Source organism: Eleutherodactylus coqui, chromosome 1 (assembly GCF_035609145.1).
Source record: "Eleutherodactylus coqui strain aEleCoq1 chromosome 1, aEleCoq1.hap1, whole genome shotgun sequence".
NCBI classification, from domain to species: Eukaryota; Metazoa; Chordata; class Amphibia; order Anura; family Eleutherodactylidae; genus Eleutherodactylus; species Eleutherodactylus coqui.
Window position 1 is genome coordinate 223,324,066 of NC_089837.1, and position 144,179 is coordinate 223,468,244.

At 43.0% G+C, this 144,179-nt stretch overlaps 1 long non-coding RNA gene across 3 annotated transcripts; it reads right to left on the reverse strand.

Moving 5' to 3' along the window:
- Positions 1–12,168: 12,168 nt before the first annotated feature.
- Positions 12,169–87,145, reverse strand: LOC136611387 (uncharacterized). 3 transcript variants are annotated; one of them, XR_010790259.1, is made up of 5 exons: positions 87,016–87,145; positions 57,255–57,342; positions 55,828–55,919; positions 22,554–22,714; positions 12,169–12,911 (listed from the first exon to the last, which is right to left on the reverse strand). It is a non-coding gene; the product is annotated as an uncharacterized lncRNA (long non-coding RNA). The 3 variants fall into 3 exon arrangements; XR_010790258.1 differs by lacking the exon at positions 22,554–22,714 and having other exon boundaries at positions 55,789–55,919; XR_010790260.1 differs by lacking the exons at positions 12,169–12,911; positions 22,554–22,714 and adding an exon at positions 28,508–28,530 and having other exon boundaries at positions 55,789–55,919.
- Between the last annotated feature and the right edge of the window lie 57,034 nt (positions 87,146–144,179).

Consider the following 144,179-nt stretch of genomic DNA (forward strand, 5'->3'; position numbering starts at 1 on the left):
CATAATGTCACCAGTTTTACGTGGAACTAGTTTACAAGAGAGTGAATGTGTGCAGCACGTGACCTAGTGTATAGCTGAATCAGCCCATTAACCCCCTAGTGACCAAGCTGTTTAACTCCTTAGTGACCAAGCTGTTTAACTCCTTAGTGACCAGAGCCATAATTGTATTACTTATTTTTTTTTCATTAATTTTTTTTGAGGGGAGAGTGGAAAAAAACACCATAATTTTGGGGGGGTTGTTTTTACGACATTAAGGCCTGTGTCAAACAAGCATATGTGTATTTGTGCCATGTTTTTGCGCATCAGGCGTTGCATATTTGTGTACGCAACAGCTTTTTTTTATTATACCTTTTGCGCACTCAAGTTGTGTGCAATCGCATACCCAAATAAAGCACGCACCGATGCTCTCAGCCATTGACATGGCCAATTAGTTTAATGAGTTTAAGATGTGCTCTTTCACTGCGCAGATGTGCAGGAAAGAAGAGCATGCTGCTTTATTTTATGCGAATGAAATGCACACGCCAAATATGAGCTTCTGAGCACACCCATTTTGTGCGCAGATATGTCCGCGTGGCACACGCCTAACTGTGCGGTAAAAATCACCCGCTAACTATACTCTCTGAATATGCACGATTCCGGCAATACCACGTTTGTAGAACGTTTGTTTGTGTTGCTACTTCTGCACACTGAAAACACTTGTGAAAGAGAATCGTATCACTGCCACCATGTTACTGGAGCCATAACATATCCCACCAATAGAGCTGTATATGGGCTCCTGCCCAAGGCGGATATTTGTTGTGGAATCTGGGGCAGGCGTCCTCACTGCGGATCCGCAGTAAATACCGCCCGTAGCATGCTATGGGAAATCAATTCTTCCTGCACACTTGCAGAAACCAATTGCAATTTCCGCAAGTGGAGGAAAAATCGCAGCATGCTTCGTTTTTTCGCAGATTTCGCGTATACGGCTTTTATTGAAGTCAATGAAAGCCGTCCAATCCGCGACCCTACTGCAATGACATTGAGGAAGGTCATGGATTCCACGTCATCACAATGATGCAGGAACGGTTTTAAAAAAATTCTGTATGGCACATGTCCGACAGCTCGCTGTGCGGATCATCTACAGCACAGAAGGAAAAGGAGCTAAACAGGTATACACGGACGTGACGGCGCTCCTGGCAGAGCTGGATTGCACATGTGGAACCCGGCTCTGCAGGGGGCCTTAGAGCTTATTTTTTGCAGGACAACAGGTACTTTGCATTGGTACCATACTGAGGCAGAGATGACTTTAGGAACTTTTAGTCATTTTTTTTGTGAGGTGGAATTACTAAAACGCAGCAATTCTGGCATTTTTTAGGGTTTTCTTTGGTGGCGTTCACCCTGCGGTATAAATAACTTACTAACCTCCAGGGTCATCTGGTCCAACCCCCTGTATATGTATATTTATATATATATATATATATATATATATATATATATATATATATATATATATATATATATATATATATATTTGCTACTTTTCCACGATAAAAACACTTTTTTTTAATAGAATTTGCATCTCCACATACTAAGGCCGCTCTCACATAGCTTTTTACCGCTAATCATAATACAACGCCCCCATTGATTTCCATGGGGCTTCACAGACCTGCACTTGATTTTCGAGTGTGGTCTGCTCTGTTTCCACACATTCTAGCACTTTTTAATGCTACTCATCAACCATCACAATGATGGGGTGCACTGAAAAACGCTGTACAATGCATTCAAAAACACTGCTCAAAATCAAGGTAAAATGCCGCAATTTCGAATGTGATGTTTTGTGAACGAATGTGTGAGAGCGGCCTAAGACCAAATAATTTTATTTTTCTGCCAGCAAGCTGTGTGAGGTCTTATTTTTGGAAGGAAAAGCTGTAGTTTGTATTGGTAACACTTTGAAGTACAAGTAATTTTTGGATAGTTATTTTTTGTGTGTTTTGAAAGATGAACAAAAAATTGCAATTCTGGCTTTTAAAAAAAATTTTTTTTTTTATGTTTTTCACTGTGCAGAAAAAAAGGATAGTTTAATTGTTTGTATTGTTACAAAAGCTGTGATTCCTGTTAGGCTGCCTACACATTATGGAGTTGGATTCGAGCCTGCAGCGCAATTCAGCTTTGACCCCAGCCAGCGACCCTGCGTGCCTGTTCTCTTTCTTCATTATCTGTACTGCAGTTGATCCAGATGGCTCGCCGTCAGACATGCGCAGTACAGACTTTTTTTTACAAATGTTTATTTTTCCTGCACTGTTGCTAGACAATGGCACGGGTACCCGCAACCTATCCACAATGTCAATTGCAGAAGGGCTGCAAGTCAGACAGCTTCCATTGACTTCAATGTTAGCCGCCCATGCGGAATCCACACTAAAATGGAACATGCTGCGATTTTTCCTCTGCGAGCGAAAATCGCAATTGATTTCCACTCCTGTGCAGAAAGAAGCACTTTTATATAGTTTGTTACGAATGGTATTTGTTGCGGATTCACGATGCGGACGCCAGCCATGGATTCCGCAATGCAAATCCTTTCATTAATAATAATTTTAACTTTTTCCATTTGAAAAGGGTTGCCAAGATAAAATATGTTATTTTTGTTTAGTGCACTGGATTTTATAATATTAGGGCGCATTCAGACAACGGTATATCGGCCGGGTATTCACGCCGGCCGATATACGGTGTCTCTCTTTGCAGGGGGAGGAAGCTGGAAGAGCCGAGAGCAGTGCTCTGAGCTCTCGCCCCCTATCTGCCTCCTCTCCACCCCCTCTCCACCCCCCTGCACTATTTTCAATGAGGAGAGGCGGGGCTAATTCCTGAAACTTAGCCCCGCCCCCGTCCCGCCTCTCCTCATTGAAAATAGTGCAGGGGGGTGGAGAGGGGGCAGGAGCTCAGAGCACTGCTCCCGGATCTCCCAGCCTCCTCCCCCTGCAGACAGAGACGCCGTATATCGGCCGGCGTGAATACCCGGCCGATATACGGTCGTCTGAATAAGCCCTTAAGCTGTATGTAACTTTTTTTTTTTTTTACACCAAATTTTAGTCTCTCAAGGGGATTCGAATATGCGATTGTTCGATCACTGGCATAATACAGACTTTTGTACTACAGTGTACTGTGCCTATTACAGCAGACACTAGTAGTCAGGGGGATATGGAGGTCTTTGTCAAGTTTCATGCTGCTTTGGAAATCCATTGGCATCTAGCAATTACATCTTAGGGTGCTGATTGGTGACAAGGGAGCCCCCTCCCCCTTGCAACCACTTACATGCCGTGGTCACTGTACATAAGGAGTTAAATGGCCTGGATAGAGGTTTCCCTACATCTGACCATTAGAGCAGGAGCCCCGCTGCCAATAGACAGCCAAGCTCTGGCTCTTTACACCACAGGACACCTATGCTGAGTTAAACCTGCAATACAGTAAAAAGAAATGTGTGCAAGTGTAAAGCCCATTAGTGCCCACAGTTAAAAGGCATATTGGCAGACACTAATGGGCTAAGTCCATTTCATCACGACCAGAGTTGCAGGTATTTTGTATAACAGAAATGCTAAAATGGCAAACATATGCCCTAGACTTATGTAACTGTGTGCCTATATAGCTGTAAAGGAGCCCGCTTAATCTATCGCCACTTTTTTTTCTTAATTCTCACCCCTGTTCACCCGTACAGCCTCCTCCTAAATCCGGCTTCCAGCGCTGTGAATCTGTCAAGTGGGCAGTCTCTTCCATGTATACCAGCGGGGACTGCTCAGTTGGCAAATTCACAGCTCCCGGAGCTGGAACTAAGAAGAGGCCGTATGGGCGAACCAGGATGAATATGAAAAGAACAGTGGTGATAGAGTCTGTAGGGACTCCGTTGACTTTATGTGAGGAGTCCACTTTAGGGTGCCTTCACACTTGTGATTGCGATAGCGCTGCATTTTTTTAACGTAAAGGTCAATAGGACTTTCTAATGATAAAAATGCATCGCACAAAAATCGCAAGTTTAATGGCACTATTTTGTGTGTTATTTAATATACTGGAGAGCTTTGAACATTTTTCTTTTGGATGGAATGGGAAGAAATGCAATTGCACCATAATGTTTTGGGTAGTAATAGTGTCCCCTATATTGGCCCCAGTAGTATTAGTGGCCCCTATAGTGGCCCCAGTAGTAATAGTGTCCCGCTTAGTGGTCGCAGTAGTAATAGTGTCCCCCATAGTGGCTCCAGTAGTAACAGCATCCCCTATATTGGCCCCAGTAGTAATATTGACCCCCATAGTAGTCCCAATAGCAACTCCTCTATTAGCCTATGGCTGGGCAGCATCCCTACAAGCTCACTCACTAAGCCTGCAGATCCAGTCCGGCAGCGGCAGTCTCTGCTTAGTCTGTGACCACTGACTTCTCACTTTGGCACAGACATCAGCAGTCACAGACTCAGCGCAGCACCGCCGGAACGGAGCTGTAGGCAGGGTGAGTAGAAGCAGCGCCCGACAGGATACACGCGGTCGGAGCGGAAGTTCTGCTTTGACCCCTGTGTAGTTGCTGGTGCTTTATGTTTTTCCTTATAGGTTGTTAGTGCTTATTCGCTGCTTTCTAGTTTTAGTGGTGTAAATGCTTTCTTTTTGCAATTTATTGCCCCTCTTTATTGAGCCACGTTGGTTTTCTACTATTCCTAACCCTTTTATTCCTGCAAGGTATGAACCGCTCACAGTGGGTATTTAACATGATTTTAAAAGTTTCCCATTTACTATCTGTATTTTTGAGGACATTGAAGACGTGTTATTCACAATCCTCTCTTTTCTCCTTAGGGAGAGCAACTATACTATAAACTAAGTGAGGAGACTCAAATGGCCATGCACGCTCCTCTGGGTAATATGCAAATAAATGCAAATAAGGAGAAAAGATAGTGTTTCTGGCCCCCATCCCAGGCCTCTCACTAGCAAAGCCAGACTCCTACTGTACACCGATGAAGGGCAAAAACCCTGAAACAGCTGTCTGTACATGGAGTCTGGCTTTGCTTTTAATTCCCAGTCATTGTAACAAGGCTTGTATAAGAAGTCTGACTTTGGCTTGAAGGAATGCTGCCTTTCAATAGGTGGCGCTGTGGAGGATTTATTTCATCTCCTTTATTCGCAATTCTGAATCATTTTGTAAGGCTCTATATATATCTCAAATGAAATATAAAACTCTACAAGCCAAGTACATAGTTCATGTATCCTAGTCTATCTGGGAACTATTACTCATTTTAAAACCAGGTGAATGAATATGTGGGAACCATCCAGAGACAGAAGACGGTTAATTTAATATTGTAAATTAGTGCTGTGGGGGTGTGAGAGGCAAAAGGAGCCTCACAGTGTATGAATAAATAAAATAATCTGTGGTTTGTTTCAAAGAGACCATAATTTAGCTCCAGGCAGTGACGAAGATCCACCAGCTACCTATAGACTGCTCAGGGCAGAGTACCTTGCCTGTAAACACCAACAGCTCTATTGTACCACCAGCACAAAAGCCTGGCTATACAAAGTCCTGGCCCACTAATGAACCAGCATCTGTTTTGTTTTTAGCAGTAGCTGTGACTCAGTAAAAAAAATTCCCCCTGGCTAGTGTTCACAATGAGACTTTTATGCAATGAAATTGCATAATTCACCTTCCATAGATTTCTCCTTAAATGATAGCCCTGCTGTGAAGACGGTGGCTAAATTCTATAGCAGTACTGCAGTGCCTAGCAGTATATAGACCTTCTGTAATGATTCCATGTACTGTATATCAACTCTCTGCATATTCTATATGCAGGCTGCTGATATATTATGTAGTATGTACAGGGGGTGAAGAAAAGTATGGAAACACTGTAGGCAATGCATGCCTTAAAATCGGTCTCTACATATCTTATTTAAATATAATTTATAATCCCATGTAATTTAGGCCGCCAGTACACGGCCGGGTTGGAATCCGACTCTATGTCCTGCCGGTGACCCTCGCAAACTTGTCCGCAGACTGCATATTCTGTACTGCGGATGTGCCGGCTGGCGCACGTGTGCAGTACAGATTATGCCGTGCAGTCGACTAGCGATGACATGGATCCTGCAACCTTTCCTCAATGATGATTGCGGACAGGCTGCGGGGCGGACGGCTTCCATCGACTTTATTGAAAGTCGTCTACTTGGAATCCGGCTCAGAACATGCTGCGATTTAATGCGGAATTCAGAAGTGGATTCCCGCTCCGGATTCCCCAATGCAAATCCGCCCGTGTGCAGGAGCCCTTAAGTGAAGGTAATATGACACAGATGCTGCTGAGCAGATGTGAACATCTTCCCGAGCAACAAGGTTCCATTGGTCAGGGGTTTGAGCCACTCAGCTGCTGTTACCAGCTGGCTCCCTAAACCATCCAGAGCAGGGCAAGAGGTAAAGTATACACAAATTTGGCAGGAAAGCTCCCAGCCAAGCAGGGGGCAAAAGGGTAGCTCAGTGCTAATAATTAAAATCCCATTCTTTTTTTACAGTGTTTCCACATTTTTGTCCACCCCATGCACAATCTGTGCAGTAGTGTCTACATACTGGAAGACTGTATGGTCCTACTCAGCCCTTGTGGTGTACATTAAACAAAGATGGGGGAGAAGAAAAAAAATACTTCTTACTCCATTCCTTCTGGCATGGTAATATCAAGTTCAGTACTTTGGAATGTCAAATCTGTGTCGAGTTGTGCTGCAATAATTACTCATAACTAGGCAGATTTGCATTATGAGAACCATTGATTCTCATAACAGCAGGACATTAGATATGTGTCTATAAAGAGGAAGCGCAGAATTATTTCTTATGTAGTGTCATATATTCTATTTGTAAACACTACATGTAAAATGATGTAACGTAATCACTTCAACATATTTTATTTCATCTTCCTTTGACTACTTCCAGCTTTATGTATGTCACCTAAATTTACACAAGTAGCTCATCGTATTCATAACATGATAAGAATTAACATTAAAGTGGAAACTTAGCACTTCGTTTCACAGTGAAAATAAACCACAAGCTGTGTGTTTTTACTTTATCTCCCATCTGGCCACCCATCTTCACACTTATTGTCACAGATATTCTTGCTCCAGCCCCATTTAGTATCCACCTACATGTGTAGCGCAGTAGTTTAATCTTCTTTTAGTCTAAGGAATAAAATAAGATTTTACAGCTCCTACAGCCATCCATATTACCCTGAACTGCTATGAATATAGCAGACATCATATGTACTTTCCGTGGATTGGTGATGTCTTCTAAATTACCCTGCTGGAATAAATTCAGCCTGTATGAATCAAAAAGCCTATTACCCTATTGGGTACATCTTTCTAAGGGTTCATTCACATATGCGTATTTTTCTCATGTGCTTTCGGTCACGTGAGAAAACCCCCAGCATGTCCTATCTTGGTGTGTTTGACGCACCGTAATAGCCCACTGAAATCAATGGGTGTTCGTAAATACTCAGGAAGCCCGCGTACTTTATGCACAAAACCGATCGCATTCTGTGCATTTTTTTATGCTGCATATTTCCACGTGTAATAAAACTGCTGATATGCAGAAATAAGTAAAGTACCAGCGTTTTTCGGCCCGTAAATATGCAGTGTATTTACAGGCTGAAATACACATGCGGTCGTGTGAATGCACCCTTAGGGCTCATATCCACGGGCGTTTTTTTCAGCGGGACTGTTAAACTCCCACACCCTTCCCTCTTCTTCTCTCCTCCTCTCCGGCTGTTTGCAATGGGAGGGGGAGGGACGGGGCAGAGCTAAGCCCGCCACCTCCCATTGCTGGCTGCCGACAAGGGGCAGGGAGGGGGTGGGAGCTTAGCACACTAGCTTCCGCCCCGTTCTGCCTCCTCTCCTTGCAGACAGCCAGCAAGGAGGAGAGAAGGGGGAGCACAGCTTAGCGAAGCTAAACTGTCTCCCCCTCACTCGACAGTATTGTGGGCTTGGCTTATATGCGCAGGGGCCCGTGCTGTCTGAATGGGCGCCTGTGCACGCATTTTTAGGGCTGTAGTTTCTATGGGTGCCATTTTGGGGTAATTCGGCTTTTTTGATCACTTTATTGCTTTTTTTTGTGAGGCAAAATGAAAAAATAATCATTTTGCCTCAGTTTTTTAGTTTTACGCTTTTTGCAGCGCAGGATAAAAAGTGTGTTTAATTTGTTGTGCGAGTCGTTATGGATATGACGATACTAAATATGCATATTTAAAATTACATTGTGGAGGGTCCGATGACGTCACAGAGGGAGCCCGCTCCCTCTTTGAACCCTTTACATGCTGCAATCTACATAGGTCGTGGCAGGAAAGGGGTTAATAGTGGAGGTCGCTGTCCCAATGCACCCCCGCTGTTGCATAGGAAGGCCGGCTATCAGTAACAGACAGCTCCCGCTGCGAGATAGCGCGGAATCTCTCCTGATCTCTGGCTATCCCCAGGGCATAACTGTACGTCCTGTTGCATTAAGTACAACCCTGCCAAAACGTACAGTTACGCCCTGTAGCGTTAAGGGGTTAAAGGGGTTGTCTCGCGAAATCAAGTGGGGTTATACACTTCTGTATGGCCATATTAATGCACTTTGTAATATACATCGTGCATTAAATATGAGCCATACAGAAGTTATTCACTTACCTGCTCCGTTGCTAGCGTCCCCGTCGCCATGGTTCCGTCTAATTTCGGTGTCTTCTTGCTTTTTTAGACGCGCTTGCGCAGATGGGTCTTCTCCCTTCGGCTCCGCTCGGCAGCATCGGCGTTTTGGCTCCGCCCCTTTCTACGCGTCATCGCGTAGCTCCGCCCCATGACGTGTGCCGGTTCAAGCCTCCTGATTGGCTGGAATCGGCACGTGACGGGGCGGAGCTACGCGATGACGCGTACAAGGGGCGGAGCCAAAACGCCGATGCTGCCGAGCGGAGCCGAACGCTAGTAACGGAGCAGGTAAGTGAATAACTTCTGTATGGCTCATATTTAATGCACGATGTACATTACAAAGTGCATTAATATGGCCATACAGAAGTGTATAACCCCACTTGATTTCGCGAGACAACCCCTTTAAATTCATTCTTCTCTTGCCCTGTCCATGCAAATTGCTTTAGTGTTTATCCACTGACCTAGACCCTGACCTCTGCCTTGTTTCTGACTACACTCTTGACTTGTTATCCTGCGTTGTTTGACGGTAACTCCTGTCCTATTCTTCACCTCTGGCTATCTCCAAACTAAATTTCCATCAAATCGTTTGGCTAGACGCCTTCTGGTGGATCTCCTGGTGATGAACCTTGGTCCATTCCAAATCACAGATCCACAGCATTATCCCTGGCAATCCATCACTACTGTGGTGACTAGGGGATTCGTTAAAAAGAGAATAAAACATAACTTTCTTAAAACTTTCCGAGAAAGAACTATATGAAGGATGGGAGAGCAGACCCTACTGAATTAGTAAAGGTTGACTACAATAATTGCTTACGGGCAATACTGACAGCAAAGCTGCCCAAATTCATTGGTTGTCATGAAAGTGCAACTTATGTAACTGCAGTTTATGCCACTATAACATTCTGTCTTTACAGAGGCACTCTTCCACTACTGTTATAGTACCGCTTTGACTTTGTCTTTTACCTTCAAGAATCTTCTGTTTGTATGCTCAGAGTTGAGATTAGCCTTTTCCAGACTATAATATCTGGTAGACTTTGAGATGCCAGACTAGAAGAATTTACTCTGAATGTGTTGATGTGTTAGCTCGGTACACAATTAGTGATCTTTGATTATAAAAAGAGTATAAAAATTATTAAAATGTATGAATTTTGGTTTTAATGGCTCTTCAGAAAGAGTATAAAATCATGTATATTTGTTGAGAAATAGCACATTTTGTGATATGTTAGTCATGAAAAGCTTGAATAGGTAAGCAAGAGGCAATATTCATGGACATCTGCTTTTACATGGTTATAGATCAGTATTACAGATGTTTGCATGACATGTAAGCTTTTCATCAGCAGAATTATCACGCATTTCAAGATGTTCCTTCACAGAAAGTAAAATGAGACATGTTGTGTTTATCATTTACATTTAGAACATTTGCTGTTATTGTGTTCTTCAGTGTATAAATTTACAGAATATAAACTGATTCTTGATGTCTTGAAGACCAAAAGTGATTGTACTCAAGTGTTGGAGCTTTGACCCTGGAGAAGGAAGATTGAACAGAGTGAAAACATCCTACGCCTTCGCCAGGGTAGTGAACGGATAATGTAGCAGGGCAGCTACTTCAGGGCAGTCAAAGGTATGGGCATTCTGGTTTTAACATAATTGGCAGAGTACGTATCTCACCTAGGGAAAGCTCAGTGCGAAAACAACGTCCGGGAAATTTGTGTCTTTTTTTCTTTTGATACTCAGCTTAACTTTTGTTAATGAGCACATTACTTAGGTATGGAAGGTCTGTAGATTGATTAGAGCGTGTTCTCTAGCCTAGGAGGACAAATGTCTGTGGGCACCACGACAATGATGTCTCTTTTGAAATACTTTCAGGTTCGAAGTTCTAGGTAAGAGGTCCAGGTCCTCACAGTGAGGAACACAATAAATGTTCAGTTAGAGGCCAGATGGCTAAGGATTTATTCTGCATTGTTATGTGCTGTGTTTTGGTATGTGACACAACCATAAAGCTGGCTGGTGCCAGTTTTTACCAAAAAACCTGTATTTAGAGCACAAATCTTTTATGTGTCAACCATCCTGCCACAATGATTAAATTATAATTTTGCCAAAATGATAATGTCTATCCGACATTTGTGGCTTATCCCATGGGTATGCCATAAATGTATGAGATGAGAACACCCCTTTAACCCCTTAATGACATGGCCTATTTTGGGCTTAAGGACGCAACGATTTTTGGCGGATTTTCTTCTCCATTTTTCAAAAGTCATAACTTTTTTATTTTTCCGTCGATGCGGTCGTATGCGCTTCTTTTTTGCGCGGCGAACTGTAGTTTTTATCGGTGCCACTTCTGGGTATATTGACTATATTGTAAAACTTTTATTTTTTTTTATGACAGAAAGAAAACGCATCAATTCTGCCATAGATTTTTTTTTTTTTTTACAGCGTTAATCATGCAGTATAAATGACACAATCCATTTTTTCTGCGGGTTGGTACGGTTACAACGATACAAAAATTCTAAATTTTTTTTTAGGTTTTTCCACTTTTCCCTCTGTGAACACTTCCCATGCCACGATCTACATAGATCGCGGCAGGGTAGGGGTTAACAGCGGTCGTTGCATCTCCGATGCACCCCTGCTGTTGCAGAGAGAGGCCGGCTGTGACTGACAGCCGCCTCCCGCTGCGGGATAGCGCGACATCATAAGTGATCCTGCGCTATCCCCAGGACGTAAGTTTACACCCTGTTGCGGGAAGTACCCCACTGCCAGGACGAAAACTTATGCCCTGGAGCAGGAAGGGGTTAAATAACAGGAAAAGTGCCTATGAGTATTACACACTCCATGCTCCTGTACTTCTCTCTCTACTGTTGCCTATTAGGAAACCAGAAATCTCTGATTAACTGTATGCATTCAGCACTGCACAGGATGAAAGTATAAGTGTGTAAGGGAGGATATTTGTAGGGATTATGCTCCCGGCTAAGAAGAGTTACACGTAAGTTTTTTTCTCTATACTCTTTATTCTAACATCACACAGTAGGTAACTGTATGATTATTCTCAGTAAGAGAAACCGAGTAATCTCATAGATATGATGCCTTGTAATGGCTAACAAAAATACATAATATTATAGCAAGCTTTCCAACCTACTCAGGGTTCTTCCTCAGGCAAAATGGAACAGATCTAAAGACGTATTTATACAAATACACATACATATGATCATATGGGAAGGCACAAACACGGTGTGCTTAATTTGCACTTGAAATGAATGCCAGAACAGGATAAGAGAGCACAGACATGGTGTGATTAATAGCACTTATCTTAGTAGATACTAGAAAGGGATGAGCATAACAGTAAATACTTAATTAGTCCAGTGATAAAGAATGTGAATGTTCTATGTTCTTCAAATTGATGTTAGTGGGTCAACAAGCCTCAACAAACTTATATTCCCAAATTGTTCTGTGATGTTGGGACTTAAAATTACCTTAAGTATAATAACTTTCATATGTTGTGTCTGTGACTAGAAAAATGCTTTGCCACAGGTAATTTTGTCTTTCACACTTTAATCGTGCGGCGATTCGATCTCATCCTGGCTTTTAGTTCTTGTCCTGTTTCCTCAACATAAAATCCCCCAACTGGACATTCACTGCACAGAATCAGGTACACAACATTGGGCGTGGAACATGTGAATGTCCCAGGAATCTTGTAATTGAAATGCCATAGGCTGACCTAATCTGCAGCTTGTGGACTCGACTCCAACAGGAGTCCCAGCCTGCTGTGCAAAGGATCGCACTCCAGCATGAAGTCCTAAATGGTCTGTTGCTGTGAGTCCTTAACGGAACCATCTTCTCCCACACAGATTATTGGACAATAGAAACTTTTTTGACTGTACTGTGCCTCCTATATATCTTGACCACCAGAACCTACAGGAGTCTCCACGGTTCTTTGCAACTTTTTCTAATCTGTTCTTTGAAAGTTATGCACAGTTTAGTGCATTTCCAGGATACTGTCCCATTAAGGGTCACTGAAACTGATATGCATTTGTTAAGAGATGATCTCTATCATGGTACAGTTGCTAAAGCACAACAAATGGGGTAGACTTCCAATACTCCATTTGTCATACTGTCATGGCTGATATGTTGATACACTAATTGCAGTTAACAGGGCTGGGATTCAGGACACATACTCACAGTCAGTGTTCCTATCAGACCCGCCATGCAGACTTGCATAGTGTGAGTTCATGGCGACCAGGTAGTTTCAGGAGAGTTGGCTGACTGTCATTCAACTGGAAAAAAAATTAAAAAGAGCTTCATGTGTTGGACTGTTAAATAAAGAGGTTCTATTCAGGTATTAGGTACTGCTCATCTAAGTCTCCTAAGGTTCACTGCAGGGAGAATGTGATCCAGTTGACAGCTGCCCATTCTCTTTGCAGTTGGTTGCCATTAAGCTCAGGAACCAGGATACAGCAAGGTAAGTATAAATCCTTCAATTTCATTTAGCAGGTTTAAAATATCGAAATAGGAGTCAGGCAATGCGTTTCTCTGGGCCTGATGAAGCCTGCCTGCTATGGATTACAGATTGCAATGCAGTCTTCCTCCAAACTATCAACACATATTGGCAACATTAGAGCTATCATTGTTGCACATGACGCTACCTTTTGTAAATTATTTGAACTTGTCCATAAAGTGTGGATAGCATCCCAGGAAATATGCTACACCTATGCAGTCAAAGAAGAGTGTCTTTTGAGGCCAGGTGCCAAATGCTCCCTCGTGATGATGCATCTCTGGCTGTCAGGTATCCTTGTACATGTGGTAGAACGAGTGCATCCCATTCCCGAGTGTCGCTCTTTTGGAAGGACAGTCCCTACTTTCGACCTAAGTCCCTCTGTCGCTTTTTACACCCTAATTGACCGTTTTTTTTTCCAACTGGGAAATAAATGTGCATTAACAGGTTTATTGCATTGCTCCAGAATCTGCCTGGTTCCTAACTGTACTTTCGAGCCCATATTACATATTTGTTTCATCATTTCGTGCAATTTGGCCCTGAGAGAGTGCATATTCAAATGATTAGCATATGAATAGTTAAATAAAAAAAACTACTCAGGTGTATAAATATATACGAAAATATCCATAATTTACGCAATGAACCAAAAGTGTCCCTCTTTGACCATCCTTAAAAATGCAAAGTATGCACTGAAGAGCTTCTGACTCAACCACATGGCCCAGGGGCCTCAATAACAGATTTTTAGTTTGGAGATGTATATGTATAGTGGAATCTTACACTGATCATTGGCATGTACTGTTTTTGATTGTGAACTGTATAGATAATTTTCTTCATTGTAGATCAGATCATGCATTTTATTCATTCTAGAGTTAGATTCTACCTCATTGGGGGGTTTTCTGCCTTCCTCTGGATAAACATTGGGGTGGGGGTAACAGTGTGGACTAGATAAAGTTGATGCTTAACAAAATCAATGGGAAGAGACAACAAAGAACAAGATGGCTAGATACAATCAAGGCCACCATGAACATGTCAATCGCAGAACTGAAAAAAGCGGTGAAGGACACTAATGTGTGGAGAACATTGATCCATAAAGTGACCAAAGGTCACTTGCGACTGAATGGATAATCATCATCATCGTCAGATGGACATATGTCTTTTTTCAGCATAACATACTATTTTAATATGCATGTTGCTAATGTAATGACAAATATATATCACATACAATCACATTCTTTTTTTTACCTGTAATTGTAACTGTGTTATATTATTCAATTTTTGGGATACAGAAATTGAGAAAAAGGAGAAGGGGGAGAACTACAGTAAATAATTGTAACAGTAATGAAAAGACATTCAGATCATAATGAAAATAACATAATAGATATACAGTAACACTAGGCAAAATGGAAGGAAAAAGGGGAGGGAGTAGTTCTTGCATGGACTAAAAGGAGGTAACCAGCAGGAGGGATAAGAACAAGCACAGGGAGAGGACTTTATAATCTGGTTGTAGTCCAGTACAAATCCTATGAAGACCAAAGTATAGAATCTGTCCATTGTGTTGTACATAGAAGCAGTGTGTTATTCCATTGCATGACTGTCCTTAGTCCAGGTATAGGCGTCCAGCAGAGAAGGTGAGCCATGCACTGCCAGGATAGCACATTTAGACACATGGAGCAACAAAAGTATTCTTACTATATATTTCTCAATAGATTAAATCTGTTATCTACTATAATCCAGAGTAGTATAGAATACTAGTTTTGATCATTTGCATATTCTAAAGTATTCTTATGTTATGTGGTACAGATCGTTGACATATAAAGAATATTTCTAGAACTACTATGTATTTCATTAAAAATACTTTCCTCTGCTGCTTCCTCCCAAGCCGTCTTTTACCATATCTTGAGAATACTAATCTTTTGAAAAAGCTGCCTTTGAGAATTGAAAATAAATCTATCTGAAAACCAATCAGATAGCAAATTCATGCCTGCAGACGGATGATTCAAGTTATATCTGTGTACTTGTCACTCAGACTCTTCTTAAATGAAAAAAATATGCGACCATGGTTTGGGTGGGTGTTAAAATATGTGAGCATATGATAATAGCAAAACATTTGCCACAAAGATTAAAAGAACACAAACAAGTCGAGCCTGTGCCCTATGTCACATTACTGAGGGCACACTTCTCTCACTTAAATAAAGAATTTTTAATATGGCTTCTTCATGGTGCTAGGAGTCTTTTAGTATCATAGCATTAATATGCAACATATTTTACTACACAATAACAATGTTCATTGATAATTGCCCATAAGGGCTATGAAATCGGTATGTGTGGATTACATATGAAAATTGTGTGCAATAGGTGGATTTCCCCTTAACCATGTGTGCAAGAGGTGTCTGGAGCAAAGTCAGAGAAAGTACCCAAGAACATAATACTACAACAGGACCCACAGAACGCATCACTGTTCACACAGCACAACATGCAAGAGAGCAAAAGAAACCAGCAGCCTCTAGCCAGAGGGGCTGGTATATATATGCAGCAGGCCTGTAGGAATTGGCTGGCTGGAGAACTCCTCACCCAGCCAGCTCAAGTATTCCAACACCTGTGAAGGTGTGCTCCTGGAAACCCAAAGACCTACAGGTCCCAGCAGCACAACCTAACACTATGGTTTCCTTTTTTGTTATTGGCTCCAAAACAACAGATTTATACAGCTTCCATTACACTTCATCATCAGTAAGCTCCTAGACCTTGGCTGCACAAAACATTTCACAGATATGCAAGGTTTTGTTGTTTTGAAATGAAGAGGTGTATCGAAATGTTTTTTTTCTGCAGATTCCGAAAATGACCTTCAAAATCCTGTATCATGTCAAGTTTTTTCACAAATCACGAAAATGGGAAAATTCCCTAAATTTTAATTTTTTGATGACATTCATATATGACTACATTTGTAACATGTGAAAATACAAACATTACTAACATTTACCACTTGGCTCCCCTTGGAATTTCCTCTTTTTGGATTTTCTTCCGAGTTCGTCCAAACAGTCTCTTTTCAACATCCAACAATAGTTGGCCATCATATGTGCAGTCCACTTTCCCCAATATCTCTTTTCCACCCCTTTAATATCCTGATGAAAGCGCTCACCATGTTCTTTGGTAAAATAACTGAGATTGTCAGGAAAGTAATTTAGATGAGCGTGAAGAAAGTGAACTTTGACGCTTATATTGCAACAAAGCAGCTTATAGGATTCCAACATCTCGTTGACTAAAATCGTGTAATTTGCAGTCTTTGAGTTCCCCAAAAAGTTTTGTACCACATTTCTGAATGCAGTCCATGCTCGCAATTCACACTCACTCATGGTTTTCTCGAATTTGTTGTCTGCCATTAATTTTCGTATTTGTGGGCCTATAAAAATGCCAGCTTTGATTTTTTCAGAAGTAATTGATGGAAACTTAACACCAATTGCTTCATTAGGCCTAGTTTTATGTGTAACAGTGGCAGAGGGATCAACCAGTGGAAGTGAAACAATGTTTTTTTCGCTAGGTGTGAAGGTACTTCTGACTGGCCACCGCTTCCGAACCCAATGTTCAGTCCTTGCTTGAGAGTCCCATTCACACAAAAAGCAAGGAGATTTGGTGTAGCCTGCTTGTTGGCCAAGCAGTATTGCAATCACCTTGAAATCCCTGCACACAGACCAAGCTTGTACTGCACACTTTCTAGCAGAAATGTAAGGTTTTCATATGTCTCTTTCATAGTCACAGAATGTGCTACTGGAATGGATGGATGGATGTTAGTATTGTGTAATAAAACACCTTTTAAGCTGGATTTGCTGACATCTATGAACAACTTCCACTCTCCTGAATTGTAATTAATGTTGAAGTATTTCATGACTACCGGAATGTCTCGACAATATACCAAACTGCCTTCCTCAGCAAAAAACTGAAGCAATTCTGCTTCTCGGTGTCTGTACCAAGAAAATCTCGTATTAGGACACAGTAGATTCTTTTTATGAAGTCATGATCCTAACAACTCGGATCAAACCAAATCATTAAGTTGATGCTGTGTAAATGGCACTGAGGTTTTATCCTCCATACTATCTGGTTGGTACATCTCATCACTTGTATCACCGTCTGAATTGGTGTCTGTTGGGGGCTTGACATTGGATGGGGATGGCACAGGGATGGATTCACTATGCGGCACTGGTCTTATGGCAGATGGCATATTGGGATTCACAATGTTACACTTTCTGGTACTAGTATGGTCCACGATATTCACTGTGCAAAAATAGCAGTCGTCACTGTGATTTCTTCGCTGACGCCACACTACGGGTACACCGAACGGCATTGATTCCCTCTTTCCACTTTTCCAGTTCCTCAACCCCTCCACACATGCACGGCACACTTTGTGAGGAGCCCACGCCTTGTTGTGATCTGCTAGTTTAATACCAAAGTATTGAAAATAAGCATTTCTCACGAAAGGTGAATATTTTGCCTCTGTTTTCCTGTCGTATAACAGCCACATATGTAGCAAAATACGTCTGGATGATTGACACAACCACATGAAGCCATTGTACATGCCATAAAGAAACAACCGAACAGTCACTATAAAGAAAGAGGGGAGAGGTGGGGTGAAGTAGGAGTCATACTGGCACACCAACATTACATTCTCTCATGTTTAGACATTGTGAGTGCGGCAAATCTTGACACGATACAGATAAATCAATTTCATTTTCATAATCCGCTATGTATTTACGTTTATCTACTCCTTGTACATTCATTCCATCCCTCCAGAGAACATTTTCACACATTACAAACATTGTCATATATCAATGTCATAAAAAATAAAAAAAAATTTATTTTCACGTTTTCATGATTTGTGAAAAAACTTGACGTGATAGAAGATTTCGAATGTCATTTTTGGAATCTGTGGAGAAAATCCATTCCAATAATTATTATACTTTTAGATAAACACAATAGAAAAAAGTTGCAAAATTGTAGATCAATTTGCAACACATAAAAAAATCTGTTATATGTGAACTCAGCCTTATGTTGCTACGGAAGAAATCACCATGGAATTTTCTGCGTATTTCTACTTCTAAAAATTTCTGCCAAATCCACAGATCTACACACGAATTTAGCATTGTCAGTGGGCAAAAACCACTTGTGGAATTCCAACACAGAAAATCACGCTTCCAAGTAGTGCTATGTCACTTCTTGACATAGAAACGAGCAGAAATATGTCTGAATTCTGCATGTGGATTTTGCCCATTCACAGGGCTAAATGGTTCCACGATGATTTCGGCACTGTGAACATTTCCTTAGGTGCGCTCACACCTGCGTTAGGACATTCCTTTAAAATACAATTTAGAAAAGAGAATCACAATGATAAGTTTCTCTTTGGTTTCAATGGGGTTTCAAAGAAACAGATTGCTGTTAGTTTGCTTCAGTTGTGTTATATTAGGCCACCTGTCCACGGGCGTTGCGGCATCCCGCATCAGAGCTGCGGGTGCCGCCGCCCGGGAGCAGGAACCGCAGCAATGCTATGGAAAGCTTTAGACGGCGTGATTCGCCGGCGGTACACCAATCAATGCCGTGGACAGAGGGCCTTAGTGAAGCGCAGATATTTAGAATCTGTGGCAGACTTTACATCGACCATAAATGTTGCGGAATTTGCTGCAGAACTTTTGGCTGCTGTAGAATGCCCACCGAAATTCCTCAACAAAGCAGAGTACAATGTTAGTGAATAAGGTTTTGACAAATACTATTTACTCACCACATGGAAAATCCACAACGGATTGTAGTCCTATTGTGACTTTTCAAATCCACAGCATGCCCTATCTGTCACAAAAATACCACAAATGTGGATTTCCTTCATTGAACTGCATTGAGCAATGCCTGGCTCAGTTAGCAACAAAATCCACCACAAAGTTATGTGCGCATTTTAGTGCGGATTTACATGCGGATATACTTCTGTAAAGTGTATGTGATGTATGAACATATTCCGTTTAGGAGCAGAGAGAGGTTAATATCAAGAACCACATTGCTCTGACTGCAGTTATACTAATTGGCTACTTGCTGCAATAAAATATATTTCTAGGCGACAGGATTTCCACACACGTTTTAATTATCACAATTTTAAATTACTGGATGGGAAAATCCCAACAGCCAGCTTCAAAGTTAATCCTATATTTAAACGTATGTTTCCCTGGCACAGTACTCAAAGAAATACAGTATGCACAAGCTTTCAAATTTCAAAAGAAGTTTTTTTGCCATAGGCATGAACATGGGGAAATCCTGTTTAGAAGTAAGCAGCTATTAAATATAGTAATTGCGTTCTATTTAAGTCAAACATACAAAACCTGAGACTACTGGGTTCACAAAAACTGGGTTCAAACCAGGCTAAAGGTCTGCTGTGTTCATATTCAGTTGTGACCAGCATGTACGTGTTTGTATGACGCAGAGGGAAACTTGGGTCTAAGGAGTTCCCCATCTAAGTTTATTTTTTACAAAATTCTGATTGCTATGGTAATATAGGTGAGAGGGAAAAATAAAGCTGCATTTGATTACTTTGAAACTTTTAAGAAAGTTTCATCGATAAGTGAAAAGTTAACTGAGTAATCGCACTCGTCTGTATTATCTAAAAGTATTTGCGTTAAACTTTGCAATTAATGTTGTTTAAGGGCTCTTTACATCATGTTTTAGTCATCCATTAACAGTCTAAGCTTAATGCAAAAAAAAAACCATATTGCTTGATGTACCCACGGAGTATAATTGGTCAATCATAGTTCAAAACTGCATACTTCTGACAACATTTACCCTACATTATGTTTGTGTATGTTTTTTGTAGGATAGATAAGTGAAGCATATCACGCTTTTCAGTCTCATAAAAAAGTATGCTTGACATATATAGGCATTACAGTCAATAAGGGTGGATTCAGACGAGCGTGTTTATGTGCGTACAGTTGTGCGCACAAAAACACGCTCCTATTAGAAACATTGGTTCCCTATTGTGTGTTCACATGTCTGTGTTTTACATGCGTGCAAACGCACGTACCTGCAAAACATAAGACATGTGTGCACCATAGGTCTGTGGTGCATGTCAATATTACCCACAGGGAGACCCCCTTGTCACTGAACACTGTGACAGCACTGTCACAGTGATCAGTGCCAAGAGGACTCCCCGCGGGGAGTAAAGAATCCCCTGCCACAGCTGCCACAGCTGCCACAGCTGTGATAGCTGTGGCAAAGGATTTCTTCATCTCCGCGGGGAGTAAAGAATCCCCCACCACAGCTGTCATAGCTGTGACAGCTGTGGAAGAAGATTTTTTTATCCCTGCGGGAAGTAAACAATCCCCTGTCACAGCTGTGGCAGAGAATCGCAATGTTCTCCCATTGCTTTCAATGGGACCAGCACTTCTGTGGCAGGGAATTCTTTACTCCCCACAAGGAGTCCTCTCGGCACCGATCACTGTGACAGTACTCTCACATTGTTCAGGAATATTTACATGGCAGCGGCGGAGAGGTGAGTGTATATATATATATATATATATATATATATATATACACAATTTTTTTTACTCAAACAGGGATGATTTTCAGGAAGGGCTTATATTTAAAGCCCTTCCCCGAAAATCATTACAGGGGTTGCTGGCAGCCAATTGCTTGCTTGCCATCGGCAGCAGCTGCAGCCCCATTGAAGGCAATAGGCGCAGACCTGTATTCACATGTGTTTGTGCACGTACGTGGGTGCGCACTTTTGTGCGCACCTATGTACGGCACACGCACATGCTCATGTGAATCCACCCTAAGAAACATGGAAAGTAAAGCTGCACCATACATTTAGGAACCTTTCACACAGGCCAGAATATGGGTGATGCAGAATACGTAATCCTGCGTAATATTCAGCACCAAAATCTGCACTGCTAACATACGGATTTTGATGCAGTATTGAAAAAAGTAGAATTTCGCCGGCAATTCCACATCAAAATACACAGTTAGTCATGTGGATTTTGGAGCAGAATTCTGGGACGGCATATTCCACAACACTGTTGGGGAATATTCCGTTCTGTGTGAATCCTCCCTTAACTTATATGTTATTTGTTCTCAAATGCCTAAAAAACCCCAAAAAGTGTTCAACAGTAAGAGAGGTGAGTTGTGCTCTGCTCCCCTCTTACTAATTACAACAGCTCACAGCTGCTTCAGAGTGAAGAGCCTTAAAATTGCTACAGACTGCGCTATTAATTATTTTGCATAGGTACTAATGGGCTAAATCAGCCCTTTAGTACTTCATTGCACATATTTAGAGAACAGTGAGTGGTCTGTTCTCTAAATACATTGCTATTGTTCTGGAGAGGGACAGTGGCTGTTAACAGCTGTTAAAGAATGTTATCAGCGCTGCCCAAGGAGAACACAGTGTGTGGTCTGATTTTTCTTATAATCCTGAAAGAGGAGGATTTCATGCGAACCTGAAGTCAGCAATGGACAAAGAAAGTGCACAGTATGTGCATGATGGGCGCACATTTTCAGCAATAATCGCTGTGCATAAAAGGGCCTTTAGTCTCATGGAAAAACTGTATGGTAATAGGGGTACATTTAGCTGTATTGCAGAACATGGAGATGTTTCCAGAACAGGGCCTTAATTGGCTGTGTGACCCCATGTGATACTGTGGGGAATGGCCAGCAGACATCTTGGGACAGTGTAAGAGAGAGCTTGCAGTAAAACAGAGGTTATGTAAGCAGTGCACAGAGGAGAGCCACCAAAGGGGTGGGCCAAAGCCAGCAAGATCTTAAAGTAGAGGAGTCCATCTCCTTTTAGAGCAGTACAGAAACCATCAAAGGCCCTAATGACCCAGTGAATGACAGCAGCTATATAAGTAGGCTTCAACCCTAGGAGATGCTGATACGTAAAATCATGGCCAGGGAGGGTGGTCGTGGACCTTGTTGGGACCTCTTAGGACTGTAATTTATGACACAGTGAGGGATTTGTGAGACACAAGGGCTTTCTGCAGTGACAAGAAGAAATCAGCACATAATGATTTGTAAGTTCATGTGAGTCTTCCACACAGGGGAGTGCAGTCTATAAAAAGCTTGTAAAAGGGGCTAAAAACCATGTGATATGTTTGGAGGGTAAAACCTTATTACTGATGCGGCGTCCGAGCTTGAGGCACGCTGTTGCGGATGAGACCGCAGGAATGTTTTTTAGATAGTTGTCACGGGTGGCTCTATGTTCTCTCCCTGGCAATGGCGACAAGGACTTAGCTCGGTCACACGCAAGTGCAAAAATAAAATAAACAAAATGTAGATGGTGGCAATAAATCTCCACAGTATTGTCACGTGACACCAGTACCTCTTTTCCTGTTTGTCAGTCGGTAAATAACAGAGTCCACACAAAGTTAGCTTTCAAAACCGGAGGTACACAGTTTCCTTTACTCACGATATTCAACCTTCATTTTCCATAAATACAGCAAGATGAGTGTTCAGACATGACACTGCTCAGAGGCTTTCTTCCTGACTTGTTTCAGTTATACACACTCTCACACATTCTCCTAGGAGGCACTTTTCTTCCCGTTACTAGGTGTCCTCAGCCCAAGTTATCTGAAATGACAATCCACAACGTCAGACCACCTCTGTTCCACGTCGGCATGGAACAGAGGTGGTCTGACGTTGTGGTGAGGTAATCAGCGGCGGAGGATCTTCACATGTCAACAATGTGCGTTTTGTATTGTCATTGGTTAATTGTAGGTGATATAGCCTCTATAAATAGTATGCATTTTTACTTCTGTGTATTAGCTTGAGAAAGGCCATCATGGCCGAAACGTCGCTGTTTTTGTAATTGGGCAATAAAAGTCTTCGTGTTATTTACATCCGTTTATGCTGCCAGTCACCTCTTTTGCTGATCATCTATCCGTCACTTTCTAGTACTACTGCTTTATTATTCTCTGCTCTCCATCCAGATCATTTGCCTCCCTTCCAGCTGCCTAATTAAGTATAAGTATGACCTTTTAAATGGGAAGGCAGTCATTTAAACGACTGCATGAGCGCTGATGTCACCACTATGTGAAGCGCTGAGCGGGGAGCATTTAAACGTAACAAGAAGCCAGTGATCCAGCAATAGTTTTTTTCACTGACTGAATGTTAGTGATATCAACAGTTGCTTAAATATTACAATAGGTCATCAATATCTGATCAGTGGTGGTCCGCCTCTTGGGATCCCCAAAAGATCAGCTGTTTAAAGTCACTGTGGTGCTCAGGTGTGTATCACTGTCACTTCACTGCATACCAGGCGCAGTGCCATACATTGCATAGCAGCTGTGCCAGGTATTGCAGCTCAGTTTCATTTACTTGAATGGGACTAAGCTGCTGTGAAACCATCAGACCAATGAATGCGATGGCACAGACCTTGAAGACCACGTTGCTCACCCAAGCGGTGCAGATTTTCCAATCAGATAACCGACAGGGTCCTGAGTGGCAGACCCCCACCAATCTGATATTTATGATCTGCCTGACCTTACTGCCATAAATGTAGAAATTAATTAGAATGATGATTTTCAAATTTATGATATAGAACATAATTAGAGAAATATATAAATAATGCTGCAGGGAACAAATGTTCATTCCATAGTGATCAGACCTGACTTGTGCTAAAGACAAACCTGTAATCTATCTTCTTGCATACAAGCAAAACACCACTTTACCCTCAAGTGATGTACTTAGATGAAAACTTAAGAACAGTCGGGTTAGAATATCTACATTCTGATAGTTACATCATTGATTTGTGTGGCTTCAAGTAAGAACAATTAATAAAAATGTCTAATAAGACATGATCTATATTATTTCTATGATAAGATTTGTGCCTTCCAGGATCTCATTACTGTATTGTTTACCTCATTTTGCATTCAGCAGTTAAAACTGTATTATTATACCTTGGTGGTTTTAACCCTTTCTCTGACAGGTTTTGTTTTCTTTTTACATTTTGTACCTCCAGTATAGATAAATCTTTAATTACAAAATAAAAATCCTACTAAACCCCCATACCCATATATTTTCTAAGAGTAGATAACTTTGCACATTGAAAAAATGCCATTCAGCAACTTACACACATAAGCACGTTCATGTAATTGTGCATCAAAGCATAAAATACAGTTTTAAGCTGGTTATTTTAAAACAGTAACAACCTATAACACACCTTGAAATTAAGTGCATGCCAAATATATTATATATAGTTATATTGATAGGCTGTAAATAGCTATGTTTACCTTCATATAACTTAGTGACAATCAGAAAGTGACAATTTTAAAAACTGCATTAACATTGTACATTTGCACCTAAAACTCACATCAACTTTCTGTAGCAACTTCCACTTGTTGTATCTCAAGCTGTATTGTTGATAGGGCATTGATTTTAGCCTTGTTTTAAAACCAAGATTCATATCTTTAAAATAATACATAAAGAGTACTTTACATGGGCCAATTATCTCCCAAATTCTCACTGGAAAAACAGGAAATTCTGGTGATAATTGTCCTGTGTACAACCGGCCGCCAACAGGGCACTTGGTTTTCAGCAAAACTAAGATGCAAGCGACTATCAGCCTGAGTAAACAAGAGCGCTCAATGTTTGAGTGACTCCTGTTTCCTGTAAATGGAGGCAGGCAGGCCAAAATGAATGTGGCATGCTCCACCTCCATTCACTTGAATGACTATTGCTTATGTTTAAACACAGGAATGATAGTCGGGAGGCAGACCGTGGCATGGCTGTCAGGCACTCATGTGCCCGACAGTTATCCTGTGTAGGAGATTTGTGCATTGTAAGACTGAAACATTGAAAACAATGGGAGAACATTGCGATCTCCTGCCACAGCTGTGACAGCAACAGCGGGGATAAAGGCAACCTCCGCAGTGATGCGAAGCTGTTTCCATGTGGAATTGCCTCATATACATGGGTGTCCAGAAGAATTGCGAGGGCGATACCGTGATTCGTGGCCCAGTATCGTCCTCGCCAATGTTACACTGACATGTAACATATTAAGGTCTAACAGGCAAATAGACATGGCAGGCCCAAGTGCCTTTATTCTTGGAGGCACAGTGATGAGCTAACATATGGAAACCCTCCCTATGTGAAGCCATTTTGATACATGAGTGAAATGTTACCACTATTCCATGAATGTATGGCACAGTGTGTTCAATTGCAATGCAAGAGGTTAAGGTGTAAACATAATCCTACAAATTAAAATGTCTTAAAGTGAACCTGTTATGTTTTAGCATTGCATTATAGGTTTCAAATGTGAGGGAACGAGGTACCCAGGGAGTGGTGTTTCACCCTAAAAAGTGCTCCATTCTTGCGCCGTGTCCCCAGAAAGTTGGCGCGAACACACAGCGTGACCGTATTCAGCCAGCTGTGTACACATGTGCTCTCTAATTCATCTCTATGCCAGACCAGGCGCACACAGCCGACTGAAGAGTCACGTTGTGTATACGCACCAACTTGTGGGAAAACAGCGTAGAAATGGGGAACCCAGTCAGTATAAAACACAGCACACGTTTGAGCCCCATAACATAGTTTATGGAGCTCAAACATGATGAAAACCATACTTTCAGTCAGGTATAAAGGGCTCTGCATAAGAGACACACCTTGTGTACATCCATATTGTACTGGTAGGTGGCTGTTAAAGTGGTTGTTAGTGTTGCTTGTCTTGATCGGTTGATTGATAAAATTGCTCTAATTCTAGCGAAATCTAGTAGGTTAAGTTTGAATCGCTTTTTGGAGAAAATCTCGGGAAAGTACCTGTGATCCATTGATTTACTGATCTCCTCAGACTACAGCACTATCTGGTGTTTCCAATCACTGGACTGCAAAATCCAGCTAACCCTTTTATCTGGATTTCTCAGAGCTGACTGTTTCCATTCTAGATGCTTCTGGCCTCTCATATGAGGAGATTGGCAGTAGTTCTGCACCATTCAGATGAGCGGTCCATGCACTATGCAGCTAGAGGTCCGCACACCTTGCAGGTGGGCACCAGATGTATATGGCTGGTTGATACAAGGCAGAGTATTTAAGTGTGGGGGAACTGTATAAACAGGGGCCACAATGTGTATAGAGGGGGAACAGGTTATATATATGACTTGTATCCCGACTTGGCTATGGGTCACCTGACCCAAACTCTGAGCATCATAGGAATCCACATATGTTTGTATTATGGATGCAAAAACATGGCCAAAATATGGTAGTGTGTTACCAGTCTAAATCTAGACTGCTTAGGGATCAGTTCAGGAGACGCGCAGTCAGGCCAGGACATATTTCCGCATTGCAATGCAGAAATGCCACTGAGATATGGTAGTTTATGATGTCACCAGCCTTATATTGCAACAGTAAATGAATATCGTAAAGGGTGTATTTTCCAAACTGGAGTCACATTTGCGGGGGTTTCATTGACTGAGTACCTCAGGAGCTCTGCAAATGTGACATGGTGCCTGCAAATTATTCCAGCAAAATCTGTGCGCCAAAAGCAAAATAACGCTTCTTAGTTCTGAGCCTTACCATTTGCCTAAACAGCAGTCTGTATCCATATAAGGGCATTTTCAAACTTGTAACAAATTGGATAACAACTTGTCATTGCTTTTTCTCTTATTGTCCCCATGAAAACGAAACATTTTGCACCAAACCTACATGTTTTGGGCACAATTGTAATTATTCATTTTCAAAGCCCAATGCTAAAACACCCATGAGGTCAAAATATTCACCGTATTCCTTTATGAATTCCTTGAGGGGTGTAGTTTCGAAAATGGGCCTTTTGAGGGGTGTTTCTAATGTTTTGGCACTTCAAGACCTCAGCAAACTTGAAATGGTGCCTGGAAAATGGTCCAATAAAGCAGAAACTTCAAAATCCAAGAGGTGATCCTTCGTTTCTGAGCCCTGTGTTTTAATCACATTGCATACTAAGACCATGTGTGGGATATTTTGTGTAATAAATAATGAGTTATTTTTATCTTGTTAACTACTACTGTGTTACAGGGGAAAAAATGAAATTGATATAAACTTTCTGACATCTAAAAATAAGACACTTGCAAGGTAAAGTGGACATATAGTAAGTCATAGAATCATAGAATGGTTGGAAGGGACCTCCAGGGTCATCTGGTCCAACCCCCTGCTCAATGCAGGATTCTCTAAATCATCCCAGACAGATATTTGTCCAGTCTTTGTTTGAACACTTCCATTAAAGGACAACTCACCACCTCCCGTGGTAACCTGTTCCACCATTGATCACCCTCACTGTCAGAAAGTTTTTCTAATATACAATCTGTGTCTCCTCCCTTCCAGTTTCATCACATGGCTGTACAAATGAGAATAGGGCTGATCCCTCTGCATTGTGACAGTCCTTCAGATATTTGTAGACAGCTATTAAGTCTCCTCTCAGCCTTCTTTTTTGCAAGCTAAACATTCCCAGATCCTTTACCCGTTCCTCATAGGACATGATTGCAGACCGCTCACCATTCTGGTAACTCTTCTCTGAACTTACTCCAGTTTGTCTATGTCTTTTTTAAAGTGGGGTGCCCAGAACTGGACACAGTATTCCAGATGAGGTCTACTAAGGAAGAGTAGAGGGGGATAATTACGTCTTGTGATCTAGACTCTATGCTTCTCCTAATACATCCCAGAATTGTGTTTGCCTTTTTAGCTGTTGCATCACATTGTTGGCTCATGTTCAGGACTTTGCATTTCTCCTTGTTAAATACCATTCTGTTAGTCACCACCCACTGTTTAAGCTTTTCTATTTCTTTTTGAATACTCTCTTTCTCTCCTCCCTAGTGTTAGCTAGTTGTAAATCCAACTACCAGTTGTCTTGTTAATCACATATTTGGTCCTTTTTTTCAATAAGTATGGTATGAGATACTTTGTCAAATGCTTTACTAAAGTCAAGATATACTATATCCACTGCATTTCCCTGATCAACCCAGTTGGTGATTCTGTGATAAAAGGAAATTAGATTTGTTTGGCATGACTTGTTTGTTACAAACCCATGTCGGCTCTGGTTAATTACTCCATTTTTATTCAAGTACTTGCATATATGCTGTTTAATAATGTGTTCAAAGATCTTTCCCGGTATAGAAGTCAGGCCCACGGGCCTGTAGTTTCCTGGGTCCACCTTCTTCCCTTTTTTGAAGATAGGGACAACATTTGCCCTTTTTCAATCTTCTGGGACTTCTCCTGTTCTCCAGGAATTTTCAAAGATTATGGCGAGTGGTTCAGCAATTACCTCCGCTGCTTCCTTTAGTATTCTAGAATTTAATTCATCTGGACCTTGAGACTTGAATTCATTTAAGTTAGCTAAGTGTTCCTTTACAATCTCTCTGCTTATAGATAGCTTGCATTCTTTTATTACTCAATAGGACAGGGAAGATTAGTTGATGTTCCATCTAAAACAGATAGAAAATAGGAATTTAAAAGTTCGGCCTTCTTAAAGGGGTTGTCTCGCGGCAGCAAGTGGGGTTATACACTTCTGTATGGCCATATTAATGCACTTTGTAATGTACATTGTGCATTAAATATGAGCCATACAGAAGTTATTCACTTACCTGCTCCGTTGCTAGCGTCCCCGTTGCCATGGTTCCGTCTAACTTCGGTGTCTTCTTGCTTTTTTAGACGCGCTTGCGCAGATGCATCTTCTCCCTTCGGCTGGTCTTGGAAGCATCGGCGTTTTGGCTCCGCCCCCTTGTACGCATCATCGCGTAGCTCCGCCCCATGACGTGTGCCGGTTCCAGCCTCCTGATTGGCTGGAATCGGCACATGACGGGGGCGGAGCTACGCGATGACGCGAAAACGGGGCGGAGCCAAAACGCCGATGCTTCCAAGACCAGCCGAAGGGAGAAGATCCATCTGCGCAAGCGCGTCTAAAAAAGCAAGAAGACACCGAATTTAGACGGCACCATGGAGACGAGGACGCTAGCAACAGAGCAGGTAAGTGAATAACTTCTGTATGGCTCATATTTAATGCACAATGTACATTACAAAGTGCATTAATATGGCCATACAGAAGTGTATAACCCCACTTGCTTTCGCGAGACAACCCCTTTAACATCATTCTTAACCAATTCACTGTTTTCATCTTGTAAGCATCCAATAGCATATTTGACTTTTATTTTGCTTTTGACATACCCCCAAAATCTTTTTTTATTGCTTTTGACCTCTGTTGCAAGCTTCAATTCATTATTAGAGATGAGCGAACGTGTTCTTCCGAGCTTGATATTCGTGCGAATATTAGGGTGTTCGGGATGTTCGTTATTCGTAACGAACACCATGCGGTGTTCTGGTTACTTTCACTTCCTTCCCTGAGACGTTAGCGCGCTTTTCTGGCCAATTGAAAGACAGGGAAGGCATTATAACTTCCCCCTGTGACATTCAAGCCCTATACCACCCCCCTGCTGTGAGTGGCTGGGAAGATCAGGTGTCACCCGAACATAAAAGTCGGCCCCTCCCGCGGTTCGCCTCAGATGCCTTGTGAGTTAGATGAGGGACAGTGCTGTTTGTACCGGAGCTGCTGTAGGGAAAGAATTGGTAGTTAGTGTAGGCTTCAAGACCCCCCAAAGGTCCTTATTAGGGCCACTGATAGCTGTGTGTTGGCTGCTGTTAGCAGTGGCAATTTTTTTTTCTTCTCAAAATCGGCTCTGCAGAGCGTTGCACCTGGCATTAGGGACAGAAGTGCTGCATAGGCAGGGAGAGTGTTAGGAGTGAGTGTAGCCTTCAAGAACCTCAACGGTCCTTTCTAGGGCCATATTTAACCGTGTGCAGTACTGTCCAGGCTGCTGTTAGCTGTGCTGCATTTTTTTTGCTTCTCAAAATCGCCTCTGCAGACCATTGCACCCTCCATTGATACTGCAGGGAAAGAATTGTATAGGCAGGGCCACAACACAGTTATTATTCATAGAATATACGCAGTGCTGCCTTTTGCTTGTAAAACAAGTGAAAATAATTCTATTTGTCCTGCCTCTGTCCGTCCTAAGGGCGGTGGACACGTGTCGGCTGCGTGTGCAACCTGTAAAAATCAGACGCACCCAGCTACGTTTTACTCCTGGCTTCGCCATTTGCTTTCCTTAATTGGGAAAAAAAATACCTGCTCTGCCACAGTTAATAACTCTGCTACCCTCACGTTCTGTGACACATTAGCAGGAAAACAGCACAGTTATTAAACTTCTCATGTTCATAGAATATACGCAGTGCTGCCTTTTGGTGCAAAAAAACGGAAAATAATTCTATTTGTCCTGCCTCTGTCCGTCCTAAGGGCGGTGGACACGTGTCGGCTGCGTGTGCAACCTGTAAAAATCAGACGCACCCAGCTACGTTTTACTCCTGGCTTCGCCATTTGCTTTCCTTAATTGGGAAAAAAAATACCTGCTCTGCCACAGTTAATAACTCTGCTACCCTCACGTTCTGTGACACATTAGCAGGAAAACAGCACAGTTATTAAACTTCTCATGTTCATAGAATATACGCAGTGCTGCCTTTTGGTGCAAAAAAACGGAAAATAATTCTATTTGTCCTGCCTCTGTCCGTCCTAAGGGCGGTGGACACGTGTCGGCTGCGTGTGCAACCTGTAAAAATCAGACGCACCCAGCTACGTTTTACTCCTGGCTTCGCCATTTGCTTTCCTTAATTGGGAAAAAAAATACCTGCTCTGCCACAGTTAATAACTCTGCTACCCTCACGTTCTGTGACACATTAGCAGGAAAACAGCACAGTTATTAAACTTCTCATGTTCATAGAATATACGCAGTGCTGCCTTTTGGTGCAAAAAAACGGAAAATAATTCTATTTGTCCTGCCTCTGTCCGTCCTAAGGGCGGTGGACACGTGTCGGCTGCGTGTGCAACCTGTAAAAATCAGACGCACCCAGCTACGTTTTACTCCTGGCTTCGCCATTTGCTTTCCTTAATTGGGAAAAAAAATACCTGCTCTGCCACAGTTAATAACTCTGCTACCCTCACGTTCTGTGACACATTAGCAGGAAAACAGCACAGTTATTAAACTTAGATTATTCATTCACTAGAGGCAGTGGGGCCTTTCGTTTTCAAAAAAGGGAAAAAATTATATTTGGCCTGCAGTCTTGCGCCAATTTATTAGCTGCCTGTGAAATCAAATCACTGGTAATACAGCATGCTGAGGGGTAGGGGTAGGCCTAGAGGACGTGGACGCGGCCGAGGACGCGGAGGGCCAAGTCAGGGTGTGGGCACAGGCCAAGCTCCTGATCCAGGTGTGTCGCAGCCGACTGCTGCGCGATTAGGAGAGAGGCACGTTTCTGGTGTCCCCACATTCATCGCCCAATTAATGGGTCCACGCGGGAGACGGTTATTAGAAAATGAGCAGTGTGAGCAGGTCCTGTCCTGGATGGCAGAAAGTGCTTCGAGCAACCTATCGTCTACCCGCAGTTCTGCGCCGTCCACTGCTGCCAATCCGAATCCTCTGTCTGCTGCTCCTCCTTCCTCCCAGCCTCCTCACTCCACTACAATAACACCTGCTCAGGAGCGGGAACACTCCCAGGAACTGTTCTCGGGCCCCTGCTTAGATTGGGCAGCAGCGGTTCCTCTCCCACCAGAGGAGTTTATCGTCACTGATGCCCAACCATTCGAAAGTTCCCGGGGTCCGGGGGAAGAGGCTGGGGACTTCCGCCAACTGTCTCAACAACTTTCTGTGGGTGAGGAGGACGATGACGATCAGACACAGTTGTCTTGCAGTGAGGTAGTAGTAAGGGCAGTAAGTCCGAGGGAGCAGCGCACAGAGGATTCGGAGGAAGAGCAGCAGGACGATGAGGTGACTGACCCCACCTGGTGTGCAACGCTTACTCAGGAGGACAGGTCTTCAGAGGGGGAGTCAAGGGCATCAGCAAGGCAGGTTGCAAGAGGCAGTGCGGTGGCCAGGGGTAGAGGCAGGGCCAGACCGAATAATCCACCAAGTGTTTCCCAAAGCGCCCCCTCGCGCCATGCCACCCTGCAGAGGCCGAGGTGCTCTAAGGTCTGGCAGTTTTTCACAGAGACGCCTGACGACCGACGAACAGTGGTGTGCAACCTTTGTCGCGCAAAGCTCAGCCGGGGAGCCAACACCAACAGCCTCACCACCACCACCATGCGCAGACATATGATGGCCAAGCACCCCGCAAGGTGGGACGAAGGCCGTTCAGCGCCTCCGGTTTGCACCCCTGCCTCTCCCCCTGTGCCCCAACCTGCCACTGAGATGCAACCCCCCTCTCAGGACACAGGCACTACCGTCTCCTGGCCTGCACCCACACCCTCACCTCCGCTGTCCTCGGCCCCATCCAGCAGTGTAGTTCAGCGCACCGTCCAGCCGTCGCTTGCGCAACTGTTGGAGCGCAAGCGCAAGTACGCCGCCACGCACCCGCACGCTCAAACGTTAACCGTCCGCATAGCAAAATTCATCAGCCTTGAGATGCTGCCGTATAGGGTTGTGGAAACGGAGTCCTTCAAAAGTATCATGGAGGCGGCGGCCCCGCGCTACTCAGTTCCCAGTCGCCACTACTTTTCCCGATGTGCCATCCCAGCCCTGCACGACCACGTCTCCCGCAACATTGTACGCGCCCTCACCAACGCGGTTACTGCCACGGTCCACTTAACTACGGACACGTGGACAAGCACAGGCGGGCAGGGCCACTACATCTCCCTGACGGCACATTGGGTGAATTTAGTGGAGGCTGGGACAGAGTCAGAGCCTGGGACCGCTCATGTCCTACCCACCCCCAGAATTGCGGGCCCCAGCTCGGTGGTGGTATCTGCGGAGGTGTATGCTTCCTCCACTAAAGCACCCTCCTCCTCCTCCTCCTCCTCTGTCTCGCAATCAAGATGTGTTAGCAGCAGCATGTCGCCAGCAGTCGGTGTCGCGCGGTGTGGCAGCACAGCGGTGGGCAAGCGTCAGCAGGCCGTGCTGAAACTACTCAGCTTAGGCGATAAGAGGCACACGGCCCACGAACTGCTGCAGGGTCTGACACAGCAGACCGACCGCTGGCTTGCGCCGCTGAGCCTCCAACCGGGCATGGTCGTGTGTGACAACGGCCGTAACCTGGTGGCGGCTCTGCAGCTCGGCAGCCTCACGCACGTGCCATGCCTGGCCCACGTCTTTAATTTGGTGGTTCAGCGCTTTCTGAAAAGCTACCCACGCTTGTCAGACCTGCTCGTAAAGGTGCGCCGGCTCTGCGCACATTTTCGCAAGTCCCACACGGACGCTGCCACCCTGCGCACCCTGCAACATCACTTTAAGATGCCAGTGCACCGACTGCTGTGCGACGTGCCCACACGGTGGAACTCTACGCTCCACATGTTGGCCAGGCTCTATGAACAACGTAGAGCTATAGTCGAATACCAACTCCAACATGGGCGGCGCAGTGGGAGTCAGCCTCCTCAATTCCTTTCAGAAGAGTGGGCCTGGTTGGCAGACATCTGCCATGTCCTTGGTAATTTTGAGGAGTCTACCCAGGTGGTGAGCGGCGATGCTACAATCATTAGCGTCACCATTCCTCTGCTATGCATCTTGAGAAATTCCCTGCAAACCATAAAGGCAGCTGCTTTGCGCTCGGAAACGGGGGCGGGGGAAGACAGTATGCCGCTGGATAGTCAGGGCACCCTCCTGTCTATTTCTCAGCGCGTACAGGAGGAGGAGGAGGAGCATGAGGAGGATGAGGAGGAGGGGGAAGAGACAGCTTGGGCCGCTGCTGACGGTACACCGGCTGATTGCCTGTCATCCTTTCAGCGTGTATGGCCTGAGGAGGAGGAGGAGGAGGAGGATCCTGAAAGTGATCTTCCTAGTGAAGACAGCCATGTGTTGCGTACAGGTACCCTGGCACACATGGCTGACTTCATGTTAGGATGCCTTTCTCGTGACCCTCGCGTTGCACGCATTCTGGCCACGACGGATTACTGGGTGTACACACTGCTCGATCCACGGTATAAGGAAAACCTGCCCACTCTGATTCCCGAAGAGGAAAGGGGTTCGAGAGTGTTGCTATACCACAGGACCCTTGCGGACAAGCTGATGGTAAAATTCCCAGCCGACAGCGCTAGTGGCAGAAGGCGCAGTACCGAGGGCAAGGTAGCAGGGGATGTGTGTAGATCGAGCAGCATGTACATCCCAGGCAGTGCAACAGTCTTTAAGGGCCTGGCCAGCTTTATGGCTCCCCACCAAGACTGTGTCACCGCTCCCCAGTCACGGCTGAGTCGGCGGGAGCACTGTAAAAGGATGGTGAGGGAGTACGTAGCGGATCGCACGACCATCCTTGGTGACGCCTCTGCCCCCTACAACTACTGGGTGTCGAAGCTGGACACGTGGCCTGAACTAGCGCTGTATGCCCTGGAGGTGCTTGCTTGTCCTGCGGCTAGCGTCTTGTCGGAGAGGGTGTTTAGTGCGGTTGGGGGAATCATCACAGATAAGCGTAGCCGCTTGTCAACCGACAGTGCCGACAGGCTAACACTCATCAAGATGAACAAAGGCTGGATTTCGCCAGACTTCTGTTCTCCACCAGTGGACAGCAGCGATACGTAAGCAATACGTAGGCTGCACCCGCGGATGGAAGCTACGTTCTCTCTCACCATCCAAAACGGGGACATTTCTGCTTCATCAATCTGTGTCTAATATTCCTCCTCCTCCTCCTGCTCCTCCTCCTGAAACCTCACGTAATCACGCTGAACGGGCAATTTTTCTTAGGGCCACAAGGCTCACTCAAATAATTTTTCTGAACAATTTTTATAAGTTTCAATGCGCTTAAAAGTGTTGGAACTTTAACTTGAACCAATTTTTCGTTACACTGGGCTGCCTCCAGGCCTAGTTACCACTTAAGCCACATTAACCAAAGCGATTAATGGGTTTCACCTGCCCTCTTGGCTGGCCATGGCCAATTTTTGGGATGTACATTAGTACTGTTGATACAGCAATTTTTGTGGGCCCTCGCCTACAGTGTAATCAAATTAATTTTTAGCCCACCTGCATTCCAGCTGACGTTACCTCAGCTGTGTTGGGCAATGCAATGGGATATTTTTATGTACCGCCGGTGGGTTCCAGGGAGCCACCCATGCTGTAGGTGCACACGGAGTTTTTAATATATCTGTACACTTCTAAAGAACCCCAGTCTGACTGGGGCATGCAGTGTGGGCCGAAGCCCACCTGTATTATGCACGACATTACTACCTCAGCTGTGTTGGGCAATGCAATGGGATATTTCTATGTACCGCCGGTGGCTTCCTGGCACCCACCCAGGCAGTGGGTCCACAGGGAGTTTAACCTACATGTGTCCACTTGTAAAGAACCCCAGTCTGACTGGGGCATGCAGTGTGGGCCGAAGCCCACCTGTATTACGCACGACATTACTACCTCAGCTGTGTTGGGCAATGCAATGGGATATTTCTGTGTACCGCCGGTGGCTTCCTGGCACCCACCCAGGCAGTGGGTCCACAGGGAGTTTAACCTACATGTGTCCACTTCTAAAGAACCCCAGTCTGACTGGGGCATGCAGTGTGGGCCGAAGCCCACCTGCATTAAGCACGACATTACTACCTCAGCTGTGTTGGGCAATGCAATGGGATATTTTTATGTACCGCCGGTGGGTTCCAGGGAGCCACCCATGCTGTAGGTGCACACGGAGTTTTTAATACATCTGTACACTTCTAAAGAACCCCAGTCTGACTGGGGCATGCAGTGTGGGCCGAAGCCCACCTGTATTACGCACGACATTACTACCTCAGCTGTGTTGGGCAATGCAATGGGATATTTCTATGTACCGCCGGTGGCTTCCTGGCACCCACCCAGGCAGTGGGTCCACAGGGAGTTTAACCTACATGTGTCCACTTCTAAAGAACCCCAGTCTGACTGGGGCATGCAGTGTGGGCCGAAGCCCACCTGTATTACGCACGACATTACTACCTCAGCTGTGTTGGGCAATGCAATGGGATATTTCTATGTACCGCCGGTGGCTTCCTGGCACCCACCCAGGCAGTGGGTCCACAGGGAGTTTAACCTACATGTGTCCACTTCTAAAGAACCCCAGTCTGACTGGGGCATGCAGTGTGGGCCGAAGCCCACCTGTATTACGCACGACATTACTACCTCAGCTGTGTTGGGCAATGCAATGGGATATTTCTATGTACCGCCGGTGGCTTCCTGGCACCCACCCAGGCAGTGGGTCCACAGGGAGTTTAACCTACATGTGTCCACTTCTAAAGAACCCCAGTCTGACTGGGGCATGCAGTGTGGGCCGAAGCCCACCTGCATTAAGCACGACATTACTACCTCAGCTGTGTTGGGCAATGCAATGGGATATTTCTGTGTACCGCCGGTGGGTTCCAGGGAGCCACCCATGCTGTCTGTCGACAGGGACTTCACAATAGGGAGTTGTACCTGCCTGTGTCTATGAATTAAAAAGCCCGATCTGACTGGGGCATGCAGACACCTTGAGAGAATGAATAGTGTGTGGCACATAGGTTCCCCATTGCTATGCCCACGTGTGCAGCTCCTGATGGCGGTGGCACAGGATTCTATTTCTCATTGCTTCTGTACAGCATTGTGGGCTATCGCTCCGCCACTTTTAAAGAGGGTCGCTGCCTAGCCGTGCCAACCTCTGCAGTGTGTGCCTGCGGTCCCTCGTCATGGCAGACGCAATTCTAAATAGACATGAGCGTGGTGTGGCATGAGGGCAGCTGAAGGCTGCCCAGGGACACTTTGGTGTGCGCTGTGGGGGGGAGGGGGGGCGGTTGGGCATCATGTAACCCAGGAGAAGTGTCAGTGGAGTGTCATGCAGGCAGTGATTGTGCTTTGTTGGAGGTAGTGTGGTGCTTAGCAAAGGTATGCCATGCTAATGAGGGCTTTTCAGAAGTAAAAGTTGTTGGGAGGGGGGGGGGGCCCACTCTTGCCGCTATTGTGGCTTAATAGTGGGACCTGTGAACTTGAGATGCAGCCCAACATGTAGCCCCTCGCCTGCCCTATCCGTTGCTGTGTCGTTCCCATCACTTTCTTGAATTGCCCAGATTTTCACACATGAAAACCTTAGCGAGCATCGGCGAAATACAAAAATGCTCTGGTCGCCCATTGACTTCAATGGGGTTCGTTGTTCGAAACGAACCCTCGAACATCGCTGGAAGTTCGTTCCGAATAACGAACACCCGAACATTTTGGTGTTCCCTCATCTCTATTCATTATTAGTTTTAGCTTTTCTGACACTTGCCCTACAGTTTCTGCAGACCACATTATATTCTTCTTTAGATATTTCCCCTCTCTTTCCATTTGATAAACATATTTTCCTTCGTTTTTAACACGTGTGCAAGTTCTGTGTTCATCCATCCTTGTATCTTTAAACGCTTCCTATTCTTCCTTTTTTTAGGAATTGTTAACGATTGTGCTTTGCGAATCTCATTTCGCAATATTTCCCAATCTCCTGGACATTTCTGTCCTTAAGAACATGCAGCCATTGGATTCTTTCTACCCTCTTTCTGAGTTCAGTAATATCTGCCTTTCTGAAATCCAACCTTGAGGTCTGAGTCTTCTCAGGTCTTCCTCCCCTTTTTATCCAAAATTCAAGGATAGCATGATCACTGCCTCCTATGGTCCCAGCCACCCATACTTCCTCAACCATTCCCTCCCTGTTGGTAAGAATTAGGTCCAAGATACCAGATCCCGTGGTTTTCTCTTCTACCTTTTGGAAGATAAAGTTGTCAGCCAGAGTGGATAAGAATTTGTTGGATCCATGACTTTTACCTGAGAGAGATTCCCAACAAATGTCTGAATAGTTAAAGTCTCCCATGATCACTATGTCATGCTTTTTTGAGAGCTTGGCCATCTGATGTAGAAAGAGTTCATCGATATCTTCAGATTGTCCAGGTGGCCTATAGTAAATGCCTACAATAGTGTACTTTCTAGAAGGACGTATCTTTTCAACAGAGACTTATGAAAAACTCTATGGCTCTTCCAAGAATCTGGTAATTGCAATTCATAAGCCATAGGATTAACAATCCTGGTGATCGGAAAAAGTCCCACAAATCGCAGAGCCAGTTTTAATGCAGGGACCTTCAATTTCAAATTCTTGGAAGATAAATAACCCAACTGACCAACTGAAAAAGAATCAGAGACAGTACGTCTGTTCTTGTTATTCCTTAACATGACCTCCCAAGAATGTTCCAAATTACAGTGTACCTCACCCCAAATCTCCTAAAGTCTCTTGACCATAGAATCCACCGAAGGATTCTCGGATGCCGGAGACACAGAAAAGGAACACCTGGGATGATAGCCAGCATCACAGACAGTTCTAGAAGCAGAATTACGATGATTATTATTTTTGGCAAATTCTGCCAATGCCAAAAAAATCTGCCCACTGATTCTGATGATCGCTAACACACAACCTGAGGTTCTGAATGAGTTCTTGGTTCATGCGCTCAGTCTGTCCATTGGATTCTAAGTGAAAAGCCATGGAAAACGACAACCCAACTCCGATGTTTTTACAAAAAGCACGCCAAAACCGGGCAACAAACTGCACCCCTCGGTCCGACACTAAATTGTCTGGGATGCTGTGTAACCGCACTACCTCCTTGATGAAAATGGAAGCTAATTCGGGAGCTGATGGTAACTTCTTGAGAGGGACAAAATGTGCCATCTTGGAAAATCGGTCCACTATCACCCATATGACCAAGTGTCCTCGAGACACCGGAAGGTGCGTGACAAAATCAATGGATAAAGGCAGCCATGGTCTGGATGGCACCGGGAGTGGCAGAATGGGCCCCTCGGGTCATCTCCTGACATTCTTCCCTCGAGCACAAACTGAACAGGACTCAACAAAGCTTCTGACATACCGGGCCAGCCGCCGCCACCAGTACAGACATCTGCACAATTCCAACGTACCACGAATACCCGGGTGGCCTGCCAAGACCGAGGCATGAACTTCCTTCAGAACAAGTAAGTGCAAGGCACTAGGTACAAACAACCTCCCTTCTGGAAGGGCCCTCAGAGCACCTGATTGAGCCGCAAGAATTTGGACGGAGATGTCGGAAGACAACGCCGCCACCACTACTCCAGGGGATAGAATACCCTCGGGTTGAGAGTATTCTTGTTCAGGTGCCCCAAAACTGCAGAATAGAGCATCTGCTCTGACGTTCCTGGACCCTGGTACATACGTAACTACACAATTAAAACAATGCTCGTCGCGCATTCAGGCACTTGGCAGACTCTAGGTAAGTCAAATTCTTGTGATCCGTAAATTCAGTAATCAGATGTCTGGCCCCCTCCAGGAAATGCCTCCGCTCTTCAAATGCCCATTTGATAGCCAGCAATTCTCTATTGCCAATATCATAATTCCGTTCAGCTGGACTAAATTTCCTAGAGAAAAAGGCACAAGGCTGCAAATTAGAGAGTGAGGCAGTTCCCTAGGATAGGACAGCACCCACACCATGCTCAGACGCGTCCACCTCCACAAAAAATGGACAATTGAGATTAGGTTGTACCAATACTGGGGCCGTGGAAAATGCCTTGTTAAGGCGGGCAAAGGCTTCCTTAGCCTCAGGTGACCAGACATTTACCTCCGTGCCCTTCTTGGTAAGGTCCGTCAAAGGTTTAGCCATAACTGAAAAATTCCTAATGAATTTACGGAAAAAACTAGCAAAACCAAGAAAACGTTGTAACACTAGAGATGAGCGAGCACCAAAATGCTCGGGTGCTCCTTACTTGAGTCAAACTTTCAGTGATGCTTGAGAGTTCGTTTCGAGTAACGAACCCCATTGAAGTCAATGGGCGACTCGAGCATTTTTGTATATCGCCGATGCTCGCTAAGGTTTTCATTTGTGAAAACCTGGGAAATTCAAGAAAGTGATGGGAACGACAGAGAAACGGATAGGGCAGGCGAGGGGCTACATGTTGGGCTGCATCTCAAGTTCCCAGGTCCCACTATTAAGCCACAATAGTGGCAAGAGTGAGACCCCCCCGCACTGTCAGCATAAAGATCGTTCTCTGCCACAGCTGTAACAGCTGTGGCAAAGAAGAACGATGTTAGCCCATTGAATTCAATGGAGCCGGCAATACAGCCAGCTCCATTGAAAGCAATGGGCTGCCGGCGATCGCGGGATGAATTGTCGGGAAGGGCTTAAATATATAAGCCCTTCCCTGCAATTCATCCAGAAATGTGTAAAAATTAAAAAAATATATACACACCTTGTCCCGGCAGAACGATGTTAGCCCATTGAATTCAATAGAGCCGGCAATACAGCCGGCTCCATTGAAAGCAATGGGCTGCCGGCGATCGCGGGATGAATTGTCGGGAAGGGGTTAAATATATAAGCCCTACCCTGCAATTCATCCAGAAATGTGTAAAAATATATATATACTCACCTGGTCCCGGCAGACGGATTTCAGCACGGCCGGCTGCCGTCCTCCTGAACTGATCTGAACAGCTGTGAGTAGTATTCAGCAGCCGGGGATTTAAAATCCCCGCCTGCTGAATGAGCTGCCTCTAATTGGTCACAGCCTGACCAATCAGAGGCAGATTCCACTCACACACCCATTCATGAATTTATGAATGGGTGAGTGACTGCTGCCTCTCATCTGATTGGTCCCGCTGAGCCAATCAGAGGCAGCAGTCACACACCCATTCATAAATTCATGAATGGGTGTGTGAGTGGAATCTGCCTCTGATTGGTCAGGCTGTGACCAATTAGAGGCAGCTAATTCAGCAGGCGGGATTTTAAATCCCCAGCTGCTGAATACTACTCACAGCTGTTCAGAGCAGTTCAGGAGGACTGCCGCTGGCCGCGCTGAACTCCGTCTGCCAGGACCAGGTGAGTAAAAATATATATATTTTTTTTTTTTACACATTTCTGGATGAATTGCAGGGAAGGGCTTATATATTTAACCCCTTCCTGACAATTCATCCCGCGATCGCCGGCAGCCCATTGCTTTTAATGGAGCCGGCTGTATTGCCGGCTCCATTGAATTCAATGGGCTAACATCATTCTGCCGGGACAAGGTGAGTATATATATATATATTTTTTTTTTACACATTTCTGGATGAATTGCAGGGAAGGGCTTATATATTTAAGCCCTTCCCGACAATTCATCCCACGCTCGCCGGCAGGCCATTGCTTTCAATGGAGCCGGCTGTATTGCCGGCTCCATTGAATTCAATGGTCAGTGCTCGTTTAATCGAGACGAGTACCGCATGGTGCTCGTCTCGAGTAACGAGCATCTCGAGCACCCTAATACTCGAACGAGCATCAAGCTCGGACGAGTATGCTCGCTCATCTCTATGTAACACCTTTAAATTGGTGGGTTGACACCATTCAGTTATGGCCTGGACCTTATCTGAATCCATCTGAATAGCAGAAGTCATTATGACATACCCCAAAAACGAGATCTCTTGGACTCTGAATTGACTCTTTTCCAGCTTAGCGAACAAATGATGCTCTTGAAGACAAGAGAGCACAACACGTAAATGACTCAGATGCGTCTCCCAATCGAGGGAGAAAATCAAGATATCATCCAAATACACTACCAAAAAAGTACGCAGAAGATCATGAAAAACGGCATTCATAAAACCCTGAAAAACGTCTGGGGCATTGCATAAACCAAACGGCATGACTAAGCTCTCAAAATGCCCGGAGTATTAAATGCTGTCTTCCATTCATCCCATTCTCTAATTCTAACCAGATTGTAGGCTCCCCTGAGATCAAGTTTGGAGAACCATCTAGCACCAATAAGCTGATTAAGGAGATCGAGGATAAGCGGAAGGGAGTATTGATTCTTAACAGTAATTTTGTTTAATGCTCGATAATCAATACAAGGCCGGAGACTATCATCCTTCTTTTCCACAGCCCAGCCCCCGCTGGGGACTCAGAGAGACAAATATGCCCCTTGGCCAAACTCTCAGTTACATACTCCTTCATGGGCTCCCGTTCAGGCACAGTAACATTGTAAATTTCCCCCTTAGGAATCTTACCCCCAGGAACAAGGTCAATTTTGCAATCCCAACACTTCTGAAAGTTGTTTAGAAAATACATCAGCAAACTCTACTAAATATTTCGGCAGGCCATAAACATCACAACTGGAAGAATGCAGTTGGACGGATGCTAACTGATCTCCACAGCCCACTCCCCACTGTATCAACTCAGAGGCTGCCCTATCAATAATGGGGTTGTGAAGACGTAACCATGGTAAGCCCAAAACAATATCAACAGATAAATTCTCCATGACAAGAAACGTACAGGTCTCAGTATGTAGAGCTCCTACTGAGAACGTTAGTTCTGGTGTAATCTTCTTAACCAACCCCACAGTCAACGGGATGGAGTCAATTCCAGAGACCTGTATGGGAGGAATCAATTCCCGCAAATCAGATGCAATTGACTTAACGAACTCCGAATTTACAAAATTGGCAGCCGCCCCTGAGTCAATGAATGCATGACCATAAATAAGCCAAGAACCAAACATAATGGAACAAGGCAGAAGCAACTTAGAAATACCTGGAAGTACCTGAGCTCCTCCGGACATCGCCTAGGAGCAGAAGTTTTCCAGCGGCTGTCCTTTTGTCACCGGTGGTGACCCGATGTCCAGGATCCCGGCAGTAGAGACACAGCCCGTTCTTTAAAGGGGTTGTCCCGCGCCGAAACGGGTTTTTTTTTTTTCAACCCCCCCCCCCCCCGTCCGTCCGGCGCGAGACAACCCCGATGCAGGGGTTAAAAAAGAACACAGCACAGCGCTTACCTGAATCCCCGCGCTCCGGTGACTTCTTACTTACCTGCTGAAGATGGCCGCCGGGATCTTCTCCCTCGGTGGACCGCAGGGCTTCTGTGCGGTCCATTGCCGATTCCAGCCTCCTGATTGGCTGGAATCGGCACGTGACGGGGCGGAGCTACACGGAGCCGGCATCCTGCACGAGCGGCCCCATTGAGAAAAGAAGAAGACCCGGACTGCGCAAGCGCGTCTAATTTGGCCATTAGACGCCGAAAATTAGACGGCTCCATGGAAACGAGGACGCTAGCAACAGAGCAGGTAAGTGAAAAACTTCTTATAACTTCTGTATGGCTCATAATTAATGCACAATGTACATTACAAAGTGCATTAATATGGCCATACAGAAGTGTATAGACCCACTTGCTGCCGCGGGACAACCCCTTTAAGCAAAACGTCTTGTGATCTGGAGGTGACATATACCCCAGTTCCATGGCTTCAGTATGGTTGCTAGGTAGAACGAAATCTGCTCATTCAGTGCGGGGGAGGAACTACCTGGTCTGGAATTAAGTCTGGCCCTTAGACGACGATTAGCCCAAACTGCTAAAGTCATGGCAGTCTCTAATGTCTTAGGCTCAGGATGAGACAACAGCAGGTCCTTAACTGATTCTGACAACTCAGTAAGAAATAAATCCTTTAGAGTCTGGTCTTTCCACCCAGAATCAACACAGAACTGGCGGAACCAAGCACAAAAATCTTTGGCAGCATCCTTGCCCTGCCGGAGACTTAACAATTTAGACACAGCATAGCCTGCTCGGTCTGGTTCATCATATATCTGACCCAAAGCTACAAAGAACACATCCACGGACTGACGAGAGGGTGAATCAGGTGGTAGAGAAAAAGCCCAATTTTGGGGATCACCCCTTCGTCGAGAGATAACAATACCCACCTTCTGGTAATCAGACCCAGAAGAGTGTGGCCACAAACTGAAGTATAATTTACATCTTTCACAAAACGCAAAAAACACCTTCCAGTCACCAGAAAAGAAGTCAGGGAGTATAGCTTTGGGTTCACATACTGATACAGGACCATGAGAACCCATCACTGGAGCACCAGCTACCACTTGCTCCTGGTGCTGGAGCCGGATTGACAAATCCTGCACCACCTCGGTCAGGCTCTGCATCTGATTAACCAAAGCAGACACAGCCTCCATAGGCAGAATTACTTACAGCCAGAGAATACAGACTTGAAATTGTATGGCCAGTGTTTCTGTCAGGACTAGTTAGGAACCAGGGGACCCGGAAGGACCTACACCTGCCCTCTCCCCTGTCCCTGCCTACTTTCCCCTCTGGGCTAAACTCTAGGGCGACAACTGGGTGGCGGTCCCCACTCTGCACTAAGGAGGACCCCGTGACAAAAGGGACAGACCAACTAACCAAAAGCAACTGACAAAACACAACCTAAGAGTAAGGAACATAAAGGGTTAAACAAACAGGAACATCAGGCCGAGGGAAACGACAAGCTCAGAGTCAAGTAATAGCCGAGTCAAAAGCTGGAGACAGAACTGCTGTAGTGGGTGTTAGCTGGACAGGACGAAAACACTGGCACTGAGCTCCAGTCTAAGCCGAGCTAAATACAGGAGTCCCCGCCTAGGGCGGGGCAGGGCGTGATGATGCGGCGGCCGGTCATGCAATAAAACCGGCCTCCCTCCAGCCACGCCTCCTAACCGGGGAACTCCGAGCCCAGCCAGCGCGGACCAGCCCAAGTGCCCACCAGCACCGGGGAACCATGAGCAACGACGCCCGCACGACCGCCGACAGCACCGGGAAAACCAGCACGCCTACGCCGGGAACCAACGCCCCCAGCGGTGAGCCTCCTCCTAACAGTTCCATCTTCTTATTCCATGGCCATCCACTGAGAGGGTGGATGAGAAGTACACCTGTGCTCCTAGTTCACCTTCTTTCCGAGGTCTTCAAAGTCTCTGCAGAAAGTTGCAAGGTCCTTTTTTTGCAGTGTCATTTGTACCTACATGCATTAGTAGGAACGGGTGGTTTAGTGTAAGACTGAAGAGTCATGACAACCTATCAGAAACATCTTTGATTTGTGCACCTGGAAGACAGCACACCTCTCGTGAGGTGTCAGGTCTGCAGATAGCGGCCTCTGTTCCTATCAATAGGGAATCCCCTACAACAACCACTTTCCTTTTCTTCTTCACAACAACACTTCTTTTTCTCCATTCAAGAGGGCTCTGTGTGCTTACTACACAGTTCTTTGTGGGTATAGTCATTTATTGCTGTACCTCTTTATCCTCTGCTCTGTTCTTTGTGGATAGAGTCACCTCTTGCTGTACCTCCTTTTCCTCTGCTCTGATCTTTGTGTGTAGAGTCATTTCTTGCCGTACCTCTTTCTCCTCTGCTCTGATCTTTGTGGGTAGAGTCTTTTCCTGCTGTATCTCTTTCTTCTCTGCCCTATTCTTTGTGGGTAGAGTCATTTCTTGCTGTACCTCTTTCTCCTTCTGCTCAAGAACTAGTACCAGGCTGCATGAGAACCTGCTACTGGTTCCAGAGCAGTATGGGTGCTGGCTGACTCCTGATCCTCCTGCTTCTTTGGGTTACTAAGTGTTACTTATTAACTATTTTGTGTGGTATGAGTATCTGATTTTTTTCTGTTTGTAAGGGTTCTTTCAGATAAACATAGTTTTGCACTCCTATGAGCACACAGAAAACGCTTCCAATAGGTTCTTATAGAAGTAATCACATGGAAGTTCCACGCACCTAACAAAGATAGGACATGCGAGTGCAAAGATAGGACATGCTCTAAGGTGCGGGTGCAGGACATGTCCTATCTTTGCTGCATGCGTTCTATAGGCTCCTATGGGAACCTTGAAAGCATGCAGCCCGCACCTCGGATCATGTGAACGGGCTGCTGCAGGGCACTTCAAGCAGCCCGTTCACGTGATCTTCACAGCTCTGTTAGCAGCGAGCTTTTCTCGCTGCTAGCAGCGCTAATGACTACGCTTGTCCTCATGAGCCCTAAGGCAGAGTTTGAAAATTGCAATTTTTTTTCCTAAATTTTCTGTAAATTTGGGATTTTTTATAAATAAACACAAAAAATATCCACCAAAATTAACCACTAACATAAAGTACAATGTGTCATTAAAAACTGTCTCAGAAGCACTTCAAAAATGAAAAGCATTCCAAAATTACTAAGTTAAAAAGACAAAACTTTGGTACTATGTTAGCCAGTAGGAAAAAATAGCAGACAAAGTAGCACATGACAATCCTGATGTAGCAACTTCTGAGGTGACATGCTTCTTTCACTTCTCATATGGTGAACCCTACATGCAACGATTATTGCTCAAAATTTGTTCAAACGATGGCATATGAGCGATAATTATTGCGTGGAAACGCTGTCATCGATCACTCTTCGGCTGAGCAATGATTTTAAGGTGAGCTTAAAATCCATTGATCAGCTTGAAAGAGATAACAGGGACTGAACACTGTATTCTGCATGGGAGTCAGAGATTACATTGTATTCTGTGACAGCCCTTAAGAGAACAATGGAGCTATGTGCAGAGCTCAGACCACATGCTGTGCTCTATAAACAACTCCCAGAGGCCCTTTTACACGCAAATGAAGCTGATAAAGTGTGAATGGACATTAGTGTCCATTCACACATTACGCAAAATGATCACTAAAATTGTAAATCTTTCAATTGTTTGAAAGATTGTCTTTGCATGTTAATTGGCCTTAAGGCTGCATTCTCACACAGCAAGAGTGCTTGTGGCTGAAACACCGCCCAGCTGTGGCTGCCAATAGTCTCCATGACATTGCTAACATTATTAGCAAGATTTTGTGTCCATTGGTTGCTGCGGCTAGGTAGGGTTTCAACCGCAAGTGAGTTTTGCTGTGTGGGAATGCAGCCTTAGTGGTTTCCGTAAAAGAGAGCGATCAAAATGAAGGTGTTTCAATGGAAAACCCCTTTACGGTTCTGTCACACATGCAAATTGCGTTCAGGTTTTTGGTGCAGTTTTTGAAGCCAAAAGCAGGTGTGGATCATAAAAGAAGAGGAAGTATAAAGGACAGATACTACTTCTCTTCTCTAAATCCATTCCTGGTTTTGGCTTAAAAACTGAAGAAAAACCTGCACGTGCGACAGCACCCTCAAGGTCTACAGAAGAGTCAGCTGTTATTCTCTGACAACTCTGATGAAAGGCAAAAGGCAGGTGGTATACAGCGGAAGAGCTGGGAATGTAGGCTAGAGTGCACAGCTTTCTACCACTAAAGGTGTTAACTGGATTTTTAATATAATTCACTTTTTTCTTAGAGTATGACTAATGTTTGCTAGTACATCACATTGGACTGCAGGAGTAAAAGTTTTTCTATTCATCTCTCCTATTCAGCCCCAGGGAGCTTTGTTTTCAACAGATGTATTCCTGAGGTGAAATATGTTATTAAACTTTATTTAAGGTCATAAAGTTTTCTGATAATAGTTGATGTTGCTACTTTTTCTTAAAGACACATATGGCACCTTTTTAAAAAAAAATAAGAACCAGTTTAGTTTTATTGTGGATTTCATATTTTATACATGTATTTATGACTTGTTATAAATTATTCTTTTCAGACACTTTTTCAGAAAGTTAATGATATACTGATACAATCCTATTTCTGTTCTGTTTTGTGGAGAAAGTAGGCAGATTTGTTATTGTGAGGGCTTGTTCACACAGGTAAGAATCTCGCATGGCTCGAATATGAACTCCATTCTTTTGAATGGACTTACTCACATGAGCGATTATCTTTTTTTCCCTCGCAATGATGGGATCCTAAAAAAAATTGCATGGTTCTTGCATGCTTTTGTGTGTGTATCAGCGCATCTTACTGTCCTTTTTGAGCTCACAGGGCATGTTTACACGGCATGTGACACCCCCGCCCTGATTTAAAAGGCAATTTAACCCAATGAGGTTTAGATATGGTTTTTTTTTCCACACACGTAAAGAGCTACTTGAAATTAAGTGGGTTCTATTTTCTGCGTATTGCGCACGCAAATACGGACATGTGAAGGAGCCCTTACTAAGAGAAGACTGAATAAAATTTGCATACTGACAGAACAGGATGAAATGACTGGAATAGAATTGATATATCTGTTTTACATTTAATCCTGGAATATAAGAGGTTTGAAAGATGGATTAAAAAAGGGTTTCCATTCTTAAGTTTACTGAGACTTATTTACAAGCTATGCTGTTTTTGCAGGAAACTCATTTTTAAAAGAAACATGATATCTGGCAAAACTGGATGAGTACTTTAACTTACTATAATTTCTCAAGGGGGTATCAATTGTAGTTCGCAAAAAAAGTAATTCCAAATAATACAGTGGTCGATGTGTAGTGTCCCAGACTTAGGTCGACGCAGTACTTTAACCCCTTAGTGATGGCCGTATAGACTTTCTACGTCCTGCTGTTGCAGGACATGTATGGAGGGAGATAGCGCCGCTAAAATAGTGTACAAAAAAAAAAGAAGAAATACTCACCTGCCGGGGCTCAGCCGCGGCTTTTGCAGCTGTCCCTGGCTCTATAGTTCTCAGCTATCAGCAGCCAGGGATTTAAAATCCCCGCCTGCTGGTAGCTCAGGTTATGATTGGCTATGACAGAATTACCAACTGGGTTGATCAGGGAAATTCGGTAGATATAGCATATCTTGACTTTAGTAAAGCATTTGACAAAGTATCTCATACCATTATTATTAAAAAAAAATTGCAACTGTGGGATTGACTGTTAGGTGGATTCACAGTGATTGTACTCCAACAGTGGTCATAAATGGTTACATATCCAATTGGAAGAATGTATTAAGTGGGGTACCACAAGCCTCTGACCTAGGCCCAGTGTTGTTCAACATTTTTATAAATGATCTGAAGGAGGGGATTGAGGGAAAACTGATTTAGTTTGCTGATGGCACAAAGCTAGGAGGGATAGCTAACATTAAAGAAGAGAGAGAGGATGCAAAAAAATCTAGACAAGCTGAAACAGTGGGCGGTAAGTAACAGAATGGCATTTAACAAAGAGAAATGCAAGGTTCTACGTGTGGGCAAGAAAAATGAAAAACGCACATACAGAATGGGAGGAACTGAGCTATGCAGAGGTACATGTAAAAAAGACTTGGGTACACTAATAGATCACAGACTGAACATCTGGAATACTGTGTCCAATTCTGGGCACCCCAGATTAAAAAAACAAAGACAAACTGGAGCAAGTTCAAATAAGAGCTACCAGGATGGTGAACGGTCTGAAAATCAGGAACGGTTCGCGGATCTGTGAATGTTTAGCTTGCAAAAATGAAGGCTGAGTGGACACCTAATAGCTGTCTACAAATATCTGTAGGGCTGTCACATTGCAGTGGGGTCATCCTTATTCTCATTTGTACAAGGCAAAACTACAGGCGATGGGATGAAACTAAAAAGGAGGTGACAGGGATTAGATATTAGAAAAAAACTTTCTGACAGGGTGATCAATGATTGGAACAGGTTGCCACAGGAGGTGGTGGGTTCTCCTTCAATGGAAGTCAAAATAAATGTCATATGCGCTGCAGATACTGTAATGCCTATTCTAGGCAATAAATTATAATAACAGCCAACTGGAAACATGGACTTACTGAGCCACTAACGGAAAGGGCTTAACAAAGAAGCAGAGTCTAAGTGATTATGCATTACCTGCAAGTGGGTGTTGACTTTTTCAAAGGGAATCCCCAGGTCACTACTCCCAGAATAGTCTCAGCTAGCAGTGGAGGGCACATACACTAGATGAGCTGAAACTTCCAAGGCAGAGGGCAGATATCGTAGTCAGGCAAGGTATCAGTCAAGACAGGCAGGGTACAGTAGCAAGCAGGGGTCAGAGTAGGCAGCAGACAAGCAGACGAGGTCAAGAACACAGGCTCGGTTATATCTGTATAAAGCGGTAAAAAACTGACTGTAGTAGAAATTAAATGGACAATAATGCTCAGGCCAGGATCAATTGGAATCTATTTGCCCTTTAACCCCTTGAGTGGCGGGTTTCCTACCACCCTGTCGTGCCCACCAGGGCAGGTTTTTTAAAATGGTCTAATCATTGAATTTCAACTAATTTTGCAGTTGCGTCTCAAAAGCCATAACTTTTTCATTTTTCCATTGACATGGCCATATAAGGGCTTGTTTTTTGCATGACATGTTGTGATTTTTTTAAACAGGGCGGAGGAAAAAAAGAAATGGGGAAAAAAGAAAAAAAGGGGCCATGTCATTAAGGGGTTAAATAATGTATTAACTTCCTTCTCTGGGTCATTACGACACATGGATACCACATGTGTGATTGTATTTTTGATTTTTTACAAAATAAAGGGAGACAAGTGTTTTTATTTTTTTTATAATTTTTTACCTTTTTTTTTTTTTTTTTTTTTAATTTACTTTTTTTTTTTTGTCCCTTTAGGGGACTTCCACAGGGACCCATCAGGACCCCCTGATCACATTCCGGGGGTCCGATGGTGACAGCCCTTTACATGCTGCAGTGACAGCCCTTTACATGCTGCAGTCACATAGACTGCAGCATGTAAAGGGTTAACACAGCAGAGATCGGAGGTTTTCTCTGATCTCTGCTGTAAGAGCTGGTACCTAGCTGTCCTCTGACAGCCAAGCACCAAGCTCTCCCTGCCACAGAGACCATCGGCTTGCTTCTGACAAGCCGATGGTCTCTATGGCAACCTGTAAACAAAGCAGGAGGTTGCCGGCAGATCGGCAATATCTTCTGCTGGTTTTTCAAAGTCCTTGCTTTGTTCTATCTGGGTCTGTGCAGGCAGAGCACAATGTCACAGCTTGTGGCATTGTGCTCTGCAGCTCCCATAGTGATACATAGCCCGGAAATCTTCCGGGCTACGTCGCTATGAGCAGTGGAGCTCGTCCCGGAAAATTTCCGGGCGTGCCACTCAAGGGGTTAAGAGGCCTGGAGCATGTGTGTGTCCAATAAACAGAGAGGCATGATGCAGGAGAAGCGCAGTATCCAGATGGGAAACACTGGACACCCAGAGACCTGACTTAAGGGAACTTTACACAACCTGATGATCAGCCTTGTTAGGCTGCTTATTATTTTCGCAACTTGTGGACAAGATTTTCAAAATCTCGTCCACTTTGCTGCTACAATAAATGGGAATGGTCTGCATGGAAATTCAACGGCTATTCCGCCACATGTGGACCCCACCTAGTAGTGCAAACAATCAGCTGATGGAGCAAATGCTTCTTCGTCAGTTGATCAACTTGTTCTTGCAAGCAAAAAATACTTGCTGGTCAGTTTGTTCCAATTTAAATAGGGAAATATGCAGCCGACCAATGACAGCTCTATAGAAACGTAGGATCATATAAATGATTGGTCATCCCCTAATAGGTCTGTGTAAAGGTCTGGTAGACTATTGCTGATCTTATTGATTGGTGCTCATCTACCAGATACAATTGTATTGTGCAAAAGGATCTTTAGATATTAGATAACACAGGCCAACAATTTTTTTCGAGGTGCCAGTGAAGTTTCAATGAGTATGGGATATTTTGGTATTGCTGAATCCGAATCTGCCACTGGATTTTCCAAATTGCCTCTAGTTTTTAAAATACAGGGTGTTCATCAAATCAGCTTAAAATATGTGCTATTACCCATCGCTATGCATCTATCCCACTTGCCCACTCAACAAAACTTTGTGAAGAATAGAACAGCATTAAGATCGTTCTGCAGAAACTAGGTTATCACCAGCCCAAGTGGCTTATTTGTGTTGATTTGAAGATGGTCAACTTCCTGCTTGGGCAGCAAAGTGGATACACAAAGCACCCATGCTTCATCTGCACGTGCGATAGTAGGGCTAAGCAAGATCGTTGAAAAAGGGTGACATGGCCTTCCAGGGAAAATATGACAGTTGGGACAGCGAACATCATAAATGAGCCTTTCGTTGATAGGCAAAAAAATCATTCCCCCCCTTCCTGCTCCATATAAAGCTAGGCCTCATGAAGCAATTTGTGAAGGTCTTGGGCAAGAATTCTAATTGCCTCAAGTACATTTGCAAATCCTTCCCTGGACTCAGTACCAGTAGTGAAAAACTGATAGCAGGAATCTTCAATGGTCCTGAAATTTGAAAGCTTATCAACGATTCCTATTTCAGTAAAGTCATGACTGACATTGAAGCATTTGCCTGGTGTAGTTTTGTCTCTGTTGTAAGGAACTTCTTGGGGAACCATAAAGCACACAACTATGAAGAATGGGTTCACAACATGCTCACAAACTTTAATAATTTGGGAGCTAATATGAGCATCAAGGTGGACTTTCTCCATAGCCACTTAAATAGATTTCCCGTCAATCTTGGTGATTTCAGTGAGGAACAAGAGGAGAGGTTCCATCAAGACATTAAAGCTATGGAGGAAAGGTATCAAGGAAGATGGGACAGGCATATTGTAAAGAGTATTTTGCTTTCTGTTTTGAACTGAAACCAGAGAGTCACTGTGTATTTAATATGTTTACTTTACAATGATTTAGTATTGTTTTCGGTAATGATTTGGTATTGTACTGTTTTGTGAGTACCTTATACTTTTCATATTAATTTTTATGTTTTTTTAAGTTTTTTGGTAGAACTTAGAATATCTCAAAAACTAGAGCCAATCTAGCCATACCATTGCCATATTAGGATTCACCATCCTAAATTCAACCTAAAATCACTCTGATGTAACCAGCACCAAATGGTTGTTGACCAGTTCTAATTGTCAAATCTCAAAATTTACTGGAATTGTCAACTATCATCTAATTTTTGTAGAGCAAAATGCTTTTATAATTGGAATGTTTTGCTGTACCAATTCTGACACAGAGTTATAAAAGCAGTTCAAAAACATAATTTGTCAATTATGCCTGGGGTTTAAGATAAATTGTAAAACAGAGATAATCTACTAAGATGACCTTAAAATAACAAAATGTGACAAATTAGTAGGAGGGGGAGAAAGGGCATTATTGGTTTAAAGAAAGCTTTTATCATGAAAATCAGATGTGATAATGCTACAAAGTTCACTGATAATATCATATATATGTGTTGTATGTATGTCATTGGTCGCATCCAAAAGTGACATGCCAAATGGAAATTTTACTGCCTGGTAAATTCTGTCACAGTTGGCATGAATCATCCTGTTCTGGTATGCTTTGGTTGATCCACTATACAAGATGTGTGAGAAGCCATTTCTGAAAGAATTGTCCTTTTATTGATTTGGTCCTTGTTAATAGGGAATAGTTATTCCAAAACAGAACACAAACACATAGTAATTCCTTGAACATGTTTGCCCGGTTGCATTTAAACCCATGTTCCTGTAAAGGTAGTCATGCCAAGCACTGTGCCAACATTAATTTATTACCATTTAAGTACATTAATTCATAGCTGCTTTGAAATAAGGTTTTTGTCTGTCATAGAAAACAAAGTATCCAAGTGTTTACTGTACAGAATGGTTGGACTTAGAGATTCAGATGTGTGCCAAAAGAGAGCAGTAGATGCTGACGTGGTGTGAACATAGCTTTAGCTTCACCTTTATTAACTACTTTCCAATAAATTCCCATAGTATGAGATTTTGAATGTAACATTATGTTGCACCCTCCACATTTAACAGGTTCCCGGTAAATTTGATATCTACAGTTATTATCTGATGTACCAAGCTTACAAAAATGGTCATTGTTGAAGCCATCCATAGACTTGAGCAAGCATGCACATCTATTTCAGGGGAGAGAGCGGAATATGCCAGTATCAGATACCTATGGCAGCAGCTTAGAATAGCATGTAGAATGTCTCGAAAAAGTGATTCCCTCTTTCCACCGACATCTGTTCTAAATGGACAGTTGGAAGGCCCCCTCATACATGTAGAGAAATAAGGAACAACAAGCGCTCAGACCATTTAAGAAACCACCAAAAAGCAATGGTGTAAATAACAAATATATACTCACATATAGGGGAGGGGGATCAAGAAGCACCAAGTGCAACTTACCTCTTTAATTTCTAGGTAGTCTCTCAAAGTTACATAGACTTTGAAAGTATCCAAAATTTAATCTTTATTGGCTCAACACATTTTGGTGGTTTAAAAACAATTTCCCCTTCATCAGGAATGAATATAAAGAGAATATGCATTATAAATGACATATGAAATGTAAGTGACAATGCATATTATTTCTGTCTGTTTGTATTCTTCTGCTAAATGGGGATTTTTTTTTTTTAACCATTAAAACATGTTGAGCCAATAAAGAATGCCTTTTGGATACTTTGGAAAGTCTGTGCACCTTTTGAGCGTCTATCTGGAAATTGAGCGAGTGAGTGGTGCTGGTGCTCCCTCTGCCCCCTCATATGTGAGTACATATTTGCTGTTTATACTGTTGGCTATTGGTGGTTTTATAAATGCTCTGACCATCTACTGTTTTTTATGTGCTTGTTGAGCACCTGGCTGCCAAGCGGGAAAGTATTTCACTTGGCAATATGTAGACGTTCTTGGATTTTGTGTGACACCATTGAGTGTCACACACCTAATAGGTTACTTCATCTTTAATGGTTTGATCATACTGGCGCCACTGAGATATTGTTTCACCAATATATTGTTTTTCCCTCATACACATGAGATTGCAGGAATAGCAAATAACCAATTTGTTTGTTATAATAAGACTTCTGTTCTGCTCAGAATGATAGTCAAACTACTAATGACCACTTGTCTGTCTGTGCATGAGTGAGTGACATTCTCCGCGCCATATCACATGACGGTGACATAATCACAAGTCCTATTTCATAACAACTGAGGCCGTGGGAGGTTGTATGGGATGCACAACTCACTCGGGATGACCTCCAGATGAAGGACCTGTGATGACATCACCATCATGTGATTAGGAGCGGAGCATGTAACCAACAACCCACTCCAGATCATCAGGGACGGAGCAAGAGTGAGTGAGTTACATGTTTTGTCCCTGAGCACATGATTGTGATGTAATCAAATGTCCTTCATTCCAAGTGTGTGAGTTATATGATCCGCCCCTGATCACATGACAGTGACATCATCAAAGGTACTGTAAGCGCACGGCTCTTGTCCTGCTAGGTGTTCATTAGTATTCCATAGCAACTGAGGCCATAGGGGTTTGTGAGGAATGGAATACTAACAAACACCTACAGCAGCCGAGTCATGATGTCACTGTCATGTGATCAGTCACCTGTGTGTGAACAGTCCGGGGTCACATGACCAGGGGGTGATCAGTGTGTGCAGGACTCTGCTGTGCTGCTTTTCACTCCTATTGTTTGAAGAATGTATGTAGCAGAGCTGTATGTAATGTACATGTAGCAGAGCTCTGTGTGTGTGACGTGCATGTACCAGAGTTGTGCGTGTGACGTACATGTAGCAGAGTTGTGTGACGCCACCAGACACACTGGTACTATATAATTTCTTAATAATTACTAGTCATACACCTATGCGGGACTAATCGTTTTTCATATGACTATCATGCTTTGAAGGATGAATGATATGATTGTTCACCATTGATTCTTTGTTTACTTACATATGGCAATTATCCTTATGCTTGCTAGTTACAATGAGAAACATTTACAACAGCCACAATACTTTGTAGTTGCTCTTAACCATTTGTTCCACTTCTCACAGTTTTGAGTCCATGTTCCAACAATATCACACGTGAGAGCAAATGTGAATATACTAAGTTTAGATGCAACCAGTCACCAGCCTCCACTGATGACAAAAGTGTTTGGTACATGTCACATGGCTGCTGAAATGAATGCATACCTTTATAGGAAATGCACAGGGGTAAGGATAATAAACAATGGCACTTTGTCCTAGTTCGAAAACAGGATAAATTTAAAAAAAGAATAAAGCTGAAGTTTGCAGTTTGGTTTTGTATACTAGAATGAAGTCTGCTGTTGTTTAATTTGTCCCATTGAGTTCATTGTAACAATAGATTACTGTGTGAATTATACATACCTGTGACCACAGGGTTTATCTTTGCAGGGGAACACTCACCACAGCTCCTTGTGACTCACTCATTATTAGTTGGTCTCTTGTGATTCGTGACTGTTTTGGAGATCTGTTTTTATCAGTTGCTTGACATTTCCCTACAATGAAGAAAAGTAATAAGCATTATTATGCTCAGAAATGAAAGCAAGCCGTGGATGTCAAATGTTCTGAGGTTTACAGTTCAATGGTATTTTGATGTTGAATCAAAAAGACTTTTCTACATAATAAAAACTAGAAGACTTCCTGTTGCCAGCCACAACCCTGTCTAGCACTTTATCGAATCTGTGCTGAGATGCAATGTGAGGGCTTACAACAACTAGGTCCCATGCTTAATATAAACTCAAGTGAGCTACCAAAATAGATTACTAAAGTTTTTACAAATATTATGTAGTCGCTCCTTACAGATTTGTGTTTACAATTAGGTAGCAAATCATAGGAGGGCATGAAATGAAGGTAATGACTATAAAGCATGTTTTTGGTCCAAAAGCAGGTGGTAGTTGCCAAGATGCTATAATGAAAAATGACACAAAAATTGTGTGAACTCATTTTGTGTAACATTTTGTTTCCAACTTTTTTAGTTTCTTTAAAGGGGTTTCTGAGGCTGTAATCAATTTCTTTAAAATGATCAATTCAGCTCTGTATGTCCTGCAATATGTTACCTCCATTCGTTGTCTATCAACCTTCCATGGCTAACAAGAAAAAAGGCCCCCCGCGCTCCGGAACCAGGACCACAGTCTATATTAATATTCCACTTTATTAATGCATTAAGCATTAATAAAGTGGAATATTAATATAGACTGTGGTCCTGGTTCCGGAGCGCGGGGGTCCTTTTTTCTTGTTTGCCATTTGGATATTTGAAGCCCATGCGAGGGCTTTCTACCCGGGGACGTCTCTCCTAGGATTTAGGATTGGGGACCAGGTTCCTTTTTGAGAAGCTATCGTGGAAACTGGGTGCTGGTGGCTCCTTTGTGCAGAGGGGTCCGCTGTGCACCAGGTGAGTGGACACTCACCATTTATTATATTTGTTATTTTTATTATATGTGAGGCGCTGAGATTCTGTTTTTTAATCTTCCATGGCTCTAAGTTGTCCTATCACATGCCAAGTATATTTACACACTTGACTTCCGGTTTTGGAGCATGCACAGTTGTAAGTCCAGATGGTGCAGCTGTACATGCTCCACATATAAGACAGTTTACATCCAGTCCACCAGCCTATTTAATGAAGAATTCTAGCAGTGAGAAGCCAGAGCAGAACCATAAGAGCGCAGCAATAGACATAGCATCAGCAAAAGCGTGGAAAATGCATGAGACCCAGGTCAAGTGACGGTTGGGGAAGCAGATCCGTGCAGTGCAGGTATGGTTAGTATGTTGAAAAAAGTTCTAATCCTCATCGCTTTATTGTATTTTGTACAGTTAGACAGGTCCTGGAATACCTCTAATGGTGGAACATCTCAGGCAGAAGTGATGTCCGTGAATTGGTCTTCACATGTTCACAAGTATCTAGTAATGGTATTTGAGGCACTAAAATTTAAAGCAGCAGAACAAAATAAATTAAAGCTAGTAATTTACAATATTTTATGTTGTTGATTATCTACTAAGCAGTTATACAAGCCTCTTCCATTGCTTGTTTAGAAATTGAAATTTATAGGTTTTCCTTGTCACAGTGGTTAAACCAATTTAAAGGAAAAGTGATGCAGTTGTCCATAATAACTAATCGGATTCTAGATCTCATTTTTCAAAGGCCCATTTGAAAATGGAAGATGTAACATGATGCGGTGCTATGGGCAGCTCTTCCTCTGATTGTATGAAAATATCTGTGTTTGGATGTATTTTAAACATTTTTGCACAAATATCAGAATATCATTTATTTCTGTCTCTGTCCACATGTTGTAAGTAAAATTTTTTGACATCCAGTAAATTTTTATCCAGTAGGGTTGAGTATTTGTTTAGTCAATGGGAAAATTTTCAAACATTCAAAACATTCAAAATGTTTAGAGGACATGTCAGGTCTCCAAAAATATTTATTTTAGTACATATGTGCTTTTTCCATAAAGCCAAGTAAGGATCCATACACTTAGCTAGTGAGGGGCCTGTGATGTGGGTCAGGAACATTATATTTTCTCCTTAGGTAGAGTACCTAGAAAGTGAGTAAGTAAGGAGACTTATAATGCCATTCATGCTTCTCTACCTTATAAGTCTCTTCAGTCACTCTCCTTCTAGGTGCTCTACCTAAGGAGAAAAAATAGCATTCCTGACCCACACCACAGGCCTCTCGCTAGCCATTTAGAATCCTACTGTACACTGATGAGGGGCAAACACCCCAAAACAGCTGTCTGTGTATGGATCTGGCTTTCAATTCCCAGTCATTGTTACAAGGCTTGTATTAACATTGTCTTGAAGGAAGTCTAACATTGACTTGAAGGAATGCTGCCTTCCAATAGGTGGCGCTGCAGAGGTATTGTTCCATCTCCCTTATTTGCATGAGTCGATAAGGTCACAAACTAATAAACAATCACATTATTGAAACAGTATGGTGAGTGCCCAAAAAGATAAATTAAAAAAAACAATACCATAATTGCTGGATTTTGCTTATCCTGCCTTCCAAAAAAAGAAATAAAAAAAAATTAGCAAAAATTGTAAATACTCTGAAATAATACAAATAAAACCGTCAACTTATGTTGCAAAAAAAAAGAAAAAACCGAGCTCTCACACATCTCCACTGAGCAATAACTAAATAAGTTATGTCTCTTAGTATAACACAAAAAGAAAAGTTTTTTTTGAATCATTTCTGTGTTTTCATTGTAAAAAGCTTATTAATATTTGCTATCAGTGAAATTCAAAAAATAAAGATAATGTTATGCCACACGATGAAAGGCACAGACTGTAAAATGCAAAAAACAATAGTGGAATTGCTATTTTTTCCATTCTCCCCATATAGCATTCATAAAAGTTAAAGGGGTTGTCCCGTGCCGAAACGTTTTTTTTTTTTTTTTTTTAACCCCCCCCCCCCCGTTCGGCGCGAGACAACCCCGATGCAGGGGTTAAAAAAACAACCCGCACAGCGCTTACCTGAATCCCGGCGGTCCGGCGTCTTCATACTCACCTGCTGAAGATGGCCGCCGGGATCCTCTGTCTCCATGGACCGCAGGGCTTCTGTGCGGTCCATTGCCGATTCCAGCCTCCTGATTGGCTGGAATCGGCACGTGACGGGGCGGAGCTACACGGAGCCCCATTCAGAAAAGAAGAAGACCCGGACTGCGCAAGCGCGGCTAATTTGGCCATCGGAGGGCGAAAATTAGTCGGCACCATGGAGACGAGGACGCCAGCAACGGAGCAGGTAAGTATAAAACTTTTGATAACTTCTGTATGGCTCATAATTAATGCACAATGTACATTACAAAGTGCATTAATATGGCCATACAGAAGTGTATAGACCCACTTGCTGCCGCGGGACAACCCCTTTAATCAATAAGTATTATGTACGCCAAAATGGTGCTATTGAAAAATACAATTCATCCACAAAAAAACCATAGATGTATGCATCTATGTTAGTGGAAGACGACAATAGAAAAATAATTCTTGGTTCGTAAAACAGACCTGGTGGTTAATAGGTTAAAGATTAGAGATGAGCGCGCATACTCGCTAAGGGCAATTGCTTGAGCGAGCATTGTCCTTAGCGAGTACCTGCCCGCTCGAGAGACAAGGTTCGGGTGCCAGCGAGGGGGAGCGGTGAGTAGCGGCAGTCAGCAGTGGGGAGCGGGGGGGAGAGAGAGATCTCCCCTCCGTTTCTCCCTGCTCTCCCCCGCAGCTCCCTGCGCACCGCCGGCACCCAAACCTTGTCTCTCGAGCGGACAGGTACTCGCTAAGGTCAATGCTCGCTCAAAAATGTACTTGCGTCCAGACAACCTCACTTGTAATATAGTGTGTCAATTCCATTTTTTATATCCTTCGTATATCATATAGAGAGTATCAGGATGATTCCCTTTCTTGACAAACTTGCACAAAACCACGGTTTACACACTATTGAAATGCAGCCAAAAAAGGTCAGAAAATTAGTTTGTTATAGTGTGCCAGGACCAAACCACATCCAGTCTACATTTCCAAGAAGCTACAAAGATTGGTAAAACAAAGATTTTCATTCATTCTAATGTTTATAATACACATTTTACCACATTATACAGTACAAAATGTAAAATAAATTCAATCTACTTACAAAAGCTGTATCATAAAATGCTCCCATTCCTTAGCTCTTTGTGTGGCTATCAACTTAGTTTCCAATGTTTCTGGAATTTGGAGGTGACCTTGAATTATATCTACTTTTGTCAAGTTTTCTGTTTAATACATTTTGAGGGAAGATGGGTGACAATTAATGTGGCTTTCACAGGCTTTTCAATGAACTTTCCCAAACCCCTATAATAACAAGCCTCCCAGAATATGAGGCCATACCTGAGTATAGAACGCAGAGCATGTATGCGAGGAGAAGGAATTAAAAGACAGATTTGTGCAAAAGATTTTGACCTGGTGCTCTAGGGAGAAGTTATGGGGCTCTTAAGCGGCAGATTATTATTTTTTTTACGTAAATGCATGTAATTTGGGACAACGATCATTTTTTTAAAAATAGAGTTTAATTAAAAATTTTGCACGGTTTGTCTCTTGTTGCTTCCACATCACACTATATAGACACAGCAGTCTCAGGGCTTATTCTGACGTGCGTATATCGGCTGGGTTTTTATGCCCAGCCGATATACGGTGTCCCTCTCTGTAGGGGGAGGAGGTAGGCTGGGCCGGGAGCAGTGCACTGAGCTCCTGCCCTTACTCTGCCCTTTGCCACTGTTTGTAATGGGGGGGCAGAATGGGGCGGAGCTAACTGCTAATGCTTAAATAGAGCCAGCCGTCTTCGTTTCCCAGCGTTGTACACAGGTAACTTCCTCCCCCTGCCTTTTTTAAAAATCTCCCATAGAAGTCTATGGGAGCTTCCAGCATATCTCGGCCAAAGATAGGCAAGACCTATCTTTGGACACAGCCTATAAAATTAGCAACCAAAAACAGTCGCTATTTTTCCTGGCACAATTTTTTTACGTGGTCAAAAATCTCTCATCTGAATGAATACAATGGAATCCAATGTTTCAGATGGTTGCAACTTTTGCCCAATTTTTTTGGATGCACCTAAATAGCTGTGTATATACGGTCATGTGAATAAGTCATGAGACTTAGGGTGGCTTTACATGGGCCGTTACCCGAGTAATTGCTCAAAAGAGCGATTACGGGCAACTGTTCTTTCTAAACACAGGACTGAACAAGGTAAGTGAGCAAGAATTGAGAATTGTATCTGAGTTGCTTGGGTTTTAGCTCACTTAAAAACCAAGAGACTATCTGCCTGTATAAACAGGCTATATATTCATATATGAACAACTGTCTGCCTGATTACTCTGAATAGAGGTGGGTGGCAAGAATAGATCTCTTGCTCACTCCACCTCCATTCACTGAATGACTATTGCTGCGGTGTAAAAACATAGGAATGACAATCGTTGGGATGGTAGTTAAGTGCTTAAGCGTCCAACAGTTGTCCTGTTAAAAGTTACCGCTAGACTGCAGTGTCTATATACAGTGATATATAGAAGATGCAGAAGACAAGCTGAACAACATTTTTAACCAAGCACTGTTGCAAAAATGATTGCTAGCCCAAAATATATGCATTTAAGTGAATAAAAAAGTGTTCCCCCCTCCATACATGTTCATAGCCTTTAAGGTGCCTGTATAGGTTAAATAGAACTTGTCCGAACCTAACCTACATAAAATATTGGAAAGGGGCCCAGGACCACTATCAGCAACAAATGAAATGTTATCATTTTTAAAGATCCTCTTTATTGTTTAAATGGTCTCTTGTGTCCTCCATCCTTGTCCTATCAAGACTCTGTATATTTGGGTTTCCCCACCTTCTACACTAAACAGTTTCTTTCTCATCCAGTTGGAAGCTCTTTTGTAGTGGCAATAATACAGTGATCAGTAGATGCTCCCCATCTTTGGCCTCATCTGCTACTATGCATTCCACTCTAGTAGCTTTACCCTTGAAGTATATTGTATTGCAGTGAATTCACCCAGGCACCAAACGAGGATAAAAATTGGTTATCGTGCACTTCTGGCTCCTTTTTGTCTAAGCAAAATTTCAATGAAGACTCTATGGCGCTGTGAAACCGTACTTCCGCGATCCAGTGAACTATTTAGTAACGTATCACCATACTAGAAAAAACAACTGCACAGCTCCATAAGCTAACTTATATTCTAGCATCTCAGATTGTGCAATAAATAAATATACAGTAAACGGAATGCACCTCAGTCTTGTTCTTCAAGGCCTGTTGTAGCATGTAATGGGAAATCCGGTTCATGTTAGAAGAACAAGTCAAAGCAAAGGTGGAGTTTCCCTACTAACATGTTCATGATTTTTATATACCTTAATGTAAATAATTTGTGCATAACCACTAATTTTAGATTGTAATTTCCTATATGTTGTGTCTTTTTACTACATATAATTAGATTGAGGATTAAATGTGTAGCCTAAAGAACAGAAAGGGTGAGACACTTACTTGAGATCATAGAAAAAAATAATAATTTGGAAATTGTGCGTTGGGCTTCAGAGTCATGGCAAACATGGTTAATTTATTGATATGACATTGTTGTGCTGCCTGGAAAGGGATGCTAATGCACAGCTTGGATGGTGCTCTAGTATTAACGGGGTTGCCTCACCATAGACCCAAACTTTAAGAATACAGACAATTGCTGCAGGGTAAATGTAGATTTTCATGCCAGCCATTCATATAGTCATTTAATAAATGGACAGGTCAAGTAGGCTCAGAAAGGGGAATTTCAAGTAGGGACCCTCATCTATGATGTTGTTATGCCCGAAAAGGGCATATGGACAGTGGTTGTCTTCATGAGAGTACCCCTTTAATAAATCACTTCAGCATGAGCACAATGAAGATGCTAGAGAAATATATCCCAGTCGCCTTCTGGGTGGGGTTTTGTGTAGAATAAGATGGTCACTTTTCATGATCGGGTTATGAATGAAGAAATTTACTGCCGCTCTGGTATGCAGCAACTCCACTCCCAAGTCATCAACGACCATTTTGCTGGACACAGTCTATGCCTCTCTGAGACAAGCTTGGCAAGAATTGCTATCTCATGAAATCCAACAAATGGGATGTGTCTGCGGGGAGGTCAAAAAATCAACCCGCAACATACATCTATAGAGTACTTGTGCACTGTTGAACTTTCATTGGGATAAAGCCCAAACTGCTGCCTTTGCTTGCATACAATGGCATTCTTTTGTTGTCTGGTGTGCTGAAAAGGAAGGCAGCGCCTTAGTCTAAGTAAGCAAGTCCTGTAAAGTACCCCAGGTTAGGGCTATTGAGGTAATAAAGGAGTCAATGGTAGACATATGCAGCACATTGGAAAATGTGTTCCTTGGTTTATCATGGGTTAAGGAACAAAAATAACAAAAAGGGCAAGGAAATAAGCTTTGTCCTCTTCACCTGGGTTTCTTGTCCATCACCACAATATTTTCCAGTTCCCCGATGACAATCTTCTTTCCTTGTGTTCATCATATCGTATCCTATCCAGATACTGTATGTTATCTAGTGCCTGAGCATCACAAGATAACTGCCCAAGTGCACTTCCTGATGGTTTTGATAGCTTACTGCTATACATGATCTTTATAAAATACCATGTTATGTCACACAGTAGCTTTAGTAATGCAATAGTAGAATTTCATCCTAATTAGAATAACAATTTAACAACCACACGCTAACATATGCTCCACAAAATGACTGCATTTCATAACTATGCCAAATGTTTGAAAAAATATGGTATTTCAAGTGCTAATTATTTTCTAACCCCTGAAAGGGAACCCCTCAGCTCTCCTGGCATCCCTGATTTAATAAATACTTGGATTTTCTTTGAAATATCCATTCTGAGGCATCTTTTTTTTAGATCTCTAGGTTGTGACGTTCCTCTGTTTTTCCTACTAGACATCTATACCAGTTGGGGATGTGCCACTACACCGCCTAGACTGTATAGGGTACACCTCCAGCAGGTAACACTCACTTAGCAATTTCTTCATAAATACTTAGGAGGAATAGGTATTTATTAAGAGGGACATTTTATATTTTTGTTTCACTGTAGTGTGACATCTGGGATTTATTTTATTGTTGATGTAGCTGTACAAAGTCCAATAAAGGACTAATGTTAACCTTAAACTTTAGGAAAAACGCAAAGGAAGCAATTGCACAAAACTTTTTTCTTAATGCATTGCATTATATGTATCTGCTTTATTACTGTTTATTACCGTTACTATTACTTATTACTGTTATTTAAATAACACTGTTTTGTCAAAAAAAGGTTTATTTTTTTCTCTGCCCTTTTTTTTGTTAACTTGTCTCACCTTTAATTATTATTCCTACATGAAAACATTAATGCATTGGAATGGGCACCTATTGTGCCACATCTATAAGCCATGAATGTGCTGTACATGTGCAGTGCTAGTCATGAAGGACCTAGTTACATTACCATACATGTGTGGATGTTGTAATTTCTAAGTAGGGTAGAAAAGCTAGAAGCCAGCATAAGCCAAACAGTCAAACTACCAAAATGCAAAAAATAAATAATAAGACTTTAAAAAGTAAAATTCACAAAAAGCCACAAGTGATCTGACATACATGGACAAGAGTTTTAGGTGGGCCAAAGTGATAGTGCTGGAATTGCATGTGAAATACAAAAATGCATTAGCCACTGTTCTATTAAATTCTATCTGCTGATGTGTAAGCTGCTGCGAGTACTACTTGAAAGATTTATCCACCAATATATGAAGTAATCTTATATATAACAGTACATTTATATTGATGAACTAAAATTAAGAAAACTGAATTGTTTCGATATTAATTAATATTAAGCTGTTCCAGAGAAGGTACAGTATATGGAAAGGGCCAGGTTCTTTTAAGGCAGACAATCTCAGCAGACAAGTGTGTAAACTAAGGGTGGTTCACACTTGTCGAGGGGAATCTACTTTTCTGCTCAATTCAGGGAGCAGGGAAAGGGAATCCCCGTGGCCGAACGGTTCCATCTCTGGATAGCACCAAACAGTGCCGGGCAGACTCCATTGACTATAATGGAGTCTACCTACCTTCTGCCTAGCAGCCCGGTTTTGGGACAGTAGAAAAAGAGCTGCATGCAGTGCTTTTTCTTCTGGTATTTGAATCCAGATCTGCCATGGAACCTCCAACCAATGCAAAACCACCCTAAAATATGTAATTGCAATGAGAATGACAAAATATAAGATAAAGAATAAGAGTAAGGGCAGTTTCAAATTCGTGACCTGAAATTTCATAGCATTCTATGTGAAATGGCTCAGTCTAATATAGGATGTTACAAGCATATATGGATCCGTTTTCTTCACTCTATTTGTTTACTATGATAGTGAGGGAGCTATAATCTTATCTACAATACAAATGTGTACCAGAAAAATAGCTGAGACCCTACATTTCATCATCCACAAGGACATGTAGAAAAAGGAGCTAATGTTAAGTGCGGTGAAAATTGTTGGCGCTATATAAATAAGGAATATTATTAATGTCACAAATAAGGCTTAGAAAATATTCCATATAATGTGCACACATTCAGTAGAATAGTCAGAGTAGGCCTCTGGTTTAGCTAATAAACTGAGCAACACAACCAACTAGCTCCAACAGACACCCCACTAGTCACATGCTGACATATAGTGAAGGGAAGGAATCTATGTGAGGCAGTAACGATGCATCACAACTTACCTGAAAGCCTCCAAACATCTACAACCACATGACCACAGCTGCAATTGGGTGATCGGTGGACTTTTTAAAATGAAAGTTTATTGGTAAGTTGTTTATTTTACATTTCAAGATCACTGCTTATCATTGATTCTCTTGGTATAAGATATGCTCTTTATAACTGCAGACAAGGAATAACATTGGTAATTTTGTTACAATGGCATCCATCAAGGGGTGGGATATACTATATTAGGCAGCAAGTGAACAGTCAGTTCTTGAAGGTATTGGAAGCAGGAAAAATCAACCAATGTAAAGATCTAAGCAACTGTGACAAGGGCCAAATTGTGGTGACAAGATGTCTGGAATGGACATATCAAGAACAGGTCTGATAGAGAGTTCTTGATATGTAGATGTTAATAAATGCCAACAATGGTCCACCAAAGGAAAACCAGTGACCGGGACCTGGGTGTCCAAGGTTCATTGATGCATGTTGGACCTGAAGGTTAGCACATTTGGTCTAATTCCACAGATCTTACTGTAGAACAAATTGATGAAAAAGTTAATGCTGGCTAAGGCTATAATGGTATCAGAACCCACAGTACGCCACAGCTTGCTGCTTAGGGGGCTTAGCCGCAAATCGATCAGAGTTACCATGTTGACTCCTTTCGACCACCAAGAGCAATGGGTACATGAGGATCAGAACTGAACAAGGAACAATGGAGGAAGGTGGCCTGCTCTGAAGAATCATGTATTTTTTAAAATAAAAACAGAAAAAAGATGGGGACTACTGATTTGCAAACATTTTGTGTGCATTTTCCTAAATTAATATAAAGAGGAGCATTTCAACATCATAGAAGGTTCTCCTGCTGCAATAAAGTGGGGCTTGTAAAAATGTCTACACTGTAGGACAAATGAAATGTGATTTGACCATCTAAAAATCCAAGGATAATAGTATTTGTTCTATATCATGATTCACCAAACCTAATATGCCTTTGCTGTAATAATGATCACCATAATATCTGTTGTTTGTGTCATGCTGCCAAAATATACTTTTTGTTTTTGAAGAATTATTAATTTGCCTTGTCATATAATTCATAATATCAATCTTGTTTCATTTATCTTTCTTTTTATCCACTTCCAGTTGTTAGAAAAAGTTGGCTCAAACACAAGGGTGGGTCCAAAAAGGGATTTTCCTTTGGAGTTAAAACAATATAAACTAGACTGTATCCTAAGGAATTATGTATGCAAACCTACCATTAAAGCAGTGTCAGTTGTATGTAGGTGATTTCCATATGATACGTGTTCATCTTTAACATAAATTAGGAGCTGCCTATATGAGGAACAATAATATTCAATTACAATGAACACAGCAACTTGGGCAAACTGTGTACAATGCAGATTATATATTTTTACCTTTCTTACAAACGTTGGCTTTTGAACTTTTCTATACTCTAATGTTATTAGCTACTCATTGCCTTACAGATTATGTAACATTTATAAGCAATTTATTTAGGTTTCATGAGATTTAAAGAAGGGTATGCATTTTTTCTATATCACTGCAACTCTTTCTGATGGGCTTTGTGTGGTATTGCAGTGTGTGGGGGCTGCAATGCTAGTGATAACCTATGGTTTAGAGTAAGTAGCGCCATTTCTTTGAAATAATCTGACCTTTCTAACTTCATAGGAAAGCTGATTATTGTACAGGGTGGTCCAAAGGTATGGAGATACCTGAATAAATGGAAAATGGTGATTTGGAATGACATCCTGTGTGTGGCATGTTGCCAAAAGGAAGGGGGCAAATCTGACAGGGGAGGTGTCCAACATGGCAGCCATTTTGAAAGCTGCCATCTGGAACCAAGTTGATATTTTAAAATGTGAAGAGGTGCATGTGACTATGATGCAAAGCATCCGTGTAGAGTTCATATCTACCATTATATGATCACTGTATGGGGTAATATTAGGCTTTGTATAGTTTTTGTTTTCAGCAACAGTATGCAGTATGGTGATAATATGTATAGTTTGGTAGTATTATTTGGCCCTCATATAGTGTTTCTATTGGTAATACTGATCTTTGTTGTGCTATTTATGCAGTAACAGTATGATGGAAATATGTGGTCACAGCCTGAGAGATCTTTCACAGGGGAGTATGCGATTTTCCATTCACCGCCGGCAATGTAAAAACACGTGAACGGGTGCACAAATCTACGCTGAGCCAGCAATGCCGTCGGGACGGGGGAAGACAGTTTAGCTCGCTAAGCTGTCTCCCCCTTCCTCCCCCTCGCTGGCTCTGGGCAAGGAGAGGAGGCAAGAACAGTGTGGGAGCTAGTGTGCTAAGCTCCGCCCCTTGTCGGCAGCCAGCAATGGGGTGGGCGCAGCTTAGCAACTAACTGCCTCCGTTCTGGCCCTCCCATTGCAAACAGCTAGCAAGGGGCGGAGAGGAGGAGAGAAGAGGGAGGCAGTTTAGCAGTTACACTCCCTTCTCCGGTAACTGTCATTGGCTCCCGTAGGAGTCTATGGCAATGGCTGTATTTCGGTCGGTAAAATTAGTTTCAGGACTATCTTTCCTGCCTGGTGTAAAAGAACCCTGTGCTATATTGGTCTGCCGGGCACTTTTACGCCCGTGTGATCTGATGCATTGGAATCCAATGCATCAGATAGTAGCGTATATCGGCCAGCCGTGAAAACGGCGGCCGATATACGCTCGTATGAATAAGCCCTAAGGGTTAAATCTAGCCCTCATATAGTGCTATTATTGATAATAATGATCTTTCTAATTCATTTTATTCAGTAATACTATGGTGGTATTATATAGTCATTGCTGATGCCGCATCTAAGCGGTTGACAGAGGGAAGTGACTCACCCCCCCCCCCCCCACACTGCGATATAATCACGGCAGAATGTACTGTTGTAGGATAACAGATCAGAAACAATGCACTGCAACAAATAAGTATTTGAATACAGTATTTAAACATAGAGAGGAGCGAGTAGTCAAATGCTCAGGTCCGCGTTATTCGAATCAAGCTTTTCGTAAAATACGAGAGCTTTGCTCGAGTAACAAACCTCATTGACTACAATGGGAGACTTGAGCATTTTTGTATGTGGGACGCCGGGTCTCGAGCTTTTTTTTTCTTGGTTTGTGTGTTCTCTCTCCCTGTTTGCCAGCCAAAAAAGTTGCCATTGACGCGCACGCTGCGTCACGGCGGGGAGGGGCCAAAACAGGCACGTCACAGCTGGGAGGAGCCAAAAACTGGGGCGGGATCGAACACGGCGTGATGCTCGTTCGAGTAACAAGCACCATCGAGTGCGCTAATACTCCAACGAGCATCAAGCTCGGCAGAGTATGTTCGCTCAACTCCATTTAAAGATTATATATAAAAAATTACATATAAAATATAGAAAGTTCAAAAATCACCTTTTTTCCAATTTCTCACAGAAAAAATAAAGATGTAAAAATAGAACCATAAACAGAATTGCTTTGAGTTTTTTGAAAAAGTCTGAACTATTAAAATATCACATTATTTATCCCACACAGTGAGTGTCGTAGAAATAGAAAATACACAGTGCCAGAATTGATGTTTTTTAGTAACATTACCTCCCCCCCAAAAAATGATCAAAAACTTGTATGCTCCCCAAAAAACAGTAAAAACCACAGCTCGCCCCACAAAAGGCAAGATCTCAAACAGCCTTATCAATGGAAAAGTTGTGTGTCTCAAAATTTTGTGACCCAAAGCAATCTGAGGACAGTGGCAGGTGGGAAGTTTGATGCGGCAGTACACCTGTCAGACTGTAATGCAGGTGTGCTAAGGTGAGTTTATGGAGAACAGAAGTTTCCCATCGAGCAGAAAGTAAAAGTAGCAAAACATAACAAAAAATTATACATTTACATTACTAGTATTACTAATTGTACTGACCCACAGAATAAAGTTAATGTGTTACTTTTACTGCACAGTGAACAGCGTAAAAATGAAACATAAAAAACAATGTCAAAGTACATAATAATGAAAAATGGAGAAGGGGCACCAAAGGGCATTTTCGCATAGAGCACCATGCAGCCTAAGCCCTCTGTCACACGGGCATAAGAGCGTTTACAAGCGAATTTGCGCTGTGGGCACTGCATATTAGCACAAGCACTTTTTGTGCACGGAAAAAAATACAACCATACTCCAACTCGTTGAAATGGGTAATTAAGGCTGGCCATGATTGAGCATAAGAGTAAGGGTCCTTCACACTGGCGAGGGTAATATTGGGCCATGATTGCCACCATGTGAAAGCCCCATGGATGTGAGGCGTTTTCATGTGAAAACAGTCTTGTATCACTGCAGAGATAGAGGGAATCCCCGCCACGGCTGTCACAGTTGCGGCAGAGGATCGGGGGGTTCTGCCATTGCCGCCGGCCCCATTGAAGACAATGGGCAATATCGCAGTAAGATAGGACATGCTGCGATGTGTTTCTCGTATAGTATTGCCGTTCCAAGCTCCTGTGAATAAACATCGCTAATGTGAATAAACCCATTCAAAAGAATGGGGTTTATATTTGTGCTAGATTTGAACGTCTTCTTGCCATGTGTGAAGGCACCCTAAATGTATGCAGATTTTGTTGTTTTTTTGTACTACAATCAATGTTAACTAGGTTTTTTTTAAAATATTGACATTGCTCTTTCTTACTGAAGTTCTGTTCTTTTAGTTAACTTGTCTAAAAATGTGGAAAAAAAAATTCTAAAAGAAATACAACTGCCAGCAAGACACTAAGGCCCTCTGTCCACGGCCGTTGCGGAATATCGCCGCGGGGGAGCAGGGGAGGGCTGCTGTCAGTTCTTTGTTTTAGATCCCGCAAGCAGAGAATCGCTATGATTCTCCGCTCGTGGACGCCGAGGCTGCACTTTCCATAGCAACGCTATGGAAAGCGCTCACTGCGTTACCTGCAGCCGGATTATCGCCCCGGGTAACGCAATGAACAATCGCCCGTGGACAGGCAGCCTAACAGGATAGCTGGAAAGCCACAGGTTGGAGATTGCAGAATCTGCAATGCAGGATATGCATACAACGTGAATTTAATGTTCATCTGTATAACGAAATAGCTTCTGCTATGATATTATTGTGTTACTATGTTAATATAATATGTTAGACATAAGGTCGCAGTTTAGTTTGCAGCCTCTGCAAACATTGCTATACCTCTATATCCAACAGCATCAAGTTCACACCACAGTTATGAGTTGGCACCTTTTGGCAGCTTACACTTACTTTCTGATCTTAGTGTATGTTGAGCACAGGTGACATCTGTAAGATACTGTTTACTGGCATTAGAATTAATTTTGGACTCATACCATGACAATTTATAGTTAGTAAGATCTCAAGTAATTCACTCTGTAGACTGAATGGAATATTGGGCTATACTGCCTTTAGGCAGATACTGTATTAATGGTGAAACCTATGCCAGCCTAGCATTCCATCTGCTACTATAGATGATCCAGCTGGCACTCCTAAATATAGTCCAGCTGACAGGTAGTATAAGAAGGTCTGAAATATTAATAAGACTTATGTATTCAAAATAGAAAAGAAACGTTAAAACATCTAGTGCTTGATAAATCCACCATTAGATTTATTTATATTGTGATATTTTAACCCGTTTAGGACCAGCCACAGTAAATTTACGGCGGCTGGTCCTGGCCTTAGAGCACCGCCAATAGTAAAAGTCTCCTACCTCTGCAATCAGTCAGAGGCAGGAACGGGTTATCAGCTGTTAGTGACAGCTGATAACCCGGAGCAGAAGGCAGGAGGGGTTTTTAACCCTTCCTGCCTTCTTCTTCCCCGATATACAGTGCTCAATGAGCACTGTATGGGGAAAGTGGAAGTAACATGTACTTTCACTACGGGAGCCTCGGGGGGGGGGTCATGTGACCTCCCGGGATTCCCTGATACTGCAGAGCTGGAGGGTCAGACTAATGTCACCACAGGGGTTGCTTTCCCCTGTAATTAGGGCTCCTATGGATGCCCTAGCTACTGTGGGAAAGTGTCAAATAAAGGGAAAAAAAATGTGACTGTCCCCCAGTAGATCTTATATGACGTCATGGGGGACACAGATAGTAAAAAAACACAATTACATACATAAGTAAAACAAAATAACAGAATAAAACAACAATATATACATAAGAAAGAGAATAACACAAAGCAGACGGCAACAAAAACTGTCGCCATATGCGCCCTGTAAACCCAAACCATACATGCTATATATCAAAATGTCCGAAACAAATAGAGGAATCCATTCCCATACTTTATAAATATAAAAATACATTTTAAAAAAATTATAAATGTTAAAAAAATTATTTTTTTTTAGCTTTTTACCCCCAATGAAACTTACAAACGGAAAAAAAAGTCAGTGAAAAAGATATAAAAAGTTAGTCCTATATGTCACGGAAAAAAAAATGTAGCAAAAATAATTTTGGTAGCTAAAGGAAAAAAAATAGAGCAGTAAAACCGCCACATGGGTAAAATCCATAAAAAGTGTCTGGTCCTTAAGGTACAAAACAGCTTGGTCCTTAAGGGGTTAAGGGAACTTGTCACGTCCCTACAGCACCATAAACTAAGTTCGGGGATATGACAGTAAGCGTGATGTATTTTTTCATACTCACAACTTCAGTGCTGTCGGCATCTGATGATCATGCAGCGCTGGAAAATCTGAGCGCAGCGCCCCATCTGATCAGTGTAGTGCCCCCCTATATTGCCTCCCTCAACTCAATCCATCACCCTGCCCGGGCTCTCCGCTCTGCTAATGAAACCAGACTGAGCGCCCCTTTAACTCAAACTTCTCATTCCCGCATCCAAGACTTCTCCAGAGCAGCACCGGTCCTCTGGAACACACTACCAAAGGCTACCCGAGCAATCCAGGACTCGCAGAACTTCAGGTGTGCTAAACAAACCCCTCTGTACTCCACCTGATAACATGCTCCCTGACCTATTGACTGCAATCCCTGCTAGCCATCATAAATCGCTTATGCACTCATACTGATTCTGCCATCACACGGCCAAATGTCTGACCATTGTCTATGTGTATAACATCCCTCACTCTCCACCTTGCCATACTGTTCACATCTCCAGCCCTTTTACCTTCTGCATCACCCCATGACATCAACTGATGTCATATGTAACCGTGGTTTTGTAATTTTTTTTTTGTCTTTCTGTATTCCCCCTGTCTATGTAAGCACTGCGGAATATGTTGGCGCTATAGAAATAAAGATTATTATTATTGTACTAGAAGGGCAGGTTTGAGGACCAGATAGCGTAAGAGATGTCAATCAATCCAGGAAAGTTGGTTTTGGACATGGGACTGCATGGCTTTGCAGGATATTGGCAGCACTCCATGATTCTTAGCATAGTATACACTATTCTACAAGTTGATCTTACACATAATGCAACAACAGAGATTTTATACAGGGTATTTTTATCAACCTATTGATATGAGGCCTAAAAATGTGTGACAGGTTCCCTTTAACTATCAAAACACTTGCCTTAAAGGGGTTGTCTTAGGGATACAACCTGTGTCCATATACCATGTAGTGGCATATGGATGTCATACAGGGCGTCCCCCATATCTGACCTCTCCCTGTGAGCCATATAGTAGCACATTTGTGAATTACGTTGATCGCCATGTATGTCTAGACATAATTCCTCTGGCAATAATAGTTGATCACTATAAGCACATTACCTTGATTTTGAAAATTGGTTGTCTTTGTAACAGAACTCCTTTAAAGGCCCTTTTACATGGGACGAGTGTCAGGCAAGTGATGCCCAACACTCATCCCTGTGATGCTCGCTCTGCATAGGAGCGAGTATCGCTGGATTTCCCACAGCGCGGGCAGCAGGGGGCCGTGGCGGCTGGGGGGAGAGCTCACTTCCTGCTCTCTCCTGCCCCCCTCCATTCATTGTAAGCAGCGGCCATTCAGTACTGAATGGCTGCTGTTTACACCGAAAGATGTGTAGTTCGGTTTTTAAGCATGCTTAAAACCGAACAACTGGACAACTCTTGTCCAGTCATTCAGTTTCTGCATGCACTTACATGGTACGTTTAACATTCAAAACCCAGCAAGAGCGCAGGCTATTGAATGACCAGAACAATAATTGTCCCGTATAAAAGGGCCTTAACTGTCGGCATAGAAAAAAGGCTATTACGCAGCAACTAACTTGTGAAATGCTAAGCTACAACCACTTCTTAGGAAAATTCTCCAACTCTAGCCCTCTCAGTCTTGACTATAATTAAGGCCTTTTAAATTGAAAACATTTTATGCTGTTTTCACACTCAGGTTATTGCCAATCCATTGGGTTTCCAGTATCTGACACCAAGAATAGTGCAGTCTGCAGTGCTATTCTTGCTATTATAAAAGAAAAAAAAACAGGAGACCCTGACAGACCCCATTATTACACAAAGTGCTCTTTACAATTTGTCAGTATCCTTTAAGGGATGGATGCGATATCGTTACTATGGCTCTGCTTTAGAGAAAAGCCATAAGTCAACAGTGCCTTTGCTTTTTGTGCTTTTCATGGACTACTATTACTAATAAAGCTTTAAAGATTTCACTGGGTTAAAATGTTGACATCATTCTAGTTACAGTATGGCCAGGCCAAGGCAGAGCTCAGGAGGAGAAGTGGTTTGAACGGTACTGAAACTGTGCTGTCTCTGAATAAGGATGGTTCCCTTCTAGAGATGAGCGAGCGGGTGTTTTTGCACTCGAGCACTGCTTTTTCCGAGTAACTGACTACTCGGACGAAAAGATTCTGGGGCACCGGGGATGAGCGGGGGGTTGCTACCCCCCGCTTCACCACGCCGCCCCCTGAATCTTTTCGTCCGAGTAGTCAGTTACTCGGAAAAAGCGGTGTTCGAGTGCAAAAACACCCGAACCGAGTACGCTCGCTCATCTCTATTCCCTTCCATAGGTAGCATTGGAAAAAATACATTAACATAGCAAAATCTCTAACATTGCTCGTATGTACAGTAAGACCAAATCATAAAACTATAAATTGACTCCAGAAATTATTTCAAAATGAAAGCCAAAAAACAAGCATAGAGGTTTCCAATACAGTTAGATCATGTAACCTGGTGATTCATATGTACCATAAAGGAAAGCTCCTTCGTATGAGTCAAGTTGTGGGCTTCTACCACAAAAATATGTTTGTTCTTAAGTGCCAGTAAAATGAAAGCCAGGGCTTCCCTCATACGATGTACCCTGAGTGCACCCGCACAGTGACAGTTACCTCTTCCTGTACCTATTTTTAAGGGATCCCATGAACTCTCCTACACTGCCTATTTGCCCTTTTCTTGTGGTTTTCATGTGATATAAAGATAAACCAAACATTAGGTTTAGTTAGAAAAGAAACATTTTGTGATTGTTCGCTAGATGTTTGATAATCCTGATAATAATCAGTCATTTGAAAATGTTCCACTTTATAGGAGACTTTCTTTGTTTCAGTTGTCTTCCATTTGTCAGATAGAAATGAGCTTATTAAATTTATACAGGAGGTGAATTTAGTTTATAGAATTGTGCATTAAATAGATTTGTGTTACTTTTCAATGTAGATTCACTACAAGGCTCAGTTATAAGAACCAAATGTATTAGCTTTTTTTAAATACATTTTATTGAGCAAGATAGGATCGTTACAATTTTAAATAATGATACAAAATCTCATTAAAAGATAATTGTAGCTGATAAACAATTTTACATAGAGCTCAATTTCCTTTTTTAAATTGACATTCAAAAAACCCCATAAATACTGTGTTTCCACCCAAATAAGACCCTGTCTTATATAATTTTTTGCCTTTAAAAAGGCACTAGGTCTTATTTTCAGGGGAGGTCTTATTATACTTACTAGCAGGCTCGGTCCCTCCCTCTGCTCGCCACAGCTTTGATGTGCTTCCCGCAGTCCTTGGCCGCTCATACAACATCACTTCCTTGTTACCGGATTCATAAATCCCGCCTCCAGGAAGCGATGACTGTAATTGGTTCTGTAGTTGACCGCTGCTCAGCCAATCAATGCAGCACTGGATGAACCAATCCTATGACTGTGATTGGTTCTTCCACCGCTGCTCAGCCAATCAATGCAGCACTGGATAAACCAATCAACAGTTGTAGAGGTGTGACTTATGAATTGGCTGAGCCAAGGCGAACCAAAGCCCTTACATTGATTCACCCAATGCTGAATTTATTGGCTGAGCAGTGGTCGAAGTACCGATCCCAGCCATTGTTTCCAGGGGCTGGGATTAATGAATCCTGCAACCAGTAAATGATATTGTATGAGCGGCTGAGGACTGTGGGAACCGCGCCGAACCTCTAGAGAGCTGAAGGAAGGAATTGGACCAAGCCTGTAATGTATTATTTTTTTATGTAGTGTATTTCAAGCCCCCCCCTAAAATTAGGCTAGGGCTTATTTTTGGGGTATTTCTTATTTTCGGGGAAACAGGGTATAACAAGATAACATGTGGCTTGCAAATATTCAATACCGCCAATAGGGTTCTATCTAAAAACTCAATGATCGCATGTAATGCTAACACAAGGTAGAAGAATAAAGTGAAAAATGTATCCACTTCACCCAGTTTACAGTATATTTTGCATAGTTGCTAATGTACGCTCCAACCTGCAAGTATTGCTAACATAGGTGGTATGCTCAGCTATTACAGAAACCCTATGGATTTTCCAAAATTTTGCAATCAAAGCCTTTGCTGCTACTAGGACATGGAAGACTATGGTCTTCTCAGAAGGGCTAAACTTGCCATGCCTATGTGCAGCAATGCTAATGAACAGCTCCATATTATTGTAATATTTAAAGCAGTGCTTCCAAAACTCTAGTTTATATGGACTTCTACAGGTCCTGTTGTCAGGATATCCTATGGTAAGAACACCTGTGGCAATGTCTGAGGCACGGACAATAATTACATCACCTGTGCGATACTGAGGAAATCCTGAAAACATGACCTGTTGGGGTCCATGAGGGCTGGAGTTGGGAAACACTGATTTTGTTTCCAAAAATAGTTAATACTTGGGTAATCTCAAAAATGTATTTCAAGGTTCCTTTGCTGCTAAAGCATCTCTAGCATTTATCTGAACTGATACGATAAATAGCAGCAAGGATTATAGGTGTGAGAGCAACGATAAAGAAGCTTCCTTCTCAACTCTAAGTGAGATGTACATTTTAAAAGCGAGCTTGCTAATGTAAACGCTATATTCCAATCTTCTATAACTATAGAGATACCTAGATCGCTTTCCCACTGAAGTACGCAAGGGGGCCTCTCCCCCCAACAGCTATCCAAAATAACCGTATAAAGTCTTAGGATGCCTTTGGCAACTGTATTTAAATTAAAGAATGCTAATTAAAAGAGAACACAAGATCACAAATTTAGAGTTATGAATGTGAAAATTAGCAGAAAATGTCATTAAAGGGGTTGTCCCGCGGCAGCAAGTGGGTCTATACACTTCTGTATGGCCATATTAATGCACTTTGTAATGTACATTGTGCATTAATTATGAGCCATACAGAAGTTATAAAAAGTTTTATACTTACCTGCTCCGTTGCTAGCGTCCTCGTTCCCATGGAGCCGACTAATTTTCGCCCTCCGATGGCCAAATTAGCCGCGCTTGCGCAGTCCGGGTCTTCTGCAGTCTTCTATGGAGCCGCTCGTGCAGAATGCAGGCTCCGTGTAGCTCCGCCCCGTCACGTGCCGATTCCAGCCAATCAGGAGGCTGGAATCGGCAATGGACCGCACAGAAGAGCTGCGGTCCACGGAGACAGAGGATCCCGACGGCCATCTTCAGCGGTAAGTATTGAAGTCACCGGAGCGCGGGGATTAAGGTAAGCGCTCCGGTAAGCTTTCTTTACCTCCCTGCATCGGGGTTGTCTCGCGCCGACCGGGGGGGGGGTTGAAAAAAAAAAAAACCCGTTTCGGCGCGGGACAACCCCTTTAAGGACATTAGGTGATTACCTTCCCATATATCTGAGATTGAAATGATCCCTGCAGTGATACAGTTACTAACATATTTTTTAAGAACTTTTTATAGTTTATGGAGCAGTGATCGGGAGATTCCTAAAAACATATATAAGATTTTTGAAATTATTAGCATCTTCATGGTTGCTATTTTGCTGACCCAGAATGCTTCACATTTAACAAAATTGGTTAAATCATCATCAATATCATGGAGTAATGAAATATAATTATTCACAAATAGTGTTTGGGATGGGATGGGAAGGAAAGTATAATCCCTAAATAGATGAGTGAGTCCGATACCCAGGGAAATGAGAATTTGCTTTTAAACTGGAAATAACAGTCTGATACGTATATACACACCTAAGATCTGAGATTTGGTGATGTTTAGCTTGTAGAGAGATGCTGCTAAATATACTAAGTAATTCTAACACTGCAGGTAATGAAGATGCTGGGTTGGTAAGGGCTATAATTAACAAACTGTTTTTGTGTTCTCTTCCCCTATAGTAATTCCAGATACAGCTTTTGCGTTCCTTATTTATTCCATTAAGGGCTCCATGAACAGCGTAAGTTTTAACCCCTTTACACCACAGGGCGTAACTGTACGTCCTGGCAGGGTAGTACTTAGTGCAACAGGATGTACAGTTATGCACTTAGGATAGCGCAAGATGAAAAGAGATCCCACGCTATCCAGCAGCGGGAGCTGTCTGTCACCGATAGCTGGCCTCCCCCTACAACAGTGGGAGTGCATCGGGACAGTGACCCCCGCTGTTTACCCCTTAAAATAGGTGATCTATGTGGATTGCTGCATGTAAAGGGTTCACAGAGGGAGCGTACTCCTTCTGTGACGTCATCGCACTCTTGCGATGTAATTATGGAAAGCCCGTCGGGTTACCATGGCAACAGGATGCCAGATACAGGTGTCCTGCATTGCCAGTGCCTATGATCGCTATAACAAGCGATAAGGCATTGCAGGACAGAAGTCCTGCAATGCTTTATAATAGCGATCATAGGTGATATGGTGCAAGTCCTCCACGGGGACACAAATAGTGTAAAAAAAGTGTCCAAATAAAAAAAAGAAAAAAAAAACTTTTTTGTGCTTTTTCTCCTATTAGTATAATTTTTTTTTAATTAAAATCCCACATATTTGGTATGGTCGTATCCATAAAGCATTAAAAAAAAAACTAAAAAACGGGGGTCAGTATGCTTATTTTTTATTTTGCCTCCCAAAAAATGCTATAAAAGTGATTTAAAAAGTCATATGTACCCCAAAATGGTAGGATATAAAAAAAATTCTAAAGAAAGGGTTTTTATTGTGGAAAAGTGAAAAAAAAAAAGAATTTTGATATCGTACCGACCCGCAGAAAAAGTGTATTGTGTCATTATTTATGGTGCATGATTAAGGCCTCGTTCAGACGAGCGTGTTTTCGCGCGCACATACGCGCGCACAAAACTGCACGCCTATTTAAAACCATAGAGTTCCTTTGAAGTGTTCACATGGGCGCGTTTTTACTGCGTGCGAATGCGCGCAGCAACGAAGAAAGGACATGCGTGGCAGTTTGGTCCGTACTGCGCTGCTCTTAGCATTGGCTCCTATGCGACACGCTGCACGCGAGTCCACTCGTGTGAACCACCCAATAGACAGCAATGTTAATTTTTTTTTTTTTTATGCTAAAGCTAAATGCTTTTGTGACTTTCCCTTTGCATAACGCACTCCATGTTGTGTTCCGGATGTGTTTTGTTGTAAACACAAATAAACGATGTGCAGCCTGTTATATAAAGGAAGAAACTTAGTAATCAAAAGTTCGCTGGGGCGCCAAAGAAATCGTGTGGCTCTCAACTATCAATACTTAAAATACTGGCGCTGTGTATATTGGCTGGGATGCTGATACAGCTCAAGTTATGAAGCGCATCTACAGGTGCTCCATGCAAACAAAATCACATTTGCTGAAACGCATATGTAAAGCACGGTCCTTCGTTCACGCGCATTTTTGCGCGCATGTTACACGCACGCATGTTATACGCGCGGATTTGCGCATATGCTCGTCTGAACGAGGCCTAACGCTGTAAAAAAACAACACAAAAAACAACAGGAGAATTGATGTGTTTTTTTTCTCCCTGCGATCATAAAAAGATTAATAATAAAAGTTTTACAATATAGTCTACGTACCTAAAATGGCACCAATAAAAACTACAGTTCGCCACGCAAAAAACAAGCCCTCATACAGCCATTAAAAGCCATTGGCTTTTGAAAAATGTAGATGAAAATCCCCCCAAAATTGTTGCATCCTTATGCCCAAAATAGGCCATGTCCTTAAGGGGTTAAAGAAGATAACGGGCATCCTTGCTGAGTGCCGTTGGAGATATTAAATGTTTTTAAGGTATATACTGATGTTAGTTCAGCAGTGGATGGGAGGGAGTATAGTGCCATAATTGAGTCATATGATACTCCAGATTTCCCACATTTTAGCTGAATTTCACTTAGATATCCTCAATGGACTCGGTCAAACACCTTCTCTGCATCGAGGGATAAAAGCAAAGATGGTGTACGTGTTCACCCTTTAGTGATGATGCCAAGGGGGAGTTAGAAGTTAGGAACATCTAACCAAAATGTGTGTGTATGCCACTCCTAGGCTATGATGCACACAGTGCATCCTAGTAAGGATGCTCAAAAGGATTATCAAAAAAGCTGAATAAAATTTAACCACAATAAATGACATTATAAAGTAAAAAATAGATATGCATGCCCTTCAACCCACACAAACGGGAGAAGGTGTATGTTCACTAACTGAAAAAAAATTTACATCTTAACAGCAAAGTCAGATGAGCGTTCTTTTGCTTGCGCCTATGTGAGCAAAAAAAAAAATCACATCTAATTGAACCATTGGTTTCCTATGATGTGTTTACATGTCCGTCTTTTACAAAATACTCGCACCTGCAAAAGATAGGACATCCGTGCGCCGGGAAGGTTCATGCTGTGTCACAGTGTTCAGTGATGAGGGAGCTACCCGTGGGGACGAAAGAATACCCTGCCACAGCTGTCACAGCTGTTTGCGATGCCATCCCATTTCTTTTAATGTAGCGGGCGCTACTGCCACCCTATTGAAAGCAAGGGGAGCAGATCACTAACCCCTGCTGTGGCTGTGACAGAAGCAGCAGGGGATTTCTTGCATGTGAAACCTCTGTATGCTGTCACATCCCGGGGTTTCACCTTGTCGTCAATAGGGCCGGCGGCAGCACCACCGGCCCCACTGAAAGCATAGAGAGAAGATCGCGATCCTCTGCCACAGCTGTGACAGCTATGGCAGGGAATTCCCTCATCCCTGTTGGGACCACAGGGATGAAGGAATCCCGTACCACAGCTGTGGCAAAGGAATGCACTGTTCTCCCATTGCTTTCAATCGGGCCAACGCTGCTGCCGCCAGCCCCATTGAAAGCAATGGGATGCAGGCAACCACGCAGTGATTTTCGGGGAAGAGCTTTAAATATAAGTCCTTCCCTGAAAATCAATCCTAGCTGTAGAATAAAAAAGAAAAAAAAACAACTCACCTAGAAGCCCTGTGCGGCTCTTCTCCCCATCCCCAGTAGTCTTCATCTGTCTTCTGGTGGCCGGGGCTTGAAAAAGTGCTGCTATTCATTGAATTCAATTAATGGCTGAGCGCTGCCTCTGATTGGCTGAGCACTGTGACCAATACACAGGCAGCGCTCAGCTGTCATTAAATGGCGGAGTGCTGCCTCTGATTGGTCACAGCACTTAGCCAATCAGAGGCAGCACTTTCTGGAAGCAGGGATTGGGAGAATAGCTTGGGAGAAGAGTCGCACAGCGCTTCTAGGTGAGTTCACTTTCTTTCTTTTTTTCATTATAGCTAGGGATGATTTTTCAGGGAAGGGCTTATATTTAAAGCACTTCTCCGAAAAACACTGCAGGGTTGCCTGTATCCCATTGTTTTCAATGGGGCCGGCGGCGGCAGCACTGGCCTGATTGAAGGCCATGGAAGAGCATCACATTTCTTTGCCACAGCTGTGACAGCTGTGGCAGGAGATTCCTTCATCCCCACGGTCCTGCAGGGATGAAGGAATCCCCTGCCATAGCTGTCACAGCTGGGGCAGAGGATCGCAATCTTCTCTGTATGTTTTCAATGCCCCGCCGGCCCCATTGACAACAAGATGAAACCCCTGGATGTGACACCATCCAGGAGTTTCACATCCAAGGAATCCCCTGCTGCAGCTGTCACAGCCACAGCAGGAGATAGCGATCCACTCCCATTGCTTTCAATGGGGCAGCAGTAGCTCCGGCACAGAGCTTCGGGCAGTCACGTGCATTTTGTACATGCGTGGAGCATTTTTTTGTGCACATAAGTGCACAAAAAAAACCCGCTCATCTGACTGAGCCCTTCAAGGGTTGATTTTGCCACCCATTCATCTTCCAGTCTCGCTGCTTGCTTTCCTCTAGGTGAATTTGGAACAGTCCTGGAGAAGCTCTGCCAGCTTGGCAGGAAAGTCAAAAACTAGTTTCTTTTCCCCTCTTGTCACCGCTAATTTCACAGAAAACTCACATTAGTATGGGATATTGTTGGCCTGCAGAATTTTTGTGGCAGTAGCAAATTTGTGACATCTTGCCAGAGTGGCCACAAATAGATCAGTAAACCTATTTCTTTAAATCTGTCTGGAAGGTTTTGTACATTCCTAGTCTCCAGAATCAATTTATCTTTAAGGGTGACTAACCACTACAGTTTATTTTCACTGCGAAATTCGCAGCATTTTTTTTCTGCAGGGGTCTATGGGACTTGTAATGTTAAAATCGCGCAAAATTGCAATTTTGCGCGATTTTAAAATTACAAGTCCCATAGACCCCTGCAGAAAAAAAAACGCTGCGAATTTTGCAGTGAAAAAAGACTATAGTGGGTAGTCACCCTAAGGGCGCCTACCCACTGGCGTTGCCGATTTTCGTGCGTGAAAAATGCAGCGTTTTTGCGCCTTTTTTGTTAATTTCCATTGACAATCATGGGTGCATTAAGAGAAAAATAAGGAGACATATGCAACGAGAAAAAAAACCCAAATGGACAAGAACACATTCTATGCTAATTGCTCTTCAGAAAAAACGCAAAGCGCAATTTAGCATCGCAGGAAAATAAATCGCCAGTGGGTAGGCACCCTAAAATAGTAGAAATATGAACGGGCAAAAACATCTCTTAGTGGTGATGCAGGCAGAGATTTAGGTTTTGGTATTCGGTACACTCTGTCTATTAACAGATCAATTTAAGGTGTATCTAGAAAGACAGCAACAAAGAAACCTCGAAGATATTATGCAACCTGCTCTGCTTTAACTGTTTCAGTTTGTCGCAGAATTGCATGTTGTTATGCTGATCTTCCAAATCTGCCGCCTTCAACTTCAGTGCTCCTACCTCCTCCTCTAGGGCATTAGTTATATTCACTAACTTATGGTGGGCTGTTGAGCATTCGGCCATTTTAGATTCAATGTGAAAAGTACGATCTCCCAGTGCTGGAAACTTATATGTATTTAAAAGCAGCATTGATATTATTCTGGAGTGATGCTCTCAACTCCAGCAACATAGCGTTAAGAGACTCCTCAGATGCTGGTTTGAGGGAGGAGGACAGAGAGTGATCATACTGAAGCAAGTTCTGCTGAATAATGTGTTGCTGCTCAGATACAACATATGCCATCCCCATTTCAGATTTAGCTGCAGCACTTACATGTCTAGCAGGTTTGGGTCCTCCTTTCTGCATTATGAGCTCCAGTAAAGGTGCAGGATGGTGAATTACTAGAGCTTCCTTGATGTCTGGACTTATTTTGAGCCAAGACGTCTTGATAGTTTCACAATTCTGACATTTGTATTGGCAGAATCTCAGAGGAAAAATAAATTTCCAAATCATATCCTATAAATTCTCAATTGTGCCCATGTTGGGCAAACGTGCAGGCCATACCATTCTTAGAAACTCTCCAGAATGCTCTTTAAACTTGGGCCCAGTGGCCTGGTTCATTATCTTGCTGGAATATCCCACCATTGTGTGGGTACATGAAGTCCATGAATGGCTGCAAATTCAAAGGATTGGTCATCAATGGTTGATCTGCAGGATTCCAATGCTCAGGATTCCCAAAGATCAGCTGTTCGCCGGGTCTGCTCTCATTGTGAACAGAGCCAGAACAGCTCTGTTAGTGTTGCCTGGGCCAAGCAATCAGTGGATGGATGGAGATTCTGAGCAGTGCCAGGGATCTTGAGCAGCGAACACCTGCTGATTAAAAGCAAAGTCCCAGAAAACCCTAACAAACTTCCTAAATGCAGTTTTAAATACTTTGAGAGATACATTTTTTAAAAGAGATTTATGGTGGGGTTTCTAATATATATAGGTTCCTTAAAGGAGATGTCCCGAGGCAGCAAGTGGGGTTATACACTTCTGTATGGCCATAATAATGCACTTTGTAATGTACATTGTGCATTAATTATGAGCCATACAGAAGTTATAAAAAGTTTTATACTTACCTGCTCCGTTGCTGGCGTCCTCGTCTCCATGGAGCCGACTAATTTTTGGCCTCCGATGGCCAAATTAGCCGCGCTTGCGCAGTCCGGGTCTTCAGCTTTCTTCTATGGAGCCGCTCGTGCCAGAGAGGGGCTCCGTGTAGCTCCGCCCCGTCACGTGCCGATTCCAGCCAATCAGGAGGCTGGAATCGGCAGTGGACCGCACAGAAGAGCTGCGGTCCACGAAGGTAGAAGATCCCGGCGGCCATCTTCAGCGGTAAGTATTGAAGTCACCGGACCGCCGGGATTCAGGTAAGCGCTGTGCGGGTGGTTTTTTTAACCCCTGCATCGGGGTTGTCTCGCGCCGAACGGGGGGGGGGGGTTAAAAAAAAAAAAACCCGTTTCGGCGCGGGACATCTCCTTTAATGCTACTTCAACTGAAATGCCCCCTAAAAAATATACTCATAGTCAAAAACATCAAGCACCTAGAAGGAGTTGTTGGGATCAAATTAAACTTTACATGTGTAATTACAACAATCATATGTGATTACTATATGAGAGCAAAAGGATCATTTATTTTGGAAAACAACACTGGAAGGGGGGCTCTAGTACCCTGTTGGGCTACCTTGACCCTGGATGCAAGATGTGATACAGCGGACATGGAGGCTCTAGTACCCTGTTGGGCTGCCTCGAGCTTGGATTAAAGATGTGATACGGGCGGGCATGGAAGTTCTAGTATCCTGTTGGGCTGCCTCATGCTTGGATGCAAAATTTGATATGGGCGGCGTGGAAACATACAGGTTCTGTATGGAACCCCCGTGGCATATCGGTCCACATTTGCTATAGATCATGCAGACTCATAGGCTGTTGAAGTTGGCGTCCCACTTACACTCACTGCCTGCCCACTCTTAGTCACACTGATTCGTCTCTCTTTACACACTCACTTACACCCACTCACTTACACTCCTTCACTTACACTTCCTCACTTACACTCTCTCACTTACACTCTCTCACGTAAACCGACTCACTTACACTCCTTCACTTACACTCCCTCACTTAAACTCTCTCACTTACACTCTCTCACTTACACTCTCTCACTTAAACCCACTCACTTACACACACAGAATATACTTATTAGCCCTTGTCAGCAGCAGTCTTCAGCCTGGTCGGGCAGCCGATGACATAACCCCCGATGCAGTCTCAGCGTTGAGACCTCTCTCTCCCTGGTGGTCACACTCTCTGGCCTCCTGTCGCTCTGGGGACCAGCTCCTCTTCTCCCCACTGGGCCGATTCTCCAGCGCCTCTCTTGGTCTCCTAGTGGGCGGCGGCTCCGGTGATAGTCTGATGCTCCCACTCCCCTGCTCCACCTGACGTCACTTCCGGTACATCACATGCTCTCTTCCGGTGCATCCCATGTTCTAATAGTCATAATCATGTGGCCGAGCAGGCCATGAAAGTGTGGCAGTGTTGTGAAGACATTCCTGTGACATCCTTGCTGTGTGCGGCCAAGTATTATCTTGCTGGAAAATGCCTCTTGTAAGCCATGAGAGGCAACATATGTGGCTGCAGGATGTCCTGAATATACTGCTGAGCTGCCAATGTCCCCCGTACCACTACTAGGGGTTACTAACTGTAATATGCAATACCCTCCCCCCATCCCCCAGCCCATCACACCAGCAAGATTGAGGCACTCACCCCCAGGCTTCTAGACATGAACACAGCCATCCTCAGTGCCCAAATTAAACCTGGATTCGTTGCTGAAGACAACCTGATCCCCCGCCATAGTAGTGTTCACAACGTGACTGTAAACGGAAGCGATGGGTGTCAAAGGCAGTACATGTAATGGGCACCATGATACCAAATGTCCTTCAGCAAAGCACCTGGAAATGTTTCCTACAGACACAGGGATATGTATCCATGCTGGCACCTGTCTCTGAATGGTGGACAATGAAACAGTTGGAGCTGCTCATGCTTGTCGAACAATCAGATGATTCTCTCTACTGGTGGTCTGTTGAATGTGTGCCTGGGTCCAGTCGCATTGTGTGCATCTCCTCAAGCATCGACTGGTCCCAACACCTCCTAACAGTCTGGTCAGAACAACCTAGGTAGCAGGCAATTCATTAAATATGACCAACCAGCTTCTCAAACTCTGCTAACTGAGCAAAATCTCTTTGACTGTGTCAGAGTAGCATGTCTAGTGGTCAACAAGCTCTACACAAGCATAAACAGAGGTCACTACACACAAGTAGCCTCTGAGAGACTTTTTATAGGCCAAGAGCGGAAGCACTTTTAGGATCCTCAGTGGCCTAACCACTCATCTAATTATGCCACAACTCTAATCATTTGCATATTTCCCTGAGATGTAACTGCATGGCGAGCTTTGCAGCAAAGCAACTCCTTCTAGGTGCTCGACTTTTTTTTTTTGACCAAACGACCGCCGCGGTTTCAAAAGATTGAGCATGTCTGTTTAGTTTCATTTTTTTGTTTTTTTACGTTGCGGCCGCCCTCTCCTCTATGGGAGCGCCGGCCGCAACGGAAAAGCATGCGGCCGGGCCGCTTCAAAGCCGCCGCGGCTTAAACCGCGGCGGTTCTCCCGTCGGACATCTCGCGGTTTTTGCTGTGGCCAAACCGCGAGATTTCCGACAGGAATACGCCCCGTGTGAACCCAGCCTAAAAGTGAGGCTGTGTCACAGCCAAAACCGTCATTTTAAAGGGTCAAAGACTGTCTGTGCTAGGAGCTGTATGAGCTTAAAGGCTCACACACACGAGCATACTGTCACTGCGTAATAGCATACGTATTCTCTGCGTATTTTAGGCTCCCATCATGATGAAAATGTAGATATGAGTCCAATGGAAATCAATGAGCTTTAAGCACTGCATATGAAGCACATAAAAAATGCAGTTGTAATACCCTTAAAGGGGTTTTGTCATCTAAAAAGAATAATTTTATACTTACCTATTCCTTCCCTGTCAGTTTCCTTAGAACATGTTCTCCTAGCTGAGCTTTTGCAGTGCTCCGGGTCACCTCACCGCACCCTGGGCCCAGCTTGGTATGAAGGCTGCATTCCACAAATTCCTTCCAGCCAGTTCAGTGAAGGTCACATCCCTGTGCTGTAGCTGCACTGCCTAGGAAAGAATTGTGATCTATTTCAGAGATAGCTCGCACAAGCAATCTCTAACAAGATAGGCAATCCCCCTGCTGGCCTGTGAGCTGTGACGTAACGTACATTGGTTGGCAAGCAGAAGACTCACGTAACCTCACAGGTAAAAGAAGAATCAGACAGCTGAATATGAAATGACCCCCCCCCCCCACCTTCGGACTGCAGCAGACAGTGAAGGGCGACTCATTTACAGGACGCTATTAGGGTTGCCACCTTTGTCCTGAAAAAATACCGGCCATGGTTAAAAAGGGACGTGTTGGGGGCATGGCTTATCACAGCATTTTTTCCTTCTTTATCTCATGGATCCCTTCCAGTGGCTGTGCGCATGTGCGGGATCCAGGCCAGTGTGTTCTGGTGAGTAGATGACATTTAGTGTGATTCACACGTCATCTACTCACGGGAACACGCTGCAGACGCTCGCATCGCATACAATCTACACATATATAATTATATACATGAGATACCCAGGTTACCCCAGCATGGTCCATATCACTATATACAGGAGATATACCTCCCCTGTATATAGTGATGCTGATGTAAGGTAGATATGTCCTGTATGTAATTATATGTACAGCTGGTATACCGTTTACCACCTAAGCATACAAGATTACATGCAGTTTATGCTGCATACCTAGTACCGCATGTACTGCTCCTCTGCTCTCCTCCCCGGGTCCCAACACTGTCACTGCAGCGCCAGCCAGACATCTATCCTGACCCCCACACATCACAAACACACAACTCCAGTACATCCATCCTGATCCCCAGACATCACACACACAGCTCCGCTACATCCATCCTGATCCCCAAACATCACACACAGCTCTACTACATCCATCCTGACCCCCACACACTACACACACAGCTCCACTACATCCATCCTGACCCCCAGACATCACACACACAGCTCTGCTACATCCATCCTGACCCCCACACACAACACACACAGTTGCGCTGCATCCATCCTGATCCCCACACATCATGCACACTGCTCTGCTACATCCATCCTGACCCCCACACACAACACACAGAGCTCCACTACATCCATCCTGACCCCCACACACAGCTCTGCTACATACATCCTGATCCCCAGACATCACACACACAGCTCTACTACATCCATCCCGACCCCCACACACAACACACACAGCTGTGCTACATCCATCCTGACCCCCAGACATCACACACACAGCCCTAATACATCCATCCTGACCCCACACACAACACGCACAGCTCTGATACATCCATCCTGACCCCCAGACATCACACACAGCTCTGCTACATCATCCTGATCCCCACACACAGCTCCACTACATCCATTCTGACCCACACATCACACATACAGCTCTGCTACATCCATCCTGACCCCCAGACATCACACACACAGCTCCACTACATCCATCCTGACCCCCAGACATCACACACACAACTCTGCTATATCCATCCTGACCACCACACACAACATGCACAGCTCCGCTACATCCATCCTGACCCCCAGACATCACACACACACACAGCTCTGCTACATCCATCTTGACCCCCACACACAACACACACAGCTACACTCACTACATCCATACATCCGGACCACCACAGCTCCAAAACAAACAAACAAAAACACACACACAGCTGCAGAGTCCTACATTTACGTAGCCCCCCCCCCCCGTGGTCATGTGATCCCTGATTCCTCCCACACAGGGTATCACATGACATCATCAGAGGTCCTGGAAAGCTGTTGGCTCTGCAGGTCTGTGTCTCCCCTGATGTCGAGACTGCCAGAGGAGAGTTATCTGGCGCTAGGGGGCAGTGCAGGCTGTAAAAATACTGGTCTCTAATAGAGCCTGGCAGAAAAAATACCAGCTAGGCCAGTGGATTACCAGCCGGGTGGCAACCCTAGCTGCTAATGTTTGAAATTGGTGTGCAGCTCAGACCGGAGGTGATGTGTGCGCCGGAAATACACCCATACTAAAGGAGCAAAGTAGTATATGAATACATGGATTTTCTCTCAGATTACTGAGTTGCTTGTCTGCTATTGCAAATTGCTATTGGTTCTTATACTTAATCGCTTATACTTAACCAATAGCTATTGGTTCTTATACTTAATCGCTATTACATTTTTTCATCTCCTGCATTAAACATTATGGTGCAAGAATGTGGGGCGAGGAATGTAAATGATACACTATGTATTGTGGCAAGGAGGTACATAGAATGGCCTGCAAGGGGCTGTAAACGGGTCTTCTGTGTACTGAAAGGTGTGCTAAACAGCAGGGACAGCTGTACAGGTATGTCTGCAGTTGCTAAAATCTCCAAACATATTCAGTCCCTTGCTGAAAGCCAGAGCCAGGCCGGGTTCTGAAAGAGAGCTGGAGCTACTCCCTGAGAGGGAGGCTAAGAGGAGGCTGAAAGCCTGATGTTTTTTGGGAGACATAGCTGTGGTACGACATAGTTTTGCAAGGGCTCCTTTTTTGCGGTACGTCCTGTAGTTTGCGTTGGTACTATTTTGGAATACATATGACTTTTTGATTGCCTTTGTATTGCATTTTTTTCTTAAAGACAGGGTGACCAAAAAAGTGCATTTCTGGCGTTCTTTATATTTTTTCTGATAATGTTGATCGTGCGGGGTAAATAAGGCATTGTTTTGATAGATCAGAATTTTACGTATACCACATATGTATTTTTGTTTGATGATTTAGAATCTTTTATTATAGTATATTATATTTTTTTAGTCCCCTTAGGGGACCACAACTTGCGATGCTTTGATCGCTCCTGCAGTCCTCCCATGGGGATGGTTTGATAGGCATTCTGCCATGACAGCCCTGGGGCCTTTCGGAAGGCCCCCGGCTGCCATGACACCCGCACGGCTCCATGCGATCTCATCGCGGCAGCCATATGGGAACCCCGAACATCGCTCAGAGGATTAATATGCCGCTGTCAGATTTGACAGTGGCACTTAAAGGGCTAACAGCCCCAATGAGCCAAATGCCTCATCACAGCTGTTGTCGCCGGGTGTCAGCTGTGAGAAAAAAAAGCCGACACCCTGTGTGTATGAAGGGAGGTCACCCCACGATCACTCTTCATACACGTTTTGCAGCACGTAAAAACACTCTAGGGCCGTCATTAAGGGGTTAAATGACATGAACATTCTAAAGGATAATTCTCATATTCAGAGTCGTACTTTAAGTATTGTTTTATCTGATATGAGGGTTCTGAGGTTCACATTTTTATGGAGCATTTCTTATGCTGAATCTCATGGCAACATTTGCAATTGGGTTTGCCACATCTGTAAACCCTCTCACAGCTCATTGCTATTTGTCTTGTTGGAACACTCCTTCTGTATTTTGAATTGGATTGGACTAAAATATTTTTAAGTGATTTATTCTTACGAAAGATCGTTTTAGGTTTGTTTGGTAATATTTTTTTCCAAACTGAATTGCTTTCCATGATGTTCCAACATTTTATTCAGGGTTACAGGCCATAACATTATCTGAGTACTGACCCTTATATGCCAACAATATTTTATACTCGGTGTGATTACAGTTATATTACACAATAAATTATTTTAACTACAATGAGTGTTTTTACCTTCAAGTCAAAGTTACCGCAATGAGGATCCGTTTCACACCCAGCTATTGAAGTTTCTATATATGAGCTTTTGCAAGTATGAATATGACCAACCCTCATATAAAAATTTACCTTAGATTGATTGATGACATTCTGCTGACTTGGGAAGACTCTCAAACTGAATTTCAGTGTTTTATTGATGATCTTAACAAAAATGATTGGGGGCTGAGTTTTACTAGCCATATTAGCCACACGGAAATAGAGCTTTTAGACCTTTCCTTATCAAAGATGGTAATATCTGTACTGAAAATTTCTGTAAGAAAGTTGACACCTACATAGATCTTAAATGCTGTCATTTGAAATACTGGAAAACAAATATTTCCTATGGACAATTTAAGAGAATTTGCAGGAAATGCACAAAGGACACTAGTTTTAGAACACAAATTGATAATTATCCAAGATGTTTTTAGAGAAGGGTTATCCTAAAAGTTTGATTAAAGCAGAATAAGACAAGATGAGTACCTTTGGTCAAGAAGATTGTCTTTCTGAAGAAATTGCTAAAACTAGACAAAATGTGATCACTCCCAGCAAGAGAAACCAAGTAATCTTGTTGATATGATACCTTTTAATGGCTAACAAAAATACATCATGTTATAGTGACCTTCTGAACCTCTCAGGGTTCTTCCTCAGGCATCATAAAATAGATCTGAAGAGGCATGAATATATATACACACATACTTATGACAAGGCACAGACATTGATGTAATTAATTTGCGTTTAAAAGAATACTACAAGAGGATGAGTAGATAAATATATAAATGACAAGGCACAGACATGGATGCGGTTAATTTGCACTTAAAAGAATACCACAACAGGATTAGTAGAAAAATAAATACTAAAGGCCCCTTTACAAACAACGATTATCGCTCAAAAGATGTCTTTTGAACGACTTTTGAGCGACAATCGTTGTGTCATTTACAGCGCAAGATGATTGTCTTCTGCATCCCGCTGTTCCCCGCTCCAAGCGCCCGGCTGTTATACAGCCGAGCGCTCCGTGCAGGGTATGGAGAACAGAGTTGGACCGCTCTGTTTTTCATACCCAGCCTGTGATCAGGGAACGGGATACAGCTGAAACAATAGTATCAGCTGTATCCCGCTGTGAATCCCTGATAAGACTCATCGTTGTCTTTCAGCATGCTTAAAGACAACGATGAGCGATGGTTTAACGAAAACTGCACGATGTCAGTTAGACACAACGATTATTGCTCAAAAGATGGCTTTTAAGCGATAATTGTTGTGCCTAAATGGGCCTTTAAATAGTCCACTGATAAAGGTGTGAAGGTTTTATGGTCCCTGAATTAGTGCTAGGGGGTGACCAGGCCAGCAGTGTTATCTGTGCTATAGATTGCTCATACTTCCCATTCACACATGAATTCTCTTGAAGAATATTAATAGGTTGACATTCAATACAGTCAGTTTTCATTTATCCAGCTCAGTAGATGGCGACTGGACATACCACTGTTTATCACAAAATTTCCATACTGCTTATCTAGCTTTCTTTACTGGGGTCTTGGGAAGAATCCTAAAATGTTGTATCTGGAACCTGGATCCTTGCTCAGGTTCAGGAGTTAGGCTGTAGATAACTTTTACTTAACCAGCTGTCTGCATTTGTTGCTACACCTCATGTGCTTTCCTTGCTTTTTTCTGAAGGTTCTGGAATTGTACAAGGTTTTTTCTTTATAAACTTCTGGGGTCCTTCAAGAAGCATGTGGGGCTGAGAAGCTAGACTGATACACTAAATAATACTGAGTAACTGAAGCTGTCCTATTGCTCTATATTAAACTCTTTAATCCTCCAGTCGCCAACTCCAATACAGACATCAATTCAGTCCATACAAAGGTATTAAACCAACAGAATATGTAAAAACACATAAAACATATATTTATCTTGTCCTAGTTTCCAAGAGAAAGATTAACACTTAGTAGTGACAACTCTGGGTCACTACTAGAGATGAGCGAGTATGCTCGGTAAGGGCAGTTACTTGAGAGAGCACCGCTATATTCGAGTAACTGTATGCTCGTCGGAGAAAATTCGGGGGGCCGCGGGGGTGAGCAGGGGGTTGCGGAGGGGAGCGAGGGGGGGAGAGAGAGAGAGGCGCCCTGAATTTTCTCTGACGAGCATGCAGTTACTCGCGGTGCTCTCTCGAGTAACTGCCCTTACCAAGCATGCTCGCTCATCTCTAGTCACTACACATCCACATAAAAGTCTACAGGTTTATTGGAAGAGAACAAAATTATAAAAATCATACTCTCTTTCGTGTGTGTTAAAGAGTCAAAATGAAGGTGAATAAAGTTTAAGTTTTAAAGGGGAGGGGTTTGTGTCCACAATCTCCTCCGAAATCCAAGATCACCTTCTAAATCAAGCACATATGGTCCTGATATCTTTAAGAGAGCCAGGCCTCATCCATTCTTTATTCCATACACAATAAGTCAGTAGTGCAGGAGGTACAGTAAGTACAACGCATTTCGGAGAACTCTGCATTGGTCCAGCCTCTTTTTCAAGCACAAACATATATGGACCCTGAATGTATCAGTTCAACTTACTGTGGAATTCGCCAACTACAGAGTGTTTTCATGGTCACTAACTTTTCAAACAACTTTTACTTATATTATAGCCAATGTGTTGAACAGTCCCTCTAAAGTTCTAGCCACTAGGGGTTTTCTTTTATTATTATTTGCTGTCCATAGTCTTTTGTCAAGTGTTGCCTATCTCAAGTAACAAAAATAACAAAAAGCAGAACAGGAAATGAAGGAAGGTGGTGACTCATCCTGGTCATAGAAATGTATAGAGAGAAGAGGGAAGGCGGAGGAGGAGAAAAGCAGACACTCAAACAGATATGCTGTTAGAGTTGATGGTGAGTCATTTACCGTTATTTAATAATTAATTAACAGTGACCTGATCAGTACTTCTCTAGTGTCCTCTAAGATGGTTAGGTCTCAGTGTGTGTTATAGACAGTGAGCGAAATTTGCACTTTTCACTTTGCATAGTATATAGAAGAGAGCTCCTCCTACCAGTTCAGACAATCCGATATACAGTACAGCCTGTAGATGGATACATGGAGATAAATGCATGATTCAAGTCATATGATAAACAGAAATTGCGCTATTCCTCATGTACACACACAGCAGCTTAAAGGGGTTGTCCCGCGCCGAAACAGGTTTTTTTTTTTTCAATAGGCCCCCTGTTCGGCTCGAGACAAACCCAATGCATGTGTTAAAAAAAAAAAGTTTAGTACTTACCCGAATCCCCGCGCTGCGGCGACTTCTTCCTTACCTTACTAAGATGGCCGCCGGGATCTTCACCCACGATGCACCGCGGGTCTTCTCCCATGGTGCACCGTGGGCTCTGTGCGGTCCATTGCCGATTCCAGCCTCCTGATTGGCTGGAATCGGCACACATGATGGGGCGGAGCTACGCGATGACGCATAGAAGGGGGCGGAGCCAGGATGCCGCTGCTGCTGAGCCGAAGGCAGAAGACCCTTCTGCGCAAGCGCGTCTAATCGGGCGATTAGACGCTGAAGTTAGACGGAGCCGTGGAGACGGGGACGCCAGCGCAGGGAAGGTAAGTGAATAACTTAAAGTAATGATAATGTATGAAGGGGTAGTACATTTTTATCTTTTGGTATAAGTGGCTGTGTGTATGGTGTATGTGTGGTGTGAATACGAAAAAGCTAGACAGGTCTTTTGATTTAGGCCGGCTTCACACGAGCGTGACGAGCTCCGCCGCGGAATATTCCGCAGTGAAGCCCATCACGGCGCCCCCCAGAGACCCCATACTTACCAGCGGAAGATAGCGTGAAGACGCTTCCCCGCCCACCGCCGTCGCGTCATGTGACACGTCCACCGCGTCACATGACGCGGCCGGCCGTGTCACGTGACGCGCCGGCCGCGTCATATGACGCGGCGGCGGTAGGCGGGAAAGCATTTTCACGCTATCTTCTGCTGTGTTACAGCGGGAGATAGCGTGAACGGACGGCTTCCATTGACTGCAATGGAAGCCGTCAGCGCGTACACCCGCGGCAAATAGAGCATGCCGCGGGTGAGGACGGGAGATTTCACGGTGCGAAATTCCGCGGTGGAATTTCGCATCGTGAGCATTGAGCTATTAGGTTCAATAGAATACGCGGCGTAAATCCGTTCGTGGGAAGGAGGCCTTAGTCTCCTGGTTAAGTTATTGTTTAGTTGGTCAGTGACCTGGTGCCTTCGTTTGTTATGATTCCTTGTTTCCTAGACTGACTCTCAAGACAAGTTATATCATTTGTTGTGGTTTCTGCTTTGTTTATGGTGTGACACAGTGTGTTTATTATGTTATGTATTATGTTACATAATAATATTGCTGTTTCTTATTTTCATAATAAAAAAGAGTTACAGTGCAATGACTTCTAGTTATCACAGGTGACCTCTTCTGTGATTCCAGTCATTTATTTTTCCATTTTCTTCTCTTTACAGGCCCAGACCACTATGAAGACTTCTTCTAGCCATGACCCATCTCTGACATTCTCCCCATCCTGCCCAATACCTCCCCAATACCTCTCTCAGTGCCTCTCTATAGTACTTATTCCTGCCTTTGTGCCCAATACTCTACTAGTGCCCACTTTTTTGAAGCACAAACTAATAGTGTCCCCACACTGTAATAATTCTGCCATAATGCCTATCACAAGAAAAAAATACCTCCACTGTGCTTTACAGTAATATTGCCCACCTATGCACCCCATACAGTACTAGTGTCCACTTTATGCTGTGCATAGTAATAATTCCCCTTTAAACACCCCACAAGGTAATAATGCCCACTTTATGTCCCCGAAAAGTAAACATAACCCCCTCTGCGCCCCAAAAGTTAAAATGACCCCATCTGTGCTCCATAAGTTAATATTGATTCTTTTTCTGCCTCTCAAATTATGACCCTTTTCCATGCACCTCAAAATTATAATGATCTCCCCTCTGTGCCCCTCAACATAATAATGGCTTCTTTTGGAGACCCTATATGTAATTGAGACTCCCTTCTGTGTCCATGAAAATAATATTGGTTGCTTTTGTGCCCCTATAAGCTATAGTGCCCCCAAAGAGCTGCTATAAAGCATAGTAGCCACCTCTGTACAGAGCAGAATAGCCTTTGTACCTCACACAGCTGCCACAGCCTATCCAGCTTCACGGCCGAGTAGTGTGGATTAGCCAGCTCCTCCTGCGTCCACAGCGCTCATACCGTACTCAAATCAGTTGAGTTTTCCTAGTCACATTTTCAATTTTTTGCTAAAACTTTGCAAACTAAATGAAGCTCAGAAAAAATACAGCTGTATTAGTGAAGTTAAATCTTAACATTTTCCCTTGTATATTAAAAATCTCCAAAAATTATGCAATCAATGATGCTGTTTGCCTTGCTTGTTCAAACATTTGAATTGCCTAACAATACCGAGGTCTATAATATAATTCCATGGATTAAATGTGAAAGGTGGAATGCTTGTTGAAGGATTGTTGGAATGCTCATTGAACAGACAGTGCAACATACTTTCCTGGCATTTGATATTTTGGCACTATTTACATTGTCATTGCTACATATATAACATGTACATATGACTTGCAGGCAAGTTACCTATTATCAGCAGATCCATATTTACAGAGATGAGTGTAGTCATAGCCATCTCTAACAGTGTTGATTCTGAAAAGATGATGTGGCTTGTGATATAAAATCCAAATTGTAAGAAAGTAAAGTAACAGTTGGTTCATTTTGAAGATAGATGAGAGCCACTGGTGACACTGACAAGGAGTAAATAGTGTAAACCTCTTGTAGATTGTACTCTGGCAGTTCGATGGTGCAAGAGAAAGAGAGAAGACCTTGCCAGAACAAAAAAGAAGAAAACGTACTAGCAGAGAAAGCAGCGATTACTACAACAATGGCGGTGACAAAGTAAAAGCAGAAGAAAGAAAAACCTAGAGGGAAAGACAATGTCATCTTCATCTACAGTCCAAGGAAAGCTACTACCTTCTACAAATATAGTGACAATGAGGAAAGTTTGTCAATATCAAGAGTGACTGACCAACATACATAATGAGATTGTTATGCCTACATATATTCAGCAACAGATGCATAAGTTTGATGGACTATAGTTCATCTTGATATATGAATGCCTGGTGAATAAGAGTTAATAAATAAAAGGCCGTTTTACACGCAATGATTATCGCTCAAAATTCGTTCAAAAGCCATCTTTTGAGTAATAATCATTGCTTGTAAATGTGTGCGCTTACCGTGCACTTCTCGTCAATCGCTGAGTTCAGCTCAGCTTAAACTCTATCGTTCCTGAAAAGAGGGACCGCATTCTGAGTTCTCCGCGGGGAGTGCTGATAACATTCTTTCTGCTGCTGTCCCACTGGAGAACAATGGTGATGTATTTAGAGAACAGACCACCCACTGTTTTCTAAATACATGCAAGTGAAGCTAGTTAGCTATTAATGGGCTGATTAGCCCATTAGTAGCTAATCTGAAATGATCTCTCAAAACGGTCAGTTTCTGTTGAATTTTAAGCGATCATCTGTGTGTGTAAATGTACCCTTATATTTATTGTCCTAATTATTTCTCAAAACTGAATTTGTTGAAGAGTTTATGCAGAACTTGAATATTGATGACCTGCTCTTAGAAAAACTGATCAACATCAGATGGAGGGCTGAACTCCTGGCACTTCAGCCAATCAAGTATTTGAAGGGGTGTATGAGTGAAGGCTGCAGCCTCTTTACTGTGTACCAGGAACAGCACCATACATTTTGTAGCGACTGTACCTGGTATTACAGCTTAATCGCATTCAATATAGGATAACTGTTCACTATATTGCTATATTTTATTGAAACAGGCCTGGACTTATAAGAGACTATTTCTAATTTAAAGAACTGGTATTCAGTATATTACTGAGACTATAGTTAGTCTATATTAGTAGACATATTTCTGCGAAACTATTTCCTGTTACACTAACTGATTTTCAAGCTGAGCCAAGAGACGTCTTCAAGAAAATTGTAGTTGTAGATTGGCAAAGTTTTTAACTTTGAAGATTTTATTTAGAACGTTCTTCATTGTTATTAAACAAAATTTGCCTGTTCTACCTCTTTATCATAGTTGAATCTACTCAAATACATCATAACAACTTCTCTCATCATTAAATTCTGTTTTATAAGAAAGGTAAATTACGTGACATTATATGTTCCTTTTTAAATGTCCTTTTATGAATTTGCTAATTTTCAAGAGATTCCTGCACATGCAATGTACTGTACTTGATGTACTTTGGCCTTAACTTACAACAAAACAGCACAAAAAGATGGTAGAAATTGAATATAAAAACACCTGCAGCTATGTTTCATGGGGAAGTATTTCCTGAAATAAGTATTCATATATCAAGGTTGTTGACATATTGATTAATCTCCTACAATATGAATAGGCATTTTTATATTTGCTAACCTTATTCCCTTAATGACCGCCCATACGCCTTTTTATGGCAGCCATTAATGGGCTTTATTATGATGCATATGTCTTTTTAATAGCTGCATCAGAAGCCTGGCATGAGTCTCCTGCGCCAGGGAGAACAGACGCTTGGCTGTCGCCTTATACCCTAGCACTTGCTAAAACAGCAGGCACTGGAGAAACCGCCGATCTCCGCTGTTTAACCTTTGCATGCCACGATCAATGCAACCCTGACATGTAAAGGGCTAACAAAGGAAGGGGGATCCCTCTGTCATCAATCAAATCCTTGTGATATGATTGTCGGCGCCTGATGTGTTGCTATGGTACTCGGAGGCTACGGTGGCCTATGATGCTCAGCCTCTGGCTCAGCTCCATATATTTTATAATATGCTGATATGCTGAAGTATATCAGTGTATTGTAAGAATGATAAAAGATAGTGATATTCAAGCCCCCTAGTGGGACCGAAGTAAAAAGCTAAAAAAGTCTAGAAAAATAGTAAAACAGTAAGGAAAAAATGTCAAACCCCCACCTTTCACCCTTTATTATGTAAAAAAATCACAAATCTGGCATTGCTAAATTTGTAATGACACAGAGAGAAAACTTAGTACATTATTTAACCCACCCTACCCCCGCTGGCCCCTTAAACGAGCGTGCTCGCTCATCTCTAGTAGTATTACATTTCTCCTGTAGTGGCCACTGCATGGGAATGGTTGGCCAGACAAGACGATCAGTTAAACATCATAGAATCCAAATAGTGAAAGGTGTTTTGCCTGGCCAGACAAGGTGATCAGCTGATCATCATAGTGTCCGGGTTCTGAAAGCAGAACAACCCCTGAGTAGGCTCCCTCTGATTTGGAATTTACAATTGATCCATGCTAATATTACAAATGTGAAAGTCACTCTGTCTGTCTGTCTGTTTGTTACCTTTTCACGGCTAAACCACTGAAGAAATTTTGATGAAATTTGGCAGGAAGATAGCTTGCATCTTGAGGAAGGACATAGGCTACGTTTTATCCCCAAAATATATAGAGTTCTCTAGGGAATAGGATAAGACAGATTTATTTAGTGATACGCAGGCGCACCTCTGCCTCACCGCACAGCACGGCGGCGAGGTGGAGGGGAAGGAGGGGGGGCACACATCATAAACTATGCCTATACAAACGGGCAGACATGTGAGGGCAGACGTCATTGCCGCATGTATGCGATTATTAAGTGAAACGGAGGGGAGAGGGGCGCACATCATAAGCTAGGCCTCCCCAAACGGGCAGACACGGGAGGGCAGATGTCTTTGCCACTCGTATGTGATTATTAAGTGTGACGAAGCGAAAGGTAAGGGGGTACACATCATAAGCTGTGCCTCCTTAAACGGGCAGACACGTGAGGGCAGACGTTGCCGCACGTATGCAATAATTACGCTAACAGGGATACCCGGCATTGCCCGGGATTAGGACTTAAACCAAAGACACATTAACATACATTGAGATTTTAACCCCTTCCCGCTCCAGGACATAAATGTACGTCCTGGAGCGTTGGGGTATGTATGAAGAGAGGTCGCGGGGCGGCCTCTCTGCATACAAGGCGGGCGTCAGCTGTTTATTACAGCTGACACCCGCGGGCAATAGCCGGGATTGGCAATTCGCGGCTATTAACCCTTTAAATGCCGCTGTCAATTCTGTTGGTCCCGTACGCCCCCCCCCCCCCCCCCCCCGCATCCCACGTGGTGAGATCGGGGGAGCCGTGCAGGTGGGGTGGCTTGATAGGCTGCCTGTGAGAATGCAGTATGACGTAATGCTATAGCATTACGTCATACTGCAAGAGCGATCAAAGTATCGCATATTGTAGTCCCCCAGGGGGACTTAAAAGTAAAGTAAAAAAAAACAGCAATAACGTTTTTTTAATTGTAAAAAAAATGTAATAAAAGTTTAAATCACCCCCCTTTTGCCATATCTATAATTAAAAAGGTCTAAATCATAAAATAAAAATACATATTTGATATTGCAGTGTCTGTAGATGTCCGATCTATCAAAGTAGTGCATTATTTACCCTGCCTGGTTAACGTCGTCCGAAAAAAAAAACAAAGAACAACAGCAATGCACTTTTTCAGTCACCCTGTCTCCCAGAAGAAACGCAATAAAAAGCAATCAAAAAGTTGTATGCATTCCGAATTAGTACTAACGGAAACTACAGGACATCCCGCAAAAAATGAGCCATCACTGAACTACGTCTATGGAAAAATAAAAAAGCTATTGCACGCACAAGATGACCGCAGAAAATAATTGAACAAAATTAAATGTCTTTGAAAAAAAAAAGAGTAGTATAGTAAAAAAAACTATACAAGTTTGGTATCGTAGTAATCATAGTGACCCATAGAATAAAGTTATCATGTTGCTTTTGTTGCAGTTAGTGCGCCGTAGAAAGAAGACGCACTAAAAGATGGCGGAATGTTGTTTTTTTTTCATTTTACTCCACTTAGAATTCTTTAAACGTTTTTCAGTACATTATATGGTACTTTAAATATCACCATTAAAAAATACAACTCGTCCCGCAAAAAACAAGCCCTCATACAGCGACGTCGATGGTTAAATAAAGGAGTTATGATTTTTTAAGGGGGGAGGAAAAAGCGAAAATGGAAAAAAAAGGGCCTCGTCATGAAGGGGGTTAAAGAAGATCTGTGTTGGCCATAGCAACCAATCACAGCGCAGCTTTATATTACCTCAGCAGTATAAGAAATGAAAGCTAGGCTGTACGACACAAACAGACAGATTTTGCCTTACAACTTGAATGAAAGACATATTAAATGTGATTGAGATTTTAACCCCTAAGGCCTTAGTCACACGGGCGTTTTTTCGCATGACAGATGCGCATCCGCAAATCGCGTAACTGGGGCCAAAAAATCGCCCGAAAAATCTGCTCCTAGCCGCGTTTCATTAGAAACGGGCCGGAGCTGTCCAGCGCATTGAATTCAATGGAGCCGGCAATACAGCCGGCTCCATTGAAAGCACTGCGCTGTGGGCGAGCGCAGGATGAATTGCAGGGAAGGGCTTAAATATATAAGCCCTTCCCTGCAATTCATCCAGAAATGTGTAAAAATAAAAAAGAAATGTATACTCACCTTTCCGCTGCAGCCGGAGTTCAGCGGCGGCCGCCGGCAGTTCTCCTGAACTGCTTCTCTATAGTATTCAGCAGCTGGGGCTTTAAAATCCCCGCCTGCTGAATGAGCTGCCTCTAATTGGTCACAGCCTGACCAATCAGAGGGAGCTCTCACTCACACACCCATTCATGAATTTATGAATGGGTGAGTGACTGCTGCCTCTCATTGGCTCAGCGCAGGGACCAATCTTTTCTGGATGAATTGCAGGGAAGGGCTTATATATTTAAGCCCTTCCCGGCAATTCATCCTGCGCTCGCCGGCAGCCCATTGCTTTCAATGGAGCCGGCTGTATTGCCAGCTCCATTGAATTCAAAGGGCAAACATCGTTCTTCTCTGCCACAGCTGTTACAGCTGTGGCAGAGAAGAATGATTTGTCTTCTATATGTTCTCAATTGGGTCGGCGCTGCTGCCGCCGGCCCCATTGAGCGCATATAGAGAAGAGAACAGGAATCGCAGATCGCAGATAGGTGCGACCTGCTATTTCTGTTCTATAATTTATCGGACGAGCGCATACCAAGCGCTCATGTGTCCGATACCATTGCAAAGCAATGGTTTTAAAAAATCGCCGGACGCATGCACATGCGCAAATTGCGGCTAAAAACGCCCGTCTGACTAAGGCCTTAGGGACCAAGCTGTTTTGTACCTTAAAGACTAGACACTTTTTAGGGATTTTACCCATTCAGCGGTTTTACTGCCCTATTGTTTTCCTTCAGCTACCAAAATTATTTTTGCTGCATTTTTTTAATATCTTTTTCACTGACTTTTTTTCCCCCTTTTTCGTTTTATTGGGGGTAAAAAGCTAAAAAAATGATTTAACATTCATAGTTATTTATTTATTAGTATATTTACACTAAAATAAAATATGGGAACGGGTTCCTAATTTTGTTTTGGACATTTTGATATATAGTATGCATGGTTTTGGTTTACAGGGCGCATTCGGGGACAGTTTTGGTTGGTGTTGGTTTTGGGTTATTTTCTTTCTTATGTATATATTGTTGTTTTATTCTGTTATTTTGTTTTACTTATGTATGGAATTATGTTTTTTACTATCTATGTGTCATATGAGACCTACTGGGGGACATTCACATGTTTTTGGTTTTTTTATTTGACACTTTTCCGCTGTAGCTGGGGCATCCATAGGAGCCCAAGTTACAGGGGGAAAACAACCCCTGTAGTGACTTTAGTCACTGGAAGAGGTGATCAGGGTCTTCTGGGACCCTGTAGCTCTGCTGTAGCAAGGAATCCCAGTAGTCATGTGACCCCCGGGTTCCCCTAGAGGAAGTTATACTTCTGCTTTCACTTTTCAGTACACAGTGCTCATTGAGCGCTGTGTACTCGGGGAAGGAGAAGCCAGAAAGGTTTAAAAACCCCTCCTGCCTTCTCCTGTGAGTTATTAGCTGTCACTAACAGCTGACAACCCGTCCGGCCTCTGATTGATTACAGAGGAAGGAGGCTTAAATCCCTGCCGTAATTTTACATACGGTTGGGCCTTAAGTCCGGGACCAGGCGCCATAAATTTACAGTGCCTGGTCCTGAATTGGTTAAAGAAAATCTGTGCTGTCCATAGCAACCAATCACAGGGCAGCTTTTCTTTTACGGCAGCTGTATAAGAAATAGTTTCCTATTAATTTTTCGGTCTTCTTTTAATATGCCGTGCAAGGGCAAGTCAGATCTAGCGATTCAATATACAGCAAAATACAGATTAGATTTAAAAAAATACAAATTCCATGTGGATGAAGTCGTGGGTAACAAGCTAGTACTACATATATTTCACTTAATATATGTTCTTTGTATTGAACTATATAGTTGTTTGACTTGTATCTGGTTAGGAAATTATGTTGTCAGAAAGTTATAGAATACAATGGAACTCTTTAATTCTGAGGAGTTACTTAACTGCCTGGGTGGTAAACAGAGTTAGTAATTCATCCGAATCAAGCACTCATCTTGTAGAAAACAAATACTATTACATTAAGCATCTAAAGGCAGATCTGCATTAACTTAGATTTTCATGGACTTTACCATTGAAAAACAGGACTGTATTTCAAGAAATATGTATTGTGTTGGCCAAAACTCAGACAGAAAGTTGGAAGTGGTTTGCTTGTGAATGTTTGCTGAATATGCTGCCGGTTTATACTTCCAGGTAAGTCATGTATGGAGATGAGAAGGTTTATTTAAAAAGAGAAATCCCTAGATGTACGTAATATTACATGACAGCACTGCTTAGGGCAAATGGAATTTGGAAAACAGATAAAAATTGTTGTGACAACAACCTGTTTCATCCGGTCATTAACAATAAAGCTTCTTTACTCCAAATATGGTCTGGAATGCTACAGATTTTAGATGCATCATACAGCAGGGGTCCCCAACTCCAGTCCTCAGGGACCACCAACAGGTCATGTTTTTAGGATATCCTCTAGTAAGAACACATGTGGTAATGTCTGAGGCTCCCCCCTGCTCATGGCCGCAACTCACCTGTCACCCGCGCCAGCAGTCGAACCTTCTCTGCCGAGCGGGGAGATACTCGCTAAGGACAATGCTCGATCGAGTAATTGTCCTTAGCGAGTATGCTCGCTCATCTCTAGTCTGCAGTGGTCATATGGCGTACATACTGAGCAATCCTCTTCAGGAAGGGACTGGCTGCAGACTTGACCTGTCCGTGCAGTACATTATAGATGCGATTTAAGCAGCTTTCTTTTTACTCAGAAAACCCATTTTAAAATCATTCTAGCTGCTTACTCTGAGATGCTTACTTTACTAACTTGTAACACTGCCAGCTGGACCCTAACTGGCAGAACGTGACTTCAACTTTAGCAGTCACCTTTTCTAGGTATTAACAGTGTTTACCAGTACTCAAATACCCTCTGGACTTACAGCTCATTGTGTAAGAGCCAAACTGTCGCAAGATTAATTGATATGAAGCATGTAACAACACAATAGAAAACACAAATTCAAAATTAGGGACCTTAGATAAAAAGGGCAGAAGGTGATGGTAAATGGATGATGATAATGAAACTAACAGTGAAGACTGGAGCAGATGGTACAGAACAGAGAAAACAACCAGCGAAATCCTATACCCAAGGGTGCTTTTACACGGGATGATCTGTTGGGCAACAGATACCTGTCAGCTCGTGACAGCAATAATCCCTCCTGTGCTTTTACACAGGAACGAGAATCGCAGTGCCGCTTGCCTCCATTCACAGTAAACAGGTAGTCGTTCATAACTGAACGACTGCCTGTTTACACTTGTAGTGGCCCAGTACAATGGGGCCCCTTCTTTAATGGTGTGTATGCGCAGTCTTGTGTTGTCAGTGTCTTTCAAGATTGGTGTGTATTGCATATCCGCAGCACTGAAAGAGTTAAGTGTCTGGTATGTGGGATGACTATCTGGTTTTGTATCGTCTTTTCTGTCACGTGATGATGGAAGTGTTAGATATTATGAGTTTGCGCAGGAGAGAGGGAGTTCCGTTCTGTTCCTGTGGGAGTGAGGAGTGCAAGGCAGCTATCTGTGGGAACCTTCAGCCCACAGACACAGAATAGAGGAGGCCCCAGCGGTTCGGCAGCATGCTCTAAGCTTTGAATGTGAACTGGTAGAGTCAGAGAGAAAGGGAGAAGAAGGTGTCGTGCCAGGCCAGGACCTACAGATAACTGCGGCTGTGGTTTCTCCTGATGTCCCATGATGCCTCCCTGTTATATCACCTGTCAAGTCGCTGCTGAACTGTTCTGTTTGTTAAGTAAAACAACCAGTCGCCCGTCCATTTCCGAAGACTGTGTCTTAAACTCTATCCGTGTGTGTCTGGATTTACTCCATCACCCAGGGATTCCTCCCACGGCGGCCGCACGAGAGTGGAATCCCCAGCTGTAGAAGAAATGGTGGCGGCACCAGAAAAAACAAGATTCAAGGTGATTCATCCCTTGGGTCCCCTTTATTAAAATCCCTTGGCCCTTGGATGTGTCACAGGTTACCCTCCGGGTGGGAGACAGTAGAGCCACTGTGACAAGGCCCAAGCTCTACCCCGCTGTCTCCTAGGCCGTGACTCACGCCTCGGTCACTGCACACTGAACAAAACATTATTCAGTTTTCTGCATGCAGAAATTGAAAGATGAACGAAAAGTGAAAAACTTCTCGTTCATCATTCAAAGCGGGACACGTGAATCATTCAGTGTAGTGTTAGCTCTCCCTATGATTTTCCCAATTTTTTTCCAGACACTAACCCTAACACTAGACACTACTGTCACTAAGTAGCCCTCAGTTATCCCTACGGGCTATCGCATCTAAAATACTATCTAGGAGAACAAGATGGCACTAGGACCTAGAGAAGAAAGTAAACACGTTAGCTAAAAAATGAACCAAGGGTATGCAGATATAAAAAAGAAAGGAGTAGAAAAAAACATAGGGTAAGAAACAAGACTAGACTAGATTAAACAAGCATTGAAGTGAAACCACACTGAGAAGAAATTAGACTACAAGAAGGTACTAGAACTTAAACAAGAAATATTGGATTTAAATGCATATTGTTACTGCTACCACCTACAACCACATTGCAAAAGCTAGAGATACTTAAAAGAAAGTTAGGCAATGAGCTAAAGTTAGCTGAGCAATGAAGTCAGCTGATTCAATGGATCAGCTGTGGGAACTACTCTAATAACACGTTAATAAGCAGGAATTCATGATCAAGGAGACTTCTTGGTGGTCCTAACTCAATTTTGCTGTGTTCCTGTATTCCTTTACCCAACCAATCTCAATCCTCTTCTATTTCAATGGATTGTGCCAGGAATGTTATCCCCTATCCAACTTTCAGATCTATCCGCTAGGTCCCACACCAATCCCGAGAACAGCGATCCCAATGGTTCCTACATGATTGAAGCATGCTCGATCACCACTCCATTCATGCGGGATCCTTTGTGATCCCTATTAACAGGAATTTGAAAGTTATCCCCTATCTTGCTATCCAACACTTCCTCAGTACCCTGGGTATCAGTCAGTCGCTTACTTCATTGACACTCTTTCAGACCTTGATCACAACATTCTACACCCTTTCTCATCTCAGACCAACTAATCGTCACAGCCTTAGGCCGAATGCCCACGGACAGATAATCACTGCGGGATTCGTGGTTAGACACCTGCCGCGAATCCTGCAGCAATAGCCGTCTATAGACATGCTATGTTAACAGATTCTCCCTTGCCCATGAGCAGAAATCAACCGTGACTTTCCGCTCGCAGGGGAGAATCACAGCATTTCCTATTCATTGTGGAATATCACGCAGACGCTTCCATGGAAGTCAATGAAAGCCGTCCGTCCCGTGATACTCTGCGCTGTGAGCACAGCGGAACTATCGCAGGAAAATTGTGTCACCACCCAGCGGACCTGGAGAGGTGCGTATGGGGTCTCTGGGGGACGACAGGTCTGAATCTGCTGCGAGATTTCGCAGGCAGAGTCCAACCCGGCCGTAGGCATGAGGCCTAAATCTCACTGCCTGACTGGGACACCAGTGATAGATCCCTATTAGAGATGAGCGTGCATACTCGCTAAGGCAAACTACTCGAGCGAGTAGTGCAGGGGGCAGGGAACAGCGGGGGAGAGGGGGAGGAATGGGGGGGAGATCTCTCTCACTCTCTCCCCGCCGCTCCCACCTGCTCACTCCTGCAACTCACCGCTCTCCCCCGCCGGCACTCGAATCTTTTGAGACGAGCGGGCAGGTACTCACATAAGGCACTACTCGCTCGAGTAGTTTGCCTTAGCAAGTACGCTTGCTCATCTCTAATCCCTACTAAACAGTTCCCTAAAATTATATGGAAGGGGCTAAAATAGCCCAGGGAGGTGTAACTTTGTACACCTTTGGAATGTGATGCTTTATGCTGCGAAGTAGGCTGTTTAACAGGATGCCTTGAACTTTGTAGGTCAATTTAATGGTCAAGTGTCAGTTCATATAGGAAATTCTACAAAATATTGAATTTTAACGTATATATTATGTGGCAGTTGAAGACGTTTTAGAGAGCATTTATGCATCAGTCTGACATATATCAAACACTTGTAATTACACAAGTCTCACTGTGACCCTAGATTTCCCTTCTATTTCTTTATTATTTTTTGTGGCATACCAGTTCATTGATAGTAGGCCCCACCTTAATTATACTTGTCACATTTTATACTCTTGTCATCTCGCAGCCTCACCACCCTCTAGTTCTACGCCCTGATATCAATGGGGTTTTGACTGCAAGAAAATGATAAAGATTTTGTTTTTGTTTATCACCTTTATGACTTGCATAAACTTAAACATAAGAATTACAATGTATCAGCATACAGAAAGCAAATGCAATGTTATTATAGATAGTGTCCTTGGTTTGTACTTCATTAGCCTGTAGTCATTCAGTAAAACTGCAGTTATTATTTCTACGAGGTTTGATTATAGCATTTGAACTAGTAAAGGAATGCAGATGTGAAGTGGACAGCCTCAAAAGGGGTAACTGGTTGCTGTGGAGACAGATAGACTTGCGCCCAAATATGCACCAAATTTACTACATGCGCCAAAATGTGTACTGAAATGTTGCAATACATTGCTGAGCATGCCCAGTGAGGACTTTCAGAGGAGGATGACGTCAGGGTTATAAGGGGCTGGGTAACTGCGCCATACAGTCAGTCCACGAAGTGTGAGCTGCAGAGACAACGAGGCCTGCAGAGTTTAATTGCTGCCCGGAGGTAAAATAGAACATGCCGCAATTATTTCACGCTCGCTGAAATCCGCGGTACAAATCCATATGTGTGCATTGGCAGGCAGAAAGCTATTAGTTTTAATGGAACCTTGCCACTGCGGTATTCATCCTCGGATTTCCACAACGAGAAACGCAATGCAAATCCGTCCATGGGCATTCACACTCAAGCATGAATTATGTTGTTTGATTACCGCTACTCCTTATTTACTCTTAGAGCTGCATTCACCATATTTCTGTCTTCTGCAATAAATTCTGCTTATTTTTGGTATTCCATTGGCTCCATTGTATCCTGAAACCTGAGTCGTGCACCGCACCCTGCAACAGATGTTTTATAAAATCCCTTATAGTCTGGGCTGTTTTTCTCATCTGTCAAGTATAGTAAAAATTTCTGTGAGGGCTGTCATACTGTTGAAAACCCATTGGTTTGGTATCGTTCCTTACAACTTTTTCTTCTAGATGTCCTAAAGCAGTTTGTCTAGTATTCAGACCAGAGCTCTTTGGAAACGGATTAACTCAAGACTACTAAATCCCAAAACTGACATTTTAAATTAACAAACAATAAACACAAAGACCCACAAATAATGTAATGAATTATATTGTTGGTCTCTTAACCCCTTAATGACTACCCATATGGTTTTTCACGGTAGCTCTTACAGGGCCTTGTTCAGATGCATGTACCGTTTTATGGCGCTGCATCAGAAGCCTGGACCAGGTCTCCCGTGCAAGGGGGAGTAGGTGCTTGGCTGTCCGATGACAGCCTGGCACTTGCTCAAACAGCGGTGATCAGAGAAAACTCCAATCCCCGCTTTTTATCCCTTTATATGCTGTGGTCAATGCAACCACCAGTAACACTGACAAAGGGAGGAGTTTCGCTATGTCACCCACTGGACTCCCAGATGTGATCAACGCGTCCTGGTGGGTTGCCATGGCACACAAAGGCCTGAAGATGGCCTCTGAGGCTGCCATGTTGGCCTATGAGACTCAGCCTCGGACTCAGCCTCATAAACCAATATAATACACTGCTATACTGAAGTAAAGTAGTGCATTATTAGAAGGATCAAAGGTAGAGATATTGAAGTCCCATAGTGGGATATAAATAAAAAGTTTAAAAAATGTATGTAGAGGGGGGAAAAAAATTCAAAATATGTATTAAAAACACCTTTAAAATTCGCCTTTCTCCCTTTGAATGGCTGTTATTGGTTCATCGAGCACTGCAGTGATTGGCTGAGCCGCGGCGCTTGAGAACCAATCAGAACCAGCACTTCCTGGAGGCAGGATTTTTTAACCCCCTGACCAGCACTGGCTGAAGACTACAAACAAGTGCCGAAGGAGCTGCTGGAGGAGAAGTACGGTGGAGCGGACAGCGCCTGTTAGGCCCTGTCTTTTTTTCTCACAATGTAGTAGTCTACAAAACATTGCTTATATAAAGGAACCTATAAGAAAGCAGGGACTTCACATACATGCGATTTGTAGCGCTGTCGCATTGCGAGAAAATCAGGCAATTTTGTCACCAGTGTGAAAGTGGCCTCAAGCTCATCCCACAAGAAACAAGCCCTTAGAGTTGCGTCTATGGAAAATGTTATGGCTCTTGGAATGTTGTGCGACAAAAACAAATCTTTAGAAAGAAAAAAAGTGGTTTTAGTGTACAAAAATAGCAAAACATAAAAAACTGTTTACATTTTGTTTCACTGGAATCAAGCTTACCCAAAGAATAATGTTATCACATTAGTTATTCTGCATGCTAAATGCAATAAAAAATGAAATAAAAAACAATAATGAATTTTTTTTCCTCCAACTTTCCTTGCAAAAAAACATTATAAAAATTATAGAATACACTATATCTGCCCCCAAATAATATCAATGGCGGTCGTCGGGGGCGCGTATTCTCGCGATACTTCCGCTGTGCTACAGCGGAAGTATAGCATGACGACTGGCTTCCATTGACTACAATGGGAGCTGGATGCATGTATTCCCAAAGCATTTAGAACATGCTGCGGTTTATTTCACGCTGCGGAATTCTGCGGTGGAATTTTGCAGCGTGAACATTGAGCTATTAGGTTCAATAGAACCTAATAGCTGTGGGGAAATGCTGCGGATTTCCGCTGCGTAAAACGCGGCAGAATTCCGGCCGGGGGCATTAGACCTTAATGTATAAAATCTTCATATGATGACAAAACTTCTATTTCTCATAGAAAACGAGAGGATGGTATTCACTAAATTGCCTTCTGTTGTACATTAAAAATGTGCTTGAAGTTACAGGCTCAAATCTTGAAGCAGCACTGAGAAATTCTGGTGACAACATTTCCTGTTCCTGTTTTTTTTGTTTACCTTGGGAGTATTGAAATTACTAGATGTATTGATGACAACCTCATTACACAGAAATACATAGAAATACACACAACACAATACTCACACGCAAAAAGACACTTGCCGCTATTCACGTTTTGCAGGAAAGTATCATCGCTACTTCGAAAGCACTATGATGTCAATGAAATATTTAGGATGGAAGTAAAAACGCAATTCTTTCACCTCATTTTTCATCTTTAACTATATTGTCTCCCACAATTCCTTGTGGAATCACATACACTCTCGAATTTTTAAGTTCTGGAACCACTAGATGTTGTCATCAAAAGCTTTCAGTACATATCTGTATGTATATCCAGAACATAATGTAATTGATTCTTTTCCTGCATTATTTTCTTTAACAGGTAATAGACTTCTATTTAGGTATGTAAGGGCGTGCCCTTTGGGCTTTCCGTACAGATATACATTTTGCATTGTTATTTAGGACCTTCACTACTTTTCCTCGTCTCTTGTTTTCTTGCCTTTGGCAGCCAGCACAAGGGCGAATTTTTGCTGCGGAATCCGGAGCTAACATCCGCCTCCGGGTTCTGCAGCAAATACCTTCCATAACATGGTATGGAAAACTGATTTTTTCCCTGCACATGAGCGGAAACCAATTGTGACTTCAGCTCACGGAGGAAAACTCGCAGCATGCTCCATTTTCCTGCGGTGTCCGCACGTACGGCTTCCATTGAAGTCAATGGAAGCCGTCCGACCCGCAGTCCGTCCACAATTGACATTACGGATGGGCTGCGGATTCCACAGGAAAAGCAGAGGTTTAAAAAAAAAACTGCACTACGCATGTCCGACAGCGAGCCGTGCAGACCATCTGCAGTACAGAAAAGAAGGAGAATGACAGGTAGACAGTGTCGCCGGCCGTGGTCAGAGTCGGAATCTGCTGCGGGAACCTGCATTCGGAATCCATCTCTACCATGTGCATGCGGCCTTTGTCAGATGTTGAACCAATTGACTCAATCACACAAGGTTTCAATGAATATACCACAAAAAAAATGTAATCCATAAATACAAAGTTATGCTATTTATGATGTGGAGGAAATGGAGATAATCACGTTACAATAACATCATTCTGTACTATTAAAGGACAGAAGAAGAATGGCTATCAAGAAATTGGTCTTCTTTTTAAAGCGAGGTCAATACTCAAAATGGACTTTTCTGTCAGTTCATAATTTATTTGTTTAAATAACAGCGCCATCCTAGCAAGATTTTAAAACTTATCTAAGATCTAAATTTTAAAGTGAAACTCAAGGCAAGCAGTGAAAATTCAGCTCTAGACTAGAACTATGGATCTATGCAAAGCTACATAGCTTACATTTTCCATGAACCCTATCTTTCTGGGGTCCTCTAGCAGGCTAAAACTGAAGTTTGTGCTAGTCGTGCCATTGGCAGTCAGTATGGAAATTATTAAACCCTGACCTTTTCTGACTATGTTCTTACTATTCAGCATCTGGAAGCCTGGTTGAAATTTCAACCTGTATTGCTACATCCCTGCCCTCATGTTCACATTCTGCCCCTCTCTGCCCCTGCTCCCTCACATGCTCATTTCCTGCCACTATTCCCATTTTCCCTTTATGCTCATATTCTGCCCCTGGTCCTGCTCCTTCCCACATGCCCACATGTCCACATTCTACTGTGCCACTTCTGCCTCTCTTTTAACTCTTTTCTGCCACTCTATTTTGCCACTATGGCCTCTTTTTGCGGCTCTTTTACCTCATTTGCAGCTTCTATTTCTGCTCCTTGCCCACCGCCAAAACTGTGATGCGCCAATAGCAAATTTTGCACTCCTACTCAGAGCTGGATTCCGACAGGTCGCACAGCGTGCCTGACTCTTCCCCCTGTCTCTTCCCCCTCCAGCGCTCATACAATACTGAGAGCGAGGAGATAGAGGTAGGAGTTGGGTACGCTTTACACGCTGCACAACCTGCCAGACACCGGTTCATACTAGTTGTCAAAGTTTGCAATGGCAAAAGGAGGACCAGTAAATAGAGTCTTACTTGCTATTGTGAAGGGGGCCCTTGGGTCCCCCCTAGAGTAAGGGCTCGGTTTAATTACATCCCCTGCAATCCCTATAGCTATGCCACTGACAAGGCTGCATATTATGCTTCAGAAATGTACAGTAAGTTTCCATAGTTTTACCCTAGTGTTTTCTACATGGAGTTATTAAAACCAACAGCCACAACTAATGAATGTTTGCAGTTATTTTTACAATAGCGTGTGATTTTTTCCCAGTTACTTACTGTACATACTATTGAGATGTTTTGTGTGCCAGTCGTAATCATCTGTATAACTAGGCCAATACAAAAACATGTCCACATTTAGTAAAGAAAAGTATTCATATTGAAACCAGATAGAACTATGCCACTGCTCTAGTTTTGCAGCTGGGAACCTGAGCCTCCACCACCCATTTCTAATGTGAATTTAGTAGATATATATTTCATTATATAACTACTTTTATTATATCTTGATTTACCTCTACTGACTACATGTCATAATGGTAAAATTCATGAATTGCCTGAACATGTAAAGAGTCGTCCACATACCATATGGTGAATATGTACTGAAAGCTTTACATAAATACACCCCCAGAGGCCACACTCCCAGACACTGTATTCACATTCATTATATGTGTTTCTATCTTTAAGCTGTTGGTTTTAAGCAGCTGTCAATAAAGTGAGCCTTCCAACATTTGTAAAGACTCTGTAGATAAGGCAATAATATACAATGATAAAAACATGAAAGGCAAATCCTGTTGAGTTTTAATAAATATTTTAGAAAGTGGATACAACTTTGTTCTATGTCAGAGTAATTTAGAAATGTCCATTGGTTAGTTGTATTAATTCTGGTATTTTGCTATCCTTGACTATGATCTTTGTAACCTTGTCTGGGTGGAAGACACTGCCATCTGTACTGCAGCAATATTAATGATGATTATTTTGCTGCAAATTATAACAGTCGGCTATCTGTGGCAGTTAATATTGTAAAGGACAAGAGTTTCTAAGACATAACAGTAGAAAGGTCAGGGATATAAGTCAGAATGATAAGATCTGTTATCTGTTATGGAGTCCCATGATTATCAGATAAGCAACTGAGTCATTTGAAACTGCTTTCCCTGGTAGTCCAGCTCCGGCACATATGTTTTTGAAAGGCTTTATTTATTATTTTGAGATAAACAATAAAAGAAACATACCAACATGAAACTGTTGTATACTCAATAAGGGAACCTTTCGGATCCACCTATGTCCATGGGTGGATCAGATTCCACATGCAGGAACCTGCAGCAGAATCCGACCCTGCCCACGTTCAAGGACCCTGCTTACCCGTCTAGGTCTTCTGCGGGCCTGTTCAGGTCTTCTATTCTCTTCGCTGCGGATGTGTGCAGAAGTGTCGGCCGGCGTGCCGCTGCATATGCGCACTAGAATTTTTTTTTTAATTCTTGCTTTCCCGTGGAATCTGTGGCCCATATGTAATTCAATTGCAGAGGGGCCATGGATCAGACCATTTCCTTTTTCCTCAATGGAAGCCGTCCATACGTGAAGTGCACTGAAATGGAGCACCAAAAGGTCCGCAAAACAAATCCACATGCTTTAATTCATGAGTGGACGCCCTTGCTTCCCTATGGGCAGCTTGATTTATGGATCTTCCACATGAAAGACCCACACAGATACCGCAAATCAGATCCGCCCGTGGACATTGGGCCTTACATGGACAGCTGTTGGATTTATAGGAACCCAACAAACGTCCCACAGGCTATTGCCCTGACTACCGTTCTTGGGCTTTACACAGGAGCGATGGTTGTTCGAGTGAATGGAGGTGAAGCAGATCAGCATTGTTCCAGACACCTGCGTCTATTCACAGTAAACAGCAGTCGCTCAAACAGTGTATACATATATCAGGGGACAATATAGAGATCTATTTATACGCAGGACTGTGACTGTAACAAGGGGGGATCCTCTACATTTAGAAGAAAGAAGGTTTTGGAGGAAATAAAGGGATTGTTTGCTGTAAGAGCAGTGACACTATGGAACTCTCTGCCTGTGATGATGGCAAACTCACTAAAAGCTCAAAAGGGTCCTGAACTCCTTTCTTGAGCATTATAATAGCTCATGTTATAGTCACTAATTACTTTAGAAGGCCCATTGATCTGGGGATTCTTCCAATTGCCAGATTGGAGTCGGGAAGGAACTTTTTCCCTTAAATGGGGAAAATTGTCTTCTATCTAACTGGGCTTTTTTTTTTTAAATTTCCTATGGATCAACATTGGGAGGGGAGTGGGGGGGGGGGGGATTGGCTGAAATAGATAGACATATGTCTTTTTTCAGCCTAACATACTATGTTATTATTAAGCGGCCTTTGCTTACACGGGCCGATAGTTGCTTGGTTTTTACTTCTGATAAAAACTAAGTGAACCTGACAGGTTAGCAATTTCTCCTTCAGTGCTCTGTCAGCAGCCGCATGTACATAAGGGGTGGCCCTTATTTTTTAACTTTCTAAAAGTTTAGTTCCCACCCACCCTATCTCGTTCCAATCAACAAAAAACGATCTGTGCAAAATTTTAGCTCAATCGGACAACTGCAAGGTGACCCTCATCGACCATGAAGTTTTGAAATTTTCGACCAGAAATACATTTTTTTAGAAATTTTTTTTTTGTTTATAATAGTCTTTATTTGTATAGCACCAACATATTCCACAGCGCTTACATAGACAGGGGGAATACAGACAGACAAAAGTATAAAAATTACAGAACCACGGTTACATAGTAATCAGTTGATGGAAACAATAGGGGTGCGGGTCCTGCTCCAACGAGCTTACATACTACAAGTAATAGGGTGATACAGAAGGTAAGGGGGCTGGAGATGTGCACCGTATGGCGAGGTGGAGTGTGAGGGATGCTAGACAATGGTCAGACATTTAGCCGTGTGATGGCAGAATCGGTATGACTGCAAGGGCAGTTGATGGTAGCTGGCAGGGATTGCAGTCAGTAGCTCAGGGGGCATGTTATCAGGCGGAGTACAGAGGGGTTTGTTTAGGGAATGCGGTATGCCTCCCTGAAGAGGTGCGTTTTTAGAGCACGCCTGAAGTTCTGCGAGTCCTGGATTGCTCGGGTAGCCTTTGGTAGTGCGTTCCAGAGTACCGGTGCTGCTCTGGAGAAGTCTTGGAGGCGTGAATGAGAAGTTCGAATTAGAGGGGTGCGCAGTCTAGTTTTGTTAGCAGAGACGAGAGCCCGGGCTGGGTGATGGATTGAGATGAGGGAGGCAATATAGGTTGGCGCTGCACTGTGGAGGGCTTTGTGGATGAAGGTAATGAGTTTAAATTGAATTCTGTATTTAACGGGCAGCCAGTGCAGTGACCGGCACAGAGCAGAGGCGTTTATTTTATTTATAATTTACCTGTAAGCACTAGTAATGGTAATTAATGCGAGTTTTCATTAAATTAATTAGCATTGCTATTGCTAAGTTAAACTGGCGCTACAATGCTTTAACATACAATTATGTTATATGATATGCACATAGCATATTAACATTGCATGCAGTACTTTTCTTGCGTTAAAAGTAATAATGCTATTGACAATGTTATTACTATTAACATGGTTTCCTATGTATAATGCTGTGCTACTTAGGAACATTATCTATCATTATCTATAGGGAACATTATCAGGTTTTATCACTGAACTTAGTGATGTAGATTTCATTAAATGCAGTGAATTATTCATGAGGTGGGAGGGGCGGCACTGTCCAACATTTTGTTTTACAGATCCTTGCCAGAGACCATTAAAAATACCCAACTGCTACTAAATCCTCTCTAAGGAAAAAATAGTGTTCAATGCTCATTTAAATAGTTTCTATTAAACAGTTATGGCATATCTATATGATATTTCATGAATGTGTGGTAGGGGTCCAGCAAATGGCCACCGCCATTTTCAGGATTCGTGAGGGAGTCGAACTGTCACGTCTTTACCATTAAATATCTATGCCAGATAAGCACAGGTACTAGTCTTTGACAAAAAAGAGAAATAATAATAATCTTTATTTACAGGGCAGATCAAATACAAAAAACAAAGATACAAAAACCACGGTCACATCTAGTAATCGATTGATGGAAACAGTAGGGGTGAGGGTCCTGCTCCAACAAGTTTACGTACTACAGATAGTGGGGTGATACAGAAGGTAAAGGGGCTGGAGATGTGCATGGTATGGCGAGACACTGCAGAGAGTCTGCTGTAGAGCTATATAGTAATGGTGCAATGTTCTGCAGAAAACAACAGCTACAAGTGCTGCTCCAAGAGGCCATAGTGTTACTGGACTGCACAATCGGAAACCAGATAAGAGGAACATCTGGACTGCGACTCTTTCCAATCCAAGTAACAAACGGTGCAGCCACGCAACAGACAAGTTTTATAAAATACTGCAGCATATATTAAGGGCAACCTGTCAGTGGTTTGACCGTACTAGGCAGACTACTGAGTAACAGGCGTTTCCAAACAGTCTAGTATGGTTAAAACCACCGGCAGGTTCCCTTTAAACAAGGGGACAGTGCTCACAAGTTACAGACTGAGACCAGACAAGATACACCAATGCAATTAAAGACGCTGTGTTCCATTATATTGTATTGACAGTAGTAAGGTGAAATCCCTTCACGGGACGGTGTATTGTATTATGTGAGCTATATTTCAGTGTGACAGAATACTGTTTTCTGGATATTGTTGCTATCTTGAGCTTACATTGAATATTATTCTTAGGATTGAGTTCATACAGATAAAATTTACCTATTTACATACCAGTATTACCTCAATTTCTGTATTCTTAAATAAACGTTGTATTTTTTGATAACTTTGTGTCCCGAAACTTGCGTCATGTACCTCTTCCCGCGACATCCCGATGTTGGAAGAACCAGTGCTACAGCACCCAGAGCTGTACAACAGCAGAGCGCCAGGGGGTTAGGGTAAAGGTTAGAGATGAGTAAGCATGCTCGCCCGAGCTTGATGCTCATTCAAGCATTAGCATACTCGATGTACTCGTTACTCGACCCGAGCACCACTCGGTGCTAGGGTGCTCAAGAAAATCTTGACCCTCTCCTCCCCACCTGTTTTCAATGGTCTGCCGGCACCCCTAATTGTTTTTCATGAAAGGGCTTTACATATAAGTCCTTCCCTTAAAAACATCAATTTTAGTGTAAAAAAAACCAAAAACAAAAAAACTTACCTCTCCAACGCTGCTGTGTCCCCCGTGGGGATGAAGAACACATCTGCCGCATGTGGCAGATGTTTCCTTCATCCCCACTAGTAAAAAGAATTCCCTGCTGCTACATCTGCCACATCTGTGACAGATGCAGCAGAAGAATTCTTCAATTCACACATGACAGCTGCGGTAGAGGATCCTGCTGCCGGCCCCCCAGTATTTGGATTTCAGGGAAGGGCTTTAAATATAAGCCCTTTCCTAAAAAGCCCTATAAAATACTGTCAAATGCTCATCTGACTTTAAAAAGTGCAGTTGCTCCAGGAGGAGAGAGAGAAGAAGCCCCACATGGCTGCAGGATTTCCCTATAGCAGGGAGAGAGAGAGCAGAGCTATGGGGGTTTAACTCATAGCAGGGAGAGACGGAGTGGGGCTATGGGTTAATCTTCCATAACTTTGCTGTCTCTCTCTGCTATGGGGAAACCCCCCCCATAGCTTCACTCTCTCTCCCTGCTATGAGGAAATCTCTCCCTGCTATGGGGAAATCCCCTCCGCTCTTTCTCCCTGCTATGGGGAAATCCCCTATACCTCTGCTCTCTCTCCCTGCTATGGGGAAATTCCCTATACCTCCGCTCTCTGTCCCTGTTATGGGGGATTAATCCATAGTCCCATTCTCTCTTTCCCTGCTCTGGGGACCCCCAAGGGATATCCCATAGCACAGGGAGAGTGGGCAGGGCTATAGAGCTTCTCACAGAGATTCCCCATAGCAAATATAGAGGGGGCAAGGCTATGGGGGCGGGACTAGAGGACGGATCCATCTACCCCCCCTGGGGGAAAGCACTGTAGCCCCGCCCCCATCTCTCTCTCTGCTACAGGGAAATCCCTTAGAGAGAGAGGTGGAGGGAGTCCTCTACTGTTCCCTCTGCTCCTGGAGAATTGCCCAGCAGTGCGGCTGGAGGAACACCCTGCTGTCTACATCAGGACATTTAAAACGTTCTGCCCAGAGGCACATTTTACATGTCACACTGTAAATTCCTGTTAGTCATCGTGGGGATTAAGGGAACCCTCGGGGATTCCCCTCATCACTGTAGGGACTAACAGGAGTTTACAGCAGGACATTTAAAATGTGCTTTTGGGCAGCAGGTTTTAAATGTCCTGCTGTAAGCAGCGGGGAATCTTCTTTTCCTGCACAGGACTTTTCATAAACTCGTGCTCCCATAGGAGTCAATGGAAACTGCTGCACCTCACGCACCAAAGATAGAGCAGGTCCTATCTTTGGTGCTTACCACAAAGCTACATTTGAGCTGCAGCATGTCCTATCCTTGTTAGATGCGTGCCGTTTCGCATGCCTAACATTCTCTCATTTGAGCGCTTCTATAGGAACCTATTGGCTTCCTATTTGAAGCACGTTCTGTGCGCTCTTATGAATGCAAAAAGAAAGCTCGCCTGACCGAGCCCTTAGGTAGGAGTCCCAAATCCATATGTAGTTGCTGGTACAGGGAGGCAGTCCATACAGCATATAATTAACTCAACCATAGTAAACAGCACAGTCTCAGACTACAGAAACAATATACATAGTAACATAGTAACATAGTATGTAAGGCTGAATGAAGACAATGTCCATCTAGTCCAGCCTGTCTATCCTACTGTGTTGATCCAGAGGAAGGCAAAAAACCCCAAGGCCAGAAGCCAATTAGCCCTTTTGGGGAAAAAATTCCTTCCCGACTCCCTAATGGCAATCAGATTGTTCCCTGGATCAACCCCTAATAGTTCCTACCTTCCTATATACCCGGATTGACACTTAACCTAAGATTTATATCCTGTAATATCCTTCTTCTCCAGAAAGACATCAAGTCCCCTTTTAAACTCCTCTATGGATTTTGCCATCACCACTTCCTCCGGTAGAGAGTTCCACAGTCTAACTGCTCTTACAGTAAAGAATCCCCTTCTATGTTGGTGATGAAACCTACTTTCCTCTAATTGTAGCAGATGTCCTCTTGTTACCGTCATGGTCCTGGGTGTAAACAGATCACGGGAGAGATCCTTGTATTGTCCCCTCATGTACTTATACATGGTTATTTGGTCGCCTCTTAACCTTCTTCTTTCTAGAGTAAATAGTCCCAATTTGGATAGCCTCTCTGGGTATTCCAGTCCTGTCATTCCATTTATTAGTTTAGTTGCCCTTCTTTGAACCCCCTCAAGCACTGTGACATCTTTCCTGAGCACCGGTGACCAGAATTGTACGCAGTATTCCATGTGAGGCCTGACAAGTGCCTTATATAATGGAAGGATAATGTTCTCGTCCTTCGCCCCTATACCTCTTTTAATGCACCCCAAGACTTTATTTATCTTTGCAGCAGCTGACTGGCATTGGTTACTCCAGTTTAGTCTATTATCCACTAATACCCCCAGATCCTTTTCCATATCACTTTTCCCCAGCGGTACCCCATTAAGTGAATATTTGTGACATCCGTTTCTCCTGCCCATGTGCATAGTCTTACATTTTTCAACATTGAACTTCATTTGTCATTTTCCTGCCCAAGCCCCCAGCTTATCCAGGTCTGCAAATATTGATATTTTGCTGTGCAGCCCCTCTATCAGGTCATTGATAAATATGTTGAACAGAGTGGGGCCTAATACTGAACCCTGTGGCACCCCGCTAGCGACTGTGGTCCAATCAGAGTATGAGCCATTTATTACCACCCTCTGCTTTCTATCATTGAGCCAATTTTTTACCCACTTACAAATGTTTTCGCCCAGTCCGAGCTGCCTCATTTTGTATATTAGCCTATTATGTGGCACGGTGTCAAAGGCTTTAGAGAAGTCCAGATATACAAGATCAATAGATTCTCCCTGGTCCAGCTTAGAGCTTACTTCATCGTAGAAACTGATCAGATTTGTCTGACATGAGCGACCCTTCATGAATCCATGCTGGTGAGGAGTTATTCCCTTATTCTCCTTAAGGTACTCATCGATGGCGTCTCTCAGAATCCCCTCGAAAATTTTTCCCGTTACTGAAGTGTGACTTACTGGCCTGTAGTTACCAGGCTCACTTTTGCTCCCTTTTTTGTAAATTGGAAGCACACATTGGCAATGCACCAATCCAATGGTACTACACCGGTCTTGATAGTGTCCAGAAATATTAGGTATAGCGGCCTAGCTATCTCGTCACTTAGTTCTCTTAGTATCCTTGGGTGTAATCCATCTGGGCCCGGCGATTTATCAATTTTAGTTTTCTTTAGACGCTTCCGCTCCTCCTGCGTTAGGTATGAGATATTTTGTGAGGGGTTCGTTTTATTCCCCTGCATCTCGTGTGGTATTTCCTTTTCGTTTGTGAATACACTTGAGAAGAAACTGTTTAGTAGATTTGCTTTCCCTTCATCATCATCAATGATTTCTCCTGCATTATTTTTTAAAGGGCCAGCGCTCTCCCTGCAAATCCTTTTGCTGTTGATATAGTTGAAAAATAGCTTCGGGTTGTTTTTGCTCTCTTTGGCGATCCGTCTTTCTGCTTCCTCCTTGGCAGTTTTGATCGTATCTTTGCATATTTTGTTTTTTTCCCTGTATGATTTTAGCGCTTCTTCGCTCCCTTCTTGCTTTAGTAGTTTGAACGCTTTCTTTTTTTCGTTTATTGCCCCTCTTACCGTCTTGTCGAGCCACATTGGTTTCCTTTTAGTTGAGTTTCTTTTATTTTTAAAGGGAATGAACTGCTCACATGAGGCGATTAGGATCCTTTTAAACTTTTCCCATTTGTCCTCTGTACCGTTATTTTTGAGGATGTTGTCCCAATTAATGTTACCGATAGTAGTTCTAAGCTCATCAAATTTTGCTTTACTAAAGTTTAGTTTCTTTGTCGCTCCTTCATAAGGCTTCCTATTGATTGACAGCTGGAAGTTGATTATATTGTGGTCACTGTTCCCCAAGTGCCCCTCAACCTGCACCCCCTTTATACGTTCAGGTTTGTTGGTTAGTACTAGGTCCAGAGTGGCTCTCCCTCTTGTTGGTTCCTGCACAAGTTGGTTCAGGTAATTGTCTTTAATTACTCTCAAGAACTTATCACCCCTGTGAGATTTGCAGGTTTCGTTCTCCCATGTTATATCTGAATAATTAAAGTCCCCCATGATAATTACTTCGTTGCGCTTTGACACCTCTTCTATCTGCCTTAGTAGTAAGTTTTCAGTTTCTTCTGTTGCTTTTGGTGGTCTATAGAAGACCCCTATCAAGATTTTGTTATTTTTTCCTCCCTGTATTTCTACCCACAGAGATTCCACCTGTTCGTCTCCTACCCCTATATCCTCCCGTAGCCTCAGCTTCAAGTTCGATTTGACGTACAGACATACCCCTCCCCCTTTCTGGTTCCTTCGGTCTCTTCTGAAGAGATTGTACCCCTGCAAATTCACCGCCCAATCGCACTTATCATCAAGCCATGTTTCCGTAATTCCGACTATATCATAGTTTTCATTAGTCATTCTCGCTTCAAGCTCACCCACTTTACCAATCAGACTTCTTGCATTCGTGGTCATACAATTTATATCATTTTTTTTGTTTTTTAAATTCGTTTTGTTGCTATTCGTACTTATGGCTGATCTGTCAGTTCTAACCGTACTAACCCCACCCCCTGCTCGACCCCCATTCCCTTTGCTTGGACCTAGATCGCTAGTTACACTGGCTACCCCACTATTTCTCATTTTACCCTCCCCCCCACGTCAAAACTAAACAGCAACTCTGCGTGGAGGAAAGAGAACGAAAAAAACGGACCCAACTGACTAATCCACTCAGGGCCTTTTACACTAGATCCATGTAGGTTACAGTTTCTGTGCTTTTAACCAGACAGACAAGACCTTTTCAAACTAAGCTGAGAATTTTCTTGACAGATACAGGACAGTACCAAGCACTGAGAGGACTTCCAGTTCATTAAAATTATCTTACAAGCACAGAAGAGCAGTATGCGGCAACAAAAACTTTTATGTGGACCCTGAACCCTTGCACCTTGTCGCAATCCCATATTGCATTAATATATGTCCCCATGGGACATAAATAGAAGCAGGCCTCCAATTCAGGGGCACCCATTTTCTGTAGTTTTGCAGGAGTAAAAGAGACACTGTGGATAAATTTTGTATTGTTTCAGCACATCTCTTGCATTAAAGGGGTTGTTCCGCGCCGAAACGTTTTTTGTTTTTTTTCAATAGCCCCCCCGTTCGGCGCGAGACAAACCCGATGCAGGGGTTTAAAAAAAAAACAAAACGCATAGTACTTACCCGAATCCCCGCGCTCCGGTGAATTCTTACTTACCTTGCGAAGATGGCCGCCGGGATCTTCACCCACGGTGGACCGCAGGTCTTCTCCCATGGTGCACCGTGGGCTCTGTGCGTTCCATTGCCGATTCCAGCCTCCTGATTGGCTGGAATCGGCACACGTGACGGGGCGGAGCTACGAGGAGCAGCTCTCCAGCACGAGCAGCCCCATTCAGAAGGGAGAAGACCGGACTGCGCAAGCGCGTCTAATCGGGAGATTAGACGCTGAAATTAGACGGCATCATGGAGACGGGGACGCTAGCAACGGAGCAGGTAAGTGAATAACTTCTGTATGGCTCATATTTAATGCACGATGTATATTACAAAGTGCATTAATATGGCCATACAGAAGTGTATACCCCCACTTGCTTTCGCGGGACAACCCCTTTAACCACCCAAACTAGGAAGAAGTCAGTAACTTCTTTCCAGCGGTCACCATGAAGATCAGTGAGATTTTTCCTCCACTTGGTAAGGGCCTTATCAAAGAGTTTTGGCTCTAAAGAATGCAGCAAAGTATAGATATGGGTCAGGGGCTTAGCAAGGTCAGCGGATCTAAGATCTTCCAGTCTGGGATCCTCTGGTGGCCATGGGGAGAATCAAATGGTGCATTTACTTGCATGATGCAGCTGCAGTCATTGAAAAAAACCTGAGGCCAGAATTGGAGGCAAATTCAGAGATCCAGTAGAGTAGCTTAGGGCAGGCCAGAGTCCGCCAAATAAGCTAGTGTGTCATCTACATTTAGGGAATTCTTTTCTCTAATGGACTCTCCGAAGATAACTTGGAAAATTGGGGACTGGTGAGGGATACTGCTAATGGCTCTACTGTCGGGGTGAAAAGCAGGGAAAATAAAAGGCAGCCCTCCCTTTGACCCCACTTTAAGGAAAAAGGCAATGAGATGTCTGAGTTCATACCCCAGCCACGAGTGCATCATATAGAAGTTTAACTCAAGATTGGAATTTAGGGCCAATATCAGATTTTTATAGCATCTACCAAAGGTGAGACCACTCAACAAGTCAAATTCCTTACATGTATCTAAAGACACTATGAAAGCAGGACTTACATAAATAGTTGTGGCATTTAAATTGAAAAATACAGTAGACGCCTAAGGTTAATGTCTGCACACCAAAATCTGGACCACATTTAGATGAAAAGAGCTCAGAGTAATACGATTGAACCACATCATTATTGGCATCACTGTACCTGTCCTGAGGCAACTACCACACTAGCGATAGAAGGAGAGGGTCATTCTGAGTCAGCCAGATATGCCAACAACCTTACATTTTTATTCCCCATTTGAAAAAAATAGCAGCGTCTGTTCCTAGTTCACTCTTTACCTGACTAAAAGATCTCTTTAGGCTTCAGCCCACAGCCATCTGTTTGAATCAGATGGGTCATTAATAAAGGGTTTTTTTCTGTATCTTGAACTACTGTAGTAAAGTCAGTCTCCCTCCAATTCAGGTCCACCATGTAGACAACTACTCATATAAAAAGGCACCTCTAACCACAGCTTAATATGCATCACAGCCTGTTAAGGTATCTGGATAGTTTGAATTAAAGGACTAGTACTCACGATGGGTTGATTTAATCCCTCAAGGACACCATGATTTTTGTGGGATTTTCATCTCCACTTTTCAAAAGCCATAACTTTTTTTATTTTTCTGTTAATATGGCCATATGAGGACAAAATAAGCACTCTAGCTGTTTTTTTCCATGCAGAATAAACAGCGTTTTCAATTTATTGTACAAGTCATTACAGATGCAGCAATACCGAATGTGCTTTTTTTTAAAAAAAAAAGATGGAAAAATGGGCCAAAAACCGTCTTTTCACTGCTAATTTTCTACCGATTTTTTTTCACTGTTATTTTGTTTTACACATTTTTTTATGTCCCATTAGGGGATTTGAACCCACAATTATATGACCAATATGATAATACATTGCAGTACATCTGCACTACTGCTAGCGATCATATGCCGTGGCAGGCCTGCATGCCAGGCAATGGCATCTAGTTGCTATGGCAAGCCATTGTCACTCCGTGATGAGTTAGCAGTGGGCCAATGACATCACAGAGGAAGCATGCATCCTCTGTGAACATGCCGCGATCATCACTGAAACATTCATTGCATGAAAGGGCTTAACAGCGGGGATGGGTCTTCTCATCAATCCTCATTGGCGCTGTGGGAGACCAGCTGTCATTCACAGCCGGCTGCCACTACAGATAGCACTGACTCAGCTTCTGAGTCCGTGCTATACAACATAAATTAATGTTCTGTGGCGTTAAGGAATTACAGGAGGAGATTGTAACTATGTAACACCACATTTTTTGCCCTAAAAGCAAAAACACTTTAAAAGATTGCAGGATGTCAGAATGATCCGAAATTGTAGCAGTATTCAAATATTTGTAATATACTATAAAAGGTCCTGGGACATAAGAGCCATATTTATGTGCAGCAGTGGTTTATGGGATGCTGAGTAACAAGAAAAGATCAGAGGGAAACTTCCATCTCCAACTTTCACTGTAGAAGATATACATCTCAATGTCCAATGAAATGGATATGTATGATCATACAAACCCGATGATCCTATAGAAGAACTATGTTATTACGATAATAGCTGTCTCTAATTCCTTTGGACAATCAGAAGCACCAAAAACACTGAAACACATTTCAGCTTCCTTTGCCTGTGCAAATTCATCCTTTTTATAATTAGTCTGCAACATTAATTAACATACAATGCAGGAACATTTTCTGCTCCCTTATCCTCTAATTCATCCACTGGCTTCCCTTTATTTGTGGTTTCCATTTTACAAATTCCATTCACAAATATGAAGAAGGTGATATGACAATGGGTTAGTTCACATCCGTGAATTTTTCCTGCGCAATTTGGTCACACAAAAAAATGCAGCAAACTTTTTTCCTGCGCAATTGCGCATCAAAAGTCCCACAGAAGTAAATGTGCACAAAATACATCAAGAGATGCGTCAAACTCTGCGTAATTGCGCAGGAAAAAGCACACATCTGGAACTCATTAGGCTAATTAGTCATTCAATTGGTGCGTATTTTTATGGCACGCAAATGCACATGCACAAATGCAATATACACACAAGAGAGCAATGTTCATTCCGCAAAAACCCCAACGCTCAAGCGCATGCAAATACACATATGCTCTCGTGAATCTGGCCTTATACATCTTGGAATAATTTGTGGCTGTTTTATTTTGGTCATTCCACAATTGGTCAGTAGGTGGCTTACTTGGACATTCCATAGAAGGACATGAAACTTGTTGCTGCTGTGGCGTACAGTAGAAAACAAAAGCAGGCATCAGGTCGCATCCAGTGTAGTATCATGTAGTGACCAGATGTTTGTAGATAGTCAACAGTAGAATAAGAAGTGTTCTACTTACGATGCATTTGTGGATTTTTTTTTTGTATTTCTGGCCATGGAGGCATTTTTTTTTAGAGCATATAGTTCTTTTTTTCTTTTTTTAAGGCATTTTGAAGGCATTTTGTACCCCAGTTTTAATTAGAACTACTCCAACATAGTTGCAGCCTATGTAGCCCATGTTGCGGTCTAGGGAGCCAAAGTCAAAATTCTTTTTTAGTGCAATCTTTTAAACACACGCAAAAAGTAAGCAGACTATAAACGGACAGAGAAAATAGCATTGTAATTTAATTTCTACAAAAGTATATATAAAACTATATTTTATTATAGTTATCTAGGTGCCACATTAAGCCAGCTTCATACGGGCGATAAAATCGCGTGTTATTTGTGTGTTTTGAGATGCATTTGAATGGGGTCATACACATGAGTGATGTTTTTTCACATGGCACGCGGACGCTATGCGGGAAACAAATCGCTGCCTGTTCTATCTGGCTGCTTGATCTTACAGCGCCGGCCCCATTGAAAGCAATAGAGGAACTCTGCCGCGGCTGTGACAAGCGACGCTCAAGGATCCCTGCATCCACGAAGTGATGTGAAGCTGTTTCCCCATGAAAACTCCTCACATGGATGTGGATTTCACATGGTGGGGAGAGCAATATGGGGGCAATATTCACGGCCCCGTGTGAAGTTAGCTGTAGTGTAAATTTATCTATTTACTTCTTTGTTAATATTTAGTGGCCCAGAACACCATCCTAGTTCCCTCCATAAATGTCATACATGTTATCTTATGTAGATGCACTGTGCAAAGCCTGTCCTGTCATATCCAGTGTGTGTGTTGCACAGCTGCGGCACTTGAGAGATTAACTCTAATAAAATCATTGCCTGCATGTAGATGTATCAGTTTGTCATGTCATGTGGTATGAGTGAAGGTATAAATAGGAGTGTATGAGAACGGGAAGAGGTCTTCATCTTGTCCTCAGAAAGAGTGCAAACACAGAGCCACATGGAAGCACCTTCAGCTTCCATGTAGGTGAAGATGGAGGAAGAGGATAGATATCCCGTAGCGAGTGAAGTCTGGATGTGAATGGAGTGAGACCTACCATCAGAGAGAGAGAGAGAGCATTTCAAACTACTTCTGTATAGAGGAACCCATCACATGGGTACAAATTCACACTACAGGTTTTCCCTGTGTGGCCGTCCAAAGTCAGGATTACCGCACAGAGGTACTCTACTGTGACACACCCGCGCGCCTATCGTGCGGGGTGTTATTGCTAATTCTTTTGTTTTAAATACCGTAATTATCTGCCAGAGAGTCTGCGGAGCGACCCCTTCCTCCTCTGGAGTGCTTCCAGTCCAGGAGCAGTGCTGTGCAGATATCATGGACTGTAGGACCATTTTTATCCTATGTATACTCCCTTATCTCTGAGCTCTGGTCTTCTGTTACTTAAAAGAAATTGTACCTGCATTGCTTTGAATACCTGTTGTGTAAAAGTTAATCCTTTAAGTAAAGTTATACAGGGCCCTAACTGTTTCTGGGAACCCGAGGTGCTATACACAAGCCGCTGTGTTGTTTTCTCCACCGTGTAGCATACTGGTGTGTGTGGGAATGGTGGCGTCACAAGTGATAACTACTACTACCCCCATCAACCTGTTTATTGGCATTCCCTATCCTACGGGTGTCGAAGCTGTACTGCAATCCTGCTCTGGCCTTGGCTATGTGTCATCCCTCTGGGACCAGAGCCTGGTAAGTTCCGCCATGACAAGCCAACACTTATCCCTCCCAGCTCTACACATTAGTCAAGTGTCCGGGGTCATCCCTCTGGGGTGTTGCACATATACTCAAACACTTACTAAAAAGATGTACAGGTACATGTTCTAGTTTCACGATTATGGTAGGCATTCATTCAGGAACCTTTCGGACCAGCGTTCTGGTGATCGATGGGGTCCTAGCCATATCATCAATATCCTGTGCAAAGGTGAAAACTTGATATAATGTCATATAACTGGTTTAACCCTTAATAGTTGTATGTAGCTGTTAAAAAGGTAACCTCTTTCAATTCAGTATGTTTCCAGATTAACATAGTTTTTCCTAATAATGTCCAATTATCTACAAACGAAGGAAACTGAAAAAAATGTCAAATTGCATAATACCAATATGTTACCCTCTAATACTAGTTAGCTAATATGCCATGTTTTATAACTAATGCATTCATACAAACTGCAATTAGTTTGCCAAGGTACTTACCCTCAAGACATTAGCAACAACAATAGTGGTTCAGTGCTGCTGATGTCCCGGGGCTTAGATGGTTGGTATGAAATGAAAATAACAGCAGAAAATCATACAGTATTTTGATGCCCAAGGCAACATTGGTAAAATACACACCAGCTTCAATTAAGTGAGCCTACTTATCATTGAAATATCAAAGGTCTTATATTTAGACGTTTTGCTGTTTAGACTCTATCTCAAGCCCTAAGGGCTCATGTCTACGGGCAAAAGAAGAATTAAAATCCGCAGCAGATTTTGACTTTCCTCCTGCCCGCGGATCCGCACCCCATAGGGATGCATTGACCACCCACGGGGTAGATAAATACCCGCGGATGGTCAATAAAAGTGATTTTTTAAAAAATGGAGCATGAAAAAATCTGGACCATGCTCCATTTTCGTACGGGTCTCCCGCGGGCTTCTATTGAAGCCTATGGAAGCCGTCCGGATCCGCGGGAGACCTAAAATAGGAATTTAAAAGAATTTACTCATCCGGAGCTGGCGGGGAAGGTCTTCTCTTCCTCACGGCCGGATCTTTCTTGCTTTGGCTCGGCGGATGTGCCCGGCGCATGCGCACGGCACGTCGGCGACGTGCCGGCGACGTGCCGCCGGCGTGACGAGTTCATCCGCCGGCCGAAAAAGAAGATCCGGCCGTGAGGAAGAGAAGGCTTTCCCCGCCCGCTCCGGATGAGTAAATTCTTTTAAATTCCTATTTTCAGCGCTCATGTCCTCGGGGCAGGAGGGACCCGCTGCAGATTCTCCATGTAGAATCCGTAGCGGGCCTGATTTTCCCCGTGGACATGAGGCCTTAGTAAGTAACTTGTCTAAACAGACCAATTGTCATTTCTGCATGGTAAGGGCTTAGTCAGACGGGCGTTTTTAGCCGCGATTTGCGCATGCGCATGCGTCCGGCGATTTTATAGAACCATTGCTCCGCAATGGTATCAGACACATGAGCGCTTTTTATGCGCTCGTCCGATAAATTATAGAACAGAAATCGCAGATCGCACCTATCTGCGATCTGCGATTCCTGTTCTCTTCTCTATATGCGCTCAATGAGGCCGGCGGCAGCAGCGCCGACCCCATTGAGAACATATAGAAGACAAATCATTCTTCTCTGCCACAGCTGTAATAGCTGTGGCAGAGAAGAACGATGTTTGCCCATTGAATTCAATGGAGCCGGCAATACAGCAGGTTCCACTGAAAGCAATGGGCTGCCGGCGTGCACGGAATGAATTGTCGGGAAGGGCTTAAATATATAAGCCCTTCCCTGCAATTCATCCTAAAATGTGTTAAAATAAAAAAAAATGGTATACTCACCTTTCCGCTGCAGCCGGAGTTCTGCCGCGGCCGCTGTCAGTTCTCCTGAACTGCTTCTCGGCACTATTCAGCCGGCGGGGCTTTAAAATCCCCGCCTGCTGAATGATCTGCCTCTGATTGGTCACAGCCTGACCAATCAGAGGCAGGTTTCACTCACACGCTCATTCATGAATTCATGAATGGGTGAGTGACTGCTGCCTCTCATTGGCTCAGCGGGACCAATTAGGGGCATCTCCCGCTGAGCCAATGAGAGGCAGCAGTCACTCACCCATTCATGAATTCATGAATGGGTGTGTGAGTGAAACCTGCCTCTGATTGGTCAGGCTGTGACCAATCAGAGGCAACTCATTCAGCAGGCGGGGATTTTAAAGCCCCGCCGGCTGAATAGTGCCGAGAAGCAGTTCAGGAGAACTGACAGCGGCCGCGGCAGAACTCCGGCTGCAGCGGAAAGGTGAGTATACATTTTTTTTTTATTTTAACACATTTTAGGATGAATTGCAGGGAAGGGCTTATATATTTAAGCCCTTCCCGACAATTCATCCCGGGCTCGCCCGCAGCACATTGCTTTCAATGGAGCTGGCTGTATTGCCGGCTCCATTGAATGCAATGCGCTGGACAGCTCCGGCCCGTTTCTAATGAAACGTGGCTAGGAGCAGATTTTCGGGCGATTTTTCGGCGCCGGTCACGCGATTTGCGCATGCGCATCCGTCATGCGATGCGCAAATCGCGCGAAAAGATGCCCGTGTGACTAAGGCCTAAGAAGTAAAAACCACCCAAATTTTAGACACTTACATTTGAGCTCACTAAGAAATAAATAGGGAATTATGATTAGGGTATGGATATTTGCCCATGTATGAAAGGTCATTCTCATATGTATTTCTTTTCAGATGTCTCTAGTGCTCACATACTTGTCAGCATAGTACAGGTTATACCTTACACTTCAAGGAGATGCTGGAATGGGTTAATGTGGAGAACTGCAGCCCTTATCTGCTACATGGAGTTCCCATTCCTTATGTGGCTGGGCCTTTTCACTGCCTGTTTGTAAGGGCATCAGAAAAGTTAAGTGAATGAACTGAGGAGGACATGTTTAATAGCATTTAGTTAGGTTGTATGTATGGAGTGTTGGCTGTTAATAGTAAAATGTCATATTTTCAGTGTATGTTAGAATAAAAGATAGTGATGCTGTTAATTCCATGGGGTAGTACTGTAAATATTGGAATTAATATATGCTATTGTGTTTCCCCAAAAATAAGACCCTGTCTTATATTAATTTTTGCCCCAAAAGAGGCACCCGGTCTTATTTTCGGGGGGTATCGTATACTCACCTAGCAGGCGCTGTCCAGGTCCCTAACACTGCTCTCCGGCACTCCGGCAGGCTTCCATGCCGTCCGCAATGCCAACGGAGCAAATTTTGCTGGCAATGGGGCTTGAATACCCTGTCTCCAGCAAGAGATTGCTCTGATTGGTTCATGAGCACGGCCTCAGCCAATCAAAGCTAAAGCTTGATGAACCAATCACAACCATTCAATGAGTAGCGGGAAAATCAGGGTATGGCTTATTACCAGGGTAGGTCTTATTTTCGGGGAAACGCGGTAGTAGAGCACAGATATATATACGCGAAGAGTGTTATAGTTGCTGTGTGTTAGGAGAGTTGATAGGTAGAGTTTATCATGTAGGTTTCATAGCATAATAAGATAGATACTACAATGATAGATAAATTATGCCTAGCTCCAGGGAGTTATTACACAAATGCCTCTGATAAATAATGTTTATTGTACAACTGCCTTAGAGATGAATAGTTGAGACAGAGCTGCAAATGTAATGATGCAACCTATATGTACTGCATGTTGTTTATGATTAACTGTGTATCTAGGTGTTTGTAACAGTCTCTGTTGTGGCCCATGCGGATGTGTGTGTGTAGTCTCAAACCCAGACCCAGTGACAATTTGAAGTTGCTCTGCACCAGGTTTTCACAGTGGGTGGGACTTGTAAGTAAGAGAGTGGGAGGAAATGTGGTGCCCCAGGGTGTGGCTGAGTGAGGTATAAAAAGTGGAGTATAAGGGGCATGAACAAGTGTGAGTGAGCAGTGCAAGGTTGAAAAGGTTGGTTGTGGCCAAGTCTGGAGCAACACAGGAATCCCTGGTAGACTGTATGAAAGTTTGAAAGCAGAGGAATCATGTGAGCTGTGCACAGAGCTTCCTGGAGACTCTTGCCCAGAAGAGTGTGCTTAGACAGTTGACCGTAGAGGCTGAGGTGGCTCCGCTATTTTGCCGAGAGAGCCCTCCACCACAAAGACTGTGAGTGTTAAACAATGTGTAACATGTCGATTGCCCACGGAGCCATGAGAGGTCTACCTAAAGTTGAGAGACTGTATGTAACTAGGTGACCTACAACGTATCTAAGTAACTGCATATATTTGAAAAGTGTCACAATTTGCATCCGGCCTTTACTTGTGCATAGCCATGTATGGATGTGAAAGTTGGAATGCAAAAAGCTGATAGAAGGAGGACTGATGCGTTAGAGCTGTGGTGCTGGCGAAAGCTGCTGCGTATACCCTGGACGGCGAAGAGTAACAAAAAGAGAAGTCCTGAATAATATAAGACCCGATATATCACTGGAGGCCAAGATAACCAGACTCAGACTCACGTATTTTGGCCATGTAATGAGAGCAAAGTCGCTAGAAAAATCTATAATGCTTGGACAGATCAGTGGCAAAAGAAGACCTGACCGCCAAAGGACACGATGGCTGATACTGGCATGGATATCACACAACAGAAAGAAGCAGTGCGAAACCGAAAAAAATGGAGGAATCTAGCCTTTAGGGTTGCCGAGGGTCGTGAACGACTAAACAGCTAACAACAACAACAACCTGAATTGAAGTAATTCAAGATTTTGCAGTGTTGCAGGTCTGGAGCCATCCTATCCGATTCCTAACCCTTTGGAGGGTATAAGCTGAGGGACCTCTGGTGGATTATTGCTGTCAAGGCTCACCCCCTCCCCTTACTACTCTCACTACTAAAGCCATCTCCTATTTGATTTTAATATTGGGCTGCACCAAGGACTCTGAATATTGGGTCAGGAAATGTGCCCGGTTGCACTGGTTAAATGGCAGAGTTCAGATGAAAAAAATATGTCAGGCTCTTGTGGCTCATGCTTTCAACTTGAACTGTATTTATTAACAACAAACAATGTCTCACTTTCCTTTCAAGATATTTTCTACTCTCCTGGAGTATATAAGCTGCCAACCAAGTGCCTTACCCCTCTCAGAAGCAAAGATGGTCAGAGGTTCACCAGTCTGTGAAAAGCTGCATCTAAAAATTGTGGAACAATTTCAGAAAAGTTTCCTCAAAGTAAAATTGTGAAGACTTTAAATATCCCACCATCTACATTACATAATATCATCAAAAGATTCAGAGAATCTGGAGAAATTCATGTGCACAAGGGACAAGGCCAATGATCACTATTGGATGCTTGAGATCTATGGGCCTTCAGGCGGCATTGCATTAAAAACAGGCATGATTCTGTAATACAAATCACTGCATGGGCTCAGGAATACTTCCAGAAACCATTGTCTGTAAACACAGTTCGCTGTGCAATCCACAAATACAAATTAGGCTGGGCTCACAGAAGTGTATCTCGCAGCGAAAGGCTGCAAGACAGGGGTGCTATCTTTTCTCCTAAGGGAGAGAATCTAGAGGGTGAGTAAGTGAGGAAACTTATAAAGCCATTCATGCTCCCCTGGGTTATATACAAATCTTCCTTGGCTGCGAATTATACGTGCGTGGCATGCAGACGGTACACAATGACATTGCATCACCATGTACTATCTTGGCATGTATGCTCGGGTAATACGTGCCAAGACAGGACATGCTGCAATTTTTCTTGCATGCGTATTTTGCACAAGTCATGTGAACAGCAGCATAGCAACTAAACAGATTTTCACCTCAGGCTGTGTATAGTAGTGTGTCTAATGTTGTTTCTTCCACCTAATTTAGGGCAATTTGTAACATTTCTATATCAATGCTGGAATTAAGGGTAATATAACTTACCAGACCAATAAGAGCCCTTTTACATTGGACAACCTGTCAGGTGCAGATGCCCGACAAGTCATCCCATAATCGTTCATGTGCTTTTACACACAAACAAGCATCGCTAGTGAATGGAAGCGGAGTGGGTCGGGGATCATCCCAGCCGCCTGCCTCCATTCACAATAAACAGGTAATCGTCCACAATCCGCTCTGTCATTCAGTCTTCTGCATATAGCAACTGATCGACAAACAAGAAGCGAATGAATTCTCATTTGTCGTTCAGTCGGGGCATACATTTACACTGAATGATTTATCGGCCCGTGAAAAAGGGCCATAAAAATTCTGGCACCTCAATTACTTGAACAGCTAGACTTAAAAGCATAACATTTGGTATAAAGATTGAGGACCGCTATCATCAAAGTATGTAGCAATAGATTTATGATTTGATAAATACTTAGCGTAGTATTTACTCCCATTTTGAAAACAATTTGCAAACTGTGACCAATATTGAAACTGAAATTTGTCAAGTTACTTTCTTTTCTGGAAAATGCCTAAAAAAAGTTGTAAAAAGGTGTGGTCAACAAAGTGCTCTGCTATTTATTCTCTAAAGGTAAACTGCTGTCTATTGTAGCACATTTGTTGATCTATTGGAGAGGGGTATTGCCAGCTTGTTGTGGCATTCAGCTAGGATTATGCTGATGAGCAGTGGAGAGCACCTATGAGCCCCCTAATGATAATGAGAACATTCCCTTCTGCTTGTTCCTTGCACAACTGTGTCCCTTTCCACTGTACAGGGAGGGATCGGAAACACAGTTCTATTCAAACAGATATCTCAGTTACCTTGACCAGGGGCGTAACTATAGAGGATGCAGGGGATGCGGTTGCACCCGGGCCCAGGAGCCTTAGGGGGCCTATAATATAGGGAGCCCAGTACTATGAATAAAGCATTATAGTTTGGGGCCCTGTTGCAGGTTTTGCATTGGGGCCCATGAGCTTCAAGTTACACCTCTGAACATGACAGTGGGTTGACAAGAGTAACCTGCAATGTCATCCAGCAATAGTATTCTAAAATCTGTCCGACAGTTACGATCTCATGTGTATTACCATTTTTAATTTATATTGGGGATTTATAGATGCTCTTACAAATTGGTCTTTGGTTAAATCTGAAATATGTATCTTGTTTCGCTTTAGAGGTAGGTTTACAAAGCACAATGGCAAATTTATTTTGGGAGATTTATCAAACTGTGAAAAAGAAAAACTGTCTTTGTTGTCAATAGCAACCAATCACAGTACATGTTTAATTTCTTAGGCTCGGTTCACACAGGGCGGAATTTCTGTGCGGAAATTCCACTGCATTTATAGTAGGGGCAAAGTGGACAAGATTTTAAAAATCTTGCCCATATGCTGTGGAAATCACCGGCACAATACCCATGCGGAAACTTCCTTGCGGCGCAGAATTCAAATCCACTGCATGTTAGTTGTATCACCGTTTCCACCTTGGAACCCACCCCGTCTCGATGAGGGGGTGAATTCTGCACAGGAATTAGCAATACAACCTGCTTCAAAACCCGCACTAAATGCTGCGGGTCTGGAGGCAGGCATTCCGCGGCTGATCTGCAGCAGGATGTCCGCTTCAGACATTCTGCTGGCAATTCCGTCCCGTGTGAACCCAGCCTCATAGTGCTCTTTAAAAATGAAAGCTGTGCTGTGAGGAGTTGACAGTTTTTATTTTATGTTTTCATAAACTTGCCCCCATTTATTTTAGGCACAACTTCCAGAGACCCCCATAATACGTGAAAAACCAGCGAAATAGCAGCGTTATATTAGCACAAATGAATATGTAGAGCGAACTGCCAAACAATCGCAAAAGTGAACAAACAGACGGATGCTACGATTAGTGAGCCAATCAGCGCCCAGGATACAGGACACATCCCATCAGCCAATAGTGTGCCGAGTACAATCTCACATTGGCAAGCGCTAGTGACGTTCTGTATTTCCTGTATGTACCGCAAAATTCTACCATATAGTGAAAAACTCTGCAAAAACAGAATTATATAGTGTCTATCTAAAATCTGCAATGCACTGAGGGCGCAATTATTGAGTAATACATGCATGGAACATTTCTAAAGCTGAAACATGGCTAAAAAATGATATAATAAAAAGAAAAGATTCTAGTCTTTTCCTAGATCATTGATCTTGATTGTTTTTGCTGCAAGTGCGATGGACTTGTTTCATTCTTCCAGCAGCCATGTTTTTCTTGCACGATTCTGGAATGGGCTATGATCATTTTTTCATTTACCTGCCTTCACCAACTCATTCTACAAGATTAATCTACGAAATGGCAGGTTCTGTTTAAAAAATGCAAAAACGTGGACTTTGTTCTTTCCATAAGTCCTTCAGTTGTTTTCACTTTTACAACTCATGCAAATCCTGTCAGAATCATAACAGAATACTGCAGCAGATTTATTAATTCTGTGAAATAGTGCAAATTTAGACAAAGTCTTAAAATGCAGCGGTTTATCACAGTGGCTCATTCTGGATGATAAATCTGGTGTATCTTCAGACTGTATAGTTTCACCTTATACCGCCTATTAGTTGGCTTAGTTTATGACAAAAATTGGGGCAAGATTTTGGTGCAAATATTGTGACATTTTTGAGACATTTAGGCTATGTCGCTTTCCCGCAAAGTCACACCATCTATGTTGGACAAGTCATAAAAAGTGTCCAAAAGTGTCTATAAACACGTGGTAAATGTGGTCTAAACCATGCAAGACAGTTTTGCCAGAAAATTGGCAAATTTTCAATCATTAAACTGACTCATTGTGTCCATAAATTGTTCATGATCAAAGTGATGTTTTTTCTCATTGTCATTACATTACTCATACATTCTACAAACCGTAGTATATTAAATACCAGGAAGCTTACTGTCTGTAAAATTCTCAAACTGAAACATCTGGCATCAACAATCATGCTCCAACCAGCTTTTCACCTATATTACAAACCTGCTATAGAAGGGCAGCACACAGAATGGACTGTAGGGGCCTGTAGACAGGCATTCTTGTATCTGAGAGGAAAGAGGGAATACCTGTGGGTGTGGGAGGAAGTAAGATAAAAGGATCAGTTCCTGCCACACTCAGTGCAAAGCTGACTGCCAGCCAGAGTGAGAGGCAATAGAGGCAGCATCAGGAACTTGGAGCCTGAGGTCCGACGTGGACCAGTTTGGGTCACAAGATCCAACAGAGGAGGATGCCCTCTAGACGCCCCAGGTGGGGAATAGTGGCGGAAACCCTGTGTGTTGTGAAACCTGAAGATCGTTGTATGTACCACAAGTGTTTGCTGTGATATATTAAATAAAGCTGCAGAAAGCCAGAGTTTAAAGAGAGCCGAGTTTCCCGGGCCTGTCCGCACTTTGGTGCCAACCATCCTGAATGGAAAAGATGGCAATCCTGTAAGCGTGTAACTCCTTAGTTGCCACACTGCAGATCATATAGTATCATGTATTAGTGAGACCTTTAGGCCCCCTGTCCATGGGCGTGAATCACGCTGTCTGAAGCTTTCCATAGTGTTGCTATGGAAAGCGCCAGCCCCAAGTCCACGAGCAGAGAATCATTGAAATTCTCCGCTCGTGGACGGCAATGCGTAGCATGTTGCGAATTGCCGCGATTCTATCTGTCAGATAGGCTGACCGCAGAGGTTCGTCTGCCAGCTCCTGCTCCCGGGCGGCAGGTCCCGCGGCAGAGATTCGCCGCGGTAACAAAGTCCGATTTACAATTCTCCTACAGTAACAGAACCAAGCTGACTTCAAAGATACAGTACGAAAACCCTTTTACACACAAAGATAATCAATCAAAAGATGGCTTCTGAATGATCATTTTGCATAAACTACTACTTGGTACTAAAACCTATTAGTACCAATTAGTAGCATGTGAGCCATGAGGAGGTGTATTCAGAGAACAGACCAGCCGCTGTTTTCTGAATAAATATACTCTGTTCTGCCATGGGGTTGACAGCTGAGACAATGTTATCTGCGCTCCCCGGGCAGAACACAGCGTGCGGTCCTTCTTATCAGCTCTTCTGCCGAACAATGCCGAACTAAGATCCATCATTCAGCAGAAAAGTAAAAGATGGGCACATTTACACCCAACGCTTATCGCTCAAAAGATGGTTTTTGAGTGAATTTTGAACGATAATCGTTGTGTGTAAAAGGGTCTTTAAACAGATGGGTTTGCTTTAGTCCCGCTATGTGGCCGTAAAAACCACGGCTGCAAAACAGGCCAAGGCAAAACCATTATAAAAAAGTGTTATATATTTTCGCAGCGTTTGAATAGTCCACAAAAATACCCTTGGTTCATGTGCTAATATGCTCTGTAGTGGTTAGCGTATTAGCGCATGCACCTATGTGTTTTTGCTCTAAGGATGAGATTGGGTCATGCAGCAAACTTTTCACATAGATCATTTGTCCATGTGAAAAGTTACGAAAGTGAGTAGCATCATTGGCTACTGTGGTTGCATATTCTGTCAATGGAATACACAGACAGAAGGTCATTATTCGTGGCCATGTGAATAAGTCCTTACATGCTCTTTTATATACTGTACACAGCTACATACACACTTTTGCACACTTTTGAATCACAGTGGCAGACTTTTACCACATCACATGCACTCACATAGTGGTACTTTTACACACGCACAGAGTGGAACATTTGCTTATTTACATAGTAACATGCTGTTAAATAGACACATAGAAGCCAGCATTTACAAACCCACAATCATTCTTTTAGGGCTTTTACCCACTAGCGAGATTTTCTGCGATATCGCTCAGTGTTTTCAATGTTTGTCATATCTTAAAGACTAGCACCATGAATGATTCATCTGATGATGGAAAACCCTGTTTTATAAGTGTAATATGTTTAGATCAATTGGTAAACTCTTTACTTTGGCAAAATCTTATGTGTCAATATCAACAGGTGTCATGAAGAAGTAGAATTTTTTAAGGGAATGTTGTCTAATGTCTATAATGCAAGCCAAACTATTCTAGTCAGGAGAAAATAAACAGTGCAGGTTGATTTTCCTCCTTGTGGCCCTTCTATTCCTTGTGTCAGGGGTCCATGGTGGGCACCAATTTCCCATTAGTTTACAGACTCCTGATGTACATTAAGATCTTTTGTTGCCAATTAAAGCATGTGTATAGCATGTCTACAGCTAGCTTTCCATATGCCAGACAACTGTACCTCCATTAATATTGCACAAATTTGTTATTTATACCCAAGGGATTAAAATAATTTGTTCAGTTTACAAAAGGAAAAAAGGATCACTTATTTTCGCGAGTTAAAGGGTTAATTTACTTACAGCAGATGTTATACCTGCATACAGCCATGATATCCTGTAATTAAAAAAAGTCACCCTCCCATATCTCTTTCTGGCCGCTCCCACTCTTCACTATGGAGCTATAAAACTCATTGAACTGTGAGCGGGACCAGAATTGATAAGGACTGTTGGTTCTTTGCCCATTCTTAGAGTCAGTAAAAACAAAAATGAAGAATAAGTACATGCAGAAATAGAGAAATTGCAATTATAGTAACATAGACATAATACTATAGCTGTAGACAAAGTTAATAAGCGGCAATTATGGTTCTAGCTACCAATCAGAGCGCTAAGAACTCTATACGAATGTGTTGTTTAATGCTTGCAGTGCCTCTTATTGGTTTGTTTTATCTTGATAGCAGTTTTCCTTTGAATTGTAATTGACTTGCCAGTTACTGACTGATAACATGATAACTGACTCCGGCCTGCATGGGGCACTACACATGTCGGTGCGACTGGCACCTTTTCTATGCCTTCACTCTAAACATCCAGCAGAAGACAATTCCATTTGAAACAAGTATGGCGCCTATCACCTGCTGATAGGGACAATTCTCATAGGTTGATTCTGAATAATTTAGAATTTACCAATACAATGTCCTGTGAGCACAAGAAGAAAAGTTTACTCTAACGGACCCAACGAACCCCAGTCTAACGTGGGTCATGGCCCAAAGTTAATGTACCGAATCAAACTTATCTGTAGTGACTGGGATGTAATACTGCCATGGCATGAAGATCACATTCCCCACAACCTAAACCACCAGGAGACATATAACTAAAGCCTAATAAAATGCCAGATAAACTACTGCCAAAACTAGTTAAGTGCTCTAAAGAGACTATAAGATACTTTATGTTCCCCAAAAGTGCAGGTATGAAGAAGATTTTGGCCTTTTCATGTGATGCATGCTGTATGTAAATGAGCTTTAATTTGTCTGATGGGTGGTCTTGCAGCTCATAGTGGTCCCGTCTGTCTCTGCTCAGTAATACACAGGTCCTTCCTTCGCCTAATGATTGACATCTACAAGCCTAAATAAAGAAGAATACAGTATATGACCTTTCAATATATTGTACAGATGATCAAACCACACATAAAAGACTATATTGGTAAAATGTTATTATTTGTAAATAATAATCTTTATTTGTATAACACCAACTTGTTCCGCAGCACTTTTGAGGCACATAGGGAACACAAATAATACGAAAATTACAGAAATTACAAGAGTTAGGCCTTATGTCCACGGCACGCACGGAGAGCAAGAACAAACCCAAAGAAAACATAAATATCCTTCTTTACATGTTATACTTGGTCAGACTTGAACCTAGAAATCCTTAATTGCAAAGCAGCAACACTAAGGCCTCATGTCCACGGCACACGAGGATTCCGTGCAGGGAATCCCGCATGGAATCCAGTACTGCCCGCAGCCAGTGAGCCCTGCTTCCTGCATTTGCCAGCAGCATCGTCCGTGCGAGTCCCTCCACTTCTGCGTTTGTCTGTACTGCGCATGGTCCTCACAGCTCACTTTCGGACATGTGCAATACAGTTTTTCTTTTTTAAATCTCCTGTTTTCCCGTGGATCCGCAGCACGTCCTTGGTGTCTGCTGCAGGTGTGCCGCGGATTGGACGGTTTCCATTGACTTCACAAAAATGGAGCATGCTGCGATATTTTTGGGACCAAAAGTTCCGCAAATCAAGTCCGCATGTTTTAATCCATTTGCGAATGCCCATGCACCTCTATGGGCGGCTTGGTTTGCAGATCTCCCAAATCAAATTTGCCTGTGAACATTGGGCCTTACCCGTGGTATTCAATTGTTTAGAAACAAAGGGGGTGTGGGTGATAACAGAAGGTACAGGGGCAGGCAGTGGAGCAAGGGGAAACACAGGAATGCAACAATAACATGTGATATACAGTTTTTAGGACACAAACGGGGTGGTACAGGAGGTGCGGGGCAGGAAGTGTACACGATAGGCAAAACTGGAAAGCCATAGGGAGGGGCAGGGGGCATATTGTGGGGGTGCGAGACTAAATCAGGAGGTTTGGTCTGCTACTTTAAAGCGGTGCGTCTTTTAGGCGCGTCTGAAGTTCTGTGTGCCTGGGATTGTCCGGATGTTTTGGGGTAGAGAGTTCAAGAGGATCAGTGATGCTCTACAGAAGTCCTGGAGGCGAGCATGTGAGGTTCGTATAAGAGGGGTCTTTAGTCTGAGTGTGGTAGCGGAGCGGAGAGCGCGGGATGGGTGATGTATGGATAGGAGGGAAGTGATGTACGATGGTGCGACACCATGGAGAGCATTATGGCTGAGGGTGATGAGTTTGAATTGAGTTCTGTAGTGTATGGGCAGCCAGTGCAGCAACTGGCATAACGCAGAGGCATCTGGGAAGTGTCTGGACAGGAAAATGAGTCTAGCTGCTGCATTTAGTATGGATTGGAGAGTCTGGTGCGGAAGGCCAATGAGCAGCAATTTGCAGTAGTCGAGTCGGGAGTGGATGAGGGCGACAACGAGTGTCTTTAGTGTGTTTGTGGTGAGGAACAGCTCAACAATTTCTGTGGTTTAAAGGTGTAAGTTTTTATGTTCTTTCTATTTTAGATCTGCAGCTGCTGTCTAAGAAGTTTTATGGTAGAGAATAAATAGTTTTGTTACCAAGGGCTTTGTTTGCATATTTTATCACATCCTGCCATCACTGCTGATACGCTTCTTGTCTTAAAAAACTTAGGAAGGAAAAATTGATGTAGATTCAAAGCTCTGAAAAATGAATGTTAGTAGATGATTCCGAGTGTCATCTTTGCCCAGAATCATTTATCTATTGTGGGTAGTCGGCGTGTACCTTTGTAAATACTGTAGATACTGTACTTTAGTCTCATAAATATATCAGCAATCTCCAGTATAATAAATATGGGATCTCCAGTCTATGGGTACTCTAATGCCTCATGCACATGACAAAGCGTGTACAGGAGTACAAGAAGTCTGTAAAGTTAAACAATACAGATCCAGAGGCATTGTGTCCTTTAGTGGAAGCAAAGCGGATGTTGGCCAAGCAGGCGTGTTTATGGTGGAGTAAGGCCGAGCTCACATGACCGTATGCTTACCACCTATTATGTGGGCTCTGTACTCGCAGGCAATCAATTACATTGCCTTACTCAGTTCTGATCACATTAGCGTGTCGGAATTGCATAATATGTGAATGCAAAAAAGAATGCAGCGTGTTCTATTTACGCGAGATAGAGCACATGGTTTTATATGGGCGCGTATATATAAAGAAAAAAAAAACTTTCACACAATAAAATCGCGGGAAGCAGCAATTCAAGATTATTCTCAGGAAAAAGCACCGCTGATGCTCAAAAATCATGAGAACAAAGCCACGATTTCTTTTCGCGTCAAAATTACGATAGCCAGTGTGAGGGCTTATTCACAGGCCTTATTTTTCATGGCCGTCCGATATACGCTACCATCTGACCCCGTCCCTTGTCCGCAGCCAGCAATGGAAGGGGAAGAGAGAGGCAGAGAGTCGGCGAGGAGGAGGGAAAGGGGAGGAAACCTCAGATGGTAGCGTATATCGGGCGCCCGTGAAAATGGTGGTCAATATATGCTCCTGTGAATCAGCCCTGAAGGAGCTCTTAGACCCTTTCTATATGGATGTTCTCATGTAAGGAATTAAATGATATGTTTATGTACACATGTTAATGTTTACAAAATGTAGAATATGTAACACTCCAAACATCTTATATCCAATGTAATCCACAGCTACTTTATCGTGGCTGAAGTAAATCCGTTCCTAGAGTGGATGCAACAGGACAACTGAATTCACGGGTTTTTAATTCTAAAATGCCACTTTTTCTAAAAACCAAAATATGCAAAGTATTTACTTTCAGATAAAATAAATGCAGTGCAGCTGAATGTGTCGGGCTATAGAAAGCATTTTTCATAACTGCTCCATAATTTTAAAAGACATCTGGCTATGCAAATATAGGGGCTACATTTTTATTCCCCTCATGCCTTCCAGACAGGTTTTGGTAGGTGCACACATCATGCAGATTTCTTCATTTGCATAGACTGTGTTCAGTGAGTGATGTTTTTGTTTCCATCCTGATCCCCCCTCCTCACAATAAGCAGAGCTGTTTAATATATAGTGAGCACTCTGTAAATGTTCCCTAATGTGCAAATCTCATTGTGTACCATAAGAGGCCTGTACAATGAGGGGAGAGCACAATGAAGAGGCACGACAGACATGTGTCTGTATATTTAGCTTCAAATCCTACTTGTTGTTACAATGAGGAATGAATAAATTCTCCAGTGCAGCCAGTGTCAAACGAGTTCATGAAGTCCATGAATCCAGAATACTTTACAGTGAGATTGAAAAAGGAACCTTTCACAAGAAATGGAATTATTCCACAGCACGCAGCAGAATTTGCTGCTGCAGAAATCCACACCAACATCCGTATGCCTAAGGTTACGTCCACACGGCAGAATTCAACGTAGAATTCCGTAGAGTTGAAATCTGAGGCTTTTTGTCACAGTAGATCAATGGGCAAAATCCGCATGCAGAATTCTGACGGGGAAAATCGTAGTATATGATGCAAAAATGTCACTTTCTGTGTTGGAATCCCGAACATGGATTTTACCCATTGATAGGGCAAATTGCGTGTGCAAATCCACCAAGAATTGCAACAAAAAGCCTGTAGATTTTGACTTGGTTTTCCGAAGCGGAATGTGGCACAGAAAATTCCGTGGCGAATTCTGCGATATAAACATACTCATAGACAGGTGGATTTTAGAGTGACATTTTCTACACAATAACAAATTCTGCGTGTTGTGGAACAATTCCAGTCATGTGAAAAGTCTCAAAGAGTGGTAAAGCACA